Source organism: Bos indicus x Bos taurus, chromosome 9, assembly GCF_003369695.1.
Source record: "Bos indicus x Bos taurus breed Angus x Brahman F1 hybrid chromosome 9, Bos_hybrid_MaternalHap_v2.0, whole genome shotgun sequence".
Taxonomy (NCBI): Eukaryota; Metazoa; Chordata; class Mammalia; order Artiodactyla; family Bovidae; genus Bos; species Bos indicus x Bos taurus.
Window position 1 is genome coordinate 91,077,646 of NC_040084.1, and position 121,896 is coordinate 91,199,541.

A 121,896-nucleotide genomic window follows, 5' to 3' on the forward strand; every position below is an offset into this window, starting at 1 on the left:
AACATTCAGAAAACTAAGATCATGGCATCCAGTCCCTTCACTTCATGGGAAATAGATGCGGAAACAGCGGAAACAGTGGCAGACTTTATATTTGGGGGCTCCAAAATCACTGCAGATGGTGATTGCAGCCATGAAATTAAAAGACGCTTACTCTTTGGAAGGAAAGTTATGACCAACCTAGACAGCATGTTAAAAAGCATAGACATTACTTTGCCAACAAAGGTCCATTTAGTCAAGGCTATGGTTTTTCCAGTAGTCATGTATGGCTATGAGCTTTGGACTATAAAGAAAGCTGAGTACTGAAGAACTGATGCTTTTGAACTGTGGTGTTGGAGAAGATTCTTGAGAGTCACTTAGACTGCAAAGAGATCCAACCAGTCCATCCTAAAGGAGATCAGACCTGGATGTTCATTGGAAGGACTGATTGAGTCTGAAATTCCAATCCTTTCACCACCTGAAGTAAAGAGCTGACTCATTGAAAAAGACCCTGATGCTGGGAAAGATTGAGGGCACTGGAGAAGGGGACGACAGAGGATGAGATGGCTGGATGGCATCACCGACTCGATGGACATGAGTTTGGGTAAACTCTGGGAGTTGGTGATGGACAGGTAAGCCTGGCATGCTGTGGTTCTTGGAGTCACAAAGAGTCAGTCACACATGACTGAGCGACTGAAGTGAAATGAAGCGACTGAGCACTCACTTTCCTTTACACTGTTGTCAAGATTACAAAGTGACCAGTGTTCCACCACTTGGAATGTTGTTAGTTGCCAAGGCAAGGAAAAAGAAACAATCCTGAAAATCTCACACCAGAAGTGATAGGTATTATTTCTGCTCACATGACATTATTCAGTACTAGTCACCTGTTCCTACCTAAGCATGATGAGATGGGAGACACAGTCTCCCAAATTTCCAGGAATTCAAGAAGCATGCAATATTGGTGAGAACTAATAATTTATCTTGCCTGGACATTTTTCTTCTTAATAATATAAATCTACTCTCATGTTTCTAGTATATGCTGTATATTCCAGCTTGCATTTACACTTTAATTAATTACTTCCCTAAATTATTTGCACAATGGCAGAAGAAAAATAACATTTCTATAGAAAAATGGGGTAAATACTGGGGTATTGGGTCATGTCAGTCACATTTATATGGTGTTTGGTGAAACAAATGTTTTACATTTTCTTCATATTATTTATTAGAAAAACAAAGTGTTCACTTATACTAAGAATGATCAGTTTCTATAAAACTTTCAAATTATAGGTTTTCAAAAATGTAAATGAAAAATTTGAACTTGTTTCTAAAACATGCATTTTTAATATCAGATTTTGCTATAAGAGGCAGTTCCTGATGAAAGCTTTTACATGATAGTTCCAAGTTCTTGATGCAATCATCAATAAAACTTTGTCCACAATAAGTTTATGTGAAAAAATTATATTACACCACAGTAGAAATTATATTTTAAGATTTCAACTGCAATTCTATTTCTTTCTTGGCAAATTAATGCTGAAATTTCTTATGGAAATATGAATGGAGTTTGAAAACCAATTCAACATTTTCAACTCGACTATTCCAAATGTCTGATGAAGGTCTAATTTGAAAAATACTCATGCATTGTTAGAGCAATACGCTACAGCTAGCATAAACATTGTAAAAGAGACACATCAGCCACAAAGGGATAAAATTAGCCAATATATGTAAAAACATAAATTCAGACATTAGGCCAGTGAGAGTCAATCCATAAAGAAGGCTGAGCACTGAAGAATTGATGTTTTTGAATTGTGGTGCTGGAGAAGACTCTTGAGAGTCACTTGGACTGTAAGGAGATCAAACCAGTCAAACCTAAAGGAAATCGATCCTGAATATTCATTGGAAGGACCGATGCTGAAATGGAAGCTCCAATCCTTTGGCCACCTGATGCGTAGAGCCAACACATTAGAAAAGACCCTGATGTTGGGAAAGATTGAAGACGGGAGAAGAAGGGGACGACAGAGGATGGTTGGATGGCATCACTGACTCAATTGACTTGAGTTTGAGCAAGCTCCAGGAGATGGTGAAGGACAGGGAAGCCTGTCTCAAAGAGCTGGACACAGCTTAATGACTACAAAACAACCAGAGCCCACAACCCACCAAGAGCCCCTGGCTAGCTCGATACAGCACACCAACAGCATGCATTAACACTTGGCTCCCAAGGCAACACTCTTGCTAGCAGTTCACAGACCCCTGGATCCTGATAGGCAGCAACATACTCTGCAGCTGGCCACTAATGAACCTGTCAAGGTGGTGGATGCTGGCAGTATGTGGTGGTGAAGTCATTAGTGCCAGATGTTGCTCATCAACTGCAGAGAACTTGAGTCCCTCACCTGCTTGCTGCAAGGAGCTCTGTGGGAGCTTCATGCAAAGGCAGAGGCCACTGGCAATAAGATATGTTTGGCTAAGCTCCATATGGTTGGACTCTATGACTCTTTTCAGCATGTCTTGGGCACCAATTAACTAGACTGAAACAGGAGGTCACAGTGACATTCATTCAGTTTAACAGACAAGAAATCTGAGGCACAGAAAGATCAAATGACTTATGCACAGTGACACAGATTGCTAAGTGAGGAGTTAGGATTTGAAACCAGGGCATCTGGCTCCATAATTGGCACTCCACATTCTAGAGATGTTCATTGATTTTTCTCAAGGCGAAACAAAAATGGCACAAATGAAAAGAATGAATATGTTCTGTTGATAATAATGATCCTGTAGTTGATCTGCAGATGGTAAACATCTGCAGGTTTGCATTAAAAAATTTTAAAATCTTTTGTAACACATCATTATTCTGGATCTTCCTTGATGAACAAAATGAACTGAGGAGACTAGATGCCTACTAGTTTAATATCTCAGAATGACACCATGAAAATGGTGATGGTTAAAGTTGTAGTTTGGAGAAAACTTTTAAATTTTCAGTGTTTGAATATGGCATTAATTATAACAATAAAATTGTGTTGGATAGCTTTTTTTTTTCAGGGTGAGGCAAGTAGAATTTTAGTTGCCAGAATTGGTCATTCATTAAATTGGAACTTGACTAGATATGTTATTTTAGCAATACTATTTCCCTATTCTCTTGTAACAATAAAAAAGCCACATCTATACTAAGGAAATCACAGATCACGTAAAGCAATGCCTTTCTGAGAACTATTATTCAAGCACATTCTCAAATGTCTTATCAAGCTGTGGCTGCTGCTGCTGCTGCTGCTAAGTCACTTCAGTCGTGTCCGACTCTGTTCGACCCCATAGACAGCAGTCCACCAGCCTTCCTCATCCCTGGGATTCTCCAGGCAAGAACACTGAAGTGGGTTGCCATTTCCTTCTCCAGTGCATGAAAGTGAAAAGTGAAAGTGAAGTCGCTCAGTTGTGTCTGACTCTTAGCGACCTCCTGGACTGCAGCCTACCAGGCTCCTCCATCCATGGGATTCTCCAGGCAAAAGTACTGGAGTGGGGTGCCATTGCCATCTCCCAAGATGTGGCTAGTTAATATGATTACTTAAACTCTATTGAAAGGAGTATTACTGTTGTTGTTGCTGTTCAGTCACAAAGTCATGTCCAACTCTTTGAACCCATGGATTGCATCATATCAGGCCCCTCTGTTCCTCACCATCACCCGAAGTTTGCCCAAGTTCATGTCCATTGTATCCGTGATGTCATCCAGCCATCTCATCTTCTGACACCCTCTTCTACTTCTGCCCTCAATCTTTCCCAGCATCAGGGACTTTTCCAATGAGTCACCTATTTGCATCAAATGACCAAAATAATGGAACTTCAGCTTCAGCATCAGTACTTCCAATGAGTATTTGGGGTTGATTTCCATTAAGACTGACTGATTTGATCTCCTTGCTGTCCAAGGGACTCTCAGAAGTCTTCCCCAGCACAGTTCGAAGGCATTAATTCTTCAGTGCTATGCCTTCTTCGTGGTTCAGCTCTCACAACTGTATGTGACCACTGGGAAGACCATAGCCTTGACTATACGACCTTTGTCAGCAGAGTAATGTCTCTGCTTTCCAGCACACTGTCTAGGTTTGTCATGGCTTTCCTGCCAAAAAGCAAGCATCTGATTTCATGGGTAACTTTCAGATCAGATCAGTCATTCAGTCGTGTCCGACTCTTTGCGACCCCAAGAATCGCAGCACGCCAGGCCTCCCTGTCCATCACCAACTCCCGGAGTCCACTGAGACTCACATCCATCGAGTCAGTGATGCCATCCAGCCATCTCATCCTCTGTCATCCCCTTCTCCTCCTGCCCCCAATCCCTCCCAGCATCAGAGTCTTTTCCAATGAGTCAACTCTTCGTATCGGGTGGTCAAAGTACTGGAGTTTCAGCTTTAGCACCATTCCTTCCAAAGAAATCCCAGGGCTGATCTCCTTCAGAATGGACTGGTTGGATCTCCTTGGAGTCCAAGGGACTCTCAAAAGTCTTCTCCAACACCACACTTCAAAAGCATCAATTCTTCGGCGCTCAGCCTTCTTCACAGTCCAACTCTCACATCCATACATGACCACAGGAAAAACCATAGCCTTGACTAGACAAACCTATGTTGGCAAAGTAATGTCTCTGCTTTTGAATATGCTATCTAGGTTGGTCATAACTTTCCTTCCAAGGAGTAAGTGTCTTTTAATTTCATGGCTGCAGTCACCATCTGTAGTGATTTTGGAGCCCAGAAAAATAAAGTCTGACACTGTTTCCACTGTTTCCCCATCTAGTTCCCATGAAGTGGTGGGACCGGATGCCATGATCTTCATTTTCTGAATGTTGAGCTTTAAGCCAACTTTTTCTCTCCTCTTTCACTTTCATCAAGAGGCTTTTGAGTTCCTTTTCACTTTCTGCCGTAAGGGTGGTATCATCTGCATAACTGATGACATAACTGGGTAACTGTAGATTTCCTTAAAATCCATAATTACTTTATTGGAACTATATACTAGCAAATTTAGATTAGTAAAAATATATCTAGTAAACTTTTCTGACACCTACTGTTGTTGTTCAGTCACTAAGTAATGTTTGACTCTTTGTGACCCCATGAACTGCAGCATGCCAGGCTTCCCTGTCCTCCACCATCTCCTGTAGTTTGCTCAAACTCATGTCCATCAAGTCAGTGATGCCTTCAAACCATCTCATCCTCTGTTGCCCCCTTCTCCTCCTGTCCTCAATCTTGCCCAACATCAGGATCTTTCCTAGTGAGTTGCCTCTTCTCAGGTGCCCATCAGCTTCAGCATCAGTACTTCCAATGAATATTCATTTCCTTTAGGTACTTTAGAAATCAGAGAATCCGCATGGCATTATCTTTCTAACTGAAGCAGATGTAACATTTCAATTTCAGTCCAATACTCCAAAACTAAGAAAATATTACATAAGTTAAGCATAGATAGAGCTTCAACAAGACCCTGCAAGAAAATATGTTACAAGCAATATTATCCTGATATAATTCTTGCCTTGTCCAGTTTGTTCATTTTTGATATGATTTAGCTGCATAAATTGCAACTTAAAGGAAAGAGGAAATGGCTAGTTATTTTGTTGTGTTTTCTGGGAGGTTATTTTATTCTTTTGGACTTCAAGTGCATAGAATGTGGACAATCAGCTGTGGTTTATGGCACACTATCATACTTGCTTTTTTATTATTTTTATGTTTATTTGCATCTGCCTTAATTTTCTTCACCATTATCCCCTTGTATCATCTCTAGTAGCACCTCATCTTTATCCTAACCCACCTTATCACCATAAATTATGTAAATACAATTTACCAAATGGCTTGGGTTTATTCAACTATTTTTTTTTAACTTTTTATTTTCTGGCTGTGTGACATGGCATGTGGGATCTTAGTTCCCTGACCAGGGATTGAACCCCTGCCCCCTTCAGTGAGAGGGTAGACTCTTAACCACTGGGCCACCAGGGAAGTACCTATTCAACTCTTCATGTTACTTCAAAATTTTCATTCAAAACACTCTAGTGAGTCTCCATCCTGTGCTGCAGACACAGCAGTTCCCTTTTCACAGCAGCTTAGTATTCCACCATTGGCAATACCACAGTTTACCTATCCAATCCCTGAGAGTGGACATTCAGATTGTTTCCCACCCTTTGATTTTACCAGCAATGATGCAAATTCCTTTGTGTATGTGTAGAATAATTTTTCTCAAGATCACTTCTCAAGAAATAGAATCGACGAGTTATGACATATGTCCATACACAAATGCACTGAATGCAAACTGCCCTGGTGAATAGTTGACCTAGAAGTGGGGAGAGATTCAGTTCTCCAAGCTGACACCCCATCATAATTTTGATGGTAACGATTGGCATTTCATTGTTTTGTTTTGTTTCTTAACTTTAAAATTTTTCCTCACTAGTGAGATCGTACAATCTTCACAATCTTTTAGCTTTTCATGTTTCTTTCTCCAAATGTAATTTATCTAGTACCTCCTTGTTTGGTTAATTAGCAGTTTTCCTGTTTTATTTTTTCTAAATTGAAGTAATTTCTTGTATACTTAAGATTTTAATCCTTTTTAGTGGTATATTGTGCCAAGATCATCTCCAAGTCTATGCATATCTGTTAAGTTTGTTCCCGATGCTATGTATGACAGAAATCTTTGTGTTGTATTCAAAAACTGCGAATTTTCCCTTTATATTTATTCTTTTTGTGCATTTTATTTTTAAATGTTTTATTGAGATCAACTTCCCTGGTGGCTCAGAAAGTAAACAATCTGCCTTCAATGCAGGAGACTCAGGATAGATCCCTAGGTTGGGAAGATCCGCTGGAGAAGGAAATGGCAACCCCCTCCAGTATTCTTGCCTGGAGAATTTCATGGACAGACAATATACAACCCATGGGGTCGCAGAGTCTGATATGACTGAGTAACACAAACAAGCATTCAAATACCCTGAACTTTGCCTTTATATTTATTCATTTTGCACATTTTATTTTTTAAGGTTTTATTGAGATCAAATATACATAAAGAACACAAATTTTGAGTGTACAGTTTGATGATGTTTATGAATGCTTCAGTTCAGTTCAGTTCAGTCGCTCAGTCGTGTCTGACTCTTTGCAACCCATGAATCGCAGCATGCCAAGGCCTCCCTGTCCATCACCAACTCCCGGAGTTCACTCAGACTCATGTCCATCGAGTCTGTGATGCCATCCAGCCATCTCATCCTCTGTCGTCCCCTTCTCCTGCTCCCAATCCCTCCCAGCATCAGAGTCTTTTCCAATGAGTCAACTCTTCGCACGAGGTGGCCAAAGTACTGGAGTTTCAGCTTTAGCATCATTCCTCCAATGAACACCCAGGACTGATCTCCTTCAGAATGGACTGGTTGGAACTCCTTGCAGTCCAAGGGACTCTCAAGAGTCTTCTCCAACACCACAGCTCAAAAGTGTCAATTCTTCAGCACTCAGCTTTCTTCACGGTCTCACATCCATACATGACCACTGGAAAAACCATAGCCTTGACTAGACGGACCTTTGTTGGCAAAGTAATGTCTCTACTTTTCAATATGATATCTAGATTGGTCATAACTTTTCTTCCAAGGAGTAAGCGTCTTTTAATTTCATGGCTGCAATCACCATCTGCAGTGATTTTGGAGCGCAAAAAAATAGAGTCTAACACTGTTTCCACTGTTTCCCCATCTATTTGCCATGAAGTGATGTGACCAGATGTCGTGATCCTCGTTTTCTGAATGTTTAGCTTTAAACCAACTTTTTCACTGTCCTCTTTCACTTTCATCAAGAGACTTTTTAGTTCCTCTTCACTGTCTGCCATAAGAGTGGTGTCATCTGCATATCTGAGGTTACTGATATTTCTCTTGGCAATCTTGATTCCAGCTTGTGCTTCCTCCATCCCAGCATTTCTCATGATGTACTCTGCATATAAGTTAAATAAGCAGGGTGACAATATACAGCCTTGACGTACTCCTTTTCCTATTTGGAACCAGTCTGTTGTTCCATGTCCAGTCTGTTGCTTCCTGACCTGCATATAGGTTTCTCAAGAGGCAGGTCAGGTGGTCTGGTAATCCCATCTCTTTTAGAATTTTCCACAGTTTATTGTGGTCCACACAGTCAAAGGCTTTGACATAGTCAATAAAGCAGAAATAGATGTTTTTCTGGAACTCTCTTCCTTTTTTGATGATCCAGGGGATGTTGGCAATTTGGTCTCTGGTTCCTCTGCCTTTTCTAAAACCAGCTTGAACAACTGGAAGTTCACAGTTCAGGTATTGCTGAAGCCTGGCTTGGAGAATTTTGAGCATTACTTTACTAGCATGTGAGATGAATGCAATTGTGCAGTAGTTTGAGCATTCTTTGGCATTGTCTTTCTTTGGGATTGGAATGAAAACTGACTTTTACCAGTCTTGTGGCCACTGCTGAGTTTTCCAAATTTGCTGGCATATTGAATGCAGCACTTTCACAGCATCGTCTTTCAGGATTTGAAATAGCTCAACTGGAATTCCATCACTCCACTAGCTTTGTTTGTAGTGATGCTTTCCAAGGCTCACTTGACTTCACATTCCAGGATCTCTGGCTCCAGGTCAGTGATCACACCATCGTGATTATCTGGGTCATGAAGATCTTTTTTGTGTAGTTCTTCTGTGTATTCTTGGCACCTCTTCTTAATATCTTCTGCTTCTGTTAGGTCTATACCATTTCTGTCCTTTATTGAGCCCATCTTTGCATGAAATATTCCCTTGGTATCTCTAATTTTCTTGAAGAGATCTCTAGTCTTTTCCATTGTTGTTTTCCTCTATTTCTTTGCATTGATTGCTGAGGAAGGCTTTCTTATCTATTCTTGCTATTCTTTGGAACTCTGCATTCAGATGCCTATACCTTTCCTTTTCTGCTTTGCTTTTCTCTTCTCTTCTTTTCACAGCTATTTGTAAGACCTCCCCAGACAGCCATTTTGCTTTTTTTGCATTTCTTTTCCATGGGGATGGTCTTGATCCCTGTCTCCTGTACAATGTCACGAACCTCCGTCCATAGTTCATCAGGCACTCTATCTATCAGATCTAGGCCCTTAAATCTATTTCTCACTTCCACTGTATAATCATCAGGGATTTGATTTAGGTCATACCTGAATGGTCTAGTGGTTTTCCCTACTTTCTTCAATTTAAGTCTGAATTTGGCAATAAGGAGTTCATGATCTGAGCCACAGTCAGCCCCTGGTCTTGTTTTAGTTGACTGTATAGAGCTTCTCCATCTTTGGCTGCAAAGAATATAATCAATCTGATTTCAGTGTTGACCATCTGGTGACGTCCATGTGTAGAGTCTTCCCTTGTGTTGTTGGAAGAGGGTGTTTGCTATGACCAGTGCATTCTCTTGGAAAAACTCTATTAGTCTTTGCCCTGCTTCATTCTGTATTCCAAGGCCAAATTTGCCTGTTACTCCAGGTGTTTCTTGACTTCCTACTTTTGCATTCCAGTCCCCTATAATGAAAAGGACATCTTTTTTGGGTGTTAGTTCTAAAAGGTCTTGTAGGTCTTCATAGAACTGTTCAACTTTAGCTTCTTCAGTGTTACTGGTTGGGGCATAGACTTGGATTACTGTGATATTGAATGGTTTGCCTTGGAAACAAACAGAGATCATTCTGTCGTTTTTGAGATTGCATCCAAGTACTGCATTTTGAACTCTTTTGTTGACCATGATGGCTACTCCATTTCTTCTGAGGGATTCCTGCCCACAGTAGTAGATATAATGGTCATCTGAGTTAAAGTCACCCATTCCAGTCCATTTTAGTTCGCTGATTCCTAGAATGTCGACATTCACTCTTGCCGTCTCTTGTTTGACCACTTCCAATTTGCCTTGATTCATGGACCTGATATTCCAGGTTCCTATGTAATATTGCTCTTTACAGCATCGGACCTTGCTTCTATCACCAGTCACATCCACAACTGGGTATTGTTTTTGCTTTGGCTCCATCCCTTCATTCTTTCTGGAGTTATTTCTCCACTGATCTCCAGTAGCATATTGGGCACCTACTGACCTGGGGAGTTCCTCTTTCAGTATCCTATCATTTTGCCTTTTCATACTGTTCATGAATGCTTATACATGTGTAAAACCATTGTTTCTTTTCCCAGACCAAACCTACTCCTCTACCTCATATACCATAAGAACCGTTCCATAACCAGATATTAGTTTTGTTTGCTCAACTTCATACAAATAGAATCATACATTTCATACTCGTTTTGTCTAGTTTTGTTCACTCATCATTATGACAGTGAGATTCATCCATGTTGTTATATTTAGTATCTATGTGGTTATACATAAATATATCTTAATGTGTTTATCCATTCTACTGCTAATAAGCATTTAGGTTGTGTCCAGTTCGGGACAATTTTCAATAAGCTATTGGTGGCTCAGAGATTAAAGCATCTGCCTGGAATGCAGGAGACCCGGGTTCGATCCCTGGATCGGGAAGATCCCCTGGAGAAGGAAATGGCAACCCACTCCAGTACTCTTGCTTGGAGAATCCCATGGAGGGAGGAGCCTGGTGGGCTACAGTCCATGGCGTCGCAAAGAGTCGGACACAACTGAGCGACTTCACTATCACTATTACATATTATGCAAAGAATTTTGTACACATCTTCAAGTGGATATATAAACTTATTTTTCTTGAGTATCTTTATGCAACCTATATGTGTGTGTGCTTAGTTGCCTATATTACGTACATCCATAAGTATATGTAAAATTTGTGTCTCAAGGGTTGTGTATATATTTAGTATTAGCAGATATTGCAAGACCAATTTCCAAAGTGGTTGTCCCAGCTTACACTCCAAAGAGCAATATTCTTGTTGTTTAGTCGCTAAGTCATGTCCAATTCTTTTGTGACCCATGGACTGTAGCCCACCATGCTCCTCTGTCCATGGGATTTCCCAGGCAAGAATACTGGAGTAGGTTACCATTTCTTTCTCCAAGGAATCTTCCCAAACTGGGGGTTAAATCTATGTCTCCTACATTGCAAGTGAATTGTTTTACCACTGAGCCACCAGGAAAGCTCACAGAGCAATATACGAGAGTTCTAATTCCACCACGTATCTACCCAGATTTTATATTGTTGGTTTGTTTAATTATAGCCAGTTTTATAAGTGAGGTACAATCACACTGTATTCATTTTTTTTTTTTTTTTTGCAATATTTGACTTAATTTATCTGACTTCTATATCAGTTCTTTTGAGGAGAACATTGCCTTGAGTAGCACAACTAAGGTTATAACATATGGACTATTATTGCATACAGTATGGATAAATCAATTTCCTCATTGTTTAACAAGTAAAATGTCCAAAGATAATAATAATTACTTATATTACTTTCAGCATTTCTGGATATGTAAAATTACTAATTGATGTATTCATTGGTGAATTATATCACTAGATTTCCTAGGGCTGAACCTTTGTTATGTAACTAGAAAGCAAGGCAGTTTATTGCACCGTTAATGTGTTGTTCAATTCTGTTTGCTTAGAATCTGTTAACTTAAGACTATTTCTATCAGTCTACATATGTGAGCTTGAGTTACTTTTTTGTGCTATATTTTGTGGGGATTAAGACCAAGGTTGGGCTTCCCAGGTGGTTAAGTGGTAAAGAAACTGCCTACCAATGGAGAAAACACAGGAGACCTGGGTTCGATCCCTTGGCTCAGAAGATCCCCGGGAGAAGGAAATGACAACCCTCTTCTGTATTCTTGCCTGGGAAATCCCATACACAGAGGAACCTGAGAGGCTACAGTCCAAGAACTCTCGAACAGTCAGACACGACTGAGCACACACATACAACACACAAGATCAAGATTATGTTTGTTTCATATAATAAATTGGAAATACTTTCTTGCTCTTCTTTAGAGCTGGTCAAATAATACTCATTAGATCATTCAAAGCAAAATAGAATTCTCTTTGCCTCTCTTTAGCCTGATGCTCTTTTCTGTAAGCAATATTTTGAAAGCAATTTCTATTTCCTCTGTGGCATTTGGATTGCTCATGTTTTCTTAGAAGAGATGTAGTGAACGCTGAAATCATGAACTCTGATGCCAGAAGCCCACAGTTAGAATACTGGTTTCATTACTTCCTACCTGTGTGTCCTTAGGCAAAGCATTTATCCTAATGTGCCTCTATTTCTTCATTGAAGAATAGGAATGATAAAAAAAAATAATGATAATTCTTACCTCATATGGTTGTTATGAAAATTAAAAGAATTAAGGTATCTAAAGCTCTCAGGCCAGTGCTTGGCACAGGATAAACAACACTTAGTGCTATTATTTCCTCTCTTTGGGGGGCATTTGGTCAGTACACATTCTTGTAGAAAATGTATTCCATCAAATTAAACTGCATCATATTGGCATCTCTTTTGCATCTGTAAATTTCCTTTGTAATTTTTGTTATCTCCTCATCATTTTTTTTTATTCTTTACTGTCAAATTCTCCTCTCTTTTCCTTTATTGGTTTTGCTAACAATTATAGCAATCTTATGGTCTTGTTTCATTCCCTAAAAACCAACAACAAAATCTACTCATTATTTTCAATGATTTTCATTTTCAATTCATTATATTTTACTTTCACTCATATTTGAGTCTTACTTGTTTTCTTTAGATTTATTTTATTTTTTCTACACTTTTATGTTCCATTCTTAATTTTTTTTTCTTTTCACCTTTCTTGATTATCTACTTAAAGCTATTTTCTTCCATCTATATAACAGATATGTAGTCTTTTCATTTTTTTTTTTTTTAAGGTATGTAGGTTCAGGTATGTATTCTTTTCACTATATTTATTTTTCAAATATAGACTTTCTCTTTTACCAAAACATTCTTTGAGAGATTTTATTTGTTGATTCTGTTTATCTATTGTTTCAATTTTCCTTTAATGAATATTGTCATATTCTTTAATTCTCTATGAGTAAATTAATTTTTATTGAATTTTAATCAGAAAATGTTCAAATGTCTTCTTTGTCTCTATAACTTGTTTTTTACTAGAAAGTGTCTTTTAATGAACAGAGTGCTTAAACTTATTTTGGGGAAATTTTTAAATTGTTTTGTTTATTAATATCATTTTTTAAAATTTTTGCTCAAAAGTCATACAGGTTCAGCCTTCATTTTCTCTATTTTTATTTTGCTTTTTACACTTAATGCTTTAATATACCTAAAATCAATTATTGTGTGTGATATGAAGTCCAATTTGAATTTTTCCAATTTCTAATCTATTTTCACAACATAGTCAATTAAATTTTTCCTATTTTACAATTCCATTTCTCATATATCAGTTTATATGTTTATCAATTTGTCTTTCCTAACTCTGATGCTATACAAATCTAACTATCATATCCATATAAAGGTTGGTAGGGCAATTTTCTAACTATCATCTTAAATACCTTGCTAAATTTCACACACACAGACAAACACACACATACACATTTAATCCCTACTGAAATTTTTATTTCAATTATATTCAACTGGCTGATCAATTTGGGGAGAATCAACATGTTATAGATTAATAGTATAATACTTTCCTCCGTTTATTTTCTTGACAGTGTGCCAGGAAATGTTTACTTTTTTAATATAAGGTTTGTATATCCTTGTTAGACTTAAATGTAGGTAAATTTTATGTTAGTTTTAAATGGCATACTAATTTACTTTCAAATTTATTTGCTGATGCCTAGAAATGCAGTGATGTTTGTTTTATATATTAGCAATACATTCAGCTATGTTAATGAACTCCTATTTCTTTTAATGGTTTCTAAGTATAACCTTTAAGTTTTACATGGAAATAATAGAATATCTACAAAGAAGTACATTTTTAGTTCTTCCTTTTAAATCTTCATACCTTAATTTTGTAATATTCTCTTGCCTTACAGTAGTAACAGTAATTTTGTCTTATTCCTGAAATGAAACAAGTTTTAAAAATGTTACATCATTAAGAATGCTTGCTTTTGGTTCATGTTAGAGATCATTTATCAAGTAAAGGAAGTCTTATTTTCTATTTTGATAATTATAAGTAGGTGTTGAATATCATCAATTCCTTTTCTTCTGTGTATCAGTATGACCATACATCTTTTCCTTTTTAATATGTTAATATAAGTTCAGTTCAGTCATTCAATCATGTCCAACTCTTTGTGACCCCATGGACTGCACCACGCCAAGCTTCCCTGTCCATCACCAACTCCCAGAGTTTACTCAAACTCATCTCCATTGAGTCGGTGATGCCATCCAACCATCTCATCCTCTGTCATCCCCTTCTCCTCCTCCCTTCAATCTTTCCCAGCATCAGGGTCTTTTCCATTGAGTCAGTTCTTCATATCAGGTGGCCAAAGTATTAGAGTTTCCGCTTCAGCATCAGTCCTTCCAATGAATATTCAGGACTGATTTCCTTTAGGATGGACTGGTTGGATCTCCTTGCTGTCCAAGGGACTCTCAAGAGTCTTCTCCAATGCCACAGTTCAAAAGCATCAATTCTTTGGTGCTCAGCTTTCTCTATAGTCCAACTCTCACAACCATACATGACTACTGGAAAAACCATAGCCTTGACTAGATGGACGTTTGTTGGCAAAGTAATGTCTCTGTTTTTTAATATGCTGTCTAGGTTGGTCATAACTTTTCTTCCAAGGAGTAAGTGTCTTAATTTCAAGGCTGCAGTCACCATGTGCAGTGATTATGGAGCCACCAAAAATAAAGTCTGTCACTGTTTCCACTGTTTCCCCATCTATTTACTATGGTATGGCTTAAGCCCTCTTGGAGGAGGTCACCATTAACCCCACCATAGAGCTGCCAGAACTTACACAGGCCTGGGAAAGAGACTCTTGGAGGGCACAAAAGAACCTTGTGAGCACCAGGACCCAGGAGAAAGGAGCAATGACTCCACAAAAGACTGACCCGGACTTGCCCAGGAGTGTCCAGGAATCTCCAGTGGAAGCATGGGTTGGTGGTAGCCTGCTGCAGGATTGGGGGCACTGAATGTAGCACTGTTTGCATGGGATCTTTTGAAAGAGGTTGCCATTATCTTCATTATCTCCACCATAGTTTGGTCCCAGGTAAATATGCAGATGACACCACCCTTATGGCAGAAAGTGAAGAAGAATAAAGAGCCTCTCGATGAAAGTGAAAGAGGAGAGTGAAAAATTTGGCTTAAAGCTCAACATTCAGAAAACCAAGATCGTGGCATCCAGTACCATCACTTCATGGCAAGTAGATGAAGAAACAGTGGCAGACTTTAATTCTTTGGGATCCAAAATTATTGCACATGGTGACTACAGCCATGAAATAAAAAGACGTTTACTCCCTTGAAGAAAAGTTATGACCAACCTAGACAGCATATTAAAAAGCAGAGATATTACTTTGCCAACAAAGGTCCACCTGGTTAAAGCTATGGTTTTTCCAATAGTCATGTATGGTTGTGAGAGTTGGACTATAGAGAAAGCTGAGCGCCAAAGAATTGATGCTTTTGAACTGTGGCATTGGAGAAGACTCTTGAGAGTCCCTTGGACAGCAAGGAGATCCAACCAGTCCATCCTAAAGGAAATCAGTCCTGAATATTCATTGGAAGGACTGATGCTGAAGCTGAAACTCTAATACTTTGGCCACCTGATATGAAGAACTGACTCAATGGAAAAGACCCTGATGCTGGGAAAGATTGAAGGGAGGAGGAGAAGGGGATGACAGAGGATGAGATGGTTGGATGGCATCTCCGACTCAATGGAGACGAGTTTGAGTAAACTCTGGGAGTTGGTGATGGACAGGGAAGCCTGGCTTGCTGCAGTCCATAGGACTGCAAAGAGTTGGACACAACTGAGCAACTGAACTGAACTGAACTGAACTGACTGAAATAGCAGGGAGGGACACAGCTCCACCTATTAACATAAAATTGGATTAAAGATTTACTGAGCATGGCCCCGCCCATCAGAACAAGACTCAGTTTTTCCCCCCTGGTCAGTCTCTCCCATCAGGAAGCTTCCATAAGCCTCTTATCCTTCTCCATCAGAGGGCAGACAGACTGAAAACCACAGTCACAGAAAACTAAACTACCTGATCACATGGACCACAGTCTTCTCTAACTCAATAAAAGTATGAGCCACGCTGTGTAGGGCCATCCAAGACAGAAGGGTCATGGTGGAGAGTTCTGACAAAACGTGGTCCACTGGAGAAGGGAATGGCAAACCATTTTAGTATTCTTGCTTTGAGAACCCCATGAATAGTATGAAAAGGTAAAAAGTTAAGACACTGAAAGATGAACTCCCCAAGTTGGTAGTTGCCCAAGCTACTGGAGATCAGTGGAGAAATAACTCCAAAAAGAATGAAGAGACAGAGGCAAAGCAAAAACAACACCCAGTTGTGTATGTGACTGGTGATGGAAGCAAGGTCTGATGCTGGAAAGAGCAATATTCCATAGGAACCTGGAATGTTAGGTCCATGAATCAAGGCAAACTGGAAGTGGTCAAATGAGATGGTAAGAGTGAATGTCGACATTTTAGGAATCAAAGAACTAAAATGGTCTGGAATGGGTGAATGTAATTCAGATGACCATTATATCTATTACTGTGGGCAAGAATCCCTTAGAAGAAATGGAGTAGCCATCATAGTCAACAGAAGATTCCAAAATGCAGTGCTTGGATGCAATCTCAAAAATGACAGAATGATCTCTGTTCGTTTCCAAGGCAAACCATTCAATATTCAAGTCTATGCCCCTACCAGTAATGCTGAAGAAGCTGAAGTTGAACGGTTCTATGAAGACCTACAAGACTTTTTAGAACTAACACCCAACAAAAGCTGTCCTTTTCATTAGAGGGGTCTGGAATGCAAAAGTAGGAAGTCAAGAAACACCTGGAGTAACAGGCAAATTTGGCCTTGAGGTACAGAATGAAGCAGGGCAAAGGCTAATAGAGTTTTGCCAAGAGAATGCACTGGTCATAGCAAACACCCTCTTCCAACAACACAAGAGAAGATTCTACATGTGGACATCACCAGATGGTCAATATTGAAATCAGATTGGTTATGTTCTGTGTAGCCAAATATGGAGAAGCTCTATACAGTCAGCAAAAACAAGACTGGGAGCTGACTGTGGCTCAGATCATGTATTCCTTATTGCCAAATTCAGACTTAAATTGAAGAAAGTGGGGAAAACGACTAGACCATTCAGGTATGACCTAAATCAAAAGAAAGTGAAGTTGCTAAGTCATGTCCAATTCTTTGCAATCCCATGGACTGCAGCCTACCAGGCTCCTCCGTCCATGAATTTTCCAGGCAAGAGTACTGGAGTGGGTTGCCATTTCCTTCTCCAGGGGATCTTCGTGACTCAGGGATTGAACCCAGGTCTCCCGCATTGCAGGTAGACACTTTACCATCTGAGCCACCAGGGAAACCCATCAATTAAATCCCTTACAATTATGTTAATATAATAAAAGATATTTCTAGAGACTTATGTCTTCCTAGGGTAAATTCAATTTATTTGTGGTTTTATTTGCTAACATCTTGCTGAGGAATTTGTATCTTGTTGAGTTAGATAGGTCTGTAATTTTGTCTGATGTGAAAATCAAGTTTCTATTGGATTCAAATAATGAGTTAGGAGATCATTTCTCTTATTCTGCTCTTTAGAATAGTTTTTATAAGATTATAATACTCTGTTCCTCAAGAATTTATTAGAGTCAGTAAGGCCATCTGGTGCAAGTGTTTACCTTGGGAGAAAATTTTTAACTATAACATCAATTTTATGAAGGTTGTAGAAGTATTCATGCTATTTCTTTTTAATAAATTGCAGTAAATTACATTTATGCCTGTTTTATCTCCCATATTTTACTCTATTTTGCCTAGCAGTTTTCTTGCTAAAACTCTACAAAGATGTTCTTTTTTTTCCAAAAGAGCCAACTTTAGGTATTGTTGAGACTGTATCATCTTTGGTTTCTAGTTTTATTAAGTTCCTACCATTACATTTTTATCCTACTTTCACTTTTTAAAATTTTCCTTCTGTTATGTGTGTGTGTGTGTGTGTGTGTGTGTGTGTGTATGAAGTTCTACTCTGTTAACACATTTCATTTGTATAATACAGTGTCATCGACTATAGTCACTGTGTTATACATTAAATCTTCAGCCTTATTCATCACACAACTGAGAGTAGTTCTGTTCTTTTTCTAATTTCTTAGGTTGACTGCTTAGTTTGTTCATTTTCAATCTTTCTTTGCTTATACAAAGAATACAAAATTTTTTAAAACTGTCAGTTTCCCTTTAAATAGTGCTTTTCTTACATTTAACTATTTTGCTAGGTAGAATTTTGATTCTTTTTAAATTTCAGCCTTATTTTCCTTTTGTTCTTTCACTCAAGTTTATAAATATGTATATAGAGAGAACATACCTTGATAGCTGTTCTGTTGTTGTTTTGTCGCTAAGTCTTGTCAATTCTTCGCAATGCCATGGACTGTAGCCCACCAGGCTCCTCTGTCTGTGGGATTTCCCAGGCAGGACTATTGGAGTGGGTTGCTATTTCCTCCAGACGCTTTTCCCAAACCAGGGATTAAATCCATGTTTAATGCAGGTGTCTCCTTCATAGGCAGGCAGATTCTTTACCACTAAGCTATGGAGAAAGACCCATAACATAACGTGTGTGTGTGTGTGTGTGTGTGTGTGTGTACATTTGATTGTGTTTTGTTGTTATTGTTCTTATTCTGTTTTAATATAATTACACTATAGTCAAGGAACATTGTATGTTTCAAAGTCATTTACTGAGACAGATTTTAAGGTCTGTATAGGATCAATTTATGTAAAGGTCCTGTGTATATTTAGAAGACTGTGCATTCTCTAATAGCCAGGTCTAGTTTTATAACTGTACTTTTCAAATCTTAGACCTGTTTTCTAAATATTTCATTTTCTTAGCTTCTCAATAATTAAGAAAACTGCCAAAATCCAGTATGATAGTAAATTTGTCAGTATCTCCCAATAGGTCTTCAAATTCTTGCTTTCAAGACTATTTTATGTGACACATTCTGTATTAGAATTATTCTGTCATTTTAGTGCACTGAGCTTCTTATCTTTAATTACTATCCCTTTTGTCTTTAATAATACGTTTTTTTCTTAATGTCTGTTTTTCTTTGATAGCAGCATAGCTATCTTAGCTTTCTTTTGGATAGTACTTGTACAAATTTTCTATATCTTTAAACTCCACCCATGTCCTTCCTGGAGACAAAGTGGCAACCCACTCCAGTATTCTTGCCTGGAGAATCCCATGGACAGAGGAGCCTGGCAGGCTATAGTCCACAGCGTCACAAAGAGTCAGACATGACTGAAGCGGCTTAGCACACACATGTCCTTAAGTTTTAGAGTGTCTCTTGTAAACCACATATAGCTAATTTTTTTAACTTATTGTGTTTCATTTTATTCAAATTCACATTATTTTTAATCAACAAGCTAATTCATGGATTATTAATATAATTACTAACTTACTTTAACTCACTACTGCCATAATATATTTAGCTATTTTTGCTATTTCTTCCTCTTCTTTTTCCTCTGTTTTATTGCATTTTCTTCTTTGTTTCTCATATACAATTTTACTCTCTCTTATATAGTGAGGACATATATTCTCTCTTATATATTGATTATTGTACCTACTAAGCTTAACAGAGTCCCTTGGACTGCAAGGAGTTCCAATCAGTCCATTCTAAAGATCAGTCCTGGTTGTTCTTTGGAAGGAATGATGCTAAAGCTGAAACTCCAGTACTTTGGCCACCTCATGCAAAGAGTTGACTCACTGCAAAAGACCCTGATGCTGGGAGGGATTGGGGGCAGAAGGAAAAGCGGATGACAGAGGATGAGATGTCTGGATGGCATCACTGACTCGATGGACCTGAGTTTGAGTGAACTCCGGGAGTTGGTGATGGACAGGGAGGCCGGGCGTGCTGCAATTCATGGGGTTGCAAAGAGTCGGACACGACTGAGCGACTGAACTGAACTGAACTGAACTGAAGCTTAACATTGTCTAAATTGTAGTTTTTTTAACCCTCGAAAACACTACAGGAACTTGGACTTCTTAAGTGTAGATCAATCTCCCCCACCTTACATGTGACTGTTGTTCCACATTCTAGGGCTCTCATATTGGTTCTAATAAGTTAGATATCATCATTGTACTATTTTTTTTAATGTATTTCTTTGCACACCATTCTTTCTTACATCAGAAGTTCCTTCTGAAATCATTTCTCTACTTCTGCATATACAGCCTTTCTAATTTAATTTAGTCTCTCTTGCTGGTAGATATTACTAATATTCAGCAATGTCATTCCTTTCTCTGATACCACAGGGTCCCTTTGCAATGTGGAGAGTCCTTTAACACTTCTTTGCTAAGGAAATGAAAAGCTCTTTCTATGCCCTCACACGTGCAAGTTCTGTGCCAACATGGAGTCAGAAGATGTAGTATATAAATTCCTAAGTAAAACATTTGGAAAGAACTACCCTGGAAAACCCATGAAACACAGCAAAATTTGTGTGATTAAGAAATAAATTTTAATGCTTTCAGCCACAAAGATTTAAGATGAATTTGAACTGGATCCTAACCTAGAGTCACTCTAATCTAATGAAATGTATTTTGTGGTAAACCAAATTTTTGTTTATTTGAAAAAGCCTTTATTTCTTCTTTGCTATTTAAAATCAATTTTGTTCAATTCATAAAGCGAAGTTGTCAAATATTGTTTCTCTGAACTTCAATATACTACTGATCTCTAGCTTAATTTTGTTTTCTTGTTGAGAAATCTACTAACTGTCCAAACTTTATTATTTGTGGGTGATTTGCTTTTTCTCTGATGGCTTTTAAGATTTTTCTCTTTATCTTTTATCTTCTGCAGTTTCATCAAAAATTTATAAAAGTGTACATTTCATTGTGTTTTTCCATACTGATGGGAGTTTTGCTTTCTTGGAAATCTGTGGGTTTGTTTCTTTAATCTATCAAATACTCAGATTATTTCATCAAGCAATTCTTTTCACACACTTTTTTCTATGCTCTTTTTCTGAAAGTCCACTTAAATAGGTTAAATTTTCCCATTTCTTTTAAATCCCTATGTCTTAAACTTTCTCACATTTTCCATCTACTTATCTCCCTGGGATGCATTCTAGTTAATTACCTCAGTAATACCTTTGAGTCAATGGGCATTAATTTGAGCAAACTCCAGGAGATGGTGAAGGACAGGGAAGCTTGGTGATCTGCAGTCCACGGGGTGGCCAAGTCAAACATGACTGAGCGACTGAACAGCAACAACAAAAGCAATACCTTTGAGCACATTTATTCTGTGCTAATGTCTTTGAATTATTTAAGCATTTTCTATTTCTAGAAATTTTATTTGGTTCTTTTTTCATCTTTTTATTTTTCTGTTTTTTGCTTGTTCATTTGTATGTTGCTATTTATTTCTTTGACGATTCCATCCACAATTGTATTTTCTCTTCCAAGGATTTTTACTCTAAGAGAGCTTATCTGAATTCTTCAGTACTGACAGTTCTATAATTTCTGGAGTCACAATTCTTTTCTCTCAGAAGATGGTTTAAAACTGACTTAGTCCTTAGTGTTACAAATGAATAGTCAACTGTCAAACTATTTTTTTTCCTTTGCAGAAAACTTTTTCTCTTTTGACTTTTATAAGATTTTTCTGTATCCTTAGAGTTAATAAATATCAGAATATGTTTGGAACAGTTCATTTTTCATCTTCCAACCAGGAATTTGATAAACTCTTTTCAGTCTACAAATGTAACTTTATCTTCAGCTAAAGTTGCTTTTTTTTTTTTTTTAAGTAACGCGTATTTTCATCTATCTTTGTCTTTCCTTTCACAATTATTCCCATAATAGTTTCCTGGATCTATCAAGCAAATAGTTCATCTTTTCCCTCATAATTATTATCTCCTTTTCTTTATTTTGGCTTTGAGATAATTTATGCTCTCTGACCTCAAAGACTTTTAATTCTGGTCTCAACAGTGATAATATATTCTGTTAGTTCGTCTACTGAATGGGTTTATTTAGATAAATGTAGTTTCTAACTCCAGAAAAATCTTTTTAAATGCTAGGGCAGAGTGGGTGGGGGTGGTGGCTCCTGAAATTTTTTGTTGTTCAGTCACTAAGTCACGTTGGACTCTTTGCAGTCCATGGACTGCAGCACACCAGGCTTCCCTGCCCTTCACTATCTCCCAGAGCTTGCTCAAACTCATGTCCATTGAGTCAGTGATGCCATCCAATCATCCCAACCTCCATAGCCCCTTTCTCCACCTGCACTCAATCTTCCCTAGCATCAGGGTCTTTTCCAATATACTCTCATATGCCAAATGTCCCATTTGTTTTCACTGATAGCCATTTTTCCAGTTGTTGGGTCCCCTTAGATGAGATGTATTATCTTTGCCCAATCATCACAGAAGCTGAACCGCATTGTGCCTGTAATACAGAATGAAGCATGCTTCCTGCCAATGCAGCTGGAAGAGGCCTTCCTTCTCCATAGGATCTTGAACTCTATGGCCTCAAGGACAGGAATGACTGAGTCCTCTTGCTGTTCCTCTGACCCTGTTAGTCACGGAGAGACCAAGCTCTACAGTGGGAAGTTATGTCCATTCTGCTGCCTTCCAGGACTCATCCCAGAACTCCAGGCAAAGCATCAAAAGCTATGTACAATTCTCTCTACAGATAACCCCAAGAGAGCCCTATTGTTTGTACCTAATTGCCCATAGGCCCACTGTTTTTGTATTTTTGTTTGTTTTCTACTATTTGTCCTTCATTTAGCTATTTTTGGGGGAGAGAGGAATATTTTAATTGCCAGACTTATTCAACTATCTAAAAATGGTATTTTTTTCCCCTAGAAGCAGGTTTGCTGTTATTGCTGTTTTGTTTTCCCTATAAAGATTTTTTTTTCCCCACAGCCCCCCAGATTGAAATTCTTTTAGTGTCCGAGTCCTCAGATATAGCTTCTCTAAGCACCTCAAGTGAGAGTTCTTACAATTGCCAGCATCACCATTTAGTACTTGTGGCCCTTATAAAGTGTTAGTCACTCAGTCATATCAGACTCTTTGCAACCCCATGAACTGTAGCCCACAGGGCTCCTCTGTCCATGGAATTCTCCAGACAAGAACACTAAAGTGGGTTGCTGCCGGGAGCAGGAGCTCCGCCCCTGGCAAAGGTCATGAGGAAGGAGGCTCGACATACGCAAAGGCAGGATCGAGCCTCAGGAGTCCCCCTGGAAACTCTCGAGCATCTACCCCCCAAAACCATAGTCTGCCTACTTTCTGCTTTGTGCTCTCACCTACACCTCTGACTTTACGGGGGGCTGTCCCCACTACCTCTCTCTGAAAAAAGAATTAACTTACAGCTCCAGTTAATAATTCCTGGGTGTGACAGTGTTTCAACCTACAAACTCCTTTGGAAGTCCTCTAGCCTGCCTGAATAGGTTTTTCCGGCCACATGTGATTGTTCAGAGCCTCCCAACTGTGAGAGGCATGAGATGTTCTAAACTGTCTTATTCAGATCAGATCAGTCACTCAGTCATGTCTGACTCTTTGCGACCCCATGAATCGCAGCACGCCAGGCCTCCCTGTCCATCACCAACTCCCGGAGTTCACTCAGACTCACGTCTATCGAGTCAGTGATGCCATCCAGCCATCTCATCCTCTGTCATCCCCTTTTCCTTCTGCCCCCAATCCCTCCCAGCATCAGGGTCTTTTGCAGTGAGTCAACTCTTCGCATGAGGTGGCCAAATACCTGAATAACTTCTGGTCTGAGTTTAACCCCAGCCTGTGAACATCCACCAGTCCCATTTCCAAAAGTTCAATTAGTTGGACTAAGAAGTTTCTCTAGAAACACAGGACTGAGAATATTCTGGGTGTTCTCACTGTTATGTCAAACGCTTCATCCACAGAATGAAATATTTATCCCCCAGGGGAACCCGAGAAGGAAAGAACATGTCAAAATCAATCTGCCCATTATCACTTCTGAATGCTTTGGCTGCTCATTCCATTAGATGAACCAGTAACTCAAAGCTAGATGCTTTTTTTATCCCCAGGTGAAAAGTCCTACATTTGATCTAAAATTACAAATACATGGCAATGCAGAAAACAACAATTGGAAAGAGGACAGAGGATTTATTTAACATCAGAGCACTTAGAGCATTTCTGAAGTAGCCCCAGAAATCTATCTTCTATAAATATATTCTTTGTATCAGTATGTGTTTCATGATGTATCAATACTTAACTATTCTGACTAATAGGACCACTTTCATACAGCTCTGGCATGACATAAAGGAAGTTATGGCTCAAAAATAAATTGTGACCTTTTTTTTTTTTTTTTTTTGGCTCTGGGGAGACAAATCACATTACCCTGCTACTTCTCCATGGCTTTCATCACCAGGTCTTTTTCTCCATTGGGTCTCAGGGTCCAAACTCTGTTTAGATTCTTCACTAATTGGGCACCTAAAAACTAAGTTTTGTTGTCTTCTCAATTCTTCAGAAAAAATCTTCCTTCTTTGCCTAAAGAGTATAAAAACTACCTTCTTTGGCCACTTCCTAGGTTTCATTTCTATGGAGCATCCATGTGCATGAATTAAAATCTGTTTCTCTCTTATTCACCTGGCTTGTGTCAGTGTTATTATTAGTCTAGCCACAAAAACTCAAGAAGGGTGGAGAAGGAGATCTCTCCCTGCCCAACATCTTCTCCATATGATCTCTTCAGTCTGGTAACCAAGCTAATTACATGGTAAGGAAAGCTCCCAAAGTAAGTGACAGGCCTCTTAAAACTATACCAGAAACTGAACAGCATCATTTCTGTACATTTTATTCAACACAAGTCAAAGGCGGGGCCATATTCATTATGGTGGGAGAGGACTACACAAGAGTGAAAATTCTGAGAAATGTGGCCCATTTTGAGCCATCTTTGGAGACTACCGTCCACATTCTCCAAAGTGATCCTTTTAAAAGATAAATCATATCCTGTATCTCTGCTTTCAATGCTGCAAAAATTTTCCATGACTCTCATAATAGATTTCAAAGTCCTTCACATGGTCTACCTGATTCTCCATAACCTTGCTCCTGAGTACCTCTCTAATGTTGCTTACTACCACTTTCTGGAAATGCCAAACACAAGTGTACCGGTGTTTTAAATTATCTGCACAATTGCTTCCATGTTTTAATTCATCGTATATTTTTAGTCTCTGAAATACACATCCAGACAAAGTCACAGGTGAAAGACAAAGTGCAGAAGAATTTAGCATTTTTCCTACAGAACCAAGATTTTCAAAAAACATCATTTCTCTTACCTTCTAGGGTTTTGTTGCTTCTAAAGGCCATCACATTTAGCACATTTCCTGCACACTGCACTACCAGGCAAAGTGAGAATTCTTTTCCTCGTTTTCAATTTAAGAACCTGTAGTGACTTGTCTAATGTTAAAGACATAGTAAGTGGTAGGGCCAGAACACAAACTCAACTACTCTAATTACTTGCTCAGTATTCTGGTGACTTTCTCATAATAAAATTCAGTTAGGAGAAACTCTGAGATATCAGACTATCAGAAAAGAACCGGTAAACTGCATTAATTTATACTTACAGTGCTATTTTATCTCCTCAATTCAGTTAGTGGATAAAAATTGTATTGCAATGTTCTCCTTTGCATTTTATGTTCTTTATTACAGACATAACCAGAGACACATCGGCACAATTATAGTCTTCACTGAGCTACTCTTTTTACCATGTGCTAGAGTGAGTTGAGGGCTTCCTTGGTGGCTCAGATGGTAAAGAATCTGTCTGCAATGCGGGAGACCCAGGTTCGATCCCTGGGTGAGTTGGAGTTCTCCTGATTTGGGTGTTCATTAATTTATCCATACATTCACACCAGCTCTCTTTCTTTTGCACATTCAGCAATATCCTTAAGTGCTAGGCAACCCCTGTTTATACAATGCTTTTGTAACTGGTGCCAGCACAGTCAAATAAGCAAAAGATGAAAAGTGAAGGGAAAGTGTTAGTCGCTCAGTCCTGTCTGACTCTTTGCAACCCTGTGGGACTGTAGCCCACCAGGTTCCTCTGTCCATGAGCTTCTCTAGGCAAGTATACTTGAGTGGGTTACCATTTCCTACTCCAGGGAATCATTCCCCAGGATCAGACCCAGGATCGAACCTGGGTCTCCTGCATTGCAAGCTGATTTTTTACCATCTGAGCTGCCAGAGAAGCCCCAAATTAAAGATGGACTCTCCAAAAAGAATTTGAAGTCCAGCTTAAAGAATGAGAAAAAATATATAGTAATGTAAGAACAAAGCAAGAAATGTAGCCATAATGCAAAATATCAAAAACAAAAGTGGGCGTGTGAAAGACTTTAAAAGTTCATTACCTCCTATAGGAATGTGTCAAATTATTACCAGTCCCAGGAATAGGCTGCTTCTCACACCACATCCAGGAACTGATGCTTCTCAATTGTTATTGGGAAAGCTGTTCCCTATGAAGATTATAGGGACTTTGAATAAATGTGCCTTGAAGTATGTTTCAGAATATATACCTTTTGGATAATTTCTCAACAACTTACTTTATCTAAATATTTGTAATATGTTATCAATCTGGCTCACACTGGTGAAGTCTAGTTACAGGATAAACTTCAAACCTTGCCTCATTCTGCAAGATGACATCATGCTCATGGTGTTCAACATTAAAGGTGAGTGAGAACAGTCCATGTATTTTTATCATTAGCTTCAGAAATCTAACAAGCCATGCTGATTCACAGACAACCAGAGCAACTTCTCCCTAGAATTTCAACCTCAAAGCAGGTGGGGATGGGGATGTATCCAAATATAAATGGAAGTTACAAGAAGAGAGTGGAGCATATTTCCAAAGCAGTACACTCATAGATGTCTCAGTCCATGAAGAGTCATGTGAATTGTCTATCCATTTTATGAGAAACAGCAGGGAAAAGTAGCCCTGGTCTCAGTAGCAGGAAGAATTGTGCTTCTGCAGAAGAACTAGTTATTGAACTTTGTGAAACTCATAGCAGCTTATGGTCCTTTTTTGCAAGTATATAACATTTCATGATTGTAATGATTAATTTTGTGTCATCTGGGTTGGGATACCATGCACAGTTTTGTGGTCAAACCCTATTCTGACTCTGATTATTCTGTGACGGTTATGATTCAGAGGACTCTGAGTAAAGCAGATTGTCCTCTATAATGTGGACGGGCCTCATTCAATCAGTTGAGGGGCTAAATAGAAGGAAAATTAGACCTCCCCTGAGCAAGAACGAATTCTGCCTGCACATGGTCTTCAGACTTGAGCAAAAGCATTGCTTCTTCCTTGGTCTCCAGCTTGCTGAGACCCTACAACAGATTTTGGATTCACCAGCCTCCATAAGTATATTGGCCAATCTTTAAACTAAATGTTAATTGCTTATTATAAATATTTATTATATTTATTTACTGAGTACATACTACACGTCAGGCTCTGTACAAAGCAGTGAGCAAAATAGACAAGGTCCCATCATTCACAAAATGATAGTTCAGACCTGTTTTTGTATTCTGTAGCTAACTAATAATACAGTACTGCTATACACATATGGCTAGGGGCCACTTAAAATGAATCAATTCCAAACTGAAATGTGCTGTAACTACAAAATACTTCAGTTCAGTTCAGTTCAGTCGCTCAGTCATGTCTGACTCTTCGCAACCCCATGAACCACAGCACACCAGGCGTCTGTGTCCAACTCCCGGAGTCCACCCAAACCCATATCCATCAAGTTGATAATGCCATCCAACAATCTCATCTTCTGTCATCCCCTTCTCTTCCCACCTTCAATCTTTCCCAGCATCAGGGTCTTTCCATTGAGTAAATTCTTCACATCAGGTGGCCAAAGGATTGGAGTTTCAGCTTCAATATCAGTCCTTCACATCCATACATGACCACTGGAAAAACCACAGCCTTGACTAGATGGACCTTTGTTGACAAAGTAATGTCTCTGCTTTTTAATATGCTGTCTAGGTTGGTCGTAACTTTTCTCCCAAAGAGCAAGTGTCTTTTAATTTCATGGCTGCACTGATTTAATTTCATCTGCACTGATTTTGGAGCCCAGAAAAATAAAAGTCTGCCACTATTTTCATTGTTTCCCCATTTATTTGCCATAGAGTGATGGGACCAGATGCCATAATCTTAGTTTTCTGAATGTTGAGCTTTACCAATTTTTTCACTTTCCTCTTTCACTTTCATCAAGAGACTCTTTAGTTCTTCACTTTCTGCCATAAGGGTGGTATCATCTGCATATCTGAGGTGATTGATATTTCTCCCAGCAATCTTGATTCCAGCTTGTGCTTCATCCAGCCCAGCGTTTCTCATGATGTACTCTGCATATAAGTTAAATAAGCAGGATGACAAAATACAGCCTTGATGTACTCCTTTTCCTATTTGGAACCAGTCTTTTGTTCCATGTCCAGTCCTAACTGTTGCTTCCTGACCTGTATACAGGTTTCTCAAGAGGCAGGTCACGTGGTCTGGTATTCTTTTCTCTTTCAGAATTTTCCACAGATTATTGTGATCTACACAGTCAAAGGCTTTGGCATAGTCAATAAAGCAGAAATAGATGTTTTTCTGGAACTCTTTTGCTTTTTTGATGATCCAGCGGATGTTGGCAATTTGATCTCTGGTTCCTCTGCCTTTTCTGAAACCAGCTTGAACATCTGGAAGTTCATAGTTCACATATTGTTGAAGCCTGGCTTGGAGAATTTTGAGCATTACTTTGCTAGCATGTGAGATGAGGGCAACTGTGTGGTAGTTTGAGCATTCTTTGGCATTGCCCTTCTTTGGGATTGGAATGAAAGCTGACCTTTTCCAGTCCTGTGGCCACTGCTGAGTTTTCCAAATTCGCTGGCATATTGAATGCAGCATTTTCACAGCATCACCTTTTAGGATTTGAAATAGCTCAACTGGAGTTCCATCCCCTCCACTAGCTTTGTTTGTAGTGATGCTTCCTAAAGCCTACTTGCCTTCACATTCCAGGATGTCTGGCTCTAGGTGAGTGATCACACTGTCATGATTATTTGGGTCATGAAGCTCTTTTTTGCACAATTTTTCTGTGTGTTCTTGCCACCTCTTCTCAATATCTTCTGGTTCTGTTAGGTCCCTACCATTTCTGTCCTTTATTGAGCCCATCTTTGCATGAAATGTTCCCTTGGTATCTCTAATTTTCTTGAAGACATCTCTAGTCTTTGCCATTCTATTGTTTTCTCTATTTCTTTGCAGTGATTGCTGAGGAAGGCTTTCTTATCTCTCCTTGCTATTCTTTGGAACTCTGCATTCAAATGGGTATATCTTTCCCTTTCTCCTTTGCTTTTCACTTCTCTTCTTTTCTCAGCTATTTTGCTTTTTTGCATTTCTTTTTCTTGGAGATGGTTTTGATTCCTGTCTCCTGTATAATGTCACAAACCTCCAATCATAGTTCATCAGGCACTCTCTATCAAATCTAGTTTCTTAAATCTATTTCTTACTTCCACCCTATAATCATAAGGGATTTGATTTAGGTCATACATGAATGGTCTAGTGGTTTTCCCTACTTTCTTCAATTTAAGTCTGAATTTGGCAATAAGGAGTTCTTGATCCAAGCCACAGTCAGCTCCCGGTCTTGTTTTTGCTGACTGCATAGAGCTTCTCCATCTTTGGCTGCAAAGAATATAATCAATCTGATTTCAGTGTTGACCATCTGGTGATGTCCACGTGTAGTGTCTTCTCTTGTTTTGTTGGAAGAGGGTGTTTGCTATGACCATTGTGTTCTCTTGGCAAAACTTTATTAGCCGTTGCCCTGCTTCATTCTGTACTCCAAGGCCAAATTTGCCTGTTACTCTAGATGTTTCTTGACTTCCTACTTTTGCATTCCAGTCCTCTTCTTCTAAGGGATTCTTGACCACAGTATTAGAAATAATGATCATCCTTCCAGTCCATTTTAGTTCACTGATTCCTAAAATGTCGCCATTCATTCTTGCCATACTTGTTTGACCACTTCCAATTTGCCTTGATTCATGGACCTAACATTCCAGGTTCCTATGCAATATTGCTCTTTACAGCATTGAACCTTGCTTCCATCACTAGTCACATACACAACTGGATATTGTTTTTGCTTTGCCTCCATCTCTTCATTCTTTCTGGAATTATTTCTTCACTGATCTCCAGTAGCATTTTGGGCACCTACTGACCTGGGGAGTTCATCTTTCAGTGTCCTAACTTTTTGCCTTTTCATACTGTTCATGGGGTTCTCCAGAGATGGCAATGGTACCCCACTCCAGTACTCTTGCCTGGAAAACCCCATGGATGGAGGAGCCTGGTAGGCTGCAGTCCATGGGGTCGCTAAGAGTCGGGCACAACTGAGCGACTTCACTTTCATGCATTGGAGAAGGAAATGGCAACCCACTCCAGTGTTCTTGCCTGGAGAATCCCAGGGACAGGGGAGCCTGGTGGGCTGCCATCTCTGGGGCCACACAGAGTCGGACACAACTGAAGCGCCTTAGCAGCAGCATGGGGTTCTCAAGGTAAGAATATTGAAGTGGTTTGCCATTCCCTTCTCCAGTGGACCCCATTTTGTCAGAACTCTCCACCAGGACCTAATTCAATAAAACTATGAGCCATGCCGTGTAGGGCCACTCAAGATGGACAGGTCATGGTGGAGGGTTCTGACAAAATACTTACTGAATTTCAAATACTTAGTATGAAAACAAAGTTAAATATCTCAAAATGTTACATTGATTGTATGTTGAAATGATAATAGTTTGGAGATATTGGAGGAAACAAAACATAGTTAGAATTTTAAATAAACCATCTGGTATAATCATTTATACACAGCTGCACAGAGAAGGGCAACTCTGGCAGAAAGAGAGCAAGCAAAGGAAGAGACAAACTATCCTGAGATGTGGTCTCCACAAGTGAGACAGTAGATAAAAAAGAATCCTGGTACCAGTGCATGCTGGGAATTGTAGCTTTATATTCTATAATAATTGATAGTATTAAAAAATTAGGAACCCAAGCACAAGAAAATTATGATGAGCATTAAACCAGCTAAAACAGAAGAACTTCTAAACAAAAGGAAATGCAAATATTAACTTCCCTATCCCTTGCACTCCTATACACTAACAATGAGAAAACAGAAAGAGAAATTAAGGAAACAATTCCATTCACCATTGCAACGGAAAGAATAAAATACTTAGGAATATATCTACCTAAAGAAACTAAATACCTATATATAGAAAACTATAAAACACTGGTGAAAGAAATCAAAGAGGACACTAATAGATGGAGAAATATACCATGTTCATGGATTGGAAGAATCAATATAGTGAAAATGAGTATCCTACCCAAAGCAATTTATAGATTCAATGCAATCCCTATCAAGCTACCAACAGTATTCTTCACAGAGCTAGAACAAATAATTTCACAATTTGTATGGAAATACAAAAACCTCGAATAGCCAAAGCGATCTTGAGAAAGAAGAATGGAACTGGAGGAATCAACCTACCTGACTTCAGGCTCTACTACAAAGCCACAGTTATCAAGACAGTATGGTACTGGCACAAAGACAGAAATATTGATCAATGGAATAAAATAGAAAGCCCAGAGATAAATCCACGAACATATGGACACCTTATCTTTGACAAAGGAGGCAAGACTATACAATGGATTAAAGATAATCTCTTTAACAAGTGGTGCTGGGAAATCTGGTCAACCACTTGTAAAAGAATGAAACTAGAGCACTTTCTAACACCATCCACAAAAATAAACTCAAAATGGATTAAAGATCTAAACGTAAGACCAGAAACTATAAAACTCCTAGAGGAGAACATAGGCAAAACACTCTCTGACATACATCACAGCAGGGTCCTCTATGACCCACCTCCCAGAATATTGGAAATAAAAGCAAAAATAAACAAATGGGACCTAATTAACCTTAAAAGCTTCTGCACATCAAAGGAAACTATTAGCAAGGTGAAAAGACAGCCTTCAGAATGGGAGAAAATAATAGCAAATGAAGCAACCGACAAACAACTAATCTCAAAAATATACAAGCAACTCCTACAGCTCAACTCCAGAAAAATAAATGACCCAATCAAAAAATGGGCCAAAGAACTAAAGAGACATTTCTCCAAAGAAGACATACAGATGGCTAACAAACACATGAAAAGATGCTCAACATCACTCATTATCAGAGAAATGCAAATCAAAACCACTATGAGGTACCATTTCACACCAGTCAGAATGGCTGCGATCCAAAAGTCTACAAATAATAAATGCTGGAGAGGGTGTGGAGAAAAGGGAACCCTCTTACACTGTTGGTGGGAATGCAAACTAGTACAGCCACTATGGAGAACAGTGTGGAGATTCCTTAAAAAACTGGAAATAGAACTGCCTTATGATCCAGTAATCCCACTGCTGGGCATACACACTGAGAAACCAGAATGGAAAGAGACACGTGTACCCCAATGTTCATCGCAGCACTGTTTATAATAGCCAGGACATGGAAGCAACCTAGATGCCCATCAGCAGATGAATGGATAAGAAAGCTGTGGTACATATACACAATGGAGTATTACTCAGCCATTCAAAAGAATACATTTGAATCAGTTCTAATGAGGTGGATGAAACTGGAGCCTAATATACAGAGTGAAGTAAGCCAGAAGGAAAAACATAAATACAGTATACTAACGCATATATATGGAATTTAGAAAGATGGTAACAATAACCTGGTGTACGAGACAGCAAAAGAGACACTGATGTATAGAACAGTCTTATGGACTCTGTGGGAGAGGGAGAGGGTGGGAAGATTTGGGAGAATGACATTGAAACATGTAAAATATCATGTAAGAAACGAGTTGCCAGTCCAGGTTCGATGCACGATACTGGATGCTTGGGGCTAGTGCACTGGGACGACCCAGAGGGATGGTATGGGGAGGGAGGAGGGAGGAGGGTTTAGGATGGGGAACACATGTATACCTGTGGCGGATTCATTTTGGTATTTGGCAAAACTAATACAATTATGTAAAGTTTAAAAATAAAATAAAATTTAAAAAAAATTCAAATGGGATAAAAGGTTGGGTAATAAAAGATCTATTTTCTCCAAAAAAAAAAAAAAAAAAATTAACTTCCCTAAAGAGAATCTGTATTTGGGAAATATATATATACACACACACACACACACACACACACACACATATATATATATATATATATATATATATATATATATACACACACATACACCCTTCTATACACATCTTATTTGTTCTGTTTCTCTGGAGACCCCTAATACATACAACAGTGCACATTTTGCATACTGTGCATTCTTTTAGCTTTCTCAGACTTTCCTATCATTTTATGTTTCTTTGACTAATCAGTCTCATACCAAGTCTCAGTTTATCTAGAGACAGAGACACACAGTCCCTGCCCGCCAGAAGCCCATCTGGCATTCATAGCTAGGCCTTGGTGCTCTCTTTTTTGTTGTTGTTCAGTCACTAAGTCCTGTCCAACTCTATGACCCCACGGCCTGCAGCACACAGACTTCCCTGTCCTTAACCCACCTGGAGTTTGCTCAAACTCATATCCATTGAGTCAGTGATGTTATCCAACCATGTCATCCTCTGTCGCCCCCTTTTCCTCTTGCCTTTAATCTTTCCCAGCATCAGAGTTTTTCCTAATGAGACAGTCTTTGCATCAGGTGGCCAAACTATTGGAGCCTCAGCTTCAACATCAGTCCCTTTAAAGAATATTCAGGGTTGATTTCCTTTAGGATTGGCTGGTTTGATCTCCTTGCAGTCCAGGGACTCTCAAGAGTCTTCTCAAGCACCATAATTCAAAAAGATCAGTTCTTCAGAGTTCAGCCTTCTTTATGGTCAGACTGTTACATCTATACATGACTATTGGAAAAACCATAGCTTTGACTATATGGACCTTTGTCAGCAAAGTGATGCCTCCACTTTTCAATACACTGTCTAGGTTTGTTTGGTGCTCTTTTATGAGATGTCATTTTCAGAGAACGTCAATGTCACACAAGGCCAACTGTGACTCTAATGGATCAAAACAAGGACAAGACCATAATCACGTCTGAATACAAACAAAGATATTAACATTATCCAAACCACAAAAATCTAAATATCCCCCTATCTTGGCTGATAAAAATGACTACAATTTAGTCTCAGTGTAGTCTTTCCTCTTTTTAGATAAGATTTATTAGGATAGAATTACTCCCACACTCTAACAGCATCCAGTTCAGAACAAAGTCTGCTTCCTCAGTCCTACTAAAACTGATAGACCTAAGCCCTTTAAAAAACTATTTCTAAAACTCTTCTCCTAAGATGACTCAGAGTTCTCAATGGTATGCATTTTCTTTTGCAGAAACAAACAATAAATCTAACTTTTTCAACCATATGTCCAGCCGTCTTTGAATAAAGAGCACTGACAACTTATTATAGATCATTCGTTGCCTTAAATTATTTCTGTATCAAATTTAGTTGGCTGCAATCTTTCAGTTCAGTTCAGTTCATTCACTCAGTCATGTCTGACTCTTTGCGACCCCATGAATCACAGCATGCCAGGCCTCCCTGTCCATCACCAACTCCCGGAGTTCACTCAGACTCACATCCATCGAGCCAGTGATGCCATCCAGCTATCTCATCCTCTGTCGTCCCCTTCTCCTCCTGCCCCCAATCCCTCCCAGCATCAGAGTCTTTCCAATGAGTCAACTCTTCGCATGATGTGGCCAAAGTACTGGAGTTTCAGCTTTAGCATCATTCCCTCCAAAGAAATCCCAGGGCTGATCTCCTTTAGGATGGACTGATTGGATCTCCTTGCAGTCCAAGGGACTCTCAAGAGTCTTCTCCAACACCACAGTTCAAAAGCATCAATTCTTCAGCACTCAGCTTTCTTCACAGTCCAACTCTCACATCCATATATGACCACTGGAAAAACCATAGCCTTGACAAGATGGACCTTTGTTGGCAAAGTAATGTCTCTGCTTTTGAATATGCTATCTAGGTTGGTCATAACTTTTCTTCCAAGAAGTAAGCGTCTTTTAATTTCATGGCTGCAATCACCATCTGCAGTGATTTTGGAGCCCCAAAAAATAAAGTCTGATACTGTTTCCCCATCTATTTCCCATGAAGTGATGGGACCAGATGCCATGATCTTCGTTTTCTGAACGTTGAGTTTTAAGCCAACTTTTTCACTCTCCTCTTTCACCTTCATCAAGGGGCTTTTTAGTTCCTCTTCACTTTCTGCCATAAGAAAGAATGAAGAGATGGAGCCAAAGAAAAAACAATATCCAGTTGTGGATGTGACTGGTGATAGAAGCAAGGTCCAATGCTGTAAAGAGCAATACTGCATAGGAACCTGGAATGTCAGGTCCATGAATCAAGGCAAATTGGAAGTGGTCAAACACAAGATGGCAAGAGTGAACGTCGACATTCTAGGAATCAGTGAACTAAAATGGACTGGAATGGGTGAATTTAACTCAGATGACCATTATATCTACTACTGCGGGCAGGAATCCCTCAGAAGAAATGGAGTAGCCATCATGGTCAACAAAAGAGTCCGAAATGCAGTACTTGGATGCAATCTCAAAAACGACAGAGTGATCTCTGTTCGTTTCCAAGGCAAACCATTCAATATCATAGTAATCCAAGTCTATGCCCCAATCAGTAATGCTGAAGAAGCTGAAGTTGAATGGTTCTATGAAGACCTACAAGACCTTTTGGAACTAACACCCAAAACAGATGTCCTTTTCATTATAGGGCTGCAATCTTTAAGCAACAGCAAATACAAATTGTGAGAATTTAAAAGACCAATAATATTCTTCTATTCTGAACACTCTCCCAATGCTACATTGGTTGATTTCAATGTTTTTTTTTTAGTATCTTCTAGTTATAATCTAATACTGAATATCTAAAGCACTCTATAAATTGTTGTCTCAGGGTATAAAATTAATTCCAAGTAACTATATTGTTTCCTCTTTCTGAAGAAAACTACGGATTTATAATGATTGTAATTCTAAGTCTTATGATTGTTCTGTTGCAAATACTTTTTTAACTGCCATTGTTAATGCAGTCACCAAAATTAAAAATGTAGGATTAAAAATTGCAACCCAATTTAGGAGATAGCGGAATGACAGTTAAAAATTCAAATGATAAAAAAAGACGAAACAAATTAGGGCACAGAAAAGAAGTACAAAGAGAAAGCAGTAAATAACATGACAAACAAATCCGTGTGTGTGTGTGTGTGTGTGTGTATAAAGGTTCTTCTACTACCCAAAATGGAGTTATGTGCGTGCTCAGTCATGTCCGACTCTGGGACCCCAGGGATTGTAGTCACCAGGCTCCTCTGTCCATGGAATTTTTCAGGCAAGAATACTAGAATGGGTTGTCATTTCCTTCTCCAGAGGATCTTCCCAAGCCAGAAATCGAACCTGCAGCTTTTGCATCTTCTACATTGGCAAGTGGGTTCTTTACCAGCTGAGCCACAGGGGAAGCCGATAGAGACTTAACGCTACTACTGAAGCAATCAAAAACAGAATGAAATATGTTAAACAAAAGTCTTCAAGTCATTGAACAATGGCAAGAAAGGACAGTGATCTCTGAGAAATGCAAATGAGGTGAGCCCTAAAATTGCCCCCCAAAAAATGCCCTAACAAGTTTCTAGGCCACTGGCACAGGAAGGGGAACCTAGGCAGAGCATTTGAATCAAAAGAGATGGCACTAAGAGGCCAGGTAAAGCAAGGCAACTAGAGTTTACTAAACAGAATCCTGAAGAACAGAGGGACACACAAAGAAAGAACTCTTAAATCTGCTGAAGACCCCTCTTGAGTATGCAACATAGCGCTGAACATTGCATATACGTGAGGAAAATATCAGACGTCAGGGAATAAAACTACCCAGAAGGATTACCTGACACACAGGGCTGAAAACAATGCCCATTCCTGCCAACCAAATGAGAAAGCATTGCATTTTATGGAGCATTGGGCAGAGTATCAAGAAGGTCCTTTATTCTAATATTCAAAAACACACACAAAAGTACATGGATTAGAAAGGGAAACGATGTTCCTGAAATTTTATTTATTTTCTTAAAAATCAGTCTTTATTTTTATTAATTTTCTCTATTGATTTTCTGTTTTTCATTTCATTGATTTCTTCCCTGACCTGTATCAATTCCTTTCTTTGGCTTACTTTGGGATTACTCTTCTGTCTCTAATGTCTTAAAGTTAGGAAATGAGGTCATCAGTTTGAGACTTTTTTTTCTAATGCAGAACTGTAGTGTTATAAATTTCCCTCCAAGGACTGTTTTAGCTGCATCAGTCAAATTTTAATATGTTGTATTCTCATTTTCATTCACTTCAAAATACTTCCTAACTTCCTTTTTGAATTCTCTGTCCTATGGGTTATTTAGAAGACCTTTAAAATTCCAGTGGTTCTTTTTTCATTATTAAGGCTTCTAGTTTAATTCCATTTTGCTCAGAGAACATGCATTCTATGAATTGAATCTTTGAAACTTTATTGAGATTCATTTTATGTTCCAGAATATGATTCATCTTGTTTAATTTCAGTGTGCATTTTATTTTTTTAATATAAATTTATTTATTTTAATTGGAGGTTGAGTACTTTACAATATTGTATTGGTTTTGCCACACATCAACATGAATCTGCCACAGGTATACACATGTTCCCCATCCCGAACCCGCCTCCCTCCACCCTCCCCGTACCATCCCTCTGGGTCGTCCCAGTGCACCAGCCCCAAGCATCTTGTATCATGCACTGAACCTGGACTGGTGATTCATTTCTTATATGATAGTATACATGTTTCAATGCCATTCTCCCAAATCATCCCCCCCTCTCCACCTCCCACAGAGTCCATAAGACTGTTCTATACATCTGTGTCTCTTTTGGTGTCTCATATACAAGGTTATCATTACCATCTTTCTAAATTCCATATATATGCATTAGTATACTGTATTGGTGTTTTTCTTTCTGGCTTACTTCACTCTGTATAATAGGCTCCAGTTTCATCCATCTCCTTAGAACTGATTCAAATGTATTCTTTTGAATGGCTGAGTAATACTCCATTGTGTATATGTACCACAGCTTTCTTATCCATTCATCTGCTGATGGACATCTAGGTTGCTTCCATGTCCTGGCTATTATAAACAGTGCTGCGATGAACATTGGGGTACACGTGTCTCTCAATTCTGGTTTCCTCGGTGTGTATGCCCAGCAGTGGGATTGCTGGGTCATATGGCAGTTCTATTTCTAGTTTTTTAAGGAATCTCCACACTGTTCTCCATAGTGGCTGTACTAGTTTGTATTCCCACCAACAGTGTAAGAGGGTTCCCTTTTCTCCACACCCTCTCCAGCACTTATTGCTTGTAGACTTTTGGATCGCAGTCATTCTGACTGGCGTGAAATGGTTTTGTTTTGCATTGTGGTTTTGATTTGCATTTCTCTGATAATGAGTGATGTTGAGCATCTTTTCATGTGTTTGTTAGCCATCTGTATGTCTTCTTTGGAGAAATATCTATTTAGTTCTTTGGCCCATTTTTTGATTGGATCGTTTATTTTTCTGGAATTGAGCTGCAGGAGTTGTTTGTATATTTTTGAGATTAGTTGTTTGTCAGTTGCTTCATTTGCAATTATTTTCTCCCAGTCAGAAGGCTGTCTTTTCACCTTGCTTATAGTTTCCTTTGTTGTGCAGAAGCTTTTAATTTTAATTAGATCCCATTTGTTTATTTTTGCTTTTATTTCCAATATTCTTGAAGGTGGGTCATAGAGGATCCTGCTATGATGTATGTCAGAGAGTGTTTTGCCTATATTCTCCTCTAAGAGTTTTATAGTTTCTGGTCTTATGTTTAGATCTTTAGTCCATTTTGAGTTTATTTTTGTGTATGGTGTTAGAAAGTGTTCCAGTTTCATTCTTTTACAAGTGGTTGACCAGTTTTCCCAGCACCACTTATTAAAGAGATTGTCTTTAGTCCATTGTATATTCTTGCCTCTTTTGTCAAAGATAAGGTGTCTATAGGTGCATGGATTTATCTCTGGGCTTTCTATTTTGTCCCATTGATCTATATGTCTGTCTTTGTGCCAGTGCCATACTGTCTTGATAACTGTGGCTTTGTAGTAGAGCCTGAAGTCAGGCGGGTTGATTCCTCCAGTTCCATTCTTCTTTCTCAAGATTGCTTTGTCTATTCAAGGTTTTTTGTATTTCCATACAAATTGTGAAATTATTTGTTCTAGCTCTGTGAAAAATACTGTTGGTAGCTTGATAGGGATTGCATTGAATCTATAAATTGCTTTGGGTAGGATACTCATTTTCACTATATTGAGTCTTCCGATCCATGAACACGGTATATTTCTCCATCTATTAGGGTCCTCTTTGATTCCTTTCCCCAGTGTTTTATAGTTTTATATATATAGGTATTTAGTTTCTTTAGGTAGATATATTCCTAAGTATTTTATTCTTTTCGTTGCAGTGGTGAATGGAATTGTTTCCTTAATTTCTCTATTTTCTCATTATTAGTGTATAGGAATGCAAGGGATTTCTGTGTGTTGATTTTATATCCTGCAACTTTACTATATTCATTGATTACCTCTAGTAATTCTCTGGTGTAGTCTTTAGTGTTTTCTATGTAGAGGATCATGTCATCTGCAAACAGTGAGAGTTTTACTTCTTTTCCAATTTGGATTCCTTTTATTTCTTTTCTGCTCTGATTGCTGTGGCCAAAACTTCCAAAACTATGTTGAATAGTAGTGGTGAAAGTGGGCACCCTTGTCTTGTTCCTGACTGACTTCAGTGTGCATTTTAAAAATTGTGCACTTTAGTCTTATTTGAGGAAATATTATATAAATATAATCTAGTTCAAATTGATTGAGAGTGTTAAAATTCTCTATGACCTACTGGTTTTCCATCTACTTGTGCTATTAATATTGAGAGCAGATGTTGAAATATTCAAATGAAACTGTGGATTTATGGATTTCTTTATTTTTTCCTCTGCAGTTCTTTCAGATTTTACTTGATGTATGTTGAGGTCCTATTATTAAATGCATAAATAAGACTTCTAAGTCCTCTTAATAAATTTCTCCCCCTTATCATTCTGATTCTATTGCTGATACTCTGAATACTGAATACAGATAGTTGAAATCTACTGTGATATCAATATAGCCACAGATTTATTTTGATTACTATTACCATGGCATATATTCCTTTTACTTTTAATCTATTTCTGTAATTTTAAAAATACTTCCTTATGCTATTTGTTTACTTCCTTCTCCTCTGGGGACTCCATTTTACATGCATTCAGCTGAAGTTTTCTCACAGCTCTCTGGTGTTTTTCATTTTATCATTCTTTTCATCTATTTCATTTGGAAAATTCTCATTACTCTATCTGTAATTCTCTGCTGTCTAATTTACTGTTAATCTCATCCAGTGTATTTATCATCTGGAAATCATAATAATTTTCACCTTAAGAAGTTTGATATGAAGATATATATTTGCTTCATGTCGCTACTTAATATGCTCAATCTTTCTCCAGCTTCTTGAACACATAGATTACAATCACAATAACTGTTTCAACATTCTCATTTACTAATTTTGCCATGTGTGTCATTTTAGGGTTGTTTTAGTTGATTTTTAAGTTTTCCTCAATATTGATCATATTTTCTGCTTCTGTGGCATGCCTGGTAATTTTTTACTATATGCCAATATTATGAATTTTACTTCATAATATTGTTGGATATTTTTGCTTTCCACAAATACTTTTTGCCTTTACTCTAGAACAGAGAAAAGTTTCATTAAAACAATATGATTATTTTGGCTCTTGCTTTTAAACTTTGTCAGGAAGGACTAGAGCAGTATTCAATCCATGATGAATTTTCTCTACTACTGCTATGAAGGGGCTTCCCTCGTGGCTCAGATGGTAAAGAATCTGCCTTAAATGCAGGAGACCCACATTCAATCCCTGGGTCAGAGAGATTCTCTGGAGAAGGAAATGGCTACCCACTCCAGTATTCTTGCCTGGAGAATCCCATGGAGAGAGGAGCCTGGAGGGTACAGTCCATGGGGTTGCAGAGATGGACACGACTGAAGTGACTTAGCGTGATTAAGAATATGCATGTGAAGGAACTACCTGAAACCAGAGGAAGAATAACCTTAAAGCATTAGAGAAAGCAATACTTTAACTAGGACTGAGAATCATTTCTATTTACATCAGCCAGAGTGGTAAACCTCTTAATTCATAGGACATCAAGAAAAGTACTCACAAGGCTTTCATCTCAGTGAAAGTGAAAGTGTTATTTGCTCAGTCAGACAGAGTCCTGTGTGACTCTTTGCAACCCCATGAATACTAGAGTAAGTTGCCATGCCCTCCTCCAGGGGATCTTCCTGACCCAGAGACTGAACCAACTTCTCTTCATTCTCCTGCGTAGGCAGGTGAATTCTTCACCACTAGCACCAGCTGGGAAGCCCATGTACTTAATGTATACCTAAAGGAAGATTTGGGAAGTTCTGCAGCTCTCTCTATGGGCAGCTCTCTTTCTTTTCTGCTGCTTTTCTGTGTCAACTCAAGCCCCACTGGCCTCCATGAACTCACAACCCTTTATTCTCAGTTAAAAGAGACCACTGGATTCTGTCTGGGTTTTCTCTCTCTCAGCCTTAGAGCTTTCTCCAGGCAAAACACTGGGGCAATGCTCAAGCTCATTTTGTTTACAATCTCCCAGATTTCATTGTCCTTTATTGCCTGATGTCCAGTATCTTTAAAACTACTTTTGTGTATTTTTTAGTTATTTCAGAGGCTATTTCAAACCCCTGGTATTCATCCCCACTGGAAGTAGAACCCAGAATTGAGGCTTTAAATTTACAAAATACTGATATCAAATAGGAAAAGAATCCAAGTTTGACATAGTATACCATGATTCTGCTCAAGTATGTAAGTATTGGTCCAAGATATGAATGATTACTAAGAATGATAGGGATTGATATTTCCTTAATATGTTTTATTTCACACACAATAAAGAGAATAAGGAAGATGTCTCCCATTAAAGGCATCTGAGTCTACCATCTACTTTTATTTTCTCAAGTGTTATGGTTTATTAATCTTCCCATCAACTACATCAAAGGAGTGACTGGATAGCTCTCATTTGTTGTGGACATCTTTTTCTGCATTTAAAATAATACTGAGAATCATACTGGGAATCATTTGGGAAAGCAGAGACTATGAACAGTACTCATGGTGTTTCCTTTTTTACTGCTGCTTTATGGACTTCATATTGTACTTGGGCTGAAGTTCATAGAGGTTTCAATAAATGTAAACCCAGGGAGCTCATAAGCCATGTGCCAAACTCTACAACTGTAGTTATTCTTTATTTTGCTCTGCTATAAGAAATGCTTATTCATATCCATATCTCAAAGCAATTTTCCATTCCTTTTAGCTTATATATTTATTTAGAAAATAGTTATCAAGTGCCTATCATGTCAAGGCACTCTTTGAGACCCCGAGTTTATAATATATGAAACAACGAATAATCTCTATACTAATGAAGTATATAATCTAGTGATGACATGGAGAATACAAGTAATCAAACAAATAGATATTTAAATATAAATTATATTCATTGCTATGGAATAAATTGATAAGTGGCTATGCTAGAGAATTTTAAAAAGTCAATTCGGATAATACAGGGAGGTCCTATCTAATACAGTAACATAAAAAGTGGCCCACTAAAGGAAAAGAACCAATCATAGCAATAGCGCAAAAGAAAGCTGACAGAGAGACATGTTTGTACTGAGATATTTGGAAAAGAAAGACAATGCTGGTGTATTCAGAGATATGAAATAAAGCTACAGTGACTGAAGTACAGCAGGGAGAGAGCAGAACCAGATGAGGCTGGAAGATAAACAGATACCACACCACAGAGGATCCTAAGTGCAAGAGTCACTGAAGTGTTCAAACCATGGGATGTCAGAATCATCTTTATCTTCTTGAAATATTACTCAACCATAAAAAAGAACAAAATAATGCCATTTGCAGCAAATGGATGGACCTAGAGATTATCATAATAAGTAAAGTAAGTCAAACAAAGACAAATATCATATCAGTCAAATGTGAAATCTAATTTTTTTTTTGTAGATTCTTTACCACTGAGCTACCAGAGAAGCCTCGTTATTGTATTTTTGATATCTATTACATGTGTATTTTTATCCTCTTTTTTTTTAAAAAGGTACTCATATTGATTATTTGATTATGACCTTATTCTTCTGTCAGAGGTTTTCAGTTTTATTATTCTTTTCAAAGAATCAACTTTTTTTTTTTTTTTTTTAGCACGCAGGGAGAAGGAGACTTAATAAGTAACCAGTCTTACAGCTAGAACTCCAAAGACCTCACCCTGGGAATAAGAATGAGCCAGGGGGACTTGTTCTAATCAACTCAGTCTCCATATGGAGCAAGGTGGTCTGTAAATGTTGTGCGCATGGTCTACACAGTCTAGGAAAAAAAAAAAACTTTCTCTTTGGAGGAAGGCAATTTCATCTGTTGTGGATTGAACAGTTAACATTGTTTTGAAAACTGTAGACAATTTGAGGTTCTAGATGAAATCTAATTTGTAAAAATGATACAAATAAACTTATTTACAAAACAGAAGCAAATTTACAGATACAGAAAACAAACATGGATACCAAAGGGGAAATGTGGTGGGGGGAGGGATAAATCAGGAGCTTGGGATTAACAAATGCACACTATTTTATATAAGTTGATAACTCATATTATTATATTATATTTTATTATATATTATATATAACTATTATATATAAGGTTGATAACCAACAAGGGCCTACTGTACAACACAAGGAACTCTACTCAATATTCTGTGATAACCTATTTGAGAAAAGAATCTGAAACACAATGATATATGTACATGTATAAGTGAATCACTTTGCTGTACACCTGAAAAAAACACAGCATTGTAGATCAGCTATACTCCAATAAAATTGTTTTAAAATTTTTTTAAAAATAATAATCTTTATATTCTTGAAAGATCACTCTAACTTGTATATGTATAATAGATTGGAGGAAGGCAAAATTAGAAGCAAAGATTCCAAGTAGGGAACTAATGCAAGAATCCGCATGAGAAAGGGCAATATCTTGAGGATGAGAAAGGGCAATATCCACCACCACCACCTCCTCACTGAACTGAACTTAACTAATGTTTAGAATGTCCAGGTTTATCAAAATAGAGACATTAAGTAGCCAGTTGAAAAACTAATTCTGGGGAGGAGATTGAAATGAAGATATAAACTTGGTAGTTGTTAGAATTAGGTCATATGTAAAGGCATGAGATTGGATAAATTAGTTGAGGAGAAAATCAGATCAGATCAGATCAGTCACTCAGTCATGTCCGACTCTTTGCGACCCCATGAATAGCAGCACGCCAGGCCTCCCTGTCCATCACCAACTCCCGGAGTTCACTCAGACTCATGTCCATCAAGTCAGTGATGCCATCCAGCCATCTCATCCTCTGTCGTCCCCTTCTCCTCCTGCCCCCAATCCCTCCCAGCATCAGAGTCCTTTCCAATGAGTCAACTCTTCACATGAGGTGGCCAAAGTACTGGAGTTTCAGCTTTAGCATCACTCCTTCCAAAGAAATCCCAGGGCTGATCTCCTTCAGAATGGACTGGTTGGATCTCCTTGCAGTCCAAGGGACTCTCAAAAGTCTTCTCCAACACCACAGTTCAAAAACATCAATTCTTCGGCGCTCAGCCTTCTTCACAGTCCAACTCTCACATCCCTACATGACCACAGGAAAAACCATAGCCTTGACTAGACAAAACTTTGTTGGCAAAGTAATGTCTCTGCTTTTGATTGTGCTATCTAGGTTGGTCATAACTTTCCTTCCAAGGAGTAAGTGTCTTTTAATTTCATGGCTGCAGTCACCATCTGTATTGATTTTGGAGCCCAGAAAAATAAAGTCTGACACTGTTTCCACTGTTTCCCCATCTATTTCCCATGAAGCGGTGGGACCAGATGCCATGATCTTCGTTTTCTGAATGTTGAGCTTTAAGGCAACTTTTTCACTCTCCTTTTTCACTTTCATCAAGAGGCTTTTGAGTTCCTCTTCACTTTCTGCCATAAGGGTGGTGTCATCTGCATGTCTGAGGTGATTGATATTTCTCCCAGCAATCTTGATTCCAGCTTGTGTTTCTTCCAGTCCAGCGTTTCTCATGATGTACTCTGCATATAAGTTAAATAGACAGGGTGACAATATACAGCCTTGACGTACTCCTTTTCCTATTTGGAACCAGTCTGTTGTTCCATGTCCAGTTCTAACTGTTGCTTCCTGACCTGCATACAAATTTCTCAAGAGGCAGATCAGGTGTTCTGGTATTCCCGTCTCTTTCATAATTTTCCACAGTTTATTGTGATCCACACAGTCAAAGGCTTTGGCATAGTCAATAAAGCAGAAATAGATGTTTTTCTGGAACTCTCTTGCTTTTTCCATGATCCAGCGGATGTTGGCAATTTGATCTCTGGTTCCTCTGCCTTTTCTAAAACCAGCTTGAACATCAGGAAGTTCACGGTTCACATATTGCTGAAGCCTGGCTTGGAGAATTTTGAGCATTACTAATGTAATCAAGCAAATTAAGATTTATCTTCAAGTGTGATAGCTCATATTATAGATCAACATGGTGACTGAATCATGGGATGCTCAGATATCTGGTTAAACATTATTTCTGGGTGTGATTGTGAAGCAGTTTCCAGAAGAGATTAGCATTTGAATTGGTAGACTAAGTACATTGTCCTTCCCCATCCACTGAGGGCCTGAACAGAACAAAAAAAGAAGAAGAAGGGTGTATTTGCCTTCTCCCTCTGTCTGACTGTTGAGCTGGAGCATCTCCTGCCATTAACTCTTCTGAGGCCTTCTGGCTCAGACTGGAATCTACACCACTGACTCTCTGGTTCTCAAGCCTTCAAACTATACCACTGGTCTTCTTGGGTCTCCAGATTGTAGATGGTGAACCATGGGACTTTTCAATTTCTCCATAATCACTTGAACCAATAACCTTGTCTGTTTGTTTATTTTTTTAATGTGAAAAATGTTTTATCTCACTAGTAATGAAAGATAATTTTACAAAATTTTGCTAGATTTGTAAAGAATTTTAAAAATTGCAATAAAAAAATAATTACAAAAGATCTCAACAAAGGTTCAGAGATTGCACACTATAATGACCACACCTGGTCTGATGTGACTGTTACAACTTCCAATAACTTTTTGATAAATATATGATAGATGATAGATACAGAGATAGATTCAGAAATATGTTCTGTTTCTCTGAAGAAGGGTAATTCACCAATGGACTCTAACATCTCTATTTCAGACAGAGGAAGAGAGTCATAGATGGGGAAGAAAAGAGAATGGAATGATATCATAAAAGCCAAGAGAGGAAAATGTTTTAAGGATGATAATGGGAGTAGATTGAGGAAAGGCATGTGTCAATTAGATGTAACTGTCAATAGCAATCTTGTGAAGAACACTTCTTTATGAAACACTAGAAATGACAGTGAGATGAAGTAGGTTAAAAAGAGAAAGTGTCAGAAATAACTTGAAAAAAGTATTTCTGAAGGAAATCAATGAACTGGGAGGTAAATTAAGGTATGGTGTCAAGGAAGCAGTTTATAAACATCTAGATGATAGATAGATATCCTTTCTCACTTTTCTTACTGAAGTAGATCCTGAATATTTGACCTGATACAAATTTGAAGCACACAAATAATTTAGGGAAAGAAATCAAAGTTACCTACCATTATCAAGGGTGGTAGGGTTCATGGCAGTTCAGGTATGTGGAAAGTCACTCTATCAATATTTGTTCAAGCCAATGTATTTCAAAAACTTACTAGTATCAACACAGTTTTACAAAACAACTATCCAACCAAAAATATCTTTTCCGTCTAACAAGAAGAAACGGTTTTGACACAGATTCTTGTAAAATTGAAGCAATTTATATGATACATGTAGCTATGGAAAGCTTTCGTTCTCTGACTGTATAAACTAAGTACTACCAGACCAAAAACAGAGCATTTGTCCTTCAATGTAACTTCCAGATTTGCTGTTCCTGCAATTCTACTGCTAAATAGAGCCAAACTCACAGAATATTTCCAGCAAATATGAGAATGCTTTAGGTCTTTCCCCACAAATGGATGAGTTATGGATAGGTGAAGAGTAGGTAAATAAGCATAGATATGAAATGAACAAAGCCCTGAGTTCCAAGAGAAATTTAGAGACAAGTCTATTTAATATAAAAAGATGTACAGTTTAAGGGAAGAGACTGTTTTTTAATTTATCAGTTTTTATCCAGCAATGTCAGGCATATTATATTCATTCTTACTGAACACAGTGAATTTGACCTTATAATTTAAATTTACAGATGAATAAATTATATTTTATGGAAGTTAAACATCTTCCAAGCACATACAACCAGTAAGTATCAGAGCTAGGGTTTAAGTCCAGCTTTTCCAAGGCCAAAGCCAATGTTTCCAAAGATACAGCATAATGATCAGCAGTAGAAGGATGTGGTTAGGAACGTAGGATAGGAATCAGACGGCCTGAGTCCAACACCTTGTTCCACTCCATATTAACCTGTGAATTTGGGCAAGTTATTTCTCCTGCTCTATCTCAGTTTTCTCACAGGATTGTTATGAGAATTAAATGAGTTTAAACAGTGTTTGGACCATATACCTCAGTAAGCAGCAAGCATTAGTACACTAATCTTAACAAGACCAGTTCTTCTCTATTTGGTAAGGTTACACTTTCATTGGGCTTCCCTTGTAGCTCAGACAGTAAAGAAGCTGCTTGCAGTGCAGGATTTCTGGGTTCGACCCCTGGGTTGGGAAGATCCCTTGGAGAAGGGAATGGCAACCCACTCCAGTATTCTTGCCTAGAGAATTCCATGGACACGAACAAAGGAGACCGATGGGATCATAAGGAATCGAACACAATTGAGCAAATAACACACTAGCCCTTTTGTTCCAAGTGTTCTTAGTAACTAGTGAGCAAAGATGCTACACAACCAAATCACCCTAAACTACTTTTAATCTTTTATCTGAACTCAGATAACCAGAATTTTTATTTCAAAATTCTGACAAAACCATCTTTGGTCCATCATTTCTTTACTTATTTGCTCTTTGTTCAAGCTTTCCCTATGCCATCCTCCAATAAGTCTTTGTTTACCTTTCTGTATGTAAAAAGAAAAACAGTGGCTAAATCCAGCAGCACCAAAGCTGGGAAAGCTTCCAGGTTCATTTGGAGAGCACTCCACAGAGCGTGGAGAAGGGTAATCTTTCATGGTATTGTTAAGTCTGCACCAAGGCTGCATTCTAAAAACTCACTGGGAGAAGAGAACGCCAACAAGAGGAAGCAGCTGGGTCAGCACGCTTCTCCATTCATTGCACAGTAATAACTTTGCCCACACTAATTGCCCATTTCTCCTACAAATAAGAGAATTCAGATGAGTAGATGCGGCAGAACTGGTTGCTCTAAGATGATAGAAAAGGACTCCTTTCTTTTATATAATCATAACCCTTTGTCCTTGGGATTGTTACCTGCAATAAATGTCATTCTAGAAGGACTAGCGCTTACCTTCCATCAAAACCTTTCCCGGAAAGTTGGAGCACAGAACTCTCGTATTCTTTCATATTGTGGCAGAACAGCAGCAGAACAAGGCGCATTACTGAAAAAGCGTGGTCTTATGGAGGTAAAGCTGGTCTGTTTTGTTGTGAAAAGCTTTTCCATTGAATTTGCTGGAAAGGCAGGAGGAAGGGCTACTTAACACTCATCTTTTGACTATTATGCATTCTGCCTTGTTCCTATAATGGAAGAGTGAGGACTGCAAACACAAAAAAGTAATCAACAACATGAGGATAAAATGATGCTGGCATGCATGTGTGCATGTCCATGTTTTCCTGGAGTGGCTAGGGAAAATAAATGAGATCTATGCCAAAGTTATCACTTTATAGAAATTATTTCAGAGTTCTTACAATTATTGTGGTTGTGGTTAAATTTTACACTATATTTGGAAGTTTGATAAATGGAGGGAAATCCAAATCTCCTAGCTATGGGAATTAAATATTTAGAAAAACGAAATTAAGGCAAAAGAGAAGAGAGAGAAACTTCAACAGATGAAAAGTTTCACAAAGTGTTGTTTCCAATATAATTACAAATTACCTCATAACGACCTGTGTGTGTGTGTGTGCATTCACACGTGGTCACACACACAAAAATTAAGGCAAAGCAATTTGAATTAAAATAGTATCCATGTTTCAATTATCTGCATGCTACAAGAAAAAGTAAAAATCATTGTGACCACAATAACTTTTACAATTGTTTTAGTTTCCATTTCAATCACGTGTAGACTATTTTAGAACAGTTTTTCTTTTTAAGAAAAATCGTTGACAACCATTGGAATGGAGAACAAAATAAGCCCATTTATTTATTTTTTCCACAGATGGGCTACTATTACAGATGGTGCTATTAAAATTATGTCAAAACAATATTCACGTAGAAATAGGATTTAATTTCAAATATTTTTAAAAGTTCATCAAGAAAGAAAAATAGTGATACTTTGAGAATCAAGATAAGACAAACTTCCAAATAATTTATGCAATACTTCAACTACTGACAAAACAATTTAACTTATTGAACTTGCTCTTCAAAATGGAAAAACTTAAATATCTCCTTCAATTCTTTTCATTAGGCCATGGAGTCTTCATCTCAAGAACACAGGTAAATGAGAGGAAAATTCTGTCTTTAGCACCTATGGGATGGGAGCTACTCAAAAATACCAGTGGAACTGACTATTTATGATTATTGCTTCAGTAAATTGTTTAATATGGGATAAATAATAAAAATATAAGAAGTTAAGTTTTTAAAGATGAGCTTGAATATTTGACAAACCTCTGAAATAATCTCAAGCAAATAAAAGTCAACAGAAATAAACATTTGTCTTCTAATTGCTGTCATGATAAGAATTTTCCATAACTTATAAATTACCAAATTATACTACTCAAACGGAAGCAGTAGATAGATAACCAACCTTTGGTATAGTTCAGCAGTCCCAAAACTTTTTGGCATGCATTTTATTTCTATTACTAGCATTATTACATCAACTCCACCTCAGATCATCAGGTATTAAATCCTGGAGGTTGAGGACCCTTGGTTTGGGTACCACAGGCTACATTGCTTTCCTTGCTCTCAGTTTCTGGGTAGATTAAGACTGAAATAAAATTTACAGAATTTCCACTGTTGGCAGGATGGTATATATGATGACATCTGTTTTCAGAGCCCTTCTTGGATATCGTACTTCCAAACAGTTAAAGTGGCAAATAATGGCACATTCTAGCACCTATGAGCCAAGCTGGAAACTTATTAATACATTCAAAATCAGATTTTTAGTCAAAGTGGGTCTATGTTTTTAATTTCATTTCAATCAACTAATTTTTTTCCCCTTAAACTTACTCATCCTCAGCAATGTTTAAAAATAAAAATAGGCTCTTTGAAATATTTTCCAGAAATACCTGAAATCTGAGTAAATTTGTTTAGTAATATTTATTGCTCAATATCTTCAATCATTTAGACCTTCAAAAGAGGGGAGGAGAGTTTTCAAGTGGGCATTATCCTTGGACTCCTGAACGTTTTGATTCCTGCTATTTAAAGGCAGTCAAAAGTCCAGAGAAAATAAGAATAATGAAGAAAGTTATGTAATGAGTAACAACCAGTTGCAGTCAGAATACTTTCAAAGAATAGTGTATGAAATTCTAGGGAGAACTGAGAGACAGCTATGTACATTTAATTTAAATCCCCAGTACAAGTATGTGAGAGAAAATAACTAGTTTGAAAAATTCTATTAGCAATGCCATTCAAGTGCCTAAAACAATCAATGCATGTTGGTAAAACGTGAAAATAAGTTTTGTGAATTTATCCATATAACAAATGTTTATGGAGAACTTACTTTATGCCAGAAAAATTCATTTATGCCTTCTGGAAATTAATATTAAATAGTGAAGGACAGGGAAGCCTGGCGTGCTACAGTCCATGGGATTGCAAAGGGTCAGACGTGACTTAGTGACTGAACAACAACAAAGTCAAAAACACTACCTGCCCAAGTAAAATACATATATTAGTGTGGACGGTGAGAAGTGCTAAATAAAGCTCAATGCTGTGTAGTAAAAATGAAGTTGCAATGCTGTGTCTGTTAGTTAACTGCTGCTGCTGCTAAGTCGCTTCAGTCGTGTCCGACTCTGTGCGACCCCATAGATGGCAACCCACCAGGCTTCCCCGTCCTTGGGATTCTCCAGGCAAGAACACTGGAGTGGGTTGCCATTTCCTTCTCCAATGCATGAAAGTGAAAAGTGAAAGTGAAGTCGCCCAGTCATGTCCCACTCTTCGCGACCTCATGGACTGCACCCCACCAGGCTCCTTCCTCCATGGGATTTTCCAGGCGAGAGTACTGAAGTGGGGTGCCATCGCCTTCTCTGGTTGGTTAGTTAACTATTACCATAATATTGCCACATTCAACAATAGGTGTTAGTTGCACATGTGTCAACTATGCCGACCTCTGCTGGGGTTGGCTGGCTGCAGGATGATCAAGGTTGACCTCAGCTGAGATGATTGAGCCAACTCAGCTCTAACCCATGTGTTTCTCAAGCTACGCAGACCAGTCCTAGCAGGTTCTCAAGGTGTTGGAAGGCATGTGAGGAACAAGTGCAGACAGCCAAGGCTTCCTGAGACCTAGACTCAAAACTGGCACATTGTCACTTCTAATTCATTCTACTGGCTAAAGAGAGTCATATTACAGCACCTGGACTCAAAGAACAGTGTAGGTGACCTCACCCACTGAGAGAGAGAGCTGGAGAGTCAAGAGTAATAGAAGCAGGGAGGGGTAAAAATGGGGCCAATGACGCATCAACAGGATGGAGGCTGCTTGAAAAGAGCGGTCAAGAACGGGGTTATTGATCACTCTGATCTAATTGATCAGATACCTTAAGGAGGTGAAGGGACGAGCCATTTATTAATAGAAGAAATATTTCAAGTGAAATGTCCATGAGGCAAGATGGAGAAAATGAGAGAAAGTGGTAGAATATGGGGTTACAGAGGTGGTGGAGGGAGATGATTGGGACACAGATCCTTTAGGGCTTTGTAGGCCCTTGAAAGAACTTTGATTTTGCTCTAAGTAAGATGAGAAGCCATTTAAAGATTATGAGAAAAGGCAAAACATAATTTAATATTTAAGGAGTTTATTACAACTAACAAAATGCTGGGCAGGCTAGTGAATGTCATGAAAATTGAAAGATTAATTGAGAGCCATATAAAAATATGTACTTACAGAAAATAAGATTTGATATATGCTACATGTGGGATCCTATATACAAAACTATGTGCATAATACTTTAAAGGAAATTTAATGGTTATTCAAGGTAAAGTGATTTACAACCTGCTTACGCTGAATTTAGAAAATAGCTCAGCTAAGCAAAGACTTCACTGTAAGGTATGACCTTGGATGTATTACTGCTAGGCTCATTGAGCATAAAGGTCCTTTATGTACTGTGCATTTCTGAAAAGTTTTCCGGAGTTTTGAATTTTGAATTGAAGTAATTTTCCTATTACTATAATTTAAAATATGTAACCACATGCAAAAATGAGTTGAAATTACCCCGCCCCCCAAAATTGCCATGAACAAGAAGGGAGTTTAACAAAGTAGCAGGTGAAAAACTTAACATATAAATAGCAATATCATTGTATATATAAATATAATCAAATAGAAGATTTAATGAAAAAAGATCACATTTATAGCACCCAAAATAATAATAACAATAATATCTAGCCTATTCCTTTCTCTGAGGAAATCTATAAAACACCCTTAAATGTTGCAAAAGTAAATGCAAACAAATGAAAAGATATAACCTGTAATTAAATAGGAAAAATCAACATCATAAGTAGATCAGTTTTCCCTGAGGTAATTTAAAAACTTAATACAATACCACCAATAAAAACCATCATGTTTTTCTTTTCTAGAACTTGACAAGTTAAGCTGTAAAGTTCATTTGAAAAGACAAACAAACATAGATACTGGGAAAAAATGGGGGACTGACTAGTTTTATCATTTATTAAAATACACTGTGAATTTCCATAACAGTGTTGCATAAAAAGACAGACAAATGGAATAGAATAAAACATTCAGGAAAAAATCCAATTATGTATATATACACATGTAAAATATAGAAAACAATAAAGGTGACATCTCAAGTCTGAGAAGAAAAATAAACTTTTTAGTAAGTGGAATTATAGTAACTGGATAGCCATATGGAAAAAAAGATTAAAATTATATCCTTTCCTTATACTATAAATGAGAATAAATTTAAGAAGTATATTATATAAATAAAACACATTATACTAGAATAAATATGGTTAAATTCCTCTGTGCTCTGGGAATCAGAAAATTTGACTACCTGCTTGTCAAAGTCCAGAAGTAATCTAGGAAAATATGAATAAACTTGAATATGGAAGATAAAAGATACTTTTTGCATAGCAAAAGATACCATGAGCAAATAAAAAAGACAAATGACGAACAAGGTAAAATATTAATTAACGTGTTAATATTCTTAATATGTAAAGAGCTCCTAAAACAAACAAGGAAAAAGACTAATGGTCCCATTTTTTTCGTGAATAGAAACTGAACAGAGAACCCAAAGAAAACTAAAGGCAAATGTTCCAACTGTAAGGAAAGATGTTCAATCTCATTGAGAAGAGATATAAAAATTCAAACTACACTGGGATACTGCTTCTCCTCTACTATACTGACAAAAATCACACAAGTTAAAACCATGTTCTGTTGTTAAATCAATGAAGAATCAGGCACCCTTATATATTTCTATTAGAGCTAAAAAATGTAAAATTCCCAAGGAGAGAAGTTTAATAATATCTAGCAAAATACCATACATTTACCTTTTGATCCAGCAATAACTCTAGGAATCTATCTAAGACACACTGGCAAAAAATGTGAAAACCTCAGGAATATTTATTGCATCACTATTTGTGATAGCATAAGTCTTAAAACTCAATGGACTTAATGGACTCAAATGTTCAGTCAGTCAGTTCAGTCGCTCAGTCATGTCCGACTCTTTGTGACCCTATGAATCACAGCACGCCAGGCCTCCCTGTCCATCACCAACTCCCGGAGTTTACTCAAATTCATGTCCATCAAGTCGGTGATGCCATCCAGCCATCTCATCCTCTGTCATCCCCAATCCCTCCCAGCATCAGGGTCTTTTCCAATAAGTCAACTTTTTGCATGAGGTGGCCAAAGTATTGGAGTTTCTGCTTCAACATCAGTCCTTCCAATGAACACCCAGGACTGATCTCCTTTAGGATGGACTGGTTGGATCTCCTTGCAGTCCAAGGGACTCAAGAGTCTTCTCTAATACCACAGTTCAAAAGCATGAATTCTTCAGCACCCAGCTTTCTTCACAGTCCAACTCACATCCATACATGACAGCTTTATATATATAACTGTTCATAATTTTTAAAATGTAAGGAAAAGAAAATTTTTAAAAATTTATGGAGAAAACATTTTTTAAATGATTGTCTCTAAGTCAGGGAGGAAGAGAAAGTGGTGGTGGGTAGAAAGTAGTTAAATTTCTGTAGAAAGCACATGATTTTGTATACTTCACTTTAAAATTTTAAATTGCTGATAATACATAGTTTAATGTTTTAGAACTGAACTGAAAGAATTTATACAGAAATTCATTCTCAAGTCTGTAGATTTGAACTCAACTTTTGTAACAGAACATTAAATTCTATTCTGCAGTTAATCATACCTAACAGATAATCATGCATGTGTGAAAGCCAACTACATGTGGACTGTGCTGTCACTGTGAGAGGTACTCCATTGTAAGCAGAGAAAACTGAGTCTGGTGGGGAGTCTCTCAGGTGGAAATCAGGTTACCAGATAAAATTTTAAAAATACCTTAGAAATAAAAGCCTCAATAGTTAATAACTGCATGAGAAAAAAAAATTATTGCTGGAGTCTTTTCTCTTAGTGGCCATGATCTCAAGATTCAAATAGAATTGAAATTCCTTCATATTTTAAGAAAGATATTTAGGCTTATGAATCACTTAAACTAGATGCTTGGATGAATTGAAAGAGTCCAATGAGTTGGACTCACAGACACTCATCTTCAGTCTCTTAAAAAAATCAGATTTTTTATGGTTAACTCTATGATATTAAATATTACATAATAATTTCAGTAACTCTTCTTGCTAATCTCCAAGCCACATATAACAAAGTCTAAAAAGCCAAAAGGCAAAGGACAAATTCATATACAAGCAGTTCTGCAAAAAACCCTTTGAAGTTGATTCTTATATAAATATATATATATATGATTCCCTGCTGGCTCAGACTGTAAAGAATCTGCCTGCAGTGCAGGAGACCTGAGTTCAATCCCTGGGTCAGGAAGGTCCCTTGGAGAAGGGAGTGGTTATCCACTACAGTATTCTTGCCTGGAGAATTTCGTGCAGAGAAGAGACTGACAGACTACAGTCCATGGGGTCGCGAAGAGTCGGACACAACTGAGCAACTTATATGTGTGTGTGTGTGTGTGTATATATATATATATGTATATATATATATATATATATAAAATTTACCAGAGGAGGAAATCCAGTATCAGGAAGCATGAGTAACTTTACTAAGTTTCTAAGTAAGTAACAAAGTCACTTCCTTGACTAAGAAAGTAAATAGCAGACCCTAGATTTTGAGCTGTTTTCTGATTTATCCCAGATGTCCCTATCTCAGAGGTCTCTCTCAGGTTATCAAGTTAAGGTAGCTGTGAAATTTTTATTTGTTTTATTTTTGCCATGCAAGTAAGGATATCTGTTCCATTTCTCTGGATGTTTATGCATCAATACAGAGATCAAGAATACTATTATAATAAAATGCTTTTAGAATATCATTAGTTTCAATACCAAATAACAAAAAAATCTGTAAGCAAATACATAAAATGTTCTTCTAATGTAACCTAGAATGTCCTTTTTCACTTGAACTTCAAACCACTGTAATAGCTTCATGTGTAGTATTTACACCTGTATTTCTCATTAATAGTTCTTAATCATATGTTTCATTAACAACCATGCTCCAAAAAAAATCAGGATCAAGATACTCAAATAAGTGTGGGATGATGGTAATTATATTAATAACTAAAGTGAAAGTCACTCAGTCATGTCCAACTCTTTGTGATCCCATGGATTATACAACCCATGGAATTCTCCAGGCCAGAATACTGGAGAGGGGGTATCCTTTCCCTTCTCCAAGCCATCTTCCCAACGCAGGGATTGAACCCAGTTCTCCCGCATTGCAAATGGATTCTTTACCAGATGAGCTACAAGAGAAGCCTTAGACTACTGGAGTAGGTAACATATCCCTTCTCTAGGGGATCTTCCAGACCCAGGAATAGAACAAGAGTCTGCTGCATTGCAGGCAGATTCTTTACCAATGGAGCTATCAGGGAAGTCAATAAATAACTAAAACTAATATATATTTGAAATTCTAGGAATAGGGGAAACATTTAATATTTGCCTATGATCTAACCTAGCTATTACTGATATGTTGCTTTGAAGCAAATATTTTTATGAAAAAAATGTATGATATGAATTTTATAGCAATGGTAAATCTTGACTGATATGATAAATTTTTCTTTCTTTAAATAGAAAATGTAGGCTAAGGAGAAATATCAACAAAATGATAAATATTCCTCATATACAAAAAACATGTGTGTGTACATATATATATGTATATATGTATGTCTTCTGCACACAGACAAAGCAAAAGGGAGACATTCTACTATGCAGGATTGAGTTTGTCTTAAGGAATCTATATAAAGCTGGGAGAGTAAATAAGGTATACAAAATAGGAAGCATGCATAAAAAAGATCATAGACTCATCACTTTAAAAGATCTTGCTGGATTTGAATTATGAACTAGCTCGAATTAAATGTAATTTTAAAATAAAACAATTTACAGTGTTGTACTTTGATCTTTCTAAAACATATTAATTTATACAACAGGAAAAATATGATTTACCAAGAATAAGAGGTAAGCTTCTGTGGTCAAAAATAATCATATCTATCTTTTTCAATTCCAACACCTGGTCCAAAGTAGATCATTAAATATTTGTTGAACTAACTTGGATTATGTTTAAGAAATTTTGCCTATACTAGACCTAGAAGGAGATATAAGAGTAATGTAACTTCAAAAATAAAAAGCGAATGGAGCTCCAAAACCTGTGATAGTAGAAAAAGGAAGTTGATAATATTGTTCAGTGTTTATTGGTGAGGTTATCCTTAGAACACTGTTTTAAGAGCAGATCTACAAACTATAATGTGACTAGAAAAGGGGCCAATTTCCTGAAAGAACTCAAAGCTGCATCTTATAAGACCCAGTCTAAGGAAGCTAAAGTTTAATTTGCAGAAGAGACTACTCAGTTATTTTCAAATATATGAAGTATAATCACAATGATTTATTTATTAAATCACTCAATTGCATTATGTATTTTTCATTTAATCCTGGTAAAAGTTATATAAAGGTATTATACATTTTTTTCCACTGATGAGAATGCTGTCAGTCAGTCAGGTAAAGTAACGTATCCAAATTCCTACAGCTAAAAAGTTTAAGTTACAAATCTAAGGTTCACAAAATGATCTGGGTTTAAGGCAAGGACTTATTATACTGTGCTAATTTGTCTTTCACATAAATAAGTTTAGACTGGTTCTATGTGTCCTCAAGAGACTGAATAATGGCAGATTTCAGCTGAATATGGGTGAATTAATATATTAGTTCATAGGAGAATATGTGGTGAAACATTTTTATTATTCTGTATGAGATCTCTATAACATTTTATTGCTGACACTATATCCTTCAACATAAAAAAAGATAAAAATACTGAAATTGGCAAAATTATCTATGATTAGTGGAGTTCACCAGTGTTATGTTTTCCAGGCAAGTGATAAAAATAATATTGGAATTAAATGTTCTTTCCAAGCTCCCTACCTCACCCTGATCCCTGTTTAACAAGGATATAGCTTTCTACAACCAACTGGGGATCTTTAATGATAGTGTTAGTAGTTAAAAGATACATATGCAGACAAATATACCCATGAATAGAAATGAGAATTATTTCAGAATTTGTGTTAACATTACCAAAAAACAAAGACAAGCAAAACAAAATTTATTAATAAAGTAGAAGCATCTGTGGATTTAAAAGTGAATTATCAAATTTTAAAGCATATCAATAATCCTCAACCTTGTATGAGCCATTCCAGTTCCAGATGTCTATGTAGTTTTTCCTGGAATGTCTACACTAGAATACAATGAAATAATGTAGACACTTGGTTTTCACAGTCTTCTACTGAGAAGCACATGTATGAAGGCTGGAGATAAAACCAATAACTCCAAACCTATGAGATTTATATATGGAATGTCACCCTTGTCTTTCTTTGACTTTTCTGGACGCCACAACTCCCTGTGCCTCTTTGTCAGCAAGCTAGACATTAGACGCAAATAAAGCTTCTGCTCCAGGAGAAGTAAGGGAATATGAAGTAAAGGGAATAGATATCCTCTCTAAAAGTTTGTCTCTCATCTCTTTTCAGAGAAGGAATCACTCTTGTTTCAGGCAGGGTTGAAGGGTTGGAAATTCTCCTTTAGTCATGAGACACATGGTGACTTTTTCTGCAAACAGAAAAAGTCTGAGGCAAGGAGGGCTACAGAAGAGGATTCTGTGTACCCTGCACCAAATGATTGTTTAGGCAGCAGGGATAGAAGAGCGCTGGGGTCTGGGATGTCAGGGTGGCGTCAGACCAGCGTCTTTCTGTCATGGTACACTAAGAAAACGGTGCTGGAAAATGTAAGGTCAGCCCCCTTCCTTAACGCTTTGCATCCGCCAAAAACTCTCCGTTTGTCTCACTCTCAACCCCTTCCCTCCAACTCCCTTCCTGGTTCTGCCTGTCAATAGAGGTGTTTGCACAGAGGAGTGCCGAGTGGGGAAACCGAGTCGTTGGATTGCTTTGCGCAAAATCCACTTCTCTCTCCTCCCTCGGCTCCAGCCTCCGGATCCCGCACAGCTCTCCCCTCCTTCCCCCAAGGCGGTGTGGGGCTGGAGCCCTGTCTGTGTACTTCTAAGGTGGGAGGGGGCCACAAGCAGAGGATAATGTCAGATGCTTAGCTCTCTCCTGCCTGACGCTCCTCTCTGGCTCCGCCGGGGTTGGTCGCTGTAAGAAATAACAGGAGCTGTGGCAGCGGCGAGACGAAGCGGCTCGCGCGTGGAACCCGAAAAGTCAGGGTGCTCGCGGTTACTCCCAACGTGGTCCCAGCCGGCGGTCAGCACCATGGACAGCGGCGCCGTCCCCACGAACGCCAGCAACTGCACTGATCCCTTCACACACCCTTCAAGTTGCTCCCCAGCACCTAGTCCCAGCTCCTGGGTCAACTTCTCCCACTTAGAAGGCAACCTGTCCGACCCATGCGGTCCGAACCGCACCGAGCTGGGAGGGAGCGACAGACTGTGCCCTTCGGCCGGCAGCCCTTCCATGATCACGGCCATCATCATCATGGCCCTCTACTCCATCGTGTGCGTGGTGGGGCTCTTCGGAAACTTCCTGGTCATGTATGTGATTGTCAGGTAAGGAAGGCCACAGGGCTCCGGATTTCGGTGGCTAATAGAGGCATAAAGGGTGTTGGGGGGAAGGATGAGAAAAAAGGAGGTAAAACAGGGGAGAATATAGAGGTGAAAGTAGAGTGGTTGCTGCTTGAGTACAAAAGCCTACTTTTCTATTCTTCCCTCCGTTAATAAAGAAAGAATCCAAAATTTCAGAAACAGAGAAGTTGCTTTGATAAAAGCTGTAAAGCTCTGGCAAAAAGGAAAAAAAAAAAAAAAGCCTCTATCTTACAGCTTGTTTATACTGAGCCAAAAGGGCTCTGGGCTCTTAACCTCAGTGTCCCATAGTCCCTTCCAAAGGAGCTGTGGAAACAATAATTTATGGAAAATAGAAGAGAAACTCTAGTTATTTTATCCTTAATTGGGGGCAGAAGGGGCAGATTTCCTTCTCTGTTCTTTTCATAGATGAACCTTGGCAACTTTCCTGCTCCTGCTGATTTCAGTGTATTTGCTGCACCATTGCTGCACCCTCCTCTTCCTCACTCATAGAGGAAGTTTTTCTGGTGTCTTTCCAGAGTAAATGGTGCTGTTTTGCTGTAACATGACAGCTGTGTTGCCTAGACCAGTTTGCAGTTGGCAGCTACAGATCTGCTAGGGGAGTCACAAACTGAATCAGGAATAGGTCAGGTGGTTCAGAACTGCAGGACTGTTTTTCAATGCCCCCAAAAGTTGAAACAAGTTAGAAGTGACCAAAAGCAGCATAATTCTGGATGATAAACTATTACATAGGGGGTTGTAATGGTTGCCCTAGAGAAATTTAAAAGTGTCTTCATCCAATGAAATTATTTCAGAAGAGTTTGTGGCCCAATTTCTATTTATCCAGATGTTCCAGGTTTATTTGGCAAAAAGCATACAAGTTCAATATTAGCTGAGATTGATGTAGATTGTGTTAGTGTTGATGTGCCTATTCAAATACTACATGTTAATATGGAATACTATATTTTAACTTTTGAGAAGTATATAATCATTTTAACACTTTAAAATGGCTCCTGATTTGGGATTTTCTTCCTACTAGGGGTTCTGTGGTACTTCCATGTTTAGCTGCAATATTGGCTTCATCTATTCAGCAAGTATTACAGGTTTCACTGGAGCTCTTAAATCATTTAACAATCATTTTCTTCATTATGCTTTCTTTATCAAGGTGGTACAAGTTATTTGTAATTGATTTTTTCTGCTTTTTATGTCTGATTTCTTTAATTAATGATTGTTAAAGAGTAAAACTAATTTTCTTGATCTTTTGATGAAGAATCATAAGTAGTTTCTCTGAGTAAAGAGCACCATCTATTGCAAAGAAAGCTAACAACAGAAGGAAAAATGCAAGAAGGGAATCAATGGAAGAATTTATTTTTAAAACATTTACTTTATGTAATTCAATACAAAGCTTCCTCTCAAATATGAAAACTGTCTTCTTTTGCATTTATGATAATAAAAATAACAACTGAATCCCTGCCCATGAAGGGAAAATTTATCCTTTCTCCTCAGAAAATTCATGGACTCATAAGCTTATAGGGCCAGAAGGAAACCTAGAGATTTTCTAGGCTAGGTAGGTAAAATGTGGCACAGAAAATATAAATTATTTCTCCAAGGACAGATAAGTTCACTAGTTCAATACCATGGAATTGCTCTTAGCCAAAGTAATTTTCTGTTTATTAGAGTGGCTCATGATTTGAGTTAATTCAACTACAACATTGACAGAGTAGGTTAGATAATAATGTGGAAATAATAAATTAATCCAAATTTATGTCTGTAATTCTGAAGAATGAAGGATGAAAAGAAATTATAAAACCATCTTGAAATTCTGTCATCTAAAGCATAATCATTTAGCTTTTATTGCTTCTCTTGGTATTTTCCTTCCTCATTTTTCTCCTCTCTGGTTTATGCTTTTCTATAAAGCAGAAAGCCAATAGAGCAACAACTGGCTATGGAATAAACAGATTAGCTTTATTCTAGTGCTAAAGATATTACTAGTTGGGTGATTTTGTTTTAAAGGTATTACCTCTGAACTTTTGATGACTTGGAAAAGGATGGTGACCTTGTCTCTTACTGAGAACATGATATTATGCTTATTTTCTGTGCTTAAAGTTCCAACCAGAATACAGTACTGTTTGAAAAGTCACCTCAAACACCCACCTGTGCAAGTCAGGTGTTTAATTCCAAGGTCAGGTAATCCTCTGGGAATATGACTATAAACAGAAAAATAGTTCAGTGACCAATGAAGTAATGAGAAAAGCCTCTGGGGAGTGAAGGAACTATATCTATTTAGCTGAGAATATTTAACTAGACTATCTCCATGCTATGGTTATTTCACTACAAAGTGATCAGTTCACAGATATTATTGCCTCTGTGAAAAAGATGAATATAATGCTGTATCTATTAAAGTACTGAGATAAAATGCTTACTTCCTGCTACTATTCAAAATTCAACAAATACTTTAGAATTATTAAGTAGTTAGGGTTTTCTAACCAGATCAACATAACATTTATTAGAATGTCTTAACACATTGACTAGACCATGGGCCTCCAATGACAATGGGAGCAAAATAACAACAAAGATACTATGGATGCCTTGTTAGTTATTTTCTATCCTGTGTCTTCACTTTATCATCATCATACCTTCACCAGCAACATTATTAAAGAATACAAAAAAAAAAAGCTATTATTAATATCTTTGAGATTAAAAAATGATATGTAGTATGCATAAGGGTACAATAAAAAATAAGTGTTAGGAGAAAAATAGCTCATGGAAATTTAAAATATAAAAAAAAAATAAATAAATAAAGAATACAACTTAAGTATCATTCTTACAGTGTTGTTCTAAGAAACATGAGGGAGAAAAAGAGATACTGTCATATATCTAAAGTTTTAAAATCCAGATATTAGATGATAGAATGTTATAACTGTTCATTATCTGAAAGGCTTTATGGTCTTAAAGAAAAAAATTACTTGTGGGATAACTATATTATGAAAATTACCACAAATAGTCTGGAGAAGTTTGGTGATAAAATATTACAAAATACGGCAATCACTTTTTCTTTTTGAAGTAGAAAAGCATAGTTTTATTGTTTTGCCAGGCAAAGGGGGACAGAGTGGGCTTCTGCCTCAGAAACTATATGGCCCCACATAGGAGGATTTGATGAGAGTTTATAGCAACAGTTCAAAGGTCGGATTGTTGATAAGATTAGGGCAGGTATAGGGCCTATACTCCTCAAATCTGGTCTCAGGTGGTCTCCTGGTGTGCATCTCTGGTTCTTTGAATCTGGGATCACTTGGTCTTCTCTGGTGTGAAGAATGCTGACATTTTCCACTTTTTGGGGTTTTTTAAATTTCTAATTTAATTTAAACTTTTTATTTTCTATTGGGATATAGCTGATTAATAATGTTGTGATAGGTGAACATTGAAGGCATTCAGCCCATATATATATATGTATCCTTTCTTCCCTAAATTCCTCTCCCATCCAGGCTGAATGTGGCCATCATTTAAAATGGGATCAGATCAGTCACTCAGTCATGTCCGACTCTTTGAGACCCCATGAATCGCAGCACGCCAGGCCTCCCTGTCCATCACCAACTCCTGGAGGTCACTCAGACTCACGTCCATCGAGTCAGTGATGCCATCCAGCCATCTCATCCTCTGTCGTCCCCTTCTCCTCCTGCCCGCAATCCCTCCCAGCATCAGAGTCTTTTCCAATGAGTCAACTCTTCGCATGAGGTGGCAAAGTACTGGAGTTTCAGCTTCAGCATCATTCCTTCCAAAGAAATCCCAGGGCTGATCTCCTTCAGAATGGACTGGTTGGATCTCCTTGCAGTCCAAGGGGCTCTCTTGTCAAGAATGTTTTAAAGAAAAAAGTCAATCAAAATAATGCACAGTTCTGTACAGATTACAAAGCACATTGGAAGGTCTGGCCCACATTGTGACCATTTCAAGCCATATACTGGCTTTCCCTCCTTTTCTGTTTCATTTTTCTTCTTTCCCACCTTTGTTGTTCTTTGTTCAGTTGCTAAAGTGAAAGTGAAAGTGAGGTTGCTCAGTCGTGTCTGACTCTTTGCGGCCCCGTGGACTCTTTGTAGCCCACATGTAGACTCCTCCATCCATGGAATTTTCCAGCCAAGAGTACTGGAGTGGGTTGCCATTTCCTTCTCCAGGGGATCTTCCTGACCCAGGGATCGAACCCAGGTCTCCCGCCATGCAGGCAGATGCTTTACCGTCTGAGCCACCAGGGAAGCCTAAGTCATGTCTAATTTTTTTGCAATCCCATGGACTGCATCATGCCAGGCTTTCCTGTCTTTCACTATCTCCTGGAGTTTATTCAAAGTCATGTCCATTGAATAGATGATGCCATCCAACCATCTTCTGTCACCCTCTTCCTCTCCTGCCCTCAATCTTTCCCAGCATCAGGGTCTTTTCCAATGAGTTGGCTCTCCTCATCAGGTGACCAAAGTATTGGAGCTCCAGCATCAATCATTTCAATGAATATTCAGAGTTGATTTCCTTTAGGATTGACTGCTTTGATCTCCTTGTAGTCCAAGGGGCTCTCAAGAGTCTCCAGCACCACAGTTTGAAAGCATCAGTTCTTCAGTGCTCAGCCTTCCTCCCACCTTGGTTCCCTGAAATCCCTTTCCAAAATGGTTTACCTTCACCCAAGCTGTTGTCTCAGGCACTGCAAAGCTCATCATTTCTGTTATTTTATAACTGGCTACTATGTAATTTCTGATTAATAAATAGAGCTTTACAGACTCATTGAGTGTAGGTTGTTGTTAACAATTAGAAATTCTTAAGAAAAATTCTACATAGCCCCAGTCAGAACTACCATGACCGTTTATAAACCAAGCTTTTCTTTCACCTTTTTTCTGCCTTGGGATTCAGGAAAGGTTTTAGTACATTTTGCTTAATGGAGAGGGAGTAGGCAACAGCCATGGATAGTATGCGGTATACTTCTTGAGGTCAGGGTGTTGGTAGCAGTAGGATCTCTGATATGTAAAGAAAGTGAAGGCTCTCTGAAGAGGCAAACTACCATCTCTTTCTGCACTGATCCCTTGTTGTGTAATAACTGTAAGACTACTCATAACAGGTAAGCTCAAGCAAATGTCAGGGTCCTTGAAAGTGAACTGAGACAACAGACACAAGAAGCATCATATACAAGAAACATCATTTAATGAGCTTGTCACAGCAACTCCTTTCGTTACCCATCTGTTCTTGCTTCAGGCCACCTATTTCCTCCCCCACCAGTACCTCAGTCTAAGAGTCCTTGAACCAAGAAATAAATTCAGAGTGGAAGAGTAGCATAGAAGAAAAGAGCCAATAATGGTTCAACTTCAAACTCTTCAGTGCATAATAGTCCCCTTATGTAAAATGGGTCACTTAGGCTAACATCTAGTCTAGTTGGTAACTTGTAGTACCAACATTTTCTATGGTAACTTCAAGGACTGTTTCTCCATAGTTTTTCCACCTTTACTATCTGGAGATAAAAAAGCTAGTCATCTACAACATTAAATGATTTTACATTCCATCTCACTTCCTTGGATTCTAAATGAGCTCAAACAGATTCTGTCAGAGAGAGAAAATGCTGAGCTGCCAGATGTTGTAGTGGTCAATTAAGACAATCAACGACCCTGAAAGTCAAGCCTTTCTTCACTTCCTGGGAGGGAATAAGCAAAAGGTTAAATAGGAAAGGTGCCATCCTCAGTGTTCCATTCTCCCCACAGAAAGGCACAAGGTCACATGTATGAGCACAGATGTGGAGAAGGGGAAAAGAGGCCATCATGTCACCGCACAAGGAGCCCCAAACCATAGGATACTCCCGTTTTATGGACTGAGGGGCCAGGACTAACAAGAAAGGATGGGGTAAAAGTGGGAAAGCACAGAGTCAGAGTAAGAAGAATTTCTTAGAGGACCCCTGATACGAAGGTCTTCAGAGAGACCCCTGGGAAGAGTCTCACCAAAAGCACCAAGGGCTCCCTGAACTCAAGAATTATGCTGAATACTATCCATTCAGCAAAGTGTCTTAAAGCCTTTCCTGAAGGTGTCCAAATGGAGGTTGTTGGGCTAAGGATACATATACACCCAGGAGCATGGTTGGTAAAGGTGGGGGAGAGGCACACGTCCTTGCCCACAACTCCCTGGAGACTGTGTACTAAGTAGCGGTGGGAAGGATGCTTCCCCTCGTGAAGGTGCCAGGTAGAGCCTTTGTGATTGCCTGTGGTTGAGTCTCAAAGATCACACAGAAGATTCTGATCTGGACCCAGACGTCTCAGATTCAGCTTAAGTTCTGATCTCTCTCTTTCTCTCTTTTTCATTTTCTCTTTAATTTGTTCAGAAGTTGTTTTAATATTGCCTTCAGGAATTAATCACCTTCTGGATGTTGCATTGTAAAACTTATCAGAAAGATTCTACCAAGTCTAACCAAGCAAATCTTTGTAAGCCAATGAGGAGGGTAGGTAGGGCTTTTACACAGGATGAAACATGCAATGGAGTATATGAAATGAGAAAGAGATCACTCTATTCTGGACATCAGTTTCTGTCCAGGCAAGGATATTTTCAAGTGCACTTTGCTTTTTCAATTCAATCAGGTATTAGTTTATCGGTTAGATATAAGTAGGTGTCCTGAAGTGGTTCAAATAGTAATCATTAAGATGTACTAACAAGTATTAGTATAATTTAATGTTGAATAAATTAAACCAAGCTGATCCACTCACTGTTTTCAAAAATGCTATATATTAATTTCTTTTATACCTTTTCTTTACTTTTTCTATTTTGCCTTGTGACCTCAATACTTCTTTCTTCTATCAAAATTCTTCTTCTTCTTCAAGTCCCAACTTAAATCCATTCCACTTTGAAGCCTCCTCAAAGTATTCTTACCACCAATTTCCCTGAAGTGTAGTCCATAATAAATGCTACTACTGTGAAAAATCTGTGCATTTTCTCATAAGTTTATCAAAATAACTGATGCTAATCCTTGAAAACTTGATCTATAGTCGTAGATCTCTCTGCGTTAGCCAAAAAGTTCAACATTTCAGACTTAAATAACAGGACTGCATATATTTAAAATACTCTGTAATCCAAAGTTTTCAGCACAGCCAATATTCCTCAGATTATTCAAATGTAAAGCTTAATTCAGACAATTCCCTCAATTCATTGCCTTGTTCATGCATATTTAGCCTTTATGACTTGAGCTATGAAAATGGATCTGCCAAAAGTCTACAAATAATAAATGCTGGAGAGGGTGTGGAGAAAAGGGAACCCTCTTACACTGTTGGTGGGAATGCAAACTAGTACAGCCACTATGGAGAACAGTGTGGAGATTCCTTAAAAAACTGGAAATAGAACTGCCTTATGACCCAGCAATCCCACTGCTGGGCATACACACTGAGGAAACCAGAAGGGAAAGAGACACGTGTACCCCAATGTTCATCGCAGCACTGTTTATAATAGCCAAGACATGGAAGCAACCTAGATGTCCATCAGCAGATGAATGGATAAGAAAGCTGTGGTACATATACACAATGGAGTATTACTCAGCCATTAAAAAGAATACATTTGAATCAGTTCTAATGAGGTGGATGAAACTGGAGCCTATTATACAGAGTGAAGTAAGCCAGAAGGAAAAACATAAATACAGTATACTAATGCATATATATGGTATTTAGAAAGATGGTAACAATAACCCGGTGTACAAGACAGCAAAAGAGACACTGATGTATAGAACAGTCTTATGGACTCTGTGGGAGAGGGAGAGGGTGGGAAGATTTGGGAGAATGACAATGAAACATGTAAAATATCATGTAGGAAACGAGTTGCCAGTCCAGGTTCGATGCACGATGCTGGATGCTTGGGGCTGGTGCACTGGGACGGCCCAGAGGGATGGTATGGGGAGGGAGGAGGGAGGAGGGTTCGGGATGGGGAACACATGTATACCTGTGGTGGATTCATTTTGATATTTGGCAAAACTAATACAATTATGTAAAGTTTAAAAATAAAATAAAATTAGAAAAAAAAAAAAAAGAAAGAAAATGGATCTGTACCAATGGATTGATATCAGCAAATAATAAATTCAAATAAGATGCATATATATCTACACACGAGCCCACAAACTTTGAATAGGAAATAGATTGTTAGTCTTATAATTTACCTAGAGAAAGTCAAATTTTAAAGAGTTAAAAAATTAAAATTATATTTTATATTAAAAAGTATATAAATTAAAATTTTATATTAAAAATATAATCAATTCTCATTTTTCATGGTAGTTTCCCACCCCCCCCCCCATGAATTCACTTTACCTACTGAATTAGAGAAGACTGAAGCTTTGCTTCTAGGGGAAGTATAGGGGGAGGATCTTGTGAGTGTACAGTTACATTTTCATCAACTAATCAATACATAATGTTCTGTTATGTGTGTTCCTGTTAAAAGGCATCTTATTTAATATGTATTGTTGACTCATGGGCTTTTAACTCATGACCAAACCCTCTATAACATCTGCATGAAACTTATCTAAGATGTCTACTCTCTCTGTTAGGCACCTCACAGTCCTCTTGTGTTTAAGATACTAATAGCACTTCAGCACTACTTCTGGGGTCATTTTTTTTAATTTTTATTTTATGTTGGAGTATAGCTGATTAACAATGATATGCTACTTTCATGTGTACAGCCAAGTGATTTAGTTATACGTATACTTATATCTGGACTTCCCTGGTGCCTCAGGTGGTAAAGAATCCACCTGCAACACGGGAGACCTGGATTAAATCCCTGGGTTGGGAAGATCCCCTGGAGGAAGGCATGGCAACCCACTCCAGTATTCCTGCCTGGAGAATCCCCGTGGACAGAGGAGCCTGGCAGACTACAGTCCATAGGGATGCAAAGAGTTGGACACGACTGAGCAACCAAGTACAGCAAACACATACCTATGTCTGGGGCTTTCCAGGTGGTGCTAGCAGCTAAGAACTAGCCTACCAATGCAGGAGACTTAAGAGATGCAAGTTCGATCCCTGGGTTGAGAAGATGCCCTGGAGGAGGGCATGATGATCCACTCCAGTATTCTTGCCTGGAAAATCCCATAGACAGAGCAGTCTGGTGGGCTACAGTCCACGGGGGTTGCAAAGAGCCAGACACAACTGAAGCAACTTAGCACACAGCACACTTACCTATATCTATTATTTTTTCAGTTTTTTTTCCATATAGGTAATTCAGAATATTGAGTTGAGTTCCCTATGTTATACAGTAGGTCCTTGTTCATTGTTTCTGTATAGTGTACTTGATATTTATAGTCAACAAAGTTTGGAGTAATTTTTAAGCCACAAAATTCTTACCCTAGTTTTCAATAGAAAGCTAAACTGCCTACAATTTAATGGCTCCAGATGTGTGAATTAGCCTGGTCCCTCCACTCTGAGAAGGGTGAGAATGCACCAGTGAAGTAGGGAGATAATTCTGGAACCTAAAAAAATCTGTTTTATACCAAGGTGTTTTCATAAGCCAGTGTAAAGTTTGGATTTAAATGATTCCAAGGTAAGAATTCCCCTTATTTTACTACATTCAGATGTACACACAACTGACAGCCATCAGATGAAGAGGGATGACCTCGCGGTCTAGACCAGGTGTTAAAAATGTTTCCTGTAAAGGGCCAGAAAATAAATTTATTAGGCTTTGTTGCCACATGGTATCTGATACAATTATTCCACTCTGCCACAGTAGCCCAAAAGTATCCATAGACAAAATGAAAATAGATGGTCATGACTGTGTTCCAATAAAACTGTATGTAGACACAGAAATGTGAATTTCTATATAATTTTTGCATGCCCCAAAATATTATTTTCTCAACCACTTAAAAATATAAAACTACCTATAAACTTATTTTTGGGTTTTGTTATTCTAACTAAAACAGATGTAGAAGGCAGACATGGAAAAATTTAGCTTCTAAAATGTTTCTCATTAACAACAAAAAAAGAATTGATTTTCTAATAGCATATTTAATAATTTTACCTAATGTTTTATGAATATAATATTTTAAATTTTATGAAAATCCATACATTTGATTATCAGAAAATAATCATGCCATATGTTCTTTTGTTGACTCATTTTGCAAGAATGAAATGATTCTTCTTTCAGTACAAAATAATACAAACCTTTCTTTTGGTTTACTTGATTCTATAATGCAAATTATTCCATAATAAGTGTTACCAAACTACTTCCTTATAGCATCCTCAGATTAAAAGTAACCAAGTTAATTATTATACATATAAAAAATTAAAATACAAGTTACAAATGTAAAACCATTCTGACAGAATCCCATTCTTAGCTGGCAAATTTGGCCCACAAGCTGTCATTTGCCAAACTCTGGTACAGATGTACTGAGTAGAATTCATAGTCTTGCAGTGGTCATAAAAAAGAGCATATTTTCTTCTTCGGCAAATTTGATTGCATTTTGTTATTTACTATATGGAAACAAAGCATTTGTTAAAATATCTAGTACCGACTTGCAGTGTTTTCCAAGAAGAAGAAATATCAGCACAAAATGAGGTTTCATACAAATCAGCTGAGCCACAAGGGAAGCCCAAGAATACTGGAGTGGGTAGCCTATCCCTTCTCTAGTGGGTCTTCCCAACCCAGGGTCTCCTGCATTGCAGGCAGATTCTTTACCAACTAAGCTATCAGGGAAGCCCCATACAAAACATAAAAGCTCTCACTGATTTTTTGGAAAGAGAATACCCCTTTTTTATGACAGAGGATACTGTTTTTCTGAAACGGATATTGAAGTTGGGTCAAAAAAGTAATCACACAGGACCATCTCCATGTCACTCCAGTGGCCATCTTCAACTCCTCATCTTCATCTAACCCAGACAATCTACAATATTCATTACCACTCTTGGCCAGGAATTAGGGAGTAAGTGCTTAGAAAATAGTGGTTCTGAAAAATTACCATCTATTGGATATGCTTTGTGGTTATCTTAAATTGGTGCAATTTTCTAGGCCTTCTCACAGTATTTTCATCTTCAATCATTTGAAGCTTTCAGGAAAAACTGGAACTGTCACCCATAAATTCATATTAGCTTCTTAGCAAATATGAAATCTGTTCTCAAAGACACCTGTGCCTGCACGCACACCCACCCCCATGCACCCAGGTGGTGACTGGCAGCTTCATCTCCCTCCACTTCTATTTAGGCATCTGAAGCACAGAAGCTCATCACTTGGAATTTTTTCCTCTTCTTTCTGACTTACATAACTTGATCATTTTTTAAAAATTTGTTTTTAGCGGTTTTCAAAAGTCGCTTTGAAAAGGTTTATTGACTGTGTTTTAAAAATTTAGACTGCCCAGCCAACTAAAGAGGACTAGGGGCAGCCTAGGTATTCTGCGGTATTTGTAATCTTCTGGCTTCCTGCCTTTGGCTTTGCTCAATCATTTCCTAAAATTCCCTGGAATCTCTTCTTTGTCTGATTTCGCATCTTTAATTCAGTCCCCATTTGTATTCAAATGACTGCTTCTTTGATTACTTGTGCTCAGAGAAAACTTTCTGGAATGTCCAGGAATTCTTTAGATCAGCCAGGTGGCCACTAGGTACAAGTCCACAAGGAGAGCCAAGTTCGGGAATGTTCCAAATGGATGAGTAAGATAGTCTAGCTGAGGAATGCTACAGTTCCCAGAATTTCTTACGTGAGATTTTTGGAGCTAAATTCTAGCAAGAAACCCAGGCAGGATAAAATGAATAATCAAGTTTGATTCTCCTTCAAGTTAACTCATGGAGTATCCGAGGTATTACAGAAACCCTGGCAACACACTTAGACACCAAGAAGATCTCTCAGATCTTCTATTCCAGGGGTTCTCAATATTGATCACATGTTAGAATCACTATGAAGGATTTTTTTTTTAAGTGATCTTATTTATTTCTTTATGGATTTATTTTGGCTGCACGCAGGCTCTCTCTTGTTATGGAAAGCTGGGGTTACTCTTCCTTGCTGTGCACAGGCTTCTCACTGTGGTGGTTTCTCTCATCGCAGAGCACTGGTTTGAGGGTACACAGGCTTCAGTAGTTGTGGGTCACAGGCTTATTGCCCCATGGCATGTGGGATCTTCATTTCCTGACTGAAAATCGAACCATGTTCTCTGCTTTGGCAGGTGGATTCTCAACTACTGGGCCAGTAGGGAAATCTAGAATCACCTGGGAAGGCTTTAAAAAAAGAAAGAATACCTGTTTCCACCTAGGACTAATTAAATTAGACACTCCGTGCATAGCTCCTGGGCATAGATAGATCTAAAATCTTCCCTGGTGAGTCTAATGAGTCTAGTGTACAGTCAAGATTGAGGTGCATAGATCTGGACCTCTATTTCATGGAGGAGAAAACAGTCCTGCTGGGCAAGGAGGTTTAAGAGATCTATCCACATGTTTGATTTCTCTGAATGTTAAGGTGTTTATAGAATAAATAGTAAATTAAGCTATCTCCCTGAAAAGCAAAAGCCCAGGATGTCTTAAAAAGCTCCCTGAAATTGACCAATCAGCTCCATTAATAATAGGCGTTCTAGCGTGGACACAGTGCTAACCTTAGGACGAGGAGACTCATGTTTGAATCTCTGCCTCTCACTAGTTATCAGAGCCACAGAGCTTCCCTGAGTCTCACTAGTTAACTTTACCAAAGGAATGGTAATCACATTCAACCTCACTTGGAGTTCAGGTCCAAATTAGATAAGATATACAGAAATGTGCAGTAAATTCTATAAGTGCTATATAAGAGTAAGGAGTTTAGTTATTTGCTTCCCTGGTGGCACAGTTGGTAAAAGAATCTGCCTGCAATGTGGGAGGCCTGGGTTTGATCTCTAGGTTGGGAAGATCCCCTGGAGGAGTGCATGGCAACCCACTCCAGTATTCTGACCAGGAGAATTTCATGGACTGTATAGTCCATGGGATAGCAAAGAGTCAGACAGGACTGAGTGACTTTCACTTTCACTTTCCCTCCCTCTGGCAATTTCTTCTCTTCCCTCCCACTGGGTTCACTCATCAGCATGCAAGATCTCAACATTCACTCAGTATTCTTGCCTTCTCATAAATCAATCATATTATTACACTTTGAAACACAGCTTAGCCTTTTGGAATCATGATTTCTGCAGAGGTAAGGCAAGGCATTGCATGGAGTCCCTGTTGTCATTCTTGGATTTATTCCAATGCCCTGGATTACTCTAATTTCATTTTGTTGGCACTAAGATGATGTGAACAGAATTCTAAGGACATTTAACCACAATTTACTCAGCTCCCTATTGATTAGCTTCTCTATATCATATAAAAAGTTTGATAGAAAAAAAAGACAAAAACCAATTATTTTTTGGAAAAAAAAATCTATTTTTAAGTTGAATGTTTCACATTTAAACTGGTATTATAGTCAAAGTGTCTAAGGCAGAATCTAAGTCTAAACACACACTTCATATGATGAAACTCCTTTTTACTCAGCAGAATAGTTTACTTGAATTAGAAAAAATAACTCGTAAGAGTGGTGTCCTCTGAATACAAGCTTTGAAAATTTAGAAATTTTAATAACATCTTTGCAAAAAGTCCTGGCTTCTGTTAGAGTCTGACTCACTAATCACAGTAAGATAGGTGAAAAACATGGAGCTCTTCATGGAGGATGCATTAATGATGGTACAGTGAGTCTGTGTGAATGTCTATTCCTAACACCTTCATAATGGATTTTTCCAGGACTTGCAAGGCAATGCCTGTCAACTTTTAAAATCAGAGCAGTAAGCACTACAAATAAAGCAAGCACAAACTAGAAAACAACATCTTTGAGATCTACAGTGTCCCTGAAAGCTGAGAGTATTCCAAGTACAGAAACTGTAGGGGAACAAGGAGATCAATGAAAGAAAAGGCCTTTGCTTCTGAGCAATTTTTCACTGAAACACTGGGTTCAGTGCCAGCGAAAGGTTGAGCATTTTGTCGGGGAGTATTAAATGCTAATTGAAAAATGCTGCTGGCAGTATAACCTGAATATCAGACCCTGATTGTGCCTGCCAAAAAGAACAAGGGAAATTATTGTCAACATTATAATTTCATACTTACTCAGTCCCCATCAGTACTAAAGAGGAAACCACATGGGTTGAATGGAACTGAATATGAGCACGCTTCTGGTGATGTTGGTGATCCAAGGCCACTAAGAGGTGTTATTAAAAGCAGGCAATAATGAGATCCTTCAAACAGTCTTTCCTTCTAATGACAAAAGAAAGCTTATTTAACTACATTGCAAAATAAACAAAACATATAAAGGATATGCATTTAGACAAGGAAAAACATTGTAAACCAAACTAATACTAAAGAAGATGAATTTGAAGCTCATGTTTGTTGAAAATTACTTCCAAAGCACCCTCTTAGAGGCTCCAAAATATACCATTAAGAAAAATAGACTGAGTTCTCATGCTCAGTTGCTCAGTCATGTCTGACTCTTTATAACCCCATGGACTGTAGCCTGCCAGGCTTCTCTGTCCATGGGATTTTTCAGGCAAAAATACTAGAATGGTTGCCTCCTCCTGAGTATGGTCCCAACCCAGGGATTGAACCTATGCCTCCTGAATTGGCAGATGAATACTTTACTACTGAGCCACCTGGGAAGCCCAGATCAGGTTCTACCTATCTCTAAAAGTACAGTCTAGTGGAGAAGAAAATTAAACCATTTCACCAGCTGATAAATGTCAAAGGTAGGACTATGGTAACTAACCCGGGGTTCTTCAATCATACTATCTGGCAAACACTCTTCCCTGGGTTTACTGCAATGGGATACTTTTTGATTTGTCTTTATTTAATTTTCCAAATTTCATTAAACATATTATTCATGTTTCAGAGACAAGATAAAGAAAAGTGAGTGGAGTGGGCCTTGGTTAATTTTCATAGAACAGTGAAAGAGAACCCCATTGACTAGGATTTATAAGTATTTCTCAAAGCAGATGTTACAAATATTCCACAAGTATGAAGGATAACGCAATGACAGAGTGGAGTCTGGAATGAATGGGATTCACAGGAAGAAAATCTCAAGAACCATTGCTGTAAGACATTCCTCAGTGTGTCCCTGCCTTGAAACAATGTCTGTTTTATTTCTGAACACCCTGTCATTCAGAAACACAGGCAGCAGAGAGCTCAAGTTAAAAGTCAAGCTCAAATCTTCTGTTCTTTAAAATTGCTCCATTTTGTGGAATTTAAGGTACAAGTATCAAAGGAGAAATTGATGTCATCTTTTGAAAAAGGATCATTACTCTGAAAGTAAACAGAAGTTTTCAGTCTTTAAATAAATGTGTCACATTTCCATGAAAGACACTGGTACATGAGTCAATGCTTCAAAGCATATATTAAGACATGTAAACCAAACCAATGATAATTTCCTCCAGAGCACTATTTTTTCAACACTTTAGAAACTCAAAAATAAAAGCATATGAATGAATGAATGAGCATGCCCTTTCACACACCCTTACTTTAATTGCTTTAGAAAACATGTTTTACAAAAAGATATATGTCCTTTATCAGAAATTTTAATCTCCTGGAACAATAATAGAATTCATGCTTTGATGTAGCTGAGATATTCTGCCCACACAGTTGTTTGAAGTTAAGTTGATATTTGAAAATAATATATTCTAGTCAACATTCTAGTCAAGATAGATGAAGATGTGAAGTTAAACATATCAAATCATTGAGGGGGGGGAGGGGTCAAGGAAAATAGCTGTGATTTTAGAAAAATCTGGGTTTTGATGCATCAGTTGCCTTTAGCACACACGAGAAAACATTCTAAAAAATCAATACAAGCAGAGCAAAATTAACACTTTTATAAGTATCAACATTTAACCTCTGTCTTATCAGAGCACATGGTATCTGCTTCATTAAATTTGAAATCCATAAGAGGCATCGTCATCATCATCACTTTAGCTAACGTTTGTTGAAAGTTACAGTATACATTAGCCTCCATATCAATAATCTTTAAACATACTATTGAAATGTTTTTCATCTTTACATCAACCACTTAAGGAAGATACTGATATCTTTCAAGTTTTACAAATGAAGAGAGCATATCTCAGAAAAGTTAAGTCAGATCAGATCAGATCAGTCGCTCAGTGATGTCTGACTTTTTGCGACCCCATGAATCGCAGCACGCCAGGCCTCCCTGTCCATCACCAACTCCCGGAGTTCACTGAGACTCATGTCCATCGAGTCAGCGATGCCATCCAGCCATCTCATCCTCTGTCGTCCCCTTCTCCTCCTGCCCCCAATCCCTCCCAGCATCAGAAAAGTTAAGTAATTAGCCCAAATTTGCCAGTTAATAAATGATAATACTAAGATCTGAAACAAGACCTATATGGCCATGAATTTAAGGTCTTTCAAAACTGTTATGCTTAGTTTCATCGTGCTAGTTTTTGAGGTCTCTCTAGGATGACTGACTAGCCTATTATCTTACCTTACCTATCATACTTCCCAGAATGCTCCATAATTGATAACCTCTTCATGACTTTTTCTTTATGGATAGGCTGTGCCCCCACTGAAATAAGAATAAAGAAAATAGGAAAGTTGGCTTTTGATAGGCCAAAATCTGGAGTTTTCCCTTCGTATTAAGCTGTGACATTTTGGATTGAACTTCTGTCTCTGGGATAACTGGATTCAGGTCTCTGATTGAGTCTGCCCTTCAACCTCAAAAAAAAAAAAAAAAAAAATCCATTAATTATTTGTGGAACTTCTAACTACAAAAACTCAATTGTGATATAAAGGTACTCTTTTTCTTGATCCCCAGAAGCATCGTTTTATGCTGTGAGCACCATATGCTAACAATTCACATCAATAAACTGATCAAGAGACAGCCAGGATGCCAATCTCAATACTGCAAGCGACAGATCAAACTAGGCTTTTTGAATCTATTATATAGCCAAACGCCAGGCCATTCTCAAGTTTCCCTTTATTTCAGTGATCCCTTTTTACATTTCTAAAAAAAAAAAACCAAAATTTACAAAATTGTAAGCTCCCCAAGGATGAGACTATCTTTAAAAAAAAAATTATCCTATCCCTGAATTTAACAGAGTAACAAAGGGTAATAGGACATAATGGAGCTGAAATGTTTCAGTACATTGAATTATACTGATTATACTGTTATGTTAATGCCATGCTTATTTCAGCCCTCCGTGTTTCTGTGTCCCATTTCTGGTTTGCCAAAATAAGAACTTTCAGAACATTGTTTCTCTGAGTGTTAATAGCTGAAAGAAACTTGGAATTTTCCAAAGTGAAATTCTTATAACATGGGTAGTTTTTGTTTAATTGGGGGGCAAAAATATTTTCCATATTCAAGTTGAGATGAGAACCTAGGTCTGTGGAGTCCTTACTTTTTCCTTCTCCAACTTCATTGTCCCCAGGAATCCAAATGGGAGAGGGGTTATTGAGAGATAAGAGAGACTGAAAAAAATTAGATCTGGAAGAATTAATTCTGGAAGAATTTGAGAAGAATCAATCAGTGAGAAAAGATACACTTTGACTGAAAGATTCTGCTAAATCATCTACCTAATTAAATTCAAAGAAAAGCATCTTAGTCCATTCCTCTGTCTCTCTACTGAGCAAAAACACCAGACGGACAAGCTAGGGGCAAGTCGACTGGAATTACTGCCAAGTGAAAGTAACCAGGCATGTCAGTATTAACTCCAGGGAGCCTAAATAAGGTAAACAGATGTCTGAAGTACTGACAAGCCTCCCTTCTCACACATGGCTCTCGCCTTTAGTTCTTTCTTTGCTTCTCATGTCCTTATGAAAAGATGTGGAAACCTATTTTATTCCACTTCTACAACCGAAGTCTTCCAAAGACTCCACTCTACTTCATTTCACCTTCCATGCTTTAGAAGCAGATTGAAGAACATGAACTATCCAGGGAGAGGACTGCTGCTGCTAAGTCACTTCAGTCATATCTGACTCTGTGCGACCCCATAGATGGCAGCCCACAAGGCTCCCCCATCCCTGGGATTCTCCAGGCAAGAACACTGGAGTGGGTTGCCATTTCCTTCTCCAATGCATGAAAGTGAAAGTGAAGTCACTCAGTCATGTCTGACTCTTCTCGACCCCATGGACTGTAGCCCACCAGGCCCTCCATCCATGGGATTTTCCAGGCAAGAGTACTGGAGTGGGGTGCCATTGCCTTCTCCGAGGGAGAGGACTAGGGCATGGAATTTTGCTTCTTGTATCAATAGGATAGACTGAATACTGACAAACATTGTGAGAGGGATCCTCAATGGACAGATTTTTTTCCTCCTGAAAAACCAATGGATGTATGACTCCCCAGGAGAAGAAAGGAGATGACCGTAGCTACGATATTAGAACAACAGTAGTGAGGCTCCTCCCAGGACATGGAAGAAGAGAAATCTCAAGATAATGTGAGACTAAGAAATTCAGACTTATCTTAGGGTTGTGTCGTGTGAGAGGTCACACTAGGTGACTAAAGGGACTTTTCTGGCCTCTGCTATGGACTTACCATTTCACAGATGTTTAAAAGCACAAAGTTTGGCCAAGAAACGGAAGTCCACTTCATAGAGCAGAAAATAAACTGGTAAAAAGGATAATTATCCACTATCAGTAAAATGAAATATGCCAGCAAATTTGGAAAACTCAGCAGTGGCCACAGGACTGGAATCCTATCTTTCTAATCCCAAAGAAGGGCACTGCCAAAGAATGTTCAAACTACTGCACAATTGTGCTCATCTCTCACACTAGCAAAGTAATGCTCAAAATTCTCCAAGCCAGGCTTCAACAGTACATGACCCATGAACTTCCAGATGTTCAGGCTGGATTTGGAAAAGGAAGAGGAAGCAGCAATCAAATTGGCAACATTCTTTGGATGATAGAAAAGGCAAGAGAATTCAAGGACATCTAGTTCTGCTTCCATGGCTATTCTAAAGCCTTTGACTGTGTTGATCATAACAAACCTTGGAAAATTCTTAAAAAGATGGGAATACCAGACCACCATACCCACATCCTGAGAAATCTATATGCAGAACAAGAAGCAACAGTTAGAACTGGACATGGAAAAACATTCTGGTTCCAAATTGGGAAAGGAGTACGTCAAGGCTGTATAGTGTCACCCTGTTTATTTAACTTATATGCAGAGTACATCATGTGGAGTGCCAGGCTGGATGAAGCACAAGCTGGAATCAAGATTGCTGGGAGAAATATCAATAACCTCAGATATGCAGATGATACCACTCTTACGGCAGAAAGTTAAGAGGAACTAAAGAGCATCTTGATAAAGGTGAAGAGGAGAGTGAAAAAACTGGCTTAAAACTCAACATTCAAAAAACGAACATCATGGCGTCTGGTCCCATTACTTCATAGCCAATAGATGGGGAAACAATGGAAACAATGACAGACTATTTTCTTGAACTTCAAACTCACTGTAGATGGTGGCTATAGCCATGAAATTAAATGATGCTTGCTCCTTGGAAGAAAAACTATGACAAACCTACTCAGCACATTAAAAAGCAGAGACATTACTTTTCCTACAAGGTCCATCTATTCAAAGTTATGGTTTTTCCAATAGTCATGTATGGATGTGAGAGTCTGATCACCAAAGAATTGATGCTTTTGAACTGTGGTGTTGGAGAAGACTCTTGAGAGTCCCTTGGACTGCAAGGAGATCAAACCAGTCAATTCTAAAGGAAATCAATCTTGATTATTCATTGGAAGGGCTGATGCTGAAGCTGAAGCTCCAATATTTTGGCCACCTGATGCGAAGAGCCAACTCATTAGAAGAAATCATAATGCTGGGAAATATTGGAAGCAGGAGGAGAAGGGGATGACAGAGGATGAGATGGTTAGATAGCATCACTGACTCAATGGACATGAGTTTGAGCAAGCTCTGGGAGATGGTGATGGACAGGAAAGCCTGGCACGCTGTAGTCCATGGGGTCGCAAAGAGTTGGACATGACTGAGTAGCTGAACAACTAAAATGATAATGCGTGTGTGCTAAGTCTCTTCAGTCATGTCAGATTCTGGACGCTATGGACCGTAGCCCACCAGACTCCTCTGTCCATGGGATTCTCCAGGCAAGAATACTGGAGTGAGTTACCATGCCCTTCTCCAGGGGATCTTCCCAACCCAGAGATTAGACCTGTGTCTCTTATATCTGCTGCATTGGCAAGGAGGTTTTTAACCACTATCGCCACCTGGGAAGCCCAAAATGGTAGTAAAATTTCTAAATTAAATGCATTTAACATAGGTTTGTAATTGTTTCTGGGAAACAGATTAACTGGAAAACAACTAGATTTACATTTATTTCTGAAAAACAAACAATAGACAGACTTATTTACAGTCTGTCTTCTACTAAACCCTTCCTGCCACAATCAGAGACAAAATCCTTGACAGACTGAGCCAGACAGGCGACTCGAGAAGCAAATTTAATACTTCCCTGGGCACTCTACATGTGATGAAACAAATGTTGAATAATTGTAACTTTTCTAAAGCCTGAATACAGGTGAGATACTTCTTTCAACATTGCCACATCACCAGCTACTGTGCCATAAAAACTCACATACTGTTTGGAAAACACTTGTTTCTGGTCTCTCACCATACTGAATGCCCCTCCAACACACGTTTCAGTCAAGAACCACTGCCCAGCACAGTACTTGGCAAAAATAAAAAGGTGTTAAATAAATGCATGTTTGACTCAGTGTTGACAGAGGGTTTTATGATGAAAGAAGTTAATTTGAAAATATAAATGTAGCTATGAAAATTAAAAACATGCTATAATGCTTGATATTCTAGTTCATACATAAAGTCCAATATAAGTATTTAAGCTAGAAGAAATGTGAAATATATGACTTTGATCATAGAGTGTTAAACATGAAATGTTATCAAAGTTTGTCTCTACCTGTTAAACTTATGGTGATTTGTATTTTACTTTTTATATTCCTCAGATTCTAAAAAAAAATGAATGTACAATGGTATAAGGAAAAATACAAAAAACAAAAATAAAAGAGGAGAAATTTTCAAAAGTAATAGATAATCCTGAAAAGTGATAAAATACTGCATTAAAGAGCTTTTTCACCAAAAGATAATTCAAGATCATGTTTGCAGTTTCCCTATTTAAAATGCTGTTACATACATTAATCTGTGACTAAAAAGGTTGTTAGCCCCAAGTGATTTTAGTCCCAGTTGAAAGATAATTCTATATTGATTTAATAGCTCTTGGTGCACTACAAGCCTAAAATTTCAAATTTTAAAAATTAATGGGACTTATCTGCTTTGCCAAATAACTAGTCTATTCATGATTTATATTTTCTCCTAACAAGTGCTGTTGAATTCTCTACAGGGGAAGGAAAAATACCAAAAATCTCTCTGCCTGAAAATACTTTTTAAAAGATGTCAACACATTGTTTTTTGTTTCCAATAAAAATCCCAGGTCAATATGATAGTTAAATTATAAAGGATTATATACTTTTTGGGTGGAAAACAGTTATTATAAATACACAGTTTTACATAAGCCAAGATCTCCAGGCACTAATTGCATTACCTTCATATTTCCTTCAATTGGTCCTAAAAGATTTTGGACAGCTACTGTTGCAGAAATTAATTGAATGCCAAAATATTTAGATATCAGCAGGTGCTATGACACATTAAAGGGGATAAACAGGGAATGCTCATCAACAGTTCTGACAAATGGAATTTTAAATTGAGTCTTCACAGATCTTAATTAAATCTCTGGTGCAAAACTCAGGAGCAATGAGAACGTTCTTATTTCAACTTCCTACACAGTATCCTAATGTATAATTCTCTCCAACATGTTGTGCTAATATTAAACGCAGTAAATGGTTCTATCTACAGGACACATACACACACTGCCAGTAAAAAAATTCAAACTATCCAGGCATTATACTTGCATAGCAACAAGCACCCAAATATTTCAAGTATACAACATTAAGCTTTTTTTATCCTTGACAACTGTTCTAAAGCTCAATTCCCTTTAAAATAAGGATAAGGGCTTCCCTGGTGGTCCAGTGGTTAGGACTCCACACTTCCAATGCAGAGGCCCTGGGTTTGATCCCTGGTCAGGGAACTAGGATTCCACATGCCACGTAGTGTGGCCAAAAATTTTTTAAAAGATACAATATTAAAAATTAACATTTTTAAAAAAGAAATTTCATTTTAAAAAGTACAGATAATGGTCATAGTTGTTTTAGATACTAGTAAGATTTTTGTGAGCATCAGTTTACACAAAGATATATAGAAGTTGTACTTTGACCTCCTCATGGGAAGAGTTGACTCATTGCTGGCAGAGATTGGGGGCAGGAGGAGAAGGGGACAACAGAGGATCAGATGGCTGGATGGCATCACCAACTCGATGGACATGAGTTTGGGTAAACTCTGGGAGTTGGTGATGGACAGGGAGACCTGACATGCTGCAGTTCATGGGGTTGCAAAGAGTCGGACATGACTGAGCAACTGAACTGAACTGAACTGAAGCCTTACTGTAGTTTATAAAAGTTATTATTTCTCACATAAAAAACTTATATCACATGGTACATTCTGTGCAGTGTAATGTAACAAAGAGCATAAACTATAACACATATAGATTTAAATTCTGCCTCTGCCACAGCTATTCTTGAGAGTTATTTAAGCTTCATAAAAGTTGGCTTATTCATCGACAAAAGAAGTGATAATGTGCAACTTATAAGTCTGTTACAAAGATTAAGAAAATTCAAGTTAACTGCTTACAGCCATACCTAACCCAGAGTAACCATTCAGTAAATACTGGCTATAATTATAATACTCAAAAAATAACACGTCACCATCATAATTTAATTTGTTTTAATGGTTATTGTTAGTGATAATATAATCACCTCTTTACAGCTGTGAGAACTGAAGTTCAGCCACTTTCCCCAGGTCACAAGACGTGGTGCTCAGATCTGTTTTCTATGCTTTGCTTAGTCGCTCAGTCGTGTCAGACTCTGCGATCCCATGGACTGCAGCCCTTCAGGCTCCTCTACCCATGGGATTCTCCAGGTAAGAACACTAGAGTAGGTTGCCAAGCCCTCCTCCAGGAGATCTTCCCAACCCAGGGATCAAACCCAGGTCTCCTGCACTTCAGGCAGATTCTTTACCATCTGAGCCACAAGGGAAGCCCAAGAATACTGGAGTGAGTAGCCTATCCTTTCTCCAGAGGACTTCCCGATCCAGCAGTTGAACCAGGATCTCCTGCATTGTAGGTGGATTTTTCACCAGCTGAGCTACCAGAGAAGACCCTCAGACCTGTGTATCCTATTTCAAAATCCAATATTCTTTCTACTATGCTATGCTGAAGTATCTTACTCCTAACGTGATTAAGAAGTCAAATTTGGAGAAAGTGAACAAAATCAAGGTAGTTTTAGTTACTCACTCTTGGCACAGCATTTAAATAGGGTTGGTCTTGCTCTTAACATTAAGTAAACAATTGGTATGACTGGAAAATTGCCACAAATGTATAGTCTTACCATGGAAGGTAAGATTTTTGTTTCTTAAGCTCCTAACACTTAAGATTTTAATTAAAAGAACATCAGATAGTCATTTTACCTTTTTTTCCCCCAAGTGGACCATTTTTAAAGTCTTCATTGAATTTTTTGTGTATTGCTTCTGTTTTATGTTTTGATTTTTTGGCCTCAAGGAATGTGGGATCTTAGGTCTCCAGTCAGGGATCATGCATTGCAAGGCAAAGTCTTAACCACTTGTCCTCCAGGGAAGCCCCAGATAATCATTTTTAAGTTCAAAATATCTCTGAAAGATATTGAAAATAAACCTGATAAATATAAACCAGATGACTACAATTGGGCAAGTAGGTCTTTGCTTTGGGGACATCTAGACCTAAAGATGCACATTGAACAGTCCCTGTAGGGATGGAACGCATCACAGATGAGAGGAGTTAACCTCAGGAGCACTGAGGATGCAGCTAAGGAAGCAGTGCATGATCGTAGGCTCTGAGAGAAGCGAGGAGCCCTGAAAAAAGCTGAGATAGTATCCAATGTGAGCTCTCAAAGCCCCCAGGTCCACCAAGAATGGATTCTGCCTGCTGCAGACACTGGGTAAATGTATTTGCCAAGATTGCAAGGGTGCAGACAGCTGTTGTAGCTACCATGCCCTCCAAGTAGCCTGTAGCCGATCCATGGACATCACTGGAAGATTCCTAAGGCTTCCCCCAATTGCTGATTGCTGTTGGCCTGCTGCTGATCCCTCCTGATTGGAGCACACTCTACTATCAACGCCTACCAGCCAAAAGCCACTGGGAGTATACCTAGAGGCAAATGAAATTAGACATTAATTTTGCTGCAGCAAAATCACAGGGATTTTAATTTTTGTTTGGTGATTTGGAAGAGGTTTCAAGAAAGCAGAGTTCTGTCTGGATAGGATGCTGTCTCAGAACAAGAGGAGTTTGACACATGGGCATCAAAGATTTTTTTAATATAGGAGGCAGAATTAACAGAGTAGAGCTAGAGTTATCACTGACTAATAAGAAATTGTCACTTAATGTTAACCAGGAAAGGGAGATGTCTGCCTTTTTTATGGTTTTTTTGAATGATTTTGGTTTTATCTCTAACCAGGCATGATTATAGAATCCACCTGTTTTTGTCTTATTGTATCACAATCAATCATGAAGCCTCCTCTGAGGCTGATATTCTATAGAATTGTGTTCCACAAAGAAATATCACAACCCAGCTGTCAATAACTAGACTTGCTTCCTGAAATCTGTCAGGGGCTTCTTTTCTTTCTATCATTCAGCCTCACTACTTTAACATGGCATCTGATCTTTTCCTTTGGCAATAGGGGAGGGGGAAAAAATGGTGATCAATGAGGGAATGATAAGATGACATGGGATGGGGAGGTATCATTTATTTTTGATTTGTTCTTAAGGAGTAGGGAATACTTTAAAAACATGAGATGAATGGGAATTTCAAATTTAAAGAAATTATACAGATCTGGGCTTTGGGGTCAGGAGAATTGATCCTGTCGTTCAGATAGACACTTCGCAGAGTACAGATTGAGTCTGTTCGCTATACTCCACAAACTTACAGAAAAACAACAAAACAGGTAATCCTAATACAATCCACACATATATTACATAGCATGAAGATTTCATGTGCAAGCTTTACAAAAGGTTGAAATTTATTCTCAAGTTCATAAATAGCACAAGATTTGCCTTTATTACATACTCAAAGTGAATACAAAATAATCTTTCATTTTTAAGATGACTGAAAACAGGCACAAGATTTTACTTTGGCCCCTTTATTCCACCTTTCAGAAATCTTTTTTTTTTTTTTTTTAGAACACAAGTTCATTTCACTTCAGTTCAGTTGCTCAGTCGTGTCCTACTCTTTGCGACCCCATGAATTGCAGCACGGCAGGGCTCCCTGTCCATCACCATCTCCCAGAGTTCACTCAAACTCATGTCCATCGAGTTGGTGATGCCACCCAGCCATCTCATCCTCTGTGGTCCCCTTTTCCTCCTGCCCCCAATCCCTCCCAGCATCAGAGTCTTTTCCAATGAGTCAACTCTTCACATGAGGTGGCCAAAGTACTGGAGTTTCAGCTTTAGCATCATTCCTTCCAAAGAAATCCCAGGGCTGATCTCCTTCAGAATGGACTGGTTGGATCTCCTTGCAGTCCAAGGGACTCTCAAGAGTCTTCTCCAACACCACAGTTCAAAAGCATCAATTCTTCGGCGCTCAGCCTTCTTCACAGTCCAACTCTCAAATCCATACATGACCACTGGAAAAATCATAGCCTTGACTAGACGAACCTTTGTTGGCAAAGTAATGTCTCTGCTTTTGAATATGCTATCTAGGTTGGTCATAACTTTCCTTCCAAGGAGTAAGCATCTTTAAATTTCATGGCTGCAATCACCATCTGCAGTGATTTTGGAGCACAAGTTAAAAATCAATAAATCAGTGAAATAAATTTTTGAAAATTATAGATAAGCTCCCAGTAGGCAATATGAATGTTTAAACAGTCCTACTAAACGTCACTCCTACTTTCTCTGCTGTTTGAACCAACTGAGAGATAGCTCACAACATTATTACTGAAAAATACTTAGCTGCTGTGACATAGTTATGCAATAATAATGGCTTCTTAATTATAAACCCAGAATGAAATATGGTATCCCACAGGCCTGGCCCACTGGCAACCTCCCCGTGTGGGGACCAGCCCCTTTACAATTTGGAACCTGTATCAGTGGAATATAACATGTTCCCTTTTAGCAGTTGAATTTCAGAGAGAGAGAGGAAAAGTGGCAGAGCTGTACATGAGCAACTCTTTATTCTAAACACATAAACTGGATAAGTTACTCCTTTTGAAAAGAGTAAATGATGAAACAGCAAGATCAGTAGTGTTAAGGGTTACTGATAACTTTACTCTCAAATTATAAATTCAGAGGGAAGTGACAAATGCTGAAAATGACCCCATGAACAATAGAAATGTGACAGGAGGAGAGGAACTGTCATTTTTCATCCCAAGGATAAAGTTATGTTCAGCTGTTTTTTTGGTACAGATCAAATACATTTTTTAGATAACCAAATAAAATAAGCATTTTTTTAGTGTCTCCTATGTGCTGGGCTTGGAAGAGCTGCAAGACTCAAATTCTACCTGAGGAATTCTCTATGTGTTACAGGGAGGCAGCATGGGTGAGTGAACAGACCCGGTGAACAGTAACTCCAGTTCTGTCACTTACGGGCTTTATAACTTTGAGTAAAGTATCGGATCTCTGAGGCTTAGTTTGCTCATCTGTAAAATGGGGATGATAAAGTGCCTCTCCCCTCAATGTTATAAATTTGCTTAGTGCAACGCCAGGCCAGTAGCCACTACAAATGAATGTTACTCTTCTCATGTATAAGAAGTTTAGAAGGATGTTAGCCAAAACACTATCTCTAGATTATAGCATTCCATTTTGTTTCCTTTGTGCTTTTCTATATTATTTATTTTTACAATAAGCAAGCACTGCATTTTTTAAAAAATCAAAAATACATTCTGAAGAAAATCTATATTTTTAAATTATTAAAAGGAAATTTCAAAAAATGTTTCAACAACCACATAATAAGAAAAGTCTTTATGAAAAATAGATGCAAAACACATACATACACACACCATACAGGAGTTAAATTTGACAGTTTTAAGAAACAGAAAACCATGATGAATAAAATTAAACACTAGCAGCCTGAAAAAAATATTTACAGTATCCATTTTAATCTCTAACAAGTCAATAAGAAAAACATGATTTAAAAAATGGGCAAAGAGTAAAAACAAATTAATACAGAAGCAATATGACTCATCAAGGAATACATTAAATTATTTCAACCTATAATCATTAAAATTTTAATTAAAATGATGACATGTTATATATCATTCATAGGTTGGTAGATATTTTAAAGTTTTTGACAATTTTGCCTTATCATTTTCTATAGGAAAGTAGAAAAATAATTTAATTTTTCTCTAGCTTTGTTGATCAAAATTTATTTTTATTAAGACTATAGAAAAATGTCTTCCCATTCTACAAGTTTATATAGAAATTGTAATGTAAATTTTTAATATTGTTAAATTTGGGGAAATTTCTATCAAATTTCTTTCTTATATGAGCTATAAGATTTATAAGGAAATTAGGTATAAATGTGATTTAGTATATTCAACTATATAAAATATATGAGTTCACATATAGACCTACTCATAGCGGTGGTATTGCTACAAACTTGTTCTTTCAGAAGCAAGAATTCTGATAAATTCTATTTCAAACAATTGACATCAATATTATAGTCTATGAATAAATGCATTTTATGTTGTATAATCAAATATAATAATAATGGAAAAGAGCCATTTTCTTGGATATTGATAAAAATCAAATCCCTGATTTACAAAATTGTGTCCTCTGATTAGAAGACTTTTCCACAGACTAGCTTCTGGCTCTGACATTTTAAAAATTCATTTCTTTCTCATTCACATCCTGAAGTATTGTATCATTATATAACATCTTCATATCCTCTCTCCTTCTCTCCCTTCCTCTCTCCCTCTCTTCTTTTCTGTCCCTTTATGAAACTTTGTTCTTCTCTGCCTTCAACATTCTTCACATTTTTCATCATACAGAAAGGCAATTTCATCCACTTGCATGATTGGAAATACCATCTAGAGCTTGATGACTTATAAATAAATTGCCCAGCTGAACTGCAAACATATATTCAGGTATAATAGTCATGTTTCTTTTGTTACATGACATAATACACTCAAAATTGAACTCTTTATCAAAACCAAATCTCCTTTTCTTCTTCTCCTTCTCTGCTAAATAATGATATTACTATCTATCCATTCTTGCATGCTGAAATTTGTGAGTTCTATTTTACCCTTCCTCCTTTACTCCCTATTTCTAAAAATATAATTAGCTTTTGCCTTTCTAATTATCTCAGCTCTCCACTGATTACATCTTCTTCAGTGATGTTATTGGTTATTTTGCTATCACTGATTATTATGATGGCGATGGTCGTGGTGTTTGTAGTACATAAGAAAGAATAAGCACCCTTTGAGACATTGCTTCAGCAATACTTGAACCGTGAACTTCCAGATATTCAAGCTGGTTTTAGAAAAGGCAGAGGAACCAGAGATCAAATTGCCAACATCCACTGGATCATGGAAAAAGCAAGAGAGTTCCAGAAAAACATCTACTTCTGCTTTATTGACTATGCCAAAGCCTTTAACTGTGTGGATCCCAATAAACTGTGGAAAATTCTTCAAGAGATGGAAATACCAGACCACCTGACCTTGAGAAACCTATATGCAGGTCAGGAAGCAACAGTTAGAACTGGACATGGAACAACACACTGGTTCCAAATTGGGAAAGGAGTACGTCAAGGTTGTATATTGTCACCCTGTTTATTTAACTTATATGCAGAGTACATCATGAGAAACTCTGGGCTGGAAGAAACACAAGCTGGAATCAAGATTTCCGGGAGAAATATCAATAACCTCAGATATGCAGATGACACCACCCTTATGGCAGAAAGTGAAGAGGAACTCAAAAGCCTCTTGATGAAGGTGAAAGAGGAGACTGAAAAAGTTGGCTTAAAGCTCAAAATTCAGAAAACTAAGATCATGGCATCCAGTCCCATCACTTCATGGCAAATAGATGGGGAAACAGTGGAAACAGTGTCAGAATTTATTTTTCTGGGCTCCAAAATCACTGCAGATGGTGATTGCAGCCATGAAATTAAAAGATGCTTACTCCTTGGAAGGAAAGTTATGACCAACCTAGATAGCATATTAAAAAGCAGAGACATTACTTTGCCAACAAAGGTTCATCTAGTCAAGGGTATGGTTTTTCCAGTGGTCATGTATGGATGTGAGAGTTGGACTGTGAAGAAGGCTGAGTGCCGAAGAATTGATGCTTTTGAACTGTGGTGTTGGAGAAGACTCTTGAGAGTCCCTTGGACTGCAAGGAGATCCAACCAGTCCATTCTGAAGGAGATCAGTCCTGGATGTATTTTGGAAGGAATGATGCTAAAGCTGAAACTCCAGTACTTTGGCCACCTCACGCGAAGAGTTGACTCATTGGAAAAGACCCTGATGCTGGGAGGGGTTGGGGGCAGGAGGAGAAGTGGAGGACAGAGGATGAGATGGCTGGATGGCATCACTGCCTCGATGGACTTGAGTCTGAGTGAACTCCCGGAGTTGGTGATGGACAGGGAGGTCTGGTGTGCTGTGATTCATGGAGTTGCAAAGGGTCAGACATGACTGAGCCACTGAAGTGAACTGAACTGAGACACTGCACTTGAGAAAATTACAGATGTCCCCCAAAAAACCTGGAAACATAGTGATGGAACTTGAGAGAGAGGTTGTAAGTCAACTACATGGAATTGATAGGCTTAAATCATGGATTGTAGGAGAGTAAAACAAAGGAAAAGGAGCAAACTTGGTTCTCCTTAAAATATATGGTTCTGTTACCACATTCAGTATAATGAGAAAATATCTCAAAATTCCCAGTACACTCCCAGCATGGGCATCTTTGAAAAGAAGATTAAAAACCTTTGCATGCCTACCTCACTTTAGCTACATAGTGGCTGAGTATATCAGCAATGCACATCCAGAAATACACATGGCACACAATGCAGTTACTGCACAGAAGGTCATTTCAGTTTTAAATGGAGCCTAGGGAAGGGCAGAGAAAAGGTCTCAAACATTTGTACATCTCTCTATGCTTAGTTTCTTCCATCATAAAAGAAGGTGATCAAATGATGTAGCCCTCAAAGCCCCTCTCAGATCTCACTTCTCATCACTCCATGACTTTCTATGACCAAAGTTCTTCTCAATTTGACAACCGAATGACAAGGCAAAAAGGAATATTCCATGTTCACTTTTACTTCAAAAGCCATTGGTTCCTGTAAAAAATTTGTTTCATCTTACCATAAAAAAATAAAATAACCCAAGCCCTTTTTCCTGTATTCAGTTTCATTTACTGGTGCCCAGTAATTCTATGCTGGATTCTATGCTGAATGGATAATCTATTATGGTTTTAAATTTTTCTGTTCATGCTGTCTTTCATATTATACTTGCATTGAGTGGTTATATCACAATATCATCACCAAAATTTTTATGTCTGCTGCACTCAGTGCAGTAGACAATAATTCTACTGATAGTCTATACTCTAAAAATGTATATTCTACAGCATATGCTTGAGCTTCTTCAAAAAGCAATTTTCTAATATTGACATTGATAGAACTGTTTTATTATATTTTGAAGTTTTCCTTGTTGTTCCTTCAATATTAAAGAAATGCCTAGGGATATATCATAATTTGATATTAGTGGTAACACATTTGATTATTTTTTATGTCCAAAACTTTCAGATTCTAAAATAAGAGAATTTCCTTTTCTCTTAGCACTCTCAAACTTGAAAGCTAAAGTGTTTCTAAATTTTAAAAACCAGTCCTTTAGAATAAAAATAAAACATTGTTATCTATGAAAGCAAAGGCTGAGGTAGATGTTCTAATACTGTTTTTCAAGTAATTCGGTCTAAAGAGATGAAAATCAATATTTCAGGAAATAAAAATCTAAAGTCACAGATAAGAATATTTCATTCAATGACAATGGTTTACATACATCAGAGGATTTAGCATCATATTTTTCTATAGTACATCAGTGTTATCTATCACAGAATATGGGAATCAAGAAAAAACATGTTTTTTCATACAAACTTCTGAGGAGACAAATGTGCTGAAGTAAAATTTTCAGAAATCAGAAACAAACAAAAAAAAAGCAGGAAATAAGCAGTTTCAAAAGGCATAATGCAAAAAATTATTAAACAGAGTCTCTTGGCCATAATGGAAGTCTCTGCTTTCATTTTCTTTCCTCTGCACTGACGTGCCTCCCTGTTCTCTCCTAGTCCTCCACCTCAGTTTCCAATTCCAACAAGAGGATTTGAAGAGGCTTTTAAAATGCATGCAATAAAATAAGAGAAATGAAAAAGAAAACAAGCAAATCGGAAGCCAAAAGAGAATGAAATGATGAGATTAACCGGAGACTCAGTACAATAGAAATATATTCGATTCTAGTGCCTTTAGAATTCTATGCAATTATTAAAAGGAGCCACACATTTCACTCTGATTTTTTCTAGCACCAAATGCAAAACTAAAAACACGATCAGTTATTCATTTCACATTTTCTATTTATAAAGTACATCCATTGCCTGAAGAAAGCAGATTTTTGTCCTTTTTCCATTCGAAGGCTATTTTTCCCTTGAATTGTCATTAATGTATCATGGAGTAAGAAGAAAGTAGGAATACAGAGAACAACAGCAAAAAAAGTAGGTGTAGATGAAGAGAGAGCACCATTCAATCAAAAAGACCCATGGTTGTTAGACTCTGGTGATACAGGAGCAGAAAGAGGCAGTGTGTCTTTGTTTAATTTCCTGTAAACCTAGCTTGGTCTTCTCTTCTGAGGTAAATTAGCAAACAATAGTCATTTTTCTGCCTGCAGGGCTCAGAGATCTAAGAATACTCCTGTCTCATTTTGCTAACATAAACTCATTGGAAATTTGGCCACTGACCACATAAGACCACTTGCTGCTGCTGCTGCTATGTTGCTTCAGTGGTGTCCAACTCTGTGCGACCCCAGAGACGGCAGCCCACCAGGCTCCCCAGTCCCTGTGATTCTCCAAGCAAGAACATTGGAGTGGGTTGCCATTTCCTTCTCCAAGGCATGAAAGTGAAAAGTGAAAGTGAAGTCGCTCAGTCATGTCCGACTCCTAGCGACCCCATGGACTGCAGCCTACCAGGCTCCTCCGTCCATGGGAAACAAATGTAAATAAAATGTTTTAGAATATTTTATAGTACAGTCCGAAATCTCTTGTTCGCTCCACTAAGCTAGTGGAGAGCTTAACAGAAAATAATAAAGTAATATATACTCTCTTTCTGTGTTAATGCCTGATGAGAGTGTATCATAGGTTTTGGTTGTTTTCAATCCCTCTCTCTCTCTCACACACACACACACACAAACACACATACACACATTTGCCTGAGACAACAGAATGGTCTAGATAATAGAAGAGAGATTCAGGTGGGTACTCATGTCTACTTTCTTCTTCTAAATAATAACCTGAAATGTAGGACAAGTGACTTTATTTCATTTGATTTATCCAATTAATCATGAGTATCAAAAGATGACACTCTGAAGTTTTTTTCTCTATTAAAACTGTGAATTTTTCTACATGAGGATAAGTGGATATGAAAGTCATGACAGATATGAAAAAGTATCCAAGCACAGTGCTGAACATAGAAAAGGGGCTCATTGAATCTTCACAGAGTTAGATAGCTTTCTTCTTCACAGATAAAGAGTAAAAGAGAAAAAAGAAAAACTCCATTTGTCAAAAACATCAAAGGGCAAAAAATAAGCCCCCCAAAAGATAAAAACATCCTGTACATCCCAATTGGTTCTATTGTGAACTCCTTAAAAATTTAAGAATACACAGAAGAACTGTACAAAGAAGATCTTCATGACCCAGATAATCATGATGGTGTGATCACTCACACTCACCTAGAGCCAGACATTCTGGAATGTGAAGTCAAGTGGGACTTAGGAGGCATCACTATGAACAAAGCTAGTTGAGATGATGGAATTCCAGTTGAGCTATTTCAAATCCTGAAAGATGATGCTGTGAAAGTGCTGCACTCAATATGCCAGCAAATTTGGAAAACTCAGCAGTGACCACAGGACTGGAAAAGGTCAGTTTTCATTCCAATCCCAAAGAAAGGCAATGCCAAAGAGCGCTCAAACTACTGTACAATTGCACTCATCTCACATGCTAGAACAATAATGCTCAAAATTCTCCAAGCCAGGCTTCACCAATACGTGAACCATGAAATTCCAGATGTTCAAGCTGGTTTTAGAAAAGGCAGAGGAACCAGAGATCAAATAGCCAACATCCATTGGATCATCAAAAAAGCAAGAGAGTTCCAGAAACACATCTACTTCTGCTTTATTGACTAGGCCAAAGCCTTTGACTATGTGGATCACAATAAACTGTGGAAAATTCTGAAAGAGATGGGAATACCAGACCACCTGACCTGCCTCTCAAGAAACCTGTATGCAGGTCAGGAAGCAATACCTATAACTGGGCATGGAACAACAGACTGGTTCCAAATAGGGAAAGGAGTATGTCAAGGCTGTATATTGTCACCTTGCTTATTTAACTTATATGCAGAGTACATCATGAGAAACGCTGGGCTGGAAGAAGCACAAGCTGGAATCAAGATTGCTGGGAGAAATATCAATCACCTCAGATGTGCAGATGACACCACTCTTAAGGCAGAAAGTGAAGAGGAACTAAAGAGCCTCTTGATGAAGGTGAAAGAGGAGAGTGAAAAAGTTGGCTTAAAGCTCAACATTCAGAAAACTAAGATCATGGCATCCAGTCCCATCACTTCATGGCAAATAGATGGGGAAACAGTGGAAACAGTATCAGACTTTATTTTTGGGGGCTCCAAAATCACTGCAGATGGTGATTGCAGCCATGAAATTAAAAGATGCTTACTCCTTGGAAGGAAAGTTATGACCAACCTAGACAGCATATTAAAAAGCAGAGACATTACTTTGTCAACAAAGGTCCATCTAGTCAAGGCTATGGTTTTTCCTGTGGTCATGTATGGATGTGAGAGTTGGACTGTTAAGAAAGCTGAGTGCTGAAGAATTGATGCTCTTGAACTGTGGTGTTGGAGAAGACTCTTGAGAGTCCCTTGGACTGCAAGGAGATCCGACCAGTCCATCCTAAAGGATATCAGTCCTGGGTGTTCATTGGAGGGACTGATGCTGAGGCTGAAACTCCAATACTTTGGCCACTTGATGCAAAGAGTTGACTCATTTGAAAAGACCCTGGTGCTGGGAAAGATTGAGGGCAGAAGGAGAAGGGGACAACAGAGGATGAGATGGTTGGATCGCAGCACCAACTCAATGGACATGAGTTTGAGTGGACTCCAGGAGTTGGTGATGGACAGGGAGGCCTGGTGTGCTGTGGTTCATGGGGTTGCAAAGAATTGGACACGACTGAGTGACTGAATTGAATTGAACTGAAAATAGGTAGAGAGCCATGTGAAGTTCATGATGGTATACGAAACTGGCAAGATGGATTCTGGATTGTGGGTGGGGTAGGTGTATGCTAAGTAGTGTCTGATTCTTTGCAACCCCTTATGACCCCATGGGCTGTAGCCCACAAAGATCTTCTATCCATGAGATTATACAGGCAAGTATACTGAAATGGGTTGCCATTTCCTCCTTCAGGGGATTTTCCGAACCCAGAGATTGAACCTGCATCTCTTCTGTCTCCTGCACTGGCAGATGGATTCTTGACCACTGAGCCACCAGAGAAGTTCATCCTCTTTTCATGCATCCTTGATCTTTTTTGTTTTTTGACAAAGACAGGGTCATCACAACTCAAGAATTAACTCAGAAACACAATAGAATAACAAAAGGTTTACAAAGCCTATCTCTGCAAAAGTAGTTAATTCAGGGTGGCTTCATTTAGTACATGTGGGTCAAAATTCAATGAGGTTTTGGTAACTGGGGAAATAGCTTGAAGAACGGGTTTGAAAATAAATAGGAATTATAGCCACAAACAAGGAAGGACATTTACAAACAAAAGATATATATGGAGCACAGAAGAATAGATGAGCTGCCCATGAAATGAGCTTCCTGACGCCCTTTCCCTAAAATATCACCTGAAAGCTCCATAAAAATCACTCTGTTGGATCAATCATTGAAGGTTCTGAGAATATATTTTTTAAGTAGTTTTATGGCAATTCATTTGGATTCATATTGCAAATAAGCTACTATATCACTTAGAACAAAATTTCAGAAATACATACTAGGAAAATTTCCATAGGATAACTAGGAAGCAGAAAAATAGCTTGGCCCACTACCTAGAGGAAAAGACCCAATTCAGTGACTACAGCAGGAACGATCAACGTCAGGAAGGCCCTATAGTCCAGGGGAGACACTCTGGGAATATGTCACCTATCCCTCCCAGTTTGTTTTGTCCACTTCGCCACCAAATTCATCTATGACTTGGTAAGAAGTAAAAGGCCTGAAGGGTGGGTGAAGGATTGTGTGTTGACATCCAGGAGTTCAACTCAGACCCACCCAGGTAAACTGAACAAGAAAGGTGGCCCTTCCTTCGGCTCCCTTCTTTGGCACGCTTGCTAACTCTCATGTACACACTCCGATAGCTTGTAGTGTGAGTCTAATCATTCATGTCACTTTCCGGGGGCAATGTTCATACCACCACATAGAACAGAACAAAATGAAAAGCTCATGTTTGCTGGACAGCGTGACCCCCTTTCTGATCAGACTATTGTTTTAGATTGAAGCCTTTGAGGCTATACTGGAGGCAGCTGGAATTCTCAGACCTTTAGTCTTGTATTATTCATTCACATATTTTGGAAACTGCTGAACCCCTTTTTATATGTTGCTGTGATTCAAAGTGTGAGTAACTGAGATAAGAATACTGCCTGTCTGTAGAGGAAGGATCTTTGAATAAATGGAGAAAATGAAACATCATTGTTCCCATAAGATGCCAAGTGAAATAACTTTTATAGACAAATATTTACTTTTTCTTTTATGATGTGAGACTCTAACCTAATTTTGTTTCACAAAACATCTCATTCTAAAGGAGGAAAGGCTTTTTTAACTGAAATAATCATACATTAATAAACACGTAGGGCTAAGATGAGCCTGAAGTAAAGGTTAGAAGTATGATGAGTCATAAACTGACAGTAAAGAAACTGATTATTTAACGTAAAGCATTGTACTAAAGATAAGCTGTGGAATGTATGTCTATTGCCTGAGACGGGGACTAATGCAGTCGAGTGTGCTATGGTTTAGCTAGCAAGGTTTGGGGAGGTTGGTTTATTTTTGTTTTCTTTCTGCTTTGAGGGAGAAATTTCTGCTAATAAACAACATCAAAAAGTTTAAAACTCCTTGAGCATCAAGGTCAATTACTCAAAGGTCTTAAAAGTCGTATCTTTTATTTCATTTTTGATTTTTTACTACAGAAGATTTGGGTTGGGAAGATCCCCTGGAGAAGGAAATAGCAACCCCCTCCATTAATCTTGCCTGGAGAATCCCATAGACAGAGGAGCCTGGCGGGCTACAGGCCATGGGTCACAAAGAGTCAGACATGACTGAGTGACTTAGCTCACAAGCACGCTACAAACAAATTGGTTTGCCTCTTCAGAGATCAAACCCACGTCTCCAGCATTGGCAGGCAGATTCTTTACCACTGAGCCGCCTGACAAGCACACACACACACACACACACACACACACACACACACATATATACTCTTGTACAATTACATTGTTCCGTAGTTTTAGTTGTATATCTGAAATTTTTCTCCTACTTACTTAGAATTAAATGTATTATTACCCACTGTGTAGATACTTGACTGAGTGCTCCCTGAGTCTATTACACTTATCACAGTGCCTGGTACATTTTTTTAAAAAAGCAAATAAACCAATAAATCAGTATGGCAGCTATTCTTATAACCATTTTACAGATAGCAAAACAGATAAGTAGAGAAATAAGTAGAGAAATAAGCACATGATTATAAATGGCCAACCTAGTACTCTGAAAGTGGAGAAGGCAATGGCACCCCACTCCAGTACTCTTGCCTGGCAAATCCCATGGATGGAGGACCCTGGTAGGCTGCAGCCCATGGGGTCGAGAAGAGTCGGACACGACTGAGCGGCTTCACTTTCACTTTTCACTTTCATGCATTGGAGAAGGAAATGGCAACCCACTCCAGTGTTCTTGCTTGGAGAATCCCAGGGATGGGGGAGCCTGGCGGGCTGCGGTCTATGGGGTCGCGCAGAGTCAGACATGACTGAAGCGATTTAGCAGCAACAGCAGTACTCTGAAAGAGTTTATATCTAATCAGATGCTTTCCACTAATCCTTGCAATTGTTTTTGCTTTGGATTTGGAAGGGTTGTTTGCTTTTTGCCTTTCAGTTTTCAATTTTTTTTTACTAAAAACTTCATTGCATTTCACACTGATGGGGTTTTTTTCTGACTCTGCAACTGCTTTTCCCTCATCTACTAGGTACACCAAAATGAAGACTGCCACCAACATCTATATTTTCAACCTCGCCCTGGCAGATGCCCTGGCAACCAGTACCCTGCCTTTCCAGAGTGTCAATTACCTGATGGGAACATGGCCGTTTGGAACCATCCTGTGCAAGATTGTGATCTCCATAGATTACTACAATATGTTCACCAGCATATTCACCCTCTGCACCATGAGTGTGGATCGCTACATTGCAGTCTGCCATCCTGTCAAGGCCCTGGATTTCCGCACTCCCCGTAATGCCAAGATCATCAACATCTGCAACTGGATCCTCTCTTCAGCCATTGGTCTGCCTGTGATGTTCATGGCAACGACAAAGTACCGGCAAGGTTAGTGATGCTGCGGGCCTCGGGAATGGAGAGTATACAGATAGATATGTTGGTGACGCCATGAGCCAAGTAGATTACAGAGTGGTCCAGGCTATGCAAACTGTAGTTTTCATGATTCTTTCTCATAAAATACTTTTGAATATTTTGAAATAGGAATTTTCCCCTAAAATTTTAAGTCCAGTGAACAATTTAGAAAGAATATAAACCAAAATCTATCCATTCCTGATTCTTCTGCACTCACTTCATCCAAACGATGGCAGCATAAGAACACAGACCTTTAAAGAGTAATTAGAGCTTAGACCCAAAGAACATTAAGTGGAGGCTTGTTTGAAAATGTCAAGTGACTGCCTACATGACAAGTGTATCTTTTTAGACCTTATTTCAGAATGATAAACCACGCATCAAAAAGAGGAGTTAAGGGAATTTGCTGCTGGTCCATTGCTTAGGGCTTGGCACTTTCACTGTGGTGCCCTGGGTAGGAAAACTGAGATCCCACAAGCTCTTCAGGAAGCCAGAACAAGAGAAAAAAAGTGGAGTGAAGGCACCCAGTAGCTGGAAACCCCTGTAGAGTCTGGACAGTGATTATATTTTTATGTCAACTTAGACTCCACAGAGAATCTAGCTTGTGGCGAGAGATACATAACATCATCAAAGTGGACAACCAAATGACATATTTGGAAAAATCAAGAGAGATCTGAGTTTTTTTCCATGAATTCTTTAAATCTTCCTTCCAGGATTTGTGTAGCAAGAGCCATAAGTTAACTCGGGTCAAGGCTATAAATTAGAAAGCAAAATGGCAATATTAACACCTGATGATAGCATTAAATGTTCCTGCTAATTCCTCCTTATAATTCTTTTTCTCTAGGTTCCATAGATTGTACACTAACATTCTCTCACCCAACGTGGTACTGGGAAAACCTGCTGAAAATCTGTGTTTTCATCTTTGCCTTCATCATGCCTATCCTCATCATTACAGTGTGTTATGGGCTGATGATCTTACGCCTCAAGAGTGTCCGCATGCTCTCTGGCTCCAAAGAAAAGGACAGGAACCTGCGAAGAATCACCAGGATGGTGCTGGTGGTTGTGGCTGTGTTCATTGTCTGCTGGACGCCCATTCACATCTACGTCATCATTAAAGCCTTGATCACAATCCCGGAAACTACTTTCCAGACCGTTTCCTGGCACTTCTGCATTGCTCTAGGTTATACCAACAGTTGCCTGAACCCCGTCCTTTATGCATTTCTGGATGAAAACTTCAAACGATGCTTCAGAGAGTTCTGTATCCCAACTTCCTCCACCATTGAGCAGCAAAACTCCACTCGAATTCGTCAGAACACCAGAGACCACCCCTCCACAGCCAATACGGTGGATAGGACTAACCATCAGGTATGCAGCTTTTAGGACTGGGTGTACCTACCGGGGATGACATAAAACTTACAGAGCTTTTTAAAGTCCAGCATTAGAATCTATTAGAAGTGGACCAATAACTCAGGGGTTGAGCTCAGTACAAGGAAGGAGGGAGGAAAGGAGGAAATTATGATCACTGTGACCGAGGGACACTTCATTATATAAACCAAGCTCTATGTATTTTGCACATAATCATATAGATATAGAGACATTCCAATTAGAAATCCATAAATCTTCTAGAAGTCTGTGTTGCCGCAGCCTTTTCGTCTACGCAAGATTAATGACTTCAGCACATTGAAGAAGAGATCCTAATCTAGAATTCTGTTTCCCCTAATATTAGGTGTTTCGTGCATATCATTCCAACATCCCTGTCACTTCTTTTTTAGCTTAATATAATGGTTTTATTGCTTGTTCACTAGAATACAAAGCCCAGCGGAGGACACACTGCCTTCCTTCAGCTCATGGATATTCCACCAGGAATAGATGGCCTTTATAATTGGTGGGCTTCCCTGGTGGCTCAGATAGTAAAGAGTCTGTCTGCAATGCAGGAGACCCGGGTTTGATCCCTGGGTTGGAAAGATCCCCTGGAGAAAGAAATGGCAACCACTCCAGTATGCTTGCCTATAAAATCCAGAAAGGAGAGTCTGGCGGGCTATAGTCCATGGGGTCATAGAGAGTCAGACATGACTGAAGTAACTAACATGACGACGACAAAGATCAGCGTGGGGATGAATAGAGAGAGAGAGACAGGGAAAGGCGCACAGACTCTTAACTGCCTTAACTTTGACATAACACATTTGACTTTCAACTACAGTCCTTTGGACCAAACTGGTCATAAAGCCCTAACCAAGGGCAAAGGAGGCTGGGAAATTTAGCAGGGGTATAGAATTAAGTGACCACTAGCTCTGCCACAGTGCTTCCGTGGCATCTACCTCTATCCCCAAGTGAAGTCCCTGTCACTTCTCTAAAGCCAGTCCTGCTCTGGTTCTGTGGTTGCAAAGAAAGCATCAGCATTTTGCCCACTGTGGTTATGGGGGACCATGTTCCCAGGGTCACAGAAAAGGAGAAAGAAAGTCAAATGGACACCTTTACTTTGTGAAGTCATTAACTTGTAAATTTTCATACCTGAACTCAAACCTATTACTTCATAGAACTAAGTTAGTTTTATAACAGTATTAGTTATATTAGTATAAAAATTAGTTATAAACTAATATAAAACAGTAGTTATAAACTAAATTAGTTTTATAACTGACTGTAGCCCACCAAGTTCCTCTGTCCCTGGGATTTCCCAGGCAAGAATTTGGAGTGGGTTTTCCATTTCCTCTTCCAGGGGATCCCTCTGACCTAGGGATCAAACCCGCGTCTCCTGCATTGGCAGGTGGATTCTTTACCGCCAACCCACCTGGGAAGCCCAGTCAACATGCCCCTTGAGGTTAATATGATAAAGAGAGACTATTTCCTGGAAGATGTATCCCTACACATAAAAGAGTACAGACGGGAGCCTGCATGGAAGAGGCCAGATTTACACACAGCAGTATAATCACTCAAGAAATCAAAAAAAAAGAAAAGAGAAAAACATCTGTCCCTAGGCTACTGTTGCCTGTTCAGCCTCTGATTTTGAAAATTTGGCCTCCAACCTGTTAAGTAAATCAGTCACTTACTTACCAATGTAAGCAAGTAAATTTCCAAATAATGGTGCCGGCATCCCCCAAATCATGGCTTATGTAATTTTATAAAACAGAGCTCAAATGCAAACTCCCTGTGAAAGTAAATCCTCATGTCAGAAGCTTAGATAAAGTTTCTAGGATCAGGGAGCAACCATGGGAACAGATGGCTCCATGACAATCACCTGGAAGCCAAATCAAGGGGCCAGAAGGAGAGCCTGACTTCCTTAAGATGCAGCTGCTTCATCTCTGCTTTCTCTTCTCCCACTACCGCCACCGAACCGACCCCAACCCAGGCTCACCCTTCTAATTGACTGCAGGACTAATGCAATATGGCCCAGATGGATCTGTCACAGGGGCATTAATCCTCATACCCTCAATATTAAATCATGCTCACATGAACCCAGGAACTGGCAAGCCCTAGGGAGCATGAGGTAATGATGGCAGACCTACTTCCAACCAAAGGGAAGTGATTAACTTATTATGTCTCATTTCTAATTCCATTTCCGAAAGGAAAGCCAGAAAGAAATGTTTTCCTACTCTGCTCCTTTCTTTTTTTTTTTTTTCATTCATCATCAAGACCTCTAAGCCTGTTCCTTTTGCTAAGCATAGCCCCTTCTCAGTGGCTATGGAAATCTTGTGAATAACTTAAAGTGGGTAGGCATTTAAATAGATTTTTCTCTAAGGCGAGGATAATACATTAAAGAATGCAACTTCAAACTCTCAGTCCTAAACTATGGTTCAAATATTTTCAAATATCTCAGTCCTAAACTATGGTTCAAATATATTGGAGAAATATAGTTCCATTGGAACAAGACGATGGCCATTACAAAGGATTAGTTCTTTCTCCTTAAGCACCAGCTCATACCTTCTCTCTCCTTTGGAGTGTGGATATTGGTCTCATACCCTGGATATTGCCGGAGCTTCGTGTCACATTTGATCCTCTCAGCGTCCTTCACTTGCCTTGCTCTCCTGGCAAGACAGCTCCCAGCCTGTCTGCTGGAGTGTGTTTCCTGAGTTCACCATGAATGCCCTCCAGCTGTCCTGCCACTGCCCTTGAGTCCCCTCCAAATCCTGCGTTTCCACATCCGTGTGGTCCTTGCACAGCCAGACAGAGGAGAAAGGAAGCTAATTAGGGGAGCTCTGTTCTGAGTAACTAAAAGGTTTGTCTTAAAAATACATCCAATTAGGGCTTATCTTCATTGCTGCCTCTATGAAGCAGCATCAGTGTCAGATAACAGCAGAAACACATTAGCCCTAGAGCTGGCTGCTTTCCCAAAATGCCCAGCTGGGAGAGTTTGACAGAGAAGAGCTGCTGCTGGGGAAAGAGGAAAAGACATACTGACATATCTGAAAATTAAGATAAATCAAAGATCTCTCCATTGGTGTGTCATCATTAGAATCAAGGCAGTTACACACATACACCTAGAACAATATACAAGCCTTTGATGATCACATCAATAATATATCAAAACGGTAAAATTATTTCAGGAAAAAATTGGAGACTTTATGGCTGTCTGTGTGGGGTTAGTGGTACAGAATCTGCCTGCCAATGAAGGAGACACACGAAACATGGGTTTGATTCCTTGGTCGGAAAGATCCCCTGGAGGAGGAAATGGCAATCCACTCCACTATTGCCTGGAAAATCCCATGGACAGAGGAGCCTGAGAGGCTACAGTCCATGAGGCCACAAAGAATCAGCCACAACTGAGCAATTGAGCACACAGAATATATAGGACATAGTTGATTAGTTTATAAATTCAGTATCTGATAGGCAGGTTTTGTTCTTTCTTTTTTCTTTTAACTCATGAGCCATCATGTTATGAGACAGAGCTAATTGGATTCATATTAACTTTTTAACTGCTTGTTTTAAATGTATACCATTGTAGATATTTATGTCCTGACTTTGTCTTTGTATTTTCTCCAAGAAATGTGTTATTCTATCTATGTCACATCTCAAGCACATTAGTCAACTTCATATTCTGCAGATCAGAGATCCAATATCAAACCTTCCCAGGGTGTCTGTACTCTGACAACTGTATACTGAGACCATGTCCATACAACGCAAAGTCAAGTGGAGAGGTGGCAGTTATCAAGGTAACTCAATAAACCTTATAAGAAAGTTTTGTGCCCAGAATAAACTTTGAGTCATATAGATAGGTAAGGGCTACTTGGTCAGTTCTAGCTGCATAACAAATCATTCCAAAATTTATTGGCTGACAGAAGCCATTTACTTAGTTTACAATTCTATTTATCAGTGATTTGGGCTGAGCTAAGATAGGCAGTTCTCCCCAGTCTCAGCTGGGCTGTCAGCCAGCTGATCTAGTGGCCATAGTAAGAATGGCTGGCTCTTCATGGATCCGCATCTTCTGTCATTCATGTTAGCCCAGGCGTGTTCCCATGGTGATCAGGTGATCACAGGTTCCAGACTCAAAGGATGGAAAAACAGACTCCACCTATAGATGTCTGGAGCTGCAGTTGCATTGCAAAGGGATGTGGATTTAGGGAGGGAAGTCACTGTGGCCACATGTGATCACCATCTACAGTAGCACATGCTGCCTGGGGCAGGCAAGTCACAGCTTCCTGGAGGACAAACCACATCTGCCTCAGTCTTCCATGTACCTCCAAGTATCTGAATACATGAATGACCTCGGAGGGCTCTTGGTATTTCAGGAGATATGGAAGGGGCCAGAATGATCCTTTTCTTGGAACTGATTGACAAGCTAAAGGATCGTGTGACACCCTGACTTATTTCATACTTACCCTTCAATAAGAGGAAAATATTCACAGGAGGGATTCTTCATTTTTTCTCTCCAGTCTCTAGTCCTCTAATCCAGTTACATCTTTCAAAAATTTTCTTACATTTGTGCTTGTCTTCTAATTTTAAATAAATGCTAGTGATGAGGAAATCAAGAACGAGACTCAGTGCCCTAAAGAGGTCATGTCCTGGCTCATTGTGGGGGAAAAAAAAAAAGATAGGTTCATATTCTTTTGTGCATTCCAGGGTCCAGCCTACTGCTCCAGGATAATGCGTGATTTGTGTTCAACTTGTTGTCTTTAAGTCTTCTAGATCTTTGTTAGGTAGACTTAGGTAAAGGTATTCATTTTCCATTTGCTGTCAGTGCAGTTTAATTTCTTTGTATGTGTACCACCCTTTTGTTGTCCTCATTGGATTCTACTTGGCTTCAAAACACTTCCATCGTTTGCTCAAATCAGTCCAGGTCCAGCTCAGACCTGAGATGTCGGCCACTACTGACCTGCCTTCCTGTGTGGTTTCCACCCTAATCATATTCTCAAATGCATTTTTGTTTTGACAAAAGATTGATTTTTAATGCATAACATTATATTGGAAAAGAGAATTCTATTATATCTACTGGATTGTTATTAGTATTCAGAGTCTGTATTAGCTATAGCTATAATATTAATAATAATGGTATCTTATATAATAGCATGCTGATTAAAAAGGACTTTTATCATATCAGCTTCTAATAATAACCCTAATGGGTAAACATGAAAAAAATAAATGTTCAGGGAGGTTAATAATTATACAATATCAAATCATCAGTAAGAGGTAAAACTCAGACAGACATGTAGAATTCTAATATTTTCTTAACTTTTTATTTTGTACTGGAGTATTAACAATGCTGTAATAGTTTCAGATGGATACCAAAGGGATTCAGCCATACATATACATTTACCATTATCCCCCAAACTCCCCTCCCATCCAGCCTGCTGCACAACAATGAGAAGAGTTCCCTGTTTTATACAGTAGGTCCTTGTTGGTTATCTATTTTAAATAGAGCAGTGTGTATATGTCTATCCCAAACTCCCTAACCATCCCTTCCCTTCAACCTTCCCCTCAGCAACCATAAATTCATTCTCTGAAAGGCTTTTCCTGTTTTGTAAATAAGTCTGTTTGTATCACTTCTTTTTAGATAGAATTCTAATACAAATCCAAAACTTTCCTCTGTTATCCCACAAAACACCATTGTGCATTCAAATATTAGGGTGTGGCCTCAAGCAGAAGATTTCAAGCTTTACTATGAGCTCCAGAATAATTTTGGAGTAACTCTAAGAAAGACTGGTTCACTGAGTCAGGGTAGGGTCCACAAATCTGAATGTTGAATAAAGCACTAAACTGAAAACTCCGAATTAAAATATGACTTCATCCAAATATTATCACAGTTACTGGTGTGTCTAACTTGAGTAGCCCATTCAGTCAAGATGACTGGCCCAATGTTCTTCACCAAATGAATCTTGTGTTTAGTAAAATGATATAGATAACCTTTGATAAAGCCTTATCAATCAGTGAGTCTTATAGGAGAAAGTAAGACAACAGTGATAAAGCTAATGTTATGCTGCTGCTGCTGCTGCTAAGTCGCTTCAGTCATGTCCAACTCTGTGTGACCCCATAGACGGCAGCCCAACAGGCTCCCCCATCCCTGGGATTCTCCAGGCAAGAACACTGGAGTGGGTTGCCATTTCCTTCTCCGATGCATGAAAGTGAAAAGTGAAAGTGAAGTCTCTCAGTCGTGTCTGACTCTTAGCGACCCCGTGGACTGCAGCCTACCAGGCTCCTCCATCCATGGGATTTTCCAGGCAAGAGTACTGGAGTGGGGTGCCATTACCTCCTGCCAACTCCTCATCGATATGGCAAGCCCATTCCTAAACCCTTTGGTTACTATTTTTAAAGCAGTTTCTTGACATTTTAATCAAAGTAGTAAGTCAAGAAATGACATACTTTGCATTTGTATTAATTATATAATTAATAATTATATATTAATTATATAATTATAATCAATCATATATTAATTATAATAATATAATATATATTAATTATATATATTATATTAATACAAACTATATTATCCCTAGCTAAACTAAAAGCGGAAGCCTAGTTTGTCAAATCAACTACATCATTCTTAAAAGTTGGCTCTCAATGTTTTTTACAAGACATCTCTGGAGAGCCAATTTAAGATGGAAAAGTATTTTAATTCCATGACAAAAGACCCAAAATGAGAATAGCTCACAAAATTACCATGCTTGACTACATTAATACATATTTTATGAATGGGGTCAAAGTGGCTATGCTTGCAATTCTTTGACTTAAAAGGAAAACAGTCCCAGTTATGAGTGTGTGAGTGAGAGAGAGAGCATGCATGTGCATGATGTAGGTGTGCCTCTATGCATGTGTAGTACTAAAGGATATCTAAGTTGAAAATGAATCCCACCATTCATAAGTAGCAGAAAAAATAATTATGTTTCTTTAAATTGACTACAGTCTGGGAAAAGAAAATATTGTTTACTTGGAAATATGTTTATTCCCACAAAATATTTGGCTACTAGTAATAACTGACCTGAATAGACATTTCTCCAAAGAAGATATATGGATGGCCAACAGGCACATGGAAAGATGCTCAACATCACTAATTATTAGAAAACTGCAAAGTAAAACTACAATGAGGTATCATTTCACATAAATCAGAATGATCATCAAAGTCTGCAAACAATAAATGCTGGGGAAGGCATGGAGAAAAAGGAACCCTCCTCCTACACTGTTGGTGAGAATGTAAATTGGTACAGCTACTATGGAGAATAGTATGAGTTTCCTTTAAAAAACTAAAAGTAGAGTTATCATACAAGCCTGCAATCCCACTCCTGGGCACATATTCAGACAAAACTCTAATTCAAAATATACACGGCACTCCAATGTTTATTGCAGCACTATTTATAGTAACATAAAACATGCAAGTAATCTAAATGTACATTAAGAGATGAATGGATAAAGATGTGGTGTGTGTGTGTGTGTATATATATATATATATACACACACATACATACAGTGGAATATCACTCAGCCACAAAAAAAATTAAATTAACACCATTTGCAACAACATGGATGGACCCAGAGATGATCATACTAAGTGAAATAAGTCAGTAAGAGAAAGACAAATAGCATATATATCACTTACATAAAAATGATACAAATGAAAGTGAAAGTCGCTCAGTTGTGTCCAGCTCTTTGCGACCCCATGGACTATACAGTCCATAGAATTCTTCAGGCCAGAAAATTGAGTGGGTAGCCTTTCCCTTCTCTAGGGGATCTTCCCAACCCAGGGATCGAACCCAGGTTTCCGGCATTGCAGGCAGATTCTTTACCAGCTGAGCCACAAGGGAATATATTTACAAAACTGGAACAGACTCACAGACAGAGAAAACAAATGTATGGTTATCAAAGGGGATAACAGGAGGCAGGAGACAAATTAGGAGTTTGGGAGTAACATATACCCACTACTATATATAAAGTAGATAAATAACAAGATCTATTGTACAGCACAGGGAACCATATTCAATATCCTGTAATAAGCTATAATGGAAAAGAATCTGGAAAAGAAATATGCGTATGTACATGTATAACTGAAACACTTTGCTGTACACTTGAAACTAACACAAAATTGTAAATTAACTATACTTCAGTTAAAAATGGCTAAAAAAAGAAAAGAAGAAAACAGAGTTACAATATTTGCATTTGGATAAATTTAGGCTTATCTAAAATAAGACTGTTAGAAATAACATTTATTAACCAGTTTGTATCCAGAGTATCTTATTTAATCATATAAGGTATGGATTATCTCTACAGTTGAGGAAATCAATGTTTAAGGAATTAACACGCCCAAGGTCATAGGTAAAAAGTAGTGGCTGAGGAATGAATCCAGTTAAATTTGACATTATAGACCTACCCTACTCTCCTCCCAGTCTGTTTTCCCCGTCACTCAGTGGTGGCTTTGAGAACTAGATTATAGCATTTATATACTGACAGTTTGAATGCCATAAGACCTTTATATAGGTTTGTTTAGATGTACTCATAGTGTATTTTTGTATCTGTGTGTAAGAATAAGCAGTCAAATGATGTTTAATGACTAGCATAGGGAATTAGAAACTCAGTAATGGGGATCTCATTTGACTCATTTGAAAAGACCCTGATGGAAGATTGAAGGCAGGAGGAGAAGGGAACGACAGAGGATGAGATGGTTGGATGGCATCACTGACTCAATAGACATGAGTTTGAGTAAACTCCGGAAGTTGGTGATGGACAGGGAGGCCTGGCGTGCTGCAGTGCATGGGGTTGCAGAGTCGGACACAACTGAATGACTGAACTGAACTGAATGGGAATCTCTAATTTTCTAAACCTAGAGACACAAGGATTCCCTTGCCACTGGCAGTCTTAAAAGTCCAAACATCACATTTTGCATCCATAAAATGGGATGCTACAAAAATTCAAGTGTTAAGATTTGATATTTAGGGAATCAGAACAAATGATTCTTTCATAAGTTTTTTAGTTTTTACAAGTTCCACTGAGTTCTTACAGAACACTACTACGGTGAAATGCTAATATGTAGTCCATGAAAAAATAGGTTTTAGGTGAATATTCAGAAATGTTGCATATCTTATTTAGGTCCTGGGGACTGATACTGTGGATTAGCACTTTAAAGGCTCTGAAAAGCCCTATTGTATATTTATGTGTATGTATGTATATGTGTTGCATTTAGTTCTGTATATGTACTCACGTCTTGTTTTTAAGCTAAACTGTTCAAACTTATCTGAACACAGTCTGTTTTTTTTGTTTTTGTTTTTAATTGAGCTTCTCTGGTAGCTCAGCTGGTACAGAATCCTCCTGCAATGCAGGAGACCCTGGTTCAATTCCTGAGTGAGGAAGATCTGCTGGAGAAGGGATAGGCTACCCACTCTAGTATTCTTGGGCTTCCCTAGTACCTCAGCTGGTAAAGAATATGCCTACAATGCGGGAGACCTGAGTTCAATCCCTGGATTGGGAAGATCCCCTGGAGAAGGGAAAGGCTACCCACTCCAGTATTCTGGCCTGGAGAATTCATGGACTGTAGAGTCCATGGGGTACTTAATTTCTGGGACTTCCCTGTAGTTCAAATGGTAAAGAATCTGCATGCAATGCAGGGGACCAGGGTTCAACCCCTGGGTCAGGAAGATCCTCTGGAGAAGGGAATGACAATCCACTCCAGTATTCTTGCCTGGAGAATCCCATGGACAAGAGAAGCCTGGTGGACTACAGTCCATGGAGTCTCAAAGAGTTGGACATGACAGAGACTAACACAGACATAATTGCATTACAATATTATGTTAATTTCTGCTGTACAACAAAATGAATTAGTTAGACATATACACAGATCCCTTCCCTGTTGGACCTCCCTCCCACCCACTCCTCATCCCACCCATCTAGGTTGTCACAGATCACTGAGCTGAGTGCCCTGTGCTACACAGCAGATTCCCACTCAGTTCAGTTCAGTTCAGTTCAGTTGCTCAGTCGTAGCCGACTCTTTGCGACCCCATGGACTGCAGCACACCAGGCTTCCCTGTCCATCACCAACTCCCAGAGTTTACTCAAAATCACATGCATCGAGTTGGTAATGCCATCCAACCATCTCATCCTCTGTCATCCCCTTCTCCTCCCGCCTTCAATATTTCCCAGCATCAGGGTCTTTTCAAATGAGTCAGTTCTTCGCATTAGGTGACCAAAGTATTGGAGTTTCAGCTTCAGCATCAGTCCTTCCAATGAATAATCAGGACTAGTTTCCTTTAGGATGGACTAGTTGGATCTCCTTGCAGTCCAAGGGACTCTCAAGAGTCTTCTCCAACACCACAGTTCAAAAGCACCAATTCTTCAGTGCTCAGCTTTCTTTATAGTCCAGTCCTCACATCCATATGTGACTACTGAAAAACCATAGTTTTGATTAGACAGACCTTTGCTGGCAAAGTAATGTCTCTGCTTTTTAATATGCTATCTGGGTTGGTCATAACTTTCCTCCCAAGTGTCTTTTAATTTCTTGGCTGCAGTCACCATCTACAATGATTTTGGAGCCCAAAAAAGTAAAGTCTGTCACTGTTTCCATTGTTTCCCCATCTATTTGCCATGAAATGACGGGACCAGATGCCATGATCTTAGTTTTCCAAATATTGAGTTTTAAGCCAACTTTTTCACTCTCTTCTTTCACTTTCATCAAGAGGCTCTTCAGTTCTTCACTTTCTCCCATAAGGGTGGTTTCATCTGCACATCTACAATTATTAATATTTCTCCTGGCAATCTTGATTCCAGCTTGTGCTTCTTCCAGCTCAGCATTTCTCATGAGGTACTCTGCATATAAGTTAAATAAGCAGGGTGACAATCTATAGCCTTGACATACTCCTTTCCCAATTTGGAACCAATCTGTAGTTCCTTGTCCAGTTCTAACTGTTGCTTCTTGACCTGCATACAGATTTCTCAAGAGGCAGGTCAGGTGGTCTGGTATTCTCATCTCTTTGAGAATTTTCCAGTTTGTTGTGATCCACACAGTCAAAGGCTTTGGCATAGTCAATAAAGCAGAAGTAGATGTTTTTCTGAAACTCTCTTGCGTTTTCAATGATCCAGTGGATGTTGGCCATTTGATCTCTGGTTCCTCTGCATTTTCTAAACCCAGCTTGAACATCTGGAAGTTCATGGTTCACGCACTGTTGAAGGCTGGCTTGGTGAATTTTGAGCACGACTTTGCTAGCGTGTAGCTCTCTATTTTACACACAGTAGTGTATATATCTCAATCCTAAACTCCCAATTCATCCCACCCTCCCCTTTCTTCCCTGTGTCCACATCTCTATTTTCTATGTCTGCATCTCTATTGTTGCCCAGCAAATAGGTTCATCTGTACCATGATTCTAGATTCCACATATATTCATTAATATATGATACTTGTTTTTCTCTTTAACAAATCACAGAATGGTTTGTCTAAGCACTTCAAAAAGCCCACCATAGAGCATTAGTTCCAGTTAGGCACAAATCTGTTTCAAATTCAACGTTTTACTAGAATGAATGACAAGGTCTCATAATTCTAGGCATTAACCAGGATTCTAAAATTGATTATAGATCTCTTATTCTCTCTCATTCAATACGTATGGTCTAAATACAAACAATGAAAAATAAAAATAATGAAACTTTATATCTCTGAAAATAGAACAGATTGTATTTTGTTTGGGTTTTCACTTTTGTTTTGTTTCATTTTGAAGTTTGTCACTTTCTGGTTACCATCCTAAAGCGGGAAAAAATCTACATAGCTTTGGGATATGTTTTCAGTGTTTTAAACTACACGTTGCTAGTAAGAAGCCTTATAACTGACAGCTTCTTTTGTTTTGAATGAAACATCTTAGAGGAAAATGTGTTTCTTTTTATTGAAGTATAATTGCTTTTCAATGTTGTATTAGTTCCTGCTGACCATTGAACAGAATCAGCTATACCTACGCATATATCCCCTCCTTGGACCTCCCTCCCACCCCGATCCCACTCCACCCATCTAGGTCTTCACAGAGAATTTAGCAGAGCTCCCCATGCTATGCAACAAGGTCCCTCTAGGAAATAGGTTTCTTTTAAGAGTGATCTATATTTAACTGTGAAAACCATACCAAAGGTTGAATAATTACAGTCCTTCTTGTGAAACAATACAAGATCAGAAATAAAAAACTTGGGTTCTGGTGCCAGCTGTGTGGGTTTGGCAGCTCGTGCTACTGGCTGCCTAGGGAACCTCTTCTCAAACAGGACTTCCCTACCTTCTTTTGCTAGCCAATGAATCAGGCTCATTTCTAGTCTTGATTAATTACCCCCATTCAGGCTCCTGGGACTAGCTACTCCTAGTGAACAACAAAAAAGGTAACCACCAAAGCTTCCTTTTGTAAAAGAATTTATTATATTGAACAAAAATTCATATTAAAAGCAGAAAGAAGCATATGGCATATTTGAATCCAGATTACTGGCTCAGTGGTAAAGAATCAGCCTGCCAATGCAAGAGATATGGGTTTGATCCCGGGTCAGGAAGATCCCCTGGAGAAGGAAATGGCAACGCATTCCACTATACTTGCCTATGAAAACCCATGGACAGAAGAACCTGTTGGGTTACAGTCCAAGGGGTCTTGAAGAGTCAGACATGACTTAGCAGTTAAACAGCAACCTTTGAAATATCAGATTATTCCACCTCTCCTTGAATTCCCCCTTACTAAAGTATGACCCCTTGTTACACTCTACATTCCAAAGTGTCTGATTCTAGCAATGAAACATGGAAGAGAGGGTGAGTTCTCTACTGCTTACATAAATGGAAATCTTTGCCAACGAGTCATCTACTCCCAAAGTTTTCTTGTGGGTGGGTGGCTCTGTTTTTATGGATTCTGTAATGAATGGGATTTTGAAGTCTATGACTGACTAAAACATTGATCAGCTTCAGAAATACCCCAAGCCTTGTACTGGCTTCAACTGCAACTTTGGGTGGCATCAAGGGTGGGAAGGAGAAAATAAAAGTGGAAGAGAGCGCTACAAAGAGTAAAGATAAAAACATTAAAGGGGCTTTCCTCCACCAATACTCTTGGGCCCGTCACTTCACCACTCAGGACCTCTATTTCCTCCCAGAGATTAATAAAATGGGAAAAGGCAGGCTCTTAAATTGCTTCCAGGGATAGGAAGCACGTACCAATCTTTGTATCACTAGAGATTAAAAGTGCCTCAAATAAGCTTCAGTTTGAACCTAAAAGCTTTTGGAAACTTTATTTTTCAAAGTAGGCTAAAAAATAGCTCAAGGGTATTTGCTGGTTGACTTTCTGGAGAACTTAACAGTTTAAGAAGTTCTTTTTAAAAATGGAAAGCTGGTGGTAGATTAAAATATTATATCTATATCAAATGTTAAATTTACTGAATTTATAACAGCAACTGTTATTACAGTTAGGAAAAAAGCCTGGTCTTAGAAAATGTCAGGGAGTTGCAAGCTTTCAAGAGAGATATCTTAGCAACTAAGCAGGTCAGCTAGTTATGAGTCTATGGCTGCATCTGTCTGTGTGTGTTTGTACATGTACAAGATTTTCACATTTAAGAGCTGCCTTTAATAACATTAGGCATCGTAGAGTAACTCAAGACCAGCCAAACCCACATGAGTTCCTCTGATCTCATAGCACACAGACTGGGGTGATAAACCCTGCAGGAGGTCAGTTTTGCTCTCAGAGCTGCTCCCCGACCAGTGGACCACGTGATTGCTCTGCCAGGCTGCAGCCTGGAATTCGGAAACAAAGAAAGCATTAATCATTTTCACCTCCCAGTAGCTCCAAAGCCTGAGCTGTTCCTTCCCCAGCTGAAGTGGATAATGATGGTCCCAGGAAGGTTCCAAGGGACACTCCTCACGGAGGCTGCCTCCTTTTACAGAAATCTGTGGTTCAGAAAAGCCCCAGGGTGTCACCTGCTGCTTAGGTCTTCAGCAAAATTTGACAGGTTATCGGATTAACTTGCAGACGACAATATGCATGCATAGATAAGGCACATATTCTGTCTCCAATAGCTGGACAGTGCAATTAAGTGCTGGGCTACATTTATGATAATAGGGAGTCATAGTGCAAAGAATATTTTCTTTACTGCCTCCAGAATCCACTTTTGAGTCACAGTCCATTCAAGGTTTTGACAGCCTAGGTGCTTCATTCACCCTCTAAGAGCATAGCTTTCCTCACTCCTTTGTCATCCACGGGTGTACAAGTTGCTCAGTCTGTTGATCAAAATGCTCCTGAGCTTGCTTCCTTTCCCTCTCATTAAGGGTCTATATGTTGGTGCTCAATATTAGGGACTTACTGTCCTCTAGATGTTTCTATTTGTGACTTTAGACTGGACGTAGCTGGACTTTCCTCCCTCGTGGGGCTCAGAGTGCTCTCCTAGCCCCCTAGCCCACGGGAGACCAAGCGGCAACCATGGCACCACTTGGGCATCTGGTTAGAGTTCACCCTTCACGGCTCAGCCTCCGTCCATCCACTCAACTCCTGCTTATCAACAGATGGGGAAGAGTGCTCTGGTGGTTCAGTGGTACAGAATCTGCCTGCCCTTACAGGAGACTAGAGTTCGATCTCTGCATCGGGAAAACCTCCTGCAGAAAGGAATAGCAACCCACTCCAGTATTCTTGCCTGGGAAATCCCATAGACAGAGGAGCCTGGAGGGCTACAGTCCATGGGGTCACAAAAGAGTCAGACACAACTCAGTGGCTAAACAGCAACAACAACAAAGAACAGGGTGGAGGGTTCACACCCTCTCTCTTCACCACGTGGGCCAGAACATTTGCCACCAGCTCCCGAGGAGTTTCTTCACATCCTCACATCTCTTCCATGAGCCCTTGTCTTTTCTCTTTCAAAAACTCATCATTCATCTTGACATACTGCTTGTTGTACCAGTTGGGGAAGAACCTCAGCCTCTTAGAAGAGGACAGGAAGTAACAAGACCCCAAAGGGGGAAATGACAGAGCAAGCAAGCAAGCAAGATACTTTTATCTGCCAAAAGTAGATAAAAATACTTAGGTAGTCATAGCACAATGAACAGTAGAAACTTTAGCTGTTGTGAAGGATGATGCAATGGGACCAGATGTGGCTGTATACACAATGATTGTGTCCCAGTTGGAGAACCAGAGCTAATGTCTCAGTCCCTTTGGTAATAAACAATAAACCAGCCTCTTAGGAGCAAGCAGTCACACAGTGATCAACGCTGTGGTCGGCTTGACCTACTTAATCACCTATGCTACCACTGCAGAAATGGTTCTGGGTCAGAGATTGGTCAAGCCCTACCATCAGCAAGCACGAACAGGAGCATCCAGGGGTCATGGCAGACTCTGCCTCTCCCACAGAGATCCCATAGTGAGCTCTCTGTTCCTTACTCCTAAGAGATGCAATGTGAAATATTTAGGGATCAAATTTTAGCATCAAATGGTTCAATAAGACAAAGTGTGTGTGTCTATGTATGTGTGTGTCTGTATGTCTGTGTGTCTGTTGAAGGAGGAAAAAAAGAAGAGGAAGCAAGTGGTAAAGCAAATGGGGTACAATGTTAACAGTAGGTGAATCTGGGTAAAAGGTGCACAAGTGTTCTTTGTATTAATACCAGTCTAATTCTTGTACTTTTCCTGAAGTGTGGAAGTTACCAAAATAAAGTTAAAGGAAAAAAAAAATCTCATCTCTTTCCACTTACTATACAAACAACTCCTTTTTTTCTCAATGAAAGTAACAAGTATGACAGCAATAACTATTTGTTCATCGTAAAACTCACTTCATATCTGTGATCCTCCTCCCTTACTAGAAAATATCAAGCCACATTTTTGTGTGTGAACAAATGTCCAGTTAATGCTCAGCAGATATGCTAGGTTTATGGTGGGGGTAGCGAGGGGAAAATATCTCTGAACTGCATATCAGTGGCTTCAGGAAAAAAAAAATCCACTGATTTAGTGACTTTGGTGAAAAATAAAATTTCTTCATCTAGAAAGAAAGAATGTAAAAGGTACTACAAAAAGAGGTGTTGCTTTTCTTTTGAAATTTTGATCAAATCATGAATAATTTGAAGACAAGGAGGGAAGAGGACCAAGGACAGAGGGAAACAGTTTGGGTTAAACTTTTTTTTTTCAAGAAGCTATCATATCATATCTCTTTTATGATTAGTGTATAATTTTTATTCATCAGTGTATACAGGTGCAATAGCATATTCACAAAGACCCAAGAGATTAAATAATGTCTTGATATTTAGGAAAAACTCTGAGAGTTGCAGATGAAAGTATACGTGAAGATTCTCAATGTATTTTCTGACGCAGAAGATGTCCAATAACTGTGTACTGCAACCCAACCTGAAATATTCACTGTCTTTGCACTTTCTCTTCTTTCAGCTAGAAAATCTGGAAGCAGAAACCACTCCGTTACCCTAACTGGGTCTCATACCATTCAGACCCTCACTGAGCTTAGACGCCACCATCTATATGGAAGCAGGTCACTGTGAGAATGCGTGGAAAGCTCTGGTTTCCTGGGAAAGTGCCTGTTCCTGCCCGAAGTCATCAAAATTCTTTCCTCTCTGGCCCCTCCACTCTGCACACGAGAGGGACATCCAAGCTAAATCAAGCATTAGGGAGGAAAGAACTAAACCATCCTGAGTTTGTGTGTACATAATCGCAAGGAAGACGCCCCACGGGACCGAAACCTGCTGTGGTATGTTCATTAAGGCCATCGTGGAAGATGGCCCTACTGTATGTAATATTCTGTTTTCAAGCAAATATTTACAGCCTCATCGAAGGAAAACCATCACTTGTTCAATTCATCGTATAATGTAATTTAAATGCTACCTCTGATCAAAGCACCTTATGTGAACATCCAAGACTTTCCATGTCTGTAAGAGAATTAATTGTCCCATTTTTACCCTCTAATGTTAACCTCAAAATTATCTTTGGAGTTAAAATATAGTTTCCACCTTCATTTCATTGCTTTATCCCCACAGGAAGTCAAGCCCTAAAATGGACTCTTTATTTCTCATAATTTCTTCTTACTAAAGGCTCTTTACATCATACTTCCTCTCTCTTTTTTTTTAAACTCTTCTCATAATACTTACACCTTTTGAATCAACACAACAAAATGACAGCTGTTTTTTGTTGATTTTCAAAAGTTTAAACTCTTTAAGAAAATATGGAGCCAGTAAGCTTAATCTCAAACTTGAAAGACTCAAAAGACCGTGGAGAAAAATGGGTGATCTACTTTTCACTTCTGTGTAGTTCCTTGGACATGATATATTAACAATGACCCGAGAATATTTTCCTGAAGATTATGTTTCTATAATGTCATCACCAATATGTTGGTCTTTTTGATCTTTGCTAAATGTCAAGATTTCCTTTGTAAAATGTCAGTCTTCTAAGTAGCTTCTCTAAGACAATTCTTCTTTTTGACAGGTTCTCTTTGGCATGAAATACAGTTAGAGATTTGGCAGTCCACACATTTTATTTAATCTATACAGACAATCGAGTTAGATGGTCCATGCCAAAAAGCTCTCCACTTTGAACTATTGACTGCACTGATTAAACGAATCAAATACATCATAGTTTTCTGTGAAGACACGGTAGAAAACAGGGTTCCAACTTCCCTTGTAAGAATATTCCTGAGTCCATGGCTGTCAATAGTCTCAATCTTACAATCTGTCTTCATTCTGGAATCTAACAAGGCACAAATATGCACCAGCTACCTAAGGGCAATGTTTCAGAAAGACAGCTGTCACAGATTGGACTAAATGAATTTACTGTCTCAGATCCTATTGGCTGTAGTTATATGGCCATATGTGGATATCGCCCATGAAACTGTTGGATGAGAAAAAAAAAAAAAAAGGATGCAAGATGAGTGTTTTAGTGTTTCCTTCTATGAAGTCTTCTGTTTGCCTCCAATAATCTCCATTTCTCAAATATAATGTCCCAGTATGGATATGCATTATTTTTTATTTTTTAGATTTTCAGATCAAAATAACTAAAATCGGGGCCTTGAAAAGTTTAGAGTGGTGAATAAATGCGTTTGTTGTATGTACATTATATACATATACACACTACTAGAGCTTCCACAAGTAAAAGTAATAATTCAAATGAAACACCACCAGTAAGGGAGAATGAAATATTGGTGTATTGGGGAGGAAAGTTCTTGTTAATGGGCCATAGTAACAGGAGTTTCTCAAGAGACGACAGGACACTACTCTCTGCTCATGACTATTTCTCAGTATTCATTATTTCTGTCTAATGACCAGCTCTTAGTTAAGACACTCTAAAGTAAACAGTACGTTAGTGGGTTTTTATATGTTTCATTCAAAACCATTTTTTTTATTTTAAAAGAAACACTTCTTCTGTTCCTTTTTTTAGAAAAAATTTATTGGAGTTATAGTTGGTTTACAATGTTAGTTTCAGATATACAGCAAAGTGAATCAGTTGCACACGTGCATGTATCTGCTCTTTTTTATCATATATTTGCTAGAACTACCTGTGCAAATAGAGAAATAACAGCCCAGACCCAGATGGATGAGCTACAGCTTCTTATAAAATTTGAAGATAAAGAAAATGTAATGTTCTGCTTTATTCCTTCTTTTATTCTTGTATTTCACTCTGTCCTATGGACGGAATGTCTTCCTATTTGGCATTCTAGTAATGCAGACTGTGGATGTGAAGCAGAAGTTTGGCGTCTTTGTCTGATTTCTTGCTGTGGAATTTCTCATCATCAGTAGGTAGTGGTCTTTCCTCTTTGGTCTCTGCCTTCACTGTTATTTTGCTCCTGCATTCTCTCCCTGCCTATCACTGGAGAGGAAAGAAGAGTCAGATGAGACTCGGCTGGAGCAAAAGTGAGTCATCAGTACTTAGTACTGCCAATCTCTCTGCTGGACGGATGGGGTCCTTGGAAGGGGATTTGATCACACTTTTGTTTTAAACTTTTCCTGTAATATTCTAGGTCCACCCTAACAATCTGATGATGTCAAATTTTTACTGAGTCTAGTAGAGAGGCTAAAAGTCTGGGCTTCTAGTTCATCTAGAGCCATGTCTGAAAACACACCGACATTTTTTGGCTTTAAGTAATATATTTCAGCTTTTTGACTTTAGCTTTCTCTTTAAAAGTAGGGCCTATAGTAGTACCCTTATTGAGTTGTGTTCAGGATCAAGTCAGATAATGTTTATAAAAAACTTGACATACCACATAGCAAATGCTTCCTATGTGTAGTGAACATTATACATGAAAACTATCATGTAAAAAATAAAAAAAATAAAAAAAAAAAGAGCTAGAGTAACTTGCTGAATTTGTTGGAAATTACCTCTAATCACCCTTGGCACAAAACCCATGAGAGGAACCTCTTTTGAGAAGGCAGGAAGTATCTCAAGCAGAATTTATTGTGATGGGATGGCATCCCAACTGCCATCAGAAGAATGGGACTCTTAACTTGGCCACTTGAAATACTTCTCTACATTGAAATAGACAGTTGGCAGTTTTAAAATAAATTCATCTAAAAAAAACAGCTTTGAGTTAGTAAGAAGATATTCATTTCCTTAAATAATAAGACAGGTCTCTTAAATAATAAAACTGATATCCATTCACTTGCAAATTTCATTATTGAAAAAGCATGCTTAGTTTATTTAATATTATCCCCATCCCCAAAATGATGCTAACAGTTTCAATTTCCAGCATTATCATAGCCAACACTTTATGTCTCAGGATCCAGGCAAAGGCTGAAATTCAGAAGCACAGATTCAAAATCTATTAGGGAAATGTAACTAAGATACAAAGAAAGTACCTCTGAAAAGATTCTCTCTGATCATAGTTATCACAAAGATCCCCCAAAGCATTCAAAGTCCTTAAGTCAAGTATATTTATATGTTCAAAAGTTAAAAGAAAACTTTCTTGATAAACATTGGACTGTTTCATTCAAGATGCATGGAAATGATAAGATATGTGCTGCATCTCTCATGTACTGGAGGTGATCCATTTATACAGACTTATGCTCTGCCTACTGGTAATTACCAAGATGAGATAGTTCACAAGTGACTCTTCTGGCTTCAGACATGAATACTGCAGAAGCTGATGCTATCCCTTGGGGTTTTCCAAACTTTAGAGCATTCCAACCAGAGCAAACTGAGAATGGGACATGGGAGCCTCAGCATCTTGACCTCTTTACATGTCACACATGCCCCTGTTCTGTGCAATTCCAGAGGCTGGTCATAATTAAAAACACTATCCTCTTCATAGAATATTCAACAGCAAGAAAGGAGTGTCTTGGAGAATCCTTATTGCCATTATGGAAGCAACAAAATTCTTGTCTAGGTTCTCAACATAATTCTTTTCTCATGAACCGTGTTGCTTGGGTTAGGGAAAGGGTGAGAACATGAACCTTCCTCAATGCAGAACAACTGTTTTTTCCCTGGTGTGAGATGTTTTAGGATTCATAGTCATGAAACACAGCATCCAGATTATATTTAAGACCATAGTCATTAGGACCTTGGGCCTAAAGTGACAAGTTAATTAAAAGGCTTAACTTTGGGACATTCAGCCAGGAGCTGATAGAATTTAATTAAAAATAATTTCAACCTGCAGTCATTGTTTTCCAGTGAGATCAAAATGTTAAAAGTTTTAGGAAGTATATACATTACTTACTGTTCAAAATTAAGCAAAACCAAATGCCCAAAGTTTAGTGTGCTGCAGCGTGTGGCAGACATCCAAGCTCTTATTATATAACACCATGGTGATTCTGAAAGGAGTCAAGTTCAGCTTACTTCAACCCATATTATTGTGTCATGGGTGCTTGGGTTATAAACATAAGAACCATCAACACTAAAATTTTAAGATTACAAAAAGTGGCTTGCAGGTGGATTGAAAATGAGTTTTGTGACAACAAGGTACTTTGCAAGTAACATTGGATAGCTACATATGCATTTTAAAGGAATTTTAAGAGTTCAGAAATCATTGAATTAAATCTATCGATCTTCAAAAGCATCTCTTGACTTATGTAAAGATGAGTCTAGACCCTGGGCACATACTCAGAGAAAAGAAAAATTTTATGGGGTTTTCCCCATCACACATTTAATAGAAATCTGATAAGGTACTTTTCAACTCACTTTGCATTATCTATCAGCTTGCAGCAAATGAGAACTCCATTAAAGTCAGCACTTGGGATTTCACTTAAACTTTACAAAGTTCAAGAGAAATTGGAAGAGTTACTGTTTCTTCTGAACTTTGAGAGAAATTCAGGCTTGCATTTTATGGAAAAGTCATCTAGATGCTAATGCTTAGAGTTCTAAGATCCGCCATATTCCAGACCCCAAGCCTAGAAAAAATATTTTTACAATCTTATGTGGTACAAGGCATTATCTCCTTTCTTCTCTCCCAAACTCCAGAAACTTAGCAAGTCTCTTTCCATTCATATCCAAGAGCGTCTCAGATACTTAAAGACAAAGTAAAACTCTATAGCAGTAGATTAAGACATTCCTAAAATGTACTACTAGGTGTGAGACAATAGGAAAGCTTTATTATTTATTTGTAATAAGATAGTTAAGAATCAAGAAGAATCAATATGGGATAAAGCAGGAAGGAGAGAGTTCATCCATTTTTACCCTAATCACTAGAATGAATTAGCATAACACTTCACTGCCTCTCAGAGAAAGTAGTTGGCATTACCATCCTTTTTTTTCTTTTTTTAAAATGCTTTACTTTCTACTGTACAGCAAAATGAATCAGCTATATGTATACACACACCCCCTCTTTTTCAGATAAAGAAGATGTGATCCATACATGGGTGTTACTTAGCTTTAAAAAGGAATGAATGCAATGCATGTGAGTCAGTTCTAATGAGGTAGATGAACCTAGAGCTTATTATACAGAATTAAGTAAGTCAGAAAGAGAAAAGCAAATATCATATATTAATGCCTATATATGGAATCTAGAAAGATGGTACTGATGAACCTTTTTGCAGGGCAGTGATGGAGACACAGACATGGAAAACATACTTGTGGACGTGGAGGGGAGGAGAGGGTGGGATGGATGGAGAGAGTAGCGTGAAAACATGTATATTACCATATGTAAAATAGATAGCCAGTGGGAACTTGTTGTGTCACTCAGAGAGCCCAAACCAGTGCTTTGTGACAACCTAGAGGTGGGCTATGGCACCCCACTCCAGTACTCTTGCCTGGAAAATCCCATGGGCGGAGGAGCCTGGTAGGCTGCAGTCCATGGGGTCGCAAAGAGTTGGACACGACTGAAGCGACTTAGCAGCAGCAGCAGCAGCAGAGGTGGGCTGGGGTGAGAGCTTGGTGGGAGGTTCACGAGGGAGGGGACATATCTATACCTATAGCTGATCCAAGATGTATGGCAGAAAAAAAAGATGTGGTACATATGCACAATGGAATATTACTCAGCTATAAAAAGGAAGGAAATTGGGTCACTTGTAGAGATATGGATGGACCTAGAGACTGTCATACAAAGTGAAGTAAGTCAGAAAAAGAAAAACAAATATCATATATTAATGCATATATATGGAATCTAGAAAAATGATACATTTTTTTCTTTTGGCCATGCTGCACAGCCTGCAGGATCTTAGTTCCCCAACCAGAGATCAAACCCAAGACCTTAGGAGTTAAAGCACTGTGTTCTAGCCACTGGACCACCAGGGAATTCCCACGGTAGTACCCTTATGCAAAGAGATTATCTGTAAAAACTACTCAGATATTTTATAGAGCTGGTAGCAATCTATTCAAAATTGCAAAGGGTCTATGGGATCCATCAGACCAGAAACAAGACCTATTAAAACCACATTTGAGTGCAAGTAGTGTTTCTGGAAAAACTCTGTACTTGTGGCAATAGCACAAACAGCCCTGTGTTAATGTAAGAA

General features: G+C 38.5%; 1 protein-coding gene across 1 annotated transcript; it reads left to right on the plus strand.

Moving 5' to 3' along the window:
• The first annotated feature begins 58,919 nt into the window (after positions 1–58,919).
• OPRM1 (opioid receptor mu 1) lies at positions 58,920–116,969 on the plus strand. Its single transcript, XM_027551904.1, has 4 exons — positions 58,920–59,669; positions 97,261–97,613; positions 98,479–98,999; positions 115,400–116,969. The coding sequence occupies exons 1-4, from the start codon at positions 59,377–59,379 to the stop codon at positions 115,436–115,438; spliced, it is 1,206 nt and encodes a 401-aa protein (XP_027407705.1). The 5' UTR covers positions 58,920–59,376; the 3' UTR covers positions 115,439–116,969.
• The last annotated feature ends 4,927 nt before the right edge of the window (positions 116,970–121,896 follow it).

Bases quoted from the DNA above. Each gene is read 5' to 3' on its own strand.
- OPRM1 (XM_027551904.1), top strand. From the start codon at position 59,377: ATGGACAGCGGCGCCGTCCCCACGAACGCCAGCAACTGCACTGATCCC. The intron at 59,670-97,260 runs GTAAGGAAGGCC...CTCATCTACTAG, and splicing joins GTCATGTATGTGATTGTCAG to GTACACCAAAATGAAGACTG. The intron at 97,614-98,478 runs GTTAGTGATGCT...CTTTTTCTCTAG, and splicing joins AACGACAAAGTACCGGCAAG to GTTCCATAGATTGTACACTA.